Raw genomic sequence first — 144,179 nt, 5'->3', positions numbered from 1 at the left:
TTTTATTGTTGGTTTAAAAACTGTTTTTTGTTTTTGTTTTGCCAATGGAACCTTTTTAAAATTTTCTAGCAAAACTTACAAGAAATCTCAATTTCTAAGGCAGAGAAAAGCAGAGCTGCTTGGGTTGAAGTGTAAAGAACAGAAGACCATCTGCTGAGACTCACAATCCTAGTTTCAAACACACCAAGCACCACAGAGGTTTGAAAACTGCTGTTGCTTCCCTCAGTGAGAGAGGTCAGTCATTCCTAGTCCATTTCCTGACACTGCCCCTCTAGGCCCGGACTCAGGGACAGGAAATAGCTCTGAGTTTAAATAGAGAAATAACTGTTCATACCCAAATTTGTCCATGGCTGCGGTCCAGCATTTCTCAAAACATGTTCCATAGAACTCTTGTTCGTCGGGATATTAATAAATAATAACTGAGAAAAATAAAAACGTTTTGTCAATGTTGAATCTCTCACCTTAACTAAAGTGTATTGAAAACAATAAAAAATTTAAAATGTTTCTTACCTACGAGGAAGGACTCTCAGACAGTATTGTGACACTCCAAAGAAGAGGTACAGTGTCTAGAATTTTCCAAATATTTGACCAGAAACCTATTTTTTTGAATTGCATTTCTTAGGGCCAGTCTCTGGAAATTTTTTGACTCAGTTTTATCTTTTAATGCCTACTAAACATTTGGCTATTTTTGGAAGCAGGATGAGTTGGTTCTTACCCAGCCATTTTTCTTGTAAGAATTCTTGTAATGTTTGTAAATCCCAGAGGAATTGCTAAATTCACTCAGGAAAGGTAGACACCTATTTGATCCCTTATGTCTGAAGGAACGGGTTTAGGTATCAGCATTTCTCTGTCAGGTAAGGGTATAGACAGTAGCTCAGAAACACTCAGAAAACTCTTAGGCCTGGATACTCTCAAGATAGTAACAACAGTTATTACAATTTGCTAATTAACGGAGGTCTGTAAAGTGCAATTATGAAAGTCAGTGAGGTGAAGGGAAATTTGCTTCCAGGTTCAGTGTTTTTAAAACCTGGCGATTATTTATCCCTCAGAGGAAATGGAGGTGTCTCCAAAGGTCTGATTCAAATGCAAGAAGGAGCCAAAATTCTGGGAAAGAAATGATTTAGCCAGGTGGAAGGCATTGAGCTGCCCAGGGCAATCTATTCCAGGTGGACATCTGTGACATCTTTTTACTTCCTTGAAGTCAGATGTGTAGCCTGATTTACAAATGTCTACAGTCCCCTATGCCTATTGCTTCAGATGAAACCTGCTCAGCCTGGAATCTTATCCCTTCCTCAATCACATCTTTATCTCACCAATTCGTTTCTTACCTTAGATAAATCACCTACCTAATGTGAGCCTCAGGGTTTTATTTTTAGTATAAAATTGGAATAAACCTAACTGCTCTGTCAACTGTCAATTCTGAGGTTGTGTTGAGAATCAATCATGTTGATCAGGACCAAGACTAGCCTATACTACACCTTTGTGCTAATTAGAAAAAGACATCCCCTCTGGAAGTAAGCAGCCTGCTGGCTCAGGCTTGGCTAGTGGCATAGGCTAGATTTCAGCCCCATGCACATCAGAAATCTTGTACAACCGGCCCAATTGTACATCTTTTATCCATAAATGCAAAAGAATTATGTAAACTGAAAAGTGCTTTCATCGGACAGTGTTATAGAGCAGTCAGGGGCAAGACCACAAGGATCTGGGTTCATTGTTGGCTCTGCCACAACAGCTGTGTGACCTGGGCAAACTCAGTGACCTCTTTGAGCTCCAGTGTCCTCATGTGTAAGAATGGGGATGACAGCATCTAAGATTTGAAGATTAAGTGAGATCATGCTTGAAAAGTACCCAGAATATAGTAAGCACTCAATAAACTCTATTACTATTATTATTATTATTATTATTTTTTTTTTTTTTTTTTTTGCGGTACGTGGGCCTCTCACTGTTGTGGCCTCTCCCGTTGTGGAGCACAGGCTCCGGACGCACAGGCTCAGCAGCCATGGCTCATGGGCCCAGCCGCTCCGCGGCATGTGGGATCTTCCCAGACCGGGGCACGAACCTGTGTCCTCTGCATCAGCAGGCGGACTCTCAACCACTGCGCCACCAGGGAAGCCCTATTATTATTATTTAAAGCATAGAAACATGGACTTTTGGACATTACTGTCATTTTTATTCTGACATAGATCCTACATTCTAGACAAATTAATCTTCTTTTCTATGTAACAATGTACATCGGCCAATCTGTGCCTTTCCCTATGCTGCTTCTTACTGGAAGCAAGTCACTCTGTGAATCCATAGCTCTCCTTTTACCATTCCCTTGGTATTTTCCCAATCACATACATTATTCTACAGTATTGTTAGAGACTAGTTAATATCTCATGATATAATGCTAAATTTTAAACAGCAAGGTACAAAATTGTATATTCATGACCTCAATTTTATTAAAAACATTAATTAAAAAATATGTACCCAGGCAGTCCATTCTGTTTTTTTTTTTTTTTTTTTCTGGTACGCGGGCCTCTCACTGATGTGGCCTCTCTGGACGCGCAGGCTCAGTGGCCATGGCTCACGGGCCCAGCCACTCCATGGCATGTGGGATCTTCCCGGACCGGGGCATGAACCCGTGTCCCCTGCATCGGCAGGCAGACTCTCAACCACTGCGCCACCAGGGAAGCCCCAAGCAGTCCATTCTTTACACAAGCTTAATATACATGAATTCCAGTTACCATGGGTTGGTTAAATAACAACAGTCTCTCAGCAACCCAGTTCAGATTTCAGTTACTTCAGCATATTATCTGTGAGTAATTGCATAAAGTGTAACTTCACTGCTAGCAATTTAGTCCACAAATCACTGTGTAAATGATGCATATATTTCAAGATCAGAAACCAATCATATCAATTCTTTCCAAGTCTGTCCATCACTGGCCACTGCACATCTGTTATTCAGTTCACGTACAGACAGCAAAGTGTGTGGTTGTGTTGCTTCCTTATCTCCCAATGATAGACTTACATGGCATTTTTTAAAAGTGAAAAATTGAAGCGGGAACTGGTTGAAAATGATGCAAGTGCAGCACAGAAATGAAAAGTGGTAACAGTGGATAAAACTTATATCAGTGTAACTGGAGTTTTAGAAGAAATGTTTAACCATGGGATGTTGACACTGATGCTGATTAAGAGACTGTAGATATGGCCCCAGCCAGAGGAACTTAGGGAAGGTGAAACTGACAGAAGTGTACAAGTGGGAGAAAAAGGACGGAAACGTCCCAGAGGAAGTGATGCTGGCAAAAAAAAAAAAAAAAAAAAAAAAAAAAACCCGATAAAACTATACACTAAAGGAATTCTAAGAGATATTTCACATTATTGACAGTGCAAAGGATAAAATGTTGGAAGCTGATCTAGGCTTAGAAAAGAGTATGACAATTTGCCAAGGCATAGAAAAAATGACTGCTCTATATCATAACTTACACAATGAAAGATAGACAGTCACTACTCAAACTGCTTTTGCAAAGAAATAAGACACTTTAATTTTGTGTTTCTAATATTTTAAATTACAGAGTACTAAATACAGATTTTACTATTTCTATTTCCCTGTACATTTATAACCAACAGTAAGAGAGTTTTTAATGTTTTGACAAAAAATGCTAAAGGTCACAGAACACTTGAGTTTTTCCCATTGATTATGAAAATGACCTTGCATGGTTTCAACTTGCATGGTCACTGTTACAGTCATATATTATCATGCAAAGTGACAATTGCCTGTATTTATATCTCCATAGAAAAGAATGACTAGATGAAAGTGCACCAAAAAGTAAACATTGGTATTAGAACTATAACTGATTTTAACTTTCTTCTCTGAAATTTTCAATGTTTTCCAATTGTTTTACAATTAGCACAGATTACTTTTATAATCAGAGAAGAAATTATTAACAAAAAAATTGGTTTAAAATTCAGCTCCAGGGCTTCCCTGGTGGCACAGTGGTTGAGAGTCCACCTGCCGATGCAGGGGACGCAGGTTCATGCCCCGGTCCGGGAAGATCCCACATGCCCGGAGCGGCTAGGCCCGTGAGCCATGGCCGCTGAGCCTGTGCGTCCGGAGCCTGTGCTCCGCAACGGGAGAGGCCACAACAGTGAGAGGCCCGCGTACCGCAAAAAAAAAAAAAAAAAAAAAAAAAAATTCAACTCCTTTGGGAGTATAAGGCACCCTTGATTGGCCCTCTCTGCCCTTGGCTCAGGACCATTTGATCAAAATATAATGTGCCTTGCTGCTGATTAATTCTATAAAGGCATTTGTGTTGCTGTCTATGATATTTTTAATGATCTCAATAAAATAGACATTTCCTGTGTATATAAGGTGTTACCCTCCTATCCCCTGGAGCCCTGAACAGTGTTCTGAATACCTAATAGGTGCTCAATAATATTTCTAACCCATCTCTCAAAAACCTGCCAGCAATTGCTGGGGGAAAATTACCCCCAAAACAGCAAGGAACACATTCGATGATATTTAAACACATGTTAAGAAATTTCATATAAAAGTCTTTAGGTGTTCTGCTCATATAATTAAAAATTAAATTTTTCTTCAAACAACATAATAGTTGAGAATCTAGAGGACTCTAAATCATGATGGTTCCAGTTTTGGTTTCCATAGTAACTTTAATTCAGCCTGAGTCTTGACACATTTCTTTGGATTGCAGCAAATGGGGTTAAGTTTTTAATCTATGTATGCATAGAAAAGCAAAGTTATGATTGTTGTGGAAACCACAATTTCTATTTCTTAAATATTGTTCATTAAAAACTAACAAAGTATCACACAGATAATTTTTTTAAATGTATGTCCTTTGTTTATATATGAAGTGCAATGGAAGACAAAATTTGTGCCTTCCTGGTTGCAGTACCTGACTGGTTTTTTTTTTTTTTTTTTTTTTTTTGAGATTTCACTCTCCAAGTTAGTTCAGGCTCAGGCATAAGAGCTGAGGGATGTAGGCAGAGGTGGCAGGTATATAATGCCATTTCTGTCACTCAGGTTAGTACACAGTGCATATTGTGGTTTCTACCTAAAACACCTTTTCGTCTCCCATAGATAAACTGTATTTCACCTCATTGCCCTCAACTTAGTGGGACATCACTGAGGCCTGTGTCACTACACCACCACCTCCAGAAGGAGGTGAACTGGGCAGAGGAGAGCAGCCAGAGGGGCTCTAATGTGTTGCCTTCAAATCACTCCAGATTTTCCCTTTTGACAAAGAGGTTTTTGTAGTATAGCCTCTAACCCCAGCCAAAGAAACTCCATCTTCCATCTGAGACTGTATCATTCACCTTTTCCTAAAGAATGTGAACAAGTGAAAGCACAGACAAATTCTAATTTCAAAATATATCTAGAATTTTTAGCTTTCCTCACCCCCAGCCTTTTTATTAAACACCCGCCTCCTCCCAGGCTTACTAAATTTTACCTGTCACAATTTGGAAATAAATGACTGTTTGTAGAGTTGTGTCTGTACCAGCTGACAGTTGGCTGCTGCACATAAATTCCAGTGCCTCTCAGGGCTTTTTCTTCAGGTCCCTGCCCTCAGTCTTGGGTGTCAGCACACAAATGTACCAGGCAGGGGGAACTCCTGCTTTCCAGTGGCAAATCCAGTTGATTCTGTCTGCCCTGCCAGAGCTTGTGGGTTTCATTCCCAAAGAGAATAATCTGGGTTAACCAGGACTCCCACTGCTGGATACCAGGACACTTGTTTGCTATTTTAAGTACAAAACTGAAGATGGCAATTTGAAATGTGTTTAACATACATTTATGAAGCCCACCTCTCCACCTCTGTGAAATTTCCATTCCTTCTTCCCAGGAATAGAATCCCCATACTTTCTGAACTGAAGAGACGACCAAAGAGCTTGTGTACTTTTCACAGGTGTACTTTTGGGGACAGAAAAACAGGGTGTGTGAAGTGGAAATAACAGACTGCATGATTGATGGAGCCTAGATGAACTCAGGGCATTTCTTGTACCTCTTCCAGAGACTTAATAAGAACAGGAAGTGAGTACACACTGTAACCCTCTTCCACAGCAGGAACCCAACTCCCCCATTACAGTTGGATATGGGAAATAGGGTGGGGAAGTTCCCTGCTATTTAGAGGTGGCAGGACTTGGGTCGGAGCTGGTAAGCAAAAGCAAAGTTAACTGCTTTGAATTTTCATTCCTTCCATTGGAGAAGTTGCCGTCAGATTAACTGCCAGAACTTGTATGGAAGAGATAGCTGAGTGATACCCCATTGGGTTAACTCTGGATAATCCAGCCTCAACAGAAGAGGGAGTCTGGAACTGTGCCAGAAATGGAAAGAGGAAGTATGGGGGTGTTCTTGCAGCCTTAGTTTCCCCATCCCCATTATATCCCTGGAACCCCTGTGGACCAGTGAGCCAAGGTTCTTTGAATAGATGAACTAGATAGATGCTTATAAAATATGATTTTGAGAGTTTCTGAAATACCTAACTTGCCAAAGCTACATCAGTCCCCTCACTCTGAGGGCCTGAAATTTTACCTTTTAGAGTTCCAGTTTTAGGCTCAGGAATTATTGCCAGAAGATCCTTTTGAACTCAAATTTGTTCCCTAGGAACATAATGTATATTATTAGCCCCCATTTCTCCAGATTAGTTTATAAAACACTTGCACTTTCCCTTAACAGAGACTGGAGAAAAAGGGACCCTGGAATAATGGAACAGGAGACTGGTAAATTTTGATTGTATCAGAAAGAATGAGAAGAAAACCTGCTTCCAGAGTGAACAGAAATATGAAAGTATCTTTAACAGTGTGAAGATTTGCCCCTGGAGTGAAGTGTCAGAAAGAAAAATCATGTTTAGAGAGGAGAGCAAAGGGTGAACCCTGACAACATCAAATCCAGTTCTATCTGCCAAATCAAAGAAGGCTGCTGTTTGATCCTGCTGTTTCATGGAAAAGGCAATTGATCAGAATGAATTGAAGATAATACTTGTTACTTGTTGTCTTTTTTATAATAGCCATTCTGACAAGTGTGAGGTGATATCTCATTGTGTTTTTGATTTGCATTTCCCTGATGATTAGTGCTGTTGGGCATCCTTTCATGTACATTTTGGCCATCTCTAGGTCCTCTTGGGGAAAATGTCTGTTCAGATCTTCTGCCCATTTTTTAATTGGGTTGTTTGTTTTTCTGATGTTGAGTTGTATTAGTTTTTTGCATTATTTTGGATATTAACCCTTTATTGGATATATCCTTTGCAAATATCTTCTCCCATTCTGTATGTGGCCTTTTCATTTTCTGATAGTTTCCTTCCCTGTGCAAAAGGTTTTTGGTTTAATGTAGTCCCATTTGTTTACTTTTGCTTTTGTTTTCCTTGCCTAAGGAGACACATCCAAAAAAAACATTACTAAGACTGATGTCAAAGAGTGTACTGCCTATGTTTTCTTCTAGAATTTTTGAGGTTACAGTTCTTACATTTAAGTCTTTAATCCATTTTGAATTTATTTTTGTGCATGGTGTGAGGGAGTAGTCCAGTTTTATCCTTTTGCATGTAGCTGTCCAGTTTTCGCAGCACCATTTATTGAAGAGCCTGTCTTTTCCCCATTGTATATTTTTAACTCCCTTGTCAAAGATTCATTGCCCACATAAATGTGGGTTCGTTTCTGGGCTCTCTATTCTGTTCCATTGATCTATGTGTCTGTTTTTGTGTCAGTACCATACAATTTTGATGACTGTAGCTTTGTAGTATAGTTTGAAATCAGGGAGTATGGTATCTCCAGCTTTGTTCTTCTTTCTCAATATTGTTTTAGCTATCTGGGGTCTTTTGTGTTTCCATACAGATTTTAGGATTATTTGTTCTAGTTCTATTAAAAAGTCCCATCAATATTTTGATAGAGATTGCACTGAATCTGTAGATTGCCTTGGGTAGTATGGTTATTTTAACAATATTAATTCTTCCAGTCCATGAACATGGTATATCTTTCCATCTATGTTGTCTTTAATTTCTTTCATCAGCATCTTATAATTTTCCAAGTACAGGTCTTTACCTCCTTCAATTTATTTGGAGTTACTTTATTCTTTTTTATGTGAATTATAAGTGGGGTTACTTTCCTTTTTCTCTTTCTAACAGTTCATTGTTAATGTATAGAAATGCAGCAGATTTCTGTATATTAATTTTGTGTCCTACAACTTTACTGAATTCATTGATGAGTTTTAGCAGTTTTTTGATGGTGTCTTTAGGATTTTCTATGTGTAGTATCATGTCACCACAAACAGTGACAGTTTTACTTCTTTCTTCCCAATTGGGATTCCTTTTATTTATATTTCTTGTTTGATTGATGTGGCTAGGACTTCCAATATTATGTTGACTAAAAGTGGCAAGAGTGAACATCCTTGTCTTGTTCCTGATCTTAGAGGAAATGCTTTTAGCTTCTCACCACTGAGTATGATGTTAGCTGTGAGCTTGTCATATATGACCTTTATTATGTTGAGGTATGTTCCCTCTACACCCACTTTATTGAGAGTTTTTATCATGAATGGATGTTGAATTTTGTCAAAAGCTTTTTCAGCAACTTTTGAGACGATGATATGATTTTTATTCTTCAGTTTGTTAATATGGTATAACACATTGATTAATTTTGAGACATTGAACCATCCTTGCATCCCTGGGATAAATTCCACTTGATCATGGTGTATGATTCTTTAAATGTATTGTTGGATTCAGTTTGCGATTATTTTGTTGGGGATTTTTGTATCTATGTTTATCAATTGTTTGGACCTGTAATTTTCTTTTTGTGTGATATCTTTGTTTGGTTTTAGTTCCAGAGTGACGCTGGCCTCAAATAAGGAGCTCAGAAACATTCCTTCCTCTGTAATTTTTGGAATAGTTTGATAAGAGTAGGTGTTAACTCTTCTCTAAATTTTTGGTAGAATTCATCTGTGAAGCCATCTGGTCCTGGACTTTTGTTTATTGGGAGTTTTTAAGTTACTGATTCAATTTCATTACAGGTAATTTGTCTATACATATTTTCTGTTTTTTTCTGGTTCATTCTCGGGAGATTGTACATTTCTAGGAACATTATATTAATTAATGGTATTTGAATGTGAATGAAATATAAATTCCCAATCTTGAGTTTATAGCTTTTTTTAGACTTTGCAGGGTTTTGTTTATATTTTGGTTTGATTCATACTTGTGAAAAATGCTTTACTTCTACTAGTGTTGACATCATAGCCACCTGCTGTTTTCTGTAGCTATGAAATATTATGTCTTGTTGCTTGCAGAACGAATGTTCTTACTGATTTTCCCTCCTCACCCTTTTGATTAAAAAGCAGCAACAGCAGGAGACAAGGCATGGGACTGAGAGTTGCCCATTATTTTTATGTCTTCTCTTGTCACAGTAATTCTCAACCCATACTTCACATCAGACTGAACTATACAGCTTTTTCAAATTGTGGTATTTCCAGGGGGAGAGCCTGACTGGCGTATGTGTGTGTGTGTGTGTGTGTGTGTGTGTGTGCGTGCACGTATGTTTTAAATTCCACAGGGAATCTGATGCACAGAGTCAAGAACTCTCACTTTATTGACGTCAGTGAATATTTGCAAACTGTTTAAGTCTGGGGTTGGGAGTTGATTTAAACCTCTATTTTAAACTGATACTTACAATGTAAGATCCTGCCAAATAATCAGATCAAAATATTTTGTGTGTGCTCCTCTCTCTGCATGGTTGTTTCTCCTGCTGCTTACACAAAAGTTGGAGATCTAAACTCCTTTATAGGTTACCCCTGTGGCTGAAGGTATAAAGCGTCAAGAATGACTTTTTAAATGTACTACTTTATACAAGGGAGGAATTGTTTTGCACCCTGAGGGTGGTGGCCTGAGCTGTGGCTGAGCCCCAAGCCTCACGGTTAAGCAGTGATGCTTCTGTGGCCTGTGAACGTAGCTCGATGTGTGGACACATTGGTAGATGAGAGAGTCGCCTGGAGCGGAGCCCCACTGCGCTGGTTCAAAAGTTCATGGGCCCAGAAAGGGCGGTGGTGGAGTAGAGGCCAGACAGAAACGCTTTCTTTCACACAAGGGAATGCAGAGAAGCAATGTGACTCCTGGTTCGTCTGGGCAGACAGTGCCCTGCATGTATACACGGGGGTCCTCAGATTTCTTGCTCTGTTGGTTCAGGTTTATACACTATACAAATGCTTTCCCCTTCAGGAAAAATTGCATAGCATTTGACAGACATTGTAAATATTCCTCTTGTGAGTATGCATTTAATATATCCAGTGAGCCTAATTGGAATATGTAAAAGAGGGCATTGGTTCATGAAGTAACATAATGTATAGTGTGCATATTCTTTCAGCCATTTTCTCTGATATGTGATAAATACTGCAACAGGTATGGGCTCAAGACATAAGCTACAAAATGGGCGAGCACAGAGATAAATCAGATATGCATCAGATCTTCGAGTGCTTACCTTATGATTTTAAAGATAAAAGGTGCTTATAAAGGGCAGAACATGGCACATGGCACACAGCACAGTTACAGTTCTTTGCTGTTTCAGAATAAGGAGACTGACTCTAGCTGAAGGCAATTAGGAGAGGCTGTTTGGAGGAAATAGCCCTGGACCATGAGGGTTAGGTGGGATTTAGACAATACCTGGCTTGGGGGAGCGGCAGCTGGGCAGATTTCCAGGCGGGAGACAGAAGATCTAGGGCACATACAGCAAATTTGGCCAGAATGTGTAAAGAGGCACCTCTGACACCTTCTAGAAGGCCCTCTTGGGTAAGTGACTGAACCTCTCTGTGCCCAGTTTCTTCATCTGTAAGATGGGGATGATAATAGCACCTCCTTCATGAGGCTAGGTGGGAAACAAATGAGTTAATATATGGAAAATACTTAGAACATTCCTTGGTACACAGTGTTCTATAAATGTTAGAGAGTTAAAATGTTAGAGCTGAGTTATTACTAACGAGAGGGGTAAAGAGATTTCAAGACCAGATGGCTGTAAGGTCTTCTAATTTTAAGGACCCAGCACGCAAACCCGCTAAGAGTTTTGAGTGGCCTCCTGAGGGAGGAGGCCAACTTCCCATGGCAACTGCACCACTAAACCTGGCGACAATTTGGGAGAACAGTGTGGGAAGAGACAGAGACCTGGGAACAGAGAAGGCTCTGAAAACAGAGGGCTGCTGCACCTAACTTTTGCTGTTAATATTAATATGGAGTTGAAAGAAAAGGAAAGAAGCCCTGTTAGGTCATAGCCTTCCCTCTCAGTGGAAAATTCCCTATTTTAATTTCCTTTGGCTCTTCTTTTGTGTCTTCTTTGTCAAATAAAGGATTTTTTTAAAAAAAGAGAGTGAGAGAAAAATAGCTTTGCCATAGAGAGGAGAAAAAATACAAGAAAAACAACAAAACCAAAACAAAAAAACAAACAGAAATCATCGTTATAATCTGTACTCACGGACACAGAAAGTGGCCCCAAGAGCCGGACCTCTATCCACCCCCTTCATGTCCATGGCAGAAGCCCACAAAGAGTAACTGAGGCAGGTTGTTGGGTGCAGGGTGGGAGGCTCTCTCCCCTCCCTCACTTGTTGTCCCTTGTTGTTGTAGCTCATTGCCTTTCCAAGGCAAGCATGGGCTTCCTCAGTCACTCCTTGGCTTTTACTCCAAGCTTGGGAGTCAGGTTTTAAATGATAAATGATCTCCCAGGTAAAATTCTCTATGTTAAATGCTGAAAGAAACATCCCGGAGACCCTTCTACTTCGCTGGGCATGGTTCCCTTTGGAGTCTGGTCTCCACTCTGAGCGACTGCCAGGTCCTCAGGCTTCAGGGAGGGAGTTGGGAGTTCTGGTCTCCATTTCAGCTCCTGTGGCCAATCTGATTCCATCACACAGATTCCCGACTATTCTCACCTGAAAAATAAAGTTGTCAGAAGACTTGAAAGCCCCAATCTGAAACCCCCTACATTTTATAAATACAAGGTGACATTGTTACCGTTCTAATTTTCATTACAGCACTCTCATTTTTTTTCCAGAAAAGGTATAAACAAGAAGACAATTTGGTTTGTATTTTTTTCACTTTCTTACCTCAAGCTCTCCTTTAAATTGCCAAAGGGAATGACTTACTTGAACAGAGACACAGAGTTATTATGGTGGATAGCAAAATAAGATATGCTAAAGCTCAGAGGCTTAATTTTTTGCTTCATTCAGTAACATATTTCAAAAGAGCACCAGTGATTGGAACATAATTTATTTATCAACAGGGTTCTAGATTACTCCCTTGTAGTTGACTCTGAAATCCATCTGACTCTTGCCGAGTGCTATAACCAAGGTGAGGAAGGCTAGAAACAGACCTAGCATTACGATTACCAAAGGGAGAAGAGTTCACCATGGATATTTATCCACACTGGCATTTGGCAACCAAACTCTGAGTCTTTCTTCCCAGCTCTTGACACATCCATTTGTAAAGCAGGTTAATAATAGCATCATACCTACATCTCCACAGTTACAGCTAAATAACAGTTTCCATGATAAGCCTTTATTTTCCTGCAATTTAGAATTTAAGACAGCAATTTTATCTACAATATCTAAGCCCAGAATTCATTTTTGGCTTTCTCAGAGAAAGTTGTACCCATTTAACTCTGCCTGGCATGAGAGAAAATTGTTTTTAAAAGTACAGAGTTTAATTAGCTAGGCAATTTGCATGTCTCTAAACCTTCAAACCCTGGCCATTGCCAGAGGCAGGGAGCCAGATGAAGTGGAACCACGGTCAGATACAGAAAGGCAATGTCAAGGGTTTACAGTGAACCCCAGCTGCCAATAGCCTGGGTTAGTAATACGCATATTATTTTAATGACCTATTAGCACTTGTCATTGAAGTGAAAATTGGGTGATTTTTAGAACATAGAGGGAAGGTGTATTTTTTTACCCTTTGCTTTCAGAAGCAGTCTGACACCAAGATGTTGACCTTCAAGCTGCCTCTCCTAGCCCTGGGGCTTCTCCTGGCATTTCCTGGGCAGACCCCACCTCAGCCTCCCCGGACCTGGGGTAGAGCTGAATTCCAGCTTGTGGCCGGCGTTGACATTGGGCAGATGGCAGGCAAACATCGCTGCAGAGGGAAACCGCTGGTGTAGAGAACCTCGGTCCAAGCTTGGTTTTGTTTCTCAAGGCCACGTGTTTGCTCCCCCTTTCTGCGATGCCTCTGAGGAGGCTTTCACTGCCTTGGAGTTTAGGACGTGTCTTTCAGGAAGGAAGGTTCTTGTGACTTCAGTCTGAGTAACCTTCCTTCCTCCACCTCTTTGGTAAGAGGAGACCTTTGCAGGAGATGTTTTCGCATCAACACCTGTTGCCCTGTTTCCCGTTGCTTGTCCAATGGTTGCCTTAGAGTTAGTGGTGAAACTCCCTGGCCCAGTCACTAAAGCACTTGTGAAGGCATTTTGTTCAGCCCTTCACACATCTCTGGCTATTTAAGAAAAGGCTCAAGAACTGCCTCCAAGCTTGTGTTGCTTCCTAATACAATAGCACAGGTAAAACCATAAAGCAGGGACTCTAACTGGATAAAAGCCTTGGGCCCCTGAGGATGTCATGAAGCCATCAGCCACAAAAGGCAAAGGGTAGGGCCCCTTGTATATGTCTTCCAGTATACAGAGCATACAGAGAAATGTCCCCAAATGCCTGGGCTTGATACCACTGGGCAGTTTTTAATAGTCTCCATCAGAGCTTAGCCATTGAATTTATTCATCAGTTCTTGACAGTTAATAGCCTCTGATTTGACTTTTTAATTTTCTTTCTTTGTCCTGCTTCCCCAGTAACAGTTGACCCTTGAACAATAGGGAGGGGTGGTACAGGGGTGCCAACCCTTATAGTCAGCCCTCCATATCCACGTGCCACATTCACGGTTTCTCCATATTCACAGTTCCATCCTCAGATTCAACCAACTGTGGGTTGTGTAGGACTGTAGTATTTACTATAGAAAATAATCCGCGTGTAAATGCACCCTCGCAGTTCAAACCTGTGCTCCTCAAGGGTCTACTGTAGATGCTAAGTACCCAGTAGACTCATCATCTTAACCTTCTTGGTCAGCCTCATAACACCAAAATCAACTTCCTGAATAAAGAACTGGATATCCTGCTACTCAAAAATGTCTTCCCTGACATCCAGTTACCTACATCTGTATGTATTCTTTCAAATGAAAATTCCCAGAGGGAGGATTGGTCCCTGCCAATCACTTCTTAATGTGAACTACTTCGGTCAGATAATCAGATGCTCCCAGAAAGAGAATCAAGGAAAATGGAAGTAATTTTTAAACCTGTGGGACTCAGGGAGAAGGTGGCCAGCCTATAAAAGAAGGACTTTGGGGCAACCAGATGTGTGTGTGAGAGAGAGGGAGAGAGAGAGAGAGAGAGAGAGATTGAGGGAGAGAATGGATATCCAGGAGAAGGAAGGGTTGGAAAGAGAATTCTCATTGATTCTGTAACTTGGTCTGTGGCTCTGGTGATGTGCTCCAAGCCTGAATGGATGATTTGGAGCAAGGGTGGGCAAAGTGCCACCTGTCACCTGTTTTTGTATGGCTCACAGATCAAGGGTTTTTACATTTTTAAATAATTTTTTTAAATCAAAAGAAGAATACTATTTTATGACGCATGCAAATCATACAAAGTTCCAATTTCAGTGTCTATAAATAATTTGGTTGACACACACCACACTGATTCATTTATGTGTGGTCTGTGACTGCTTTTGTGCAGTAATGCAGAGCTGACCAGTTACAACAGACCATATGGCCTACAAAGCTAAGCTAGTTACTACCCGCCCCTTTACACGCAAAGTCTACCAACTCTTGATTTAGACAGAGTTTTCTGGTTGGTTCCTTTTTAGCTTTAACGTTTTTGGGTGGCAGCCTTTTATCACTCATAAAGTGAGCAAACAATATTTCTTCCTTTTCATGGCTAACCATTTGGTATTGGTTTAAGTATGGTACATCTACACAATTGAATGTTCTAGAATCATTTGTTGGCATAGAACTATGTGTCCAACCTTAACTCTTTGTACAGCATAATCCATAAAAAAGGTTCCAATCAAACATATCTTCAAAGATCCATACCAAAATTTAGACATGTTATATCCAAGTGGTGGGATTACAAGTGATTTTTTTTCCTTCTTTTTGCTTCTCTGTATTTCCTACACGATTTTCAGAGAACAAATATTACTTTTTATAAAGAAGAAAAATATGTAATGAAAAACTCTTTGTCCTCTGATGGATAGAAAAATAGAACAGGATATTAATACATTAGGTATTTTTCATCCTTCCCTAAGGGAAAAAAATTGAGTTTTCCTGGGAGATATTGAAGCAAGGGCCTTGGCATCAAACGCCCACTGGGGTTCAGAAACCAAGTCTGTGGGTCACTAGTTCTGTAACCTGGAGTGAACTGCTCACTCTCTCTGAACCTCAGTTTTTCTCTAGTGAAGAAAAACAATCCTCTTGGGGCTTTTTCAAGCACTAAATAAGACAATGCTTTCAAAGCAAGTAACAACTCAAGTAACAACAATGACAGGCACATCAGCATTAAAAAGCTGCCAGTTTCCAGCATACTTTACGGAGAATATTTGCTATAAAGATGTCCTGCCTTTTGCAGCAGTGTCTTTGTGACAAGTCCCTAAAGTGAGATGTGTGGATCAAGGAGCAGGGGAAGGGGAGGCGTGCGCAGGAGGGCAGCAAGGGCACAAGAATGCCAGCTCTCCTGAGGACGAGGGAAATGGAGTGGTTCAGAGGAGCCATTGGTTTTTTCCTTTGGTTAGGAAGCTTCCATTACAACCCGCAGCAGTAGGGGACAGCTAGATCGCTGCGGGGAGGGCGGGCGGGCGTGGGCAGAATGTGTGCATGTGTGTGACGGAGCGGGTCTTGGAGGAAGATTGTTCCAACAGTTCACAGTTGAGCTCGACGGTTTTGAGTGTCTGTTAGGAGGAAGCTGCCAGGCATTCCGAGATGCAAAAAACACAACTCCAGAGGAAGCTACAGTCCCTCAGGGTGGGTTGAGAGAGGGGACTTTGGGGAGAGATTTTGGGCAATTGATCACTTGTGCATCTACCACATTTTCTAGTTCACATAAATAGCATTCCAAGGAGTGCTTGCACACTCAGGCTTAGCAAGAATGAAGATTATTACAACAGTATTCTTAAAATTACCTTGTTTTGAGGAAATGAGTGGGCCAGGAATAAAAAGAGTCACTAAAAACATCTAAAGGTAAGTTAGGGGTCTAGATGCCAAGAGCTTAAGAGAATGGGGAAAGGTGAAGAGAAGATTCTAGGGCCCATTGTACTTCAGCAAACATCAAGGAGCAACCCTTGGGTGGGATAACACCAAATGGAAACTCTTAGGTGTGCCATGTTCTTCTCGTCCTCTTTGTCCTTCTTGTTTTCCAAGGAATACTGAACTTTTCCAGGGAAAAGCTCACTTTCCACTTTTACTCTCTCCCAGGCCCTCTCCATATCCATACATTCCCAACCTCCTAGACTGGTGCTTACTGTTAACACTGGCATGTGAATATTGCATGTGAATCTCAGTCCTTGAGATTATATCCTCGAAGCGTCAATGGCCTATGTGAGCTGCAATCTCAAGATACCTGGGGGTAAAACAAAGCAAAACCTGTCAAAAATACAACCATTTTTCCATAAAGTTCACTCTATCTCTCCCTGTCCTGCCTTGCCACTCATATAATGCATTACGCAGTCATTATTTTTTCTATGCTGTATACTTCTCTGCAGGTTTTTTTTAAAACATATATTTGCATTATGTTATTTATTCTAATTTTAGGATGGGTCAGGCAGGCCTTTGCTACATCAAAGAGAAATAAATCATTCTCTCTTAATGTGTTCATGCCTGAAGTCTTTAGAGTCTGTATAATTATATTGCTCATGTCCTACTCCAAAAGATGTATGTTCTTCTTAAATATATATTCTCTCTCTGCATCTCTTGAGGATGCAGAGAGAGAATATATATATCATGTTGTAAAAGGCACCCCAGTGAGGTGCCATACCCCCATCTGCAGGAAAGGCACCCAGTAGACCAAGACTATGTAGGATTTATTTATGTTCTACAGGATCTGGGAGAAGGCTCTTTCTATCAGCTGGGCCCCCTCTGTGATTGGAGGTGGTATGTGGACCTTGCAAGCATTGGTAATGTAATGTAAGTTATATTATATATCCGGAAACCTGTTGAAAAGGAAGGTACCTAGAGTCACAAAATAGTTTATACATCGGTAAAGGGGATTAAGGTGGGCCTGTCAGAAGCAGCTAGACCCTCTGAGTCCCGGAACTTGTGTCCTCCCCACTGCTGAAGCTGGATAATCTGAGCCACTCCAGGGTGACTATAAATTACCCAATTTCCTCACCGTTGTCTCCAGAGGGTCAGAGAAAGTGGTGTCTTCATAGAATATTGACAATATAGCCTGAAGTGTGATGGGTCAGTTTCCAGAGACTAGGGCAAGTACATTCCCTCCAGGGTAAGGTAAAGACTATCCTGTGCCACATCCTTGAATCACAGCGGGGTACCTGGAAGTCCTCTGCAGAGGAATCAAGACTGTGTTATGAGGTCTTCAATACTTTGCAACATCTCCTTGGGCTTCTGGCTCCAGGAAAGAAATATCCTCCATTCCACACACATACTCACACTCACACATACACACATGGACTCACACACATTCAGTAATACACACACATAAACATTCACAAATATACAATGCACCCACACACACTCACACATATACACAGTGACCCATACGAACACACACATAAACGCTCAGATGCACACGTATGCAGACACCAGCTGGGTACTGTGCAGGCCCTCTCCATAGAACCATCTCTAACCCACAGCCCTCACCCACCACCTCTGCCCTCATGACACACTGACCTTGAGCTAGTGTCCAAGTGACCCTGGCTCTCCTGGGCTCACTCCGTGAATTATCCCTGTCCCGGTAGCTCTAGGGTTGAGTCTCTGAAACCAATGCTGAAGGCTGAAGTCAGGGAAAACCAGGAGGGCAGAGGAAGGCAGTGCCTTTCCTTCCTTCGTCTATAAAAATGTTGGCCCTGATGATCTCTTCCATCTCTCTGGCTCAGGACAAACTCTACAACTATCAATGTTCAGTAGGCACCTTGTGGTAGGAGGTGTATTATGCATCCGGTTTAAAATTGAGTGGGGCAACTGAGGCATTTTTCATGACGATCAGAGAAGGAATTGGCAGTGTCACTGAAGCACCGGTTCTAATCCTGACTGACAAAGAGACAACAGGGGTCATCTCTCACTTTCTTTTTCTCTTTTGTAAACCTACCTATCTTTACTTATTTTTCTGTTTTTCGTTACCCGATAATACATGATTATCATAGTATTGTGAAAACTTCCAGAAATACGAGTTAAGCCAACATCTGTCTGGCATCTGGCCCCCTCCTCTAAGACAGCCCGTGTTAGCAGGCAGCGTATGGTCATCCGGACTGTAGAATGTCTGGTGGAGGTTTTTTCTGACACAAATGGTACCCACTGCATAAATTGTCTTATGACTTGCCTTTTCCCCCCTTTAATTATATGTCTTGAAGTTCTTTTTATTAAGTGATTTTTTTATCAAACAAGTCAATAAACTTCAAGGGGTGGGAGCTTTCCCCATTTCTGCTAAGTGCCACGCTGTGCTTGTGGTTTTGTCTGAAATTCCCCATCCTGGGCTACTGCCTTTTCCCATCTGATGGTTACAACACTCGCTTTGCAGTGTCTCTGGGCTCCTGCCTGTCTGCTGTGGCCACGTGAAGGAAGCAGAGTCGTCTTACTGTAATTATTTGAGGTTCTGGGCAGTTTTCTGTGCATCAAATCCAGTAACACAAAACAGAAGAAAACCATTATGCCCCAAACCCAGCTATTTACTCCCTCCCACACATTGTTTTCTGGGAAAGGGAGACTGCAGTCATCTGGGAAAAGGATCGGCCGCCATCTTCAGCGAGGTCGCAGAGCCGTGATACCCAGCGAGCACTCTGGGCTCCCAGGAGGGCCAACCACTGGCAAATGGGGCCTTTTTCCAGGAACACTAGCCCAGTATTAGAGCCACGCAGATGTGATCAGACTTTTTTCCCCCCCAGATCCCGTTTCCATCACTTACTAGCTCTAGAACCTTGGGTTAGATACTTATCTGTACATCTCATCCTTATCATCTAGAAAACGGATGTAGTAAAAATTACAGGGGGTTTCATGAAGTGTAAGTGAGGGAATGCATGAAAAGCCCTTAACACAGGGTATGGCATGTAGTAATTCCTCACGAACTATTGCCTGCTGGCTGAGCTCTCCCCTCCCCTTCCTTCTCTTCCAGATCTTCTCGGTGGTTCCATCTGCTTGTGTCTGCCCAGCTCATCTCCCTTTCCCTGTTCAGGCAAGCTCACAATAGCTAGGAACCTGCCTGCTGCCCCAGCCTGGCCCTTCCCCTGGGGGGTGCCCCCTGGGATCTGCCATCACTCAGCTTTTCTAAAACCCACAGAACTAGTTACCACAGAGCCTCGCTCAACCCTGAGCCCAGCTACAGCTTATCTTCACTCCCTCACGCGTTCATCGTTCATTCTTTCAGGACACATGTACATTAGCACCTACTCTGTGCCAGGCACTGTGAGAGGTGACAGAGGTAGAAAAAGACACAGTCCCAGCTCTGAAGGAAACCCAGTCTCTTGGGGGTTAGAGGCCAATCAACTGGCCATTACAACGTGGGGTGACAAATCCATGCTCTGGTGGGAAGGTGTGTCCAGGCTGCTTCAAGGAGGGACATGCACACCAGGCTTGGGTGCCTTCTCCAATTTCTGACAGTTTCTCTAACTCTCCCTTCCAAATCTCCTACTGAAGTTTTTTATGTCATCAATTACATTTTTAATTTCCAAGTCTCCTTTCTTGTCCTGATTATTCTTTTTTCATAGTAGTTCTTAAAAAGTGAGTAGGAATCAGCCAGAAATGTGTATTTGGACCAGGACAGATTCTAACAACCTGAGCAGGAAACCTGGTTATGAATATCCCAATCTCCCAAGGTCAGGTTCTCTGTAAGGTCCAGGGAGACAAGGAACCAAGCTGATAAATGCAGTCATTCATTCCTTCATGCATTCAATCCAGTCAATTCATTGCATCGATGTTATTGTTGTCTGGCATTGCAGGTTATGGTTTGGGTGGTGAGGGCATGGTCTGTGCTTTCAAGAGTTCACTGTTGAGTGGAAGAGACTAGCATGTGAAGAGTTATAACACCAAAGGGGTAAGCACCACGTTCATCAGTATATGGATTGATTAGGAAGCCATTGAGGAAGAGACTGGGCTGGGGCAGCTGGCGGGGTGCCCACAGCAGAAGAGACAGTTTTATTGTTGAGTCTTAAAGGATAAGAAGTAATTCACCAGGCAGAGAAGGGACCGAGGAAGTAGCAAAGGGGGAATGGCATTCCTGGCAGAGAGAAAGGCATGTATTAAATCAAAGAGGTATTAAAGGGCTTATGGCCCTTGAGACTGGTGAGAAGTTCTCTGACCAGAACCCGGTGTTCACTGAGTCGGGGAGGATGGATGGGGAGAGGACACTCGGAGGAGATGAGGCTCCGGAGAGGTCGGTGAGTCTGAACTGTGCAAAGCCTCACCTGTCATGTTCAGGGGCTTTTTTTTCTTGCTTTTTTTTTTTTTTTTTTTTTTTTGTGGTTCTTAAACACTTATCATGGACGCTTTTGAAAATATGATGAAAATTACAGGCCTTCTCACCCCCCAAATGCACATACACACAAAGTTTCAGGGCTTAAAGGATCTGAAACCCATTCCCATTCCTCAACTAAGGCAGTGGGGAAGCCCCTCACAATTCTAAGCAGGGATGTCCTATTCAGATATAGCACTGAGTTCTGGCTCTTCCATTTCCAGCTGTGTGTGGTGGCAGCAGCCTTGCAGCTCACCTCGGGTTGCAGTGGCAATTGAGGTGGGCAGTTCTGTGCAACCTTGGACATGTCCTCACGTTGGCAGTTGCGCCTCTGGGGACCCATACAAAGCCTCAGTCCCAGGGCAGCTCCTGACCTAGAGGCCTAGGGGAGAAGGGTATCCATGCATAAATGCCCCAACTTCCTTTTTGCAGGTCACCGTCCTTCCAATCACTTTGTTTCTTCCAGAAAATTCCAAAATATCTCGTAAGCTGATGATTTGATAAACCTATCCCATTCTCTTTTTATACCTTTTTTTAAAAAAACAAAAGTCTTTAACATATTGTGATTATCAGGAGGAAAAAGAAGTGCTTGTACTCAGTTGACAATGACTAATAATGAGACATCTGTTTAAAAATTTTTGTATTACTTAGAGTAAAAAGTTTAAAATATAAGCCTTTAAAATACATGTTTAAATTTAAAACAAATATCAAATAGGGATTAAACATTGAAATAAATTAGAACCAGAATGGCTAAAGTCCCTAAAACTGGGATTAAAGATGAAAACATTTAAAAATCACTTTTCATGGACCAAGTATAATGCCATGTGCTCAGAGTTCCACTAGAATATTCTCTACAAAAGGCAAACTATTTGCAGTATGTGCTATGGTCCTAGGTTATGTAAAAAGGGAAATAGTGCTGAGTCCTAGTTTTGAAAAAGTGCATCCTCCTCCTGGTCCCAGTGTTCGAGATGGTTCAACACTCTGCAGGACTAGGAGGCCAAGGGCTTCCAAGTTAACACAGGTGTTTTTTTGTTTGTTTTTTTTTTTTTTTTTGCGGTACGCGGGCCTCTCACCGCTGTGGCCTCTCCCGCCGCGGAGCACAGGCTCCGGACGCGCAGGCCCAGCGGCCATGGCTCACGGGCCCAGCCGCTCCGCGGCATGTGGGATCCCCCCAGACCGGGGCACGAACCCGTGTCCGCTGCATCGGCAGGCGGACTCTCAACCACTGCGCCACCAGGGAAGCCCAAGGTGTTTGTTTTTTAAGTGGTCAAGTCATTGAAAAGAAAATTGAGGAAAACGATTCATGGCTGTGACCTTGACTTTTCTATCAACCTATGGTTGTGGCATTGTGTAGAGAGAATTGGAGTCCCCAAATCCTCTGCTTGCCTAAATACAGACATATAGGAGAAACTGGATTTGGGGCGTGAAGGTAGGAGAAGGTGCTGGGACAAATAAAATTACTAAGAAGAAATCGAGTAGTCTTTCTACTGCTTCTTGTCTCTGTGGTATAGGAAACTCACTTTTTGTGGTCTCTGAGCAGGATCTCCAGAGTGTGTCATGGCCAGGAATCTCTTGGGAGAGGAGCAAAAAGCGAGAAGGAGGCTAGGGAGGGGTGGAAAGGAAAACACAAATGGGAAATTTTAAGAACTTTTAAAATTTAAATTTTCTTAAAAGCTTTGTGAGGTCTTATTTTATTTCCATTGTTGTTGTTCTCTTTTGTTTTGTTTTGTCTAGTTTTACCAGAATTTCCCATAGAAATGTATAGAATGACCTGTAAAAAGAACTCCAGCACTAGGGAGAGAGGACTGCTTAAACATCTCATCAATTTATGGTCGGTTTCAGTTCCTTTTTCTGTGGCTTTCCAGGATATTGGAATCACCAGGGAGGCATTAAAAAAGATGGATGCTTGGGTCTGTCTCCTAGAGGTTCTGATTTAGTCATGAGTGTGACCTGGACATCAGGATTTTGAAGATCTTTCCAAGTGATTCTAAAGTGCAACCAAGGTTGAGAACTACTGTTTTTAGTTACTATCTCTTTTATATTATGTGAACACAAATCACCTGGGTTTCTAGTTAAAATGCAGATTTGAATTCAGTAGGTCTGGAGTAGGGCTCAAGAGTCTGCATTGCTAACAAGCTCCCAGGTGATGCAGATGCTGCTGGTCTGAGGCCAAGACTTTGAGAAACAATGGACTAGAGATCTCTGAGGTCCTTTTGAGGTATTATTCTACCAAGTTGTGGATTTCATGCTTTTATATATCACTCAGTTAGGACTCAAACAAGTCTGAGCATTATGGTATAAGTAGTCGATGGACTATTATGCAGCCATGAAAAGTTACGCTTATGAAGATTATATACTAATCATGGAGGAATGTTTATGTCATAATGGAAAATGAAAAAAATGATGGCAGATTAAAATGTTATATGCTCACAAATATGTCAAACAGAAAAAGTGCGTCATTGTCATAATGTGGTTCTTCCCACTAAAACATTCTATTTCTCTGTGTAAAATACCATCTTCATGTCTGTTGAATAACTCAGGGAGCACCTCAAATTGTAAGTAGTCATATGAGACAGGGGAAAGATGGCTAGGGCAAGTACCAGGACAAATTCTTGTGTAATCTCACCAGGTAACTAGCTAGCTATGTGACCTTGAGCACATTGCTTAAATGCAGTGGGGCCTCATTTTTCCCTTTTGTAAAATGGGTATTAATAGAAATGCCTACTTCATGGAACATCATAAAGATGAAATGAGATAGCGGGCACTCAATAAGTGATGACTCATATCTAAGCATCTTGATTTGCTCATCAGGGAATGAGAGAGTAGACTGGAAGATTTCTGAGTTTCCTCAGACTCTTAACTTGTGAGGCTGGAGGACTTTACTTTTGGAAGATTTATAGAAACAAGATTACTTGGAATTGCTCTGGATGTCAAATAAGTTCTTACAGTTCTTAGCACTGTACTAGGCAGTAAGGACAAAAAGTGAATAAGAGGAGCTCACAGTCAAACAATTCAATACAGTATGATGTGTGCCATAATGGAGACATATACAAAGTGCTTTGAGCGTCTCAAAGTGGATGTAGTAGAGATGGTGATAATGTGGGTCTTGAAAGGCAAGGGGAGGAAAAGGCATTCAGGCAGAGGGAAGCACATGTTCAAAGGCTTGGAGACATGAAAGAAGACTGTGTGTCTGGTGTGGCTGGAGTGTCTATGGGTGGGGGGTTGGGAAATAGGATGAAATCTGGATTGAGACAGTTTATGGAGCACCTTTTTGGCTACAATGAGGACTTAATGACATACTCTTTGAACTAGGGAGTAATATAATCAGATTTGTGATTTTAAAATAAACTCTAACTGGTGAGGAAGATGATCTTGAAAAAGGGAGGCAGGTGGGAGGTTATGACAATAATCCAGGCAGGGGTAACAGAGAAACACAAAAGGGTGTATTAGAAAGATTGATAGGCCTTAATGATTGTTTGCGTGTGCTGGCATGGGCAGGGAATGAGAAGAGGAATTCAAAGATGCCTGTGACCCATATAGAAAATCAAGAGGGCAAGGTTGGTGTGAGAAGTGCTACTATGGATACATTAGATGGAGAATCCACGAAGACAGTGCAGATTCGTGGATATGTGTCCCTCTAAGACTGGAAGAAGAGAGGTTACAGGATCTGTGTGCCAGTGGTGAAGTGATGGGTGCGTTGATGTTTGTCTCTGTGTTGTTAGGGGTTTCCAAGGCAGCCTGTCTCTGATGTGGACCAAGGACAGCCTTACCAGCATCACAGCCCCCTGGTGCTCTGTCAAGGCTCTGTCCAGGCCCACTGAGACAGAATCTGCAGGATGAGAGATGAGCATTTACATCTCAGCAAGTCTCTCTTTGCTCTAAGAAAAATAGCCCTTTAAATACTGATGAAAGCTATGGACACAATACCAATCAACAGAAATATAATGTGAGCTAAGTAGGTAGTCTTGGTTTTTCTTGTAACCAGGTTTAAAAAAATAAAAATAATCAGGTAAGATTAATTTTAATAATATTTTTGTTTAGTCAAATACATACAAATATTTTCATTGCAACATTAATCAGTAAAATAATTGTTAATGAGATATTTTGCTTTTTTTTTTTTTTTTTTTTTTTGCGGTACGCGGGCCTCTCACTGTTGTGGCCTCTCCCGTTGCGGAGCACAGGCTCCAGACGCACAGGCTCAGCGGCCATGGCTCACGGGCCCAGCCACTCCACGGCATGTGGGATCTTCCCAGACCGGGGCACAAACCCATGTCCCCTGCCTCGGCAGGCGGACTCTCAACCACTGAGCCACCAGGGAAGCCCTGCATTTTTTTTTTATCACTCTAAGTCTTCAAGATCCAGGAGTTTTAACACAGTACACTACAATTGAGACTATAATATATCAGGCACTCAATAGCCATGTAGTAATGGCTACTGCACTAGACTGTGTAGTTACAAATACCTCCCACTCCTCTGCTTTGGAAAAAAATACATACACACAAAATTTTTCTAGAATCTCTAAGGATGCTCATAGCTCCTGAAGCATATCCATGTTTGGTTAAGAACTCTTGTTTTTCAGGTCTTTGGGTTTTTTGAGACTGATTCTGAAAATAGATGGCTTTCTTCAATATTGTGAGGTTAATTTTAAATGTTCTAGTCATGTAGAATATAAAGTAAGGTACAGTGCAGAGTGATAAGAATTCATTCATGCACATAAAAGAAAGGATTAAACAAAGCTTATTTTTTTTAAATTCTGCAGTGGACTGTCTATTCTGAAAGTTGGATTTTTACATTTTCGCAGGACATAGTATTGGTTGCAGACTTGATTTATTAACTCTGTGGATATTGTTTCTAGGCTGGACAGAAACAAAGGGTTAAATGCAACACTTTCTAGGTGAATCATTTTAAGCATGCTTTTTAATTCAGTGAATTTTAAAAATTGGTTTAGGTGGCTTCCTTTCCCCTCATTGTGGTTATAGACATATTGCAGAGAAATGGCCTGAGACATCACTCCTTTTCCAAACTCCTATGTGTAGTCGCTTTAAAGCAGCACCATTATAATGGAGACTTCTTTCTGAGTCTCAGGCAGAAGTATTTTTAGAGAAAGCATCATGTTGTATTTGAAAGAATGACCCTTCCTGTAATTGGCCTGTTGGGATGATTTGGTTGTGGTCTCACATAATTACAGACCCGTGCCTGGGGTCTGAGGGCCATCAGCATATTTCCAAGGCCTCTAAATCAAGGTTATTTGGTTAATTGCTCACAGGTGTTTTCCTGTGCTTATGAATACACGCAGTCTATGAATTTTACAAAACTTGGCAGAAGGAAGGGCTGTGCGGCCAAGGAGTTTCTTAGATTTACTCAGCTAATTAATCAGGCAGGGTAGGGATTTGGCTATTCTTTTAGGGAGCTAAGCGTTTGGAGTATGACTGAGAAGTAAGCTGTATTTTTGAAGGAGAGTTTAAGAGGAAAACAAAAGGAAACAGAAACACTTCAGTAAGCTGCTGCCGGTGAGAGCTCAGAGTGGTGGCAGAGTCTATTCTGGCTGCTTTGCCGAGTCTGCAAAGAAATGGTGCTGGATTCTAAAATAAAGTGACTGTGTCAGGGTATGAATTTTCATTTCTAAAACTGTGTCTAAAGTACAAGCCACACTGTTTATTCTTCTTTCTTCTGATTTCTCATGATCATTATTGTTTGGGCAATGGCCTTGGAAAGTGTGGAAATTCTGAGGAGAGGATTCCTATACTGGATTTGTTTAGAAATTCATCCTAAACAAGTGAATATGACATTAATCTGTAGCATAATGTGAAATCCAGAAGAATGTCTCAATAATTGCCCTAGGTCATTTCTATGATAGTTATTCACGGGAAAAAAGCATGGGGGCCTGGTTAAATGCAATTCACCTACAGTCAGTTAGACTACATCATTCTGCCCAAGAAGCTAGATAGCAAATCGTTTTGCATTTCATTTCAACAAGTGTAGGTGAATTCCTACAAAAAGCCAGGTGCCGATGTTAACAAAGATGAAAATGACATGATTTCTGTCCTCAAGTCGCTTACATTTGAGGGGAGAGGAGAGAAAACAAATAGAGAATGTCAATTGAAGGTACTACATGCTATGGAAGAGTCTTGATCCAGTCAGTGAATCTGGGACTCTTTCATGGAGGGTGTATGTAGCAGCTGGGCCCAATTATGAAAGATGAGGAAGAGTCCAGCTAAGAAAGCTTGGTGTTCAGGAAGAATATTACCAGCATATAAAGAACTAAGTGGAGAGTAGATGGGCATGAGGCTGGAAACAGAGAGATGACAAGCTCCATGGATATCTTTTCAAAGATGAGGGGGACTTAATCTTGCTTATAATCTAAAAGAAAAGATCCAGTAGAGGGGAAGAGATTAGAGATACAAGCAGGTCCTGGAAGATCTTGGAAGATATGGGTATAAAGGACATAGTTTTCCTGAAATAGAGGGATGACTCAACCAGTAAGACCAGAGGGCAGGACAACAGGGTGGTGGCACATGTAGAAAAGCTTGTGAGCAGATAGGAATTTCAGATGTTGGTGTTTACTGCCTCACATTTTCTGATGAAGTTGGAAAGTTCTCTGCTTTAAGGCAATGGTTCTAATCCTTAGCGGTACACTGGAATCATCTGGGGAGCTTTAAAAAAAACCCAAAACTGATGCTTGGATCCACGCCAGAGAATCTAATATAATTGGCCTGGGATGCAGCCTAGGCACTGGGATTTTTTAAAAGTCCTGGGGTGATTTTAACGGGTTGCCACAGTTGAGAACTCCTGGCTCAGACTAGAGTAAGGGGGCTGAGGAAAGTAGTGAAGAGGTCTAGAACAGCTGCTGAGGTCTGGAAAAGGGAGCTGAGGAGAAGCAAAATAATTGTGAGGCAATCTTAAAGCCAGGTGAGTCTTAAGATCATATCTGTATAAGAGCCCCAATCCACACGGGCTGATTTCTTCCCCCAAAGGCAGTGTTATGTGAGCCAAGGAGGCTATCTGTGGGACTGGTCCCAAGGTGGGCTTTACACAGGCTCCAGGGAATAGAGGCATGAGAAAGGGGTCAGGTCATTTCCTGCAGTTTAGGCTGGGCTTCGAAGAAAGCGAGGCAGGGAGCAGCCCAGCCCAATTCCACCATAATCCTATATTTCTACTAGTGGGAGTTCTTCTCAGCAGGAATTTAGACCAAAAAAACCAACAAGTAAACAACCCCACTGGGAAAAGCCAGGGAACCAGACACTCCAGCACTTACATAACTAATTGCTGAATAATTTAGAGGTGAGTGTACACGCTTACTATAAATATGTGTGCCACTGCATGTCAGGAACTCATTTCATGCCCATCCCTATTTGAAAATCACCTTTCATGCCCATGAAATAAAAAACCGGGATGTGGGTGATGGTGCGTATGGCTCTTCCATTTGTCATAGAAGGCTTGTCCCAGATCACAGGAGGGCTGTCTACTAGCCCCCTTTTTTTCCCCTGGGGACGGGCAGCATAGCTCTCACTAAGGCAATGACCTATTATTGAACCATTTTGCATGTGCACAGTGAGTCATTGTTCTGGCAGAATTCCCCGCTCTCCACACACATTTTTACCCACCTTTGGAATGTGGGAACACTGACTATGTATATAATAGCCTGGCAGAAAAGTGGCTCTGTCAGAGATTTTCCTACTGAACAGCAGGAGGGGAAGCCAGGAACAGGAGAAGGGAAGGGAAGAGGGAGGGTAGGGAGAGCAGTGACAGGGGACATAGAGAGAAAGAGAAATTTCAAGATGAACCAGAAATCATGCTACCATGTAGAAGAGTGAAATTAGAACACTCCCTAACACCATACACAAAAATAAACTCAAAATGGATTAAAGACCTAAATGTAAGGCCAATCACTATAAAAGTCTTAGAGGAAAACATAGGCAGAACAGTCTCTGACATAAATCACAGCAAGATCTTTTTTGACCCACCTCCTAGAGTAATGGAAATAAAAACAAAAATAAACAAATGGGACCTAATGAAACTTAAAAGCTTTTACACAGAAAAGGAAACCATAAACAAGACGAAAATATAACCCTCAGAATGGGAGAAAATATTTGCTAATGAAGCAACTGACAAAGGATTAATCTCCAAAATTTATAAGCAGCTCATGCCGCTCAATATCAAAAAAACAAACAACCCAATCCAAAAATGGGCAGAAGACCTAAATAGACATTTCTCCAAAGAAGATATACAGATTGCCAACAAACATATGAATGGATGCTCAACATCACTAATCATTAGAGAAATGCAAATCAAAACTACAATGAGGTATCACCTCACACCAGTCAGAATGGCCAGCATCAAAAAATCTACAAACAGTAAATGCTGGAGAGGGTGTGGAGAAGAGGGAACCCTCTTGCACTGTTGGTGGGAATGTAAAGTGATACAGCCACTATGGAGAACAGTATTTAAGAATTTAAGGAACAGAGGTTCCTTAAAAAACTACAAATAGAACTACCATATGACCCAGCAATCCCACTACTGGGCATATACCCTGAGAAAACCATAATTCAAAAAGAGACATGTACCACAATATTCATTGCAGCACTATTTACAATAGCCAGGACATGGAAGCAACCTGTGTCCATTGACAGATGAACAGATAAAGAAGATATGGCACATATATATACAATGGAATATTACTCAACCGTAAAAAGAAATTGAGTTGTTTGTAGTGAGGTGGATGGACCTAGGGTCTGTCATACAGAGTGAAGTAAGTCAGAAAGAGAAAAAGAATACCGTATGCTAACACATATATATGGAATCTTAAAAAAAAAAAAAACATGGTTCTGATGAACCTAGGGGCAGGACAGGAATAAAGATGCAGACATAGAGAATGGACTTGAGGACACGGGGAGGGGGAAGGGTAAGCTGGGGCAAAGTGAGAGAGTGGCATGGACATATATACACTACCAAATGTAAAATAGATAGCTAGTGGGAAGCAGCCGCATAGCACAGGGAGATCAGCTCCATGCTTTGTGACCACCTAGAGGGGTGGGATAGGGAGGGTGGGAGGGAGACACAAGAGGGAGCAGATATGGGGGTATATGTATATGTATAGCTGATTCACTTTGTTATACATCAGAAGCTAGCACAACATTGTAAAGCAATTGTACTCCAATAAAGATGTTAAAAAAAAAGAAAAGAAAAGAAATCATGCTACCTGCAGTATTCCTCACTAATTAGAACCCTGACTGAGTAAAGCTCAATGTCAGTGAGATAACCAACATGAATACGTATGTAAAAAACATTTAACATGATGTACATATATATATGTTTAAGACCCTGAGCAAGTTACCTAACCTCCATTTTCTCAAATAAAAGAGATATTACCTACCTTACAGGGTTGTTATAGGGATTAAATGAGTTAATATTATTGGAGCACTCCTGGAACATCATAAGACAACAATAAATGGTAATCATTGCTGTTGTTAATATGTTTTTTCTATGTATTAGGCAGCTCTGAACTTGAGGACGTTAAGTCGCCTTTCCTAACTTATTTTTCTTCTTGAAACCTGTTTTTTACTATCTGTAAAAGGGGGATAAAATCATCTGGTCAATAGGTACATAAATGTAAGGGAATTAGAATACTCATGCACCTTAAAGTAAAATGAAACATGCAGTGTACAGATGCATTATAATGACGATCTGTTTATTCACAAATAGTTATTGAACATTTATTATATGCCTGCACTGAGCCAGGACATACATGGTATCTGCCCACACAGGGCTTAAAGTCTGCAGGAGAAGCTAGACATTATATATGATAGAATAATATAATATAGTATATGTTATATTATAATATGTATTATATTATAAAAATTTACAATTGTGGTGAGGGTTCTGAAAGAGAAGAACCAGTTGTTATGTTTGAGCATTACAATGGGAACTATGTTAGTCTGGGTACAAACCTTTGCTGAGGATTGATGTTTAGTTAAGACCTGCCTGATAAAGAAAGTAGAGATGGGGGTGGCGGTGGAGGGGAGGAGGAGGAAATGTTCCAGATCAGTTTACACACCAGAAGAAGAGTAAAGGCAGTTAGGGTTTAGGGAGCCAAGGGAAAAGTGGCAAGAGATCTAGACCTGCATTAAGGAATCTGGAACAAAAGCACAACTTGCTCCTGTTTACTTCTCTAAAAGGTCACCCTGGTTGTTGTGAGCAGAACAGACTGGAGAGAGGCAAGGGTGGAAGAAGAGAGCCCAGGTGGAAGGCAAAGAAATGATGGTGGCCTGGGAAGACTGGAGTAGATGGAGATGAGAAGCAAATTAGGCAGAGTTGAAATATATTGTGGAAGTGAAATTGGCAGGACTTGGTGATGGATTGAATGTGAAGGGTGAGGGCTGAGAGGTGCCGAGAATGGCTCCCAGGTTTCTAGCCTGAGATGTTGGGTAGATGGTGCAGCCACCAATGGAAATGAGGAAGTCTGTTGGAGGAACAGATTTGGTGGGGAAGATAACTAGTACTTGTGATTTGTTTTCAAAATCATTTCAATGAAATGCAAATTATTGTAATCCATTGCAATCAGTAAAGAATTATAATACAATTATGATGTATATTTTATGAAAAACTGACAAAGTTTCATCTGATATATATATATATATATAGTTATAATAGTAAGGAAATCTGGATGATTCTTGGACTCCCTGTGTTTAAAGAACCTCAAGTAATTGGTTGTGAGGCAAAAAATATGATCAGTCATCTGGTGGTTTAGTACCCCCTTGACTATTATTCTGGCATCATTTAAATGTAAAGATGACAGCTCTGTGCACAAAACAGAAATTTCTCATGACAGAAGTTCTGTACTAAAACTTCCTGGTCTTGATTATCTAAAAAATGAAGAGTCTTCTTGTATTTATATTAGAAGATGAATATTCATAGTACCTATACGAAAGCTGGGCAACATGAAGGAGCCCTTATCTTTCATATGTGCACAGGAGGCCAGGGCTCAACAAGTGACCGACTGATACGGTATCCCTTCCACAATCTGTGACTGTGAGTGACTGTTTATTAAATCGCACAATTGAGCTTTGAGGTGCAAGGAGGAAAAGGAGGAGGAGGAAGAGAAAAGAAAGAGAAGAAGAAGGAAGACAAGTAGGGAAGGGGGAGGGAGACAGAAAGAATGGAAACTAGGGAGAGAGGGAGGGAGGAAGAAGGGAAGGAAGGGAGGGAGGGAGGGAGAAAGAAAAAAGAAAAGAAAAAATAAGAGAAAATCTTGACTTTCGCTTGAGTCTGTTGCCAATACATAAAGAAAAAATACCATTTGGAAGAGTTATCATAAACATGACAAGAAAGATTTCTTCCCAAATACGCCATAAAACAAACCTCCCTACCATCACTACCTTCCCTAACTACTCTTAAAGCGCCAGAGACAGATGGGGAGTCAGAGAATATTCCAGACTCAGAGCATAAAGATTTATAGCTAATGCACAGTTTATGACTGGAGCCTAGGACACAGATCAGTCCAGATTTTTTTGGGGGGGGGTTCATACTTTCCAACAGCTGGTCCCCGTACCTACCAAAATTACATCAGCAACTTGGTATACTTTTCAGAAAGTCTGAAATATCTCATCAGCTGGATTCCACATGCTTTCTTTAGGGATATAACATTACTCCATGAAAACAAGTGAAAAGAAAGACGAACTTGAGAAAAATAGACAAGGCCTTTGCTTGTGACAACTGTATTTAATTTGCTCCAGAAGACAAACAGATATTTCCCCTGTAGTCAATAGTGTCACCCATGCCCTTTGCACTTTCAGTGGTGACTGGTAAATGGCTATGTGATTGGGCAGGTTAATTCACCTTTATGAGCCCCAAGTCCCTCATTGTAAAGCAAAGTGTCTGAACTAAATGGTCTCCGTGAGATTTCTTCCAGGTCTTCCTTTGACTTTGACGTGCCTCCCTGGGAACACTGTGTTTAAACCCCATGGGAATTGGCTTAACTTGCTCCGTGGAGGTCATCCAAACCTGATTTCCACTCAGCTTGTCCTGTGCTTTCTACTTTTAAGTTGGCCTGGGAACTTCTCCTCTAAAATTTACAACTGGATGAAATAAATCCACCAAGGGCGGCTAATTAGCATGAATATAGTTGCCAGCGCTAACTTATGAAGGAAGTTCTGTGAGGATAAAGGGAAATGATTCACCCCAGACACAAGAAAAGTTCCACTGATTTGGCACACGGTTGGGGATTGGGTGCCAGGACATAGGGCAGAGGGGCGATTACTAGGTCTTTTTCCCTGAGAAAGGCAGGATTCCAAAGTGGAAAGGGATGTAGGAGGCCCTGTGTCCCTGTATTTAGGATGAAGCTAGACTTCACCAGTCAGACATTGGCCTGGGCCCATGAAGGCAGGGCTTCTGCAGCCAGCAGCTGAGAGACATCATCTTCACTTCTAGGGATATCACCTTGCCAGGAAGCCTTGCCCACACCACCAGCCTTTCTCTAGCTGGATTTCTCTAGCTTGCTGAGCAGTAACTGTCCAGCCCCAGCAAGATCTGGCAAGACAGGGTGAGACACAGACCCAGGCCACAGCCACTGTCACTCCCATCGGCCTCAGCAATTTTCCAAGGGCTCCCACTGAACACGAGTGACCACAGCTACTATGGGCCAACGTCTGCAAGCCGTGCCCCAGACACATTGTTGGTCGCAAGCTGGCACCAGCCTTAGAGAGCTGGGCAGTGCACCCACACTTGTCCTCAGGTTCTGACTTTCCCAGAGAGAGTTCCCAAGTAGGAAGTAGTAAATTCAGGGAGAAGCAGGATCCGGGCCAGCTGACATGCCAGTTTGCTGATGGAATCAACTTTGCTGCAATGGGGCTTTCACATCGCCACATTCCAGCACTGTAGTATAATTACTTTAAACACAAAGTGGCATCTAACCATGCCACTGTTTATGTGCCCAAATCAGCACTCAGAGGAAACTTTTTGATGTTACCTCGACATTGCATGTGACTTTGGCAGGGAAAATAAGCCTGGTTATTTGCGCTTGACGTCTGACTCCAAGCCTCTGAAGTGGTGTGTTGGATCTGGTAGCCTGCCCACAACAGAGCTGTGTTGTCATTCTCAGTGGTCCAGCCTGCAAACCAGCTTCACATGGGGGCAGAGATTTCCTGCCTTGTTTGTCTTTCCCTAACAGTGATGAGCTGACGCAGTGTGACCCACCAAGGCCAAGCTATTGCTGGGATAACATTTCCTTAACTCCACCAGCACATTCAGATGCAGTGTTTCACCCAAAGGATAGGCACCGATCTATCTTTTTAACTAGGCCAGAATGTCCTGCTGCTCCACCCTGTAGGCTGTTCAAGAAGGTGGGTGGATCTTCATGAAAGCATAACAGAGAGAACTAAAGCTACTGGATTAGATGGTGTTACTTACAGATTCTTGGATGTCTAAATGAAAGAGGCCTTACACACCTCTGACAAATTTTTTAAAGTGTGAATTTATATAATATCAAAACGATGACTCTTAAGAAGATAGAACAGCACAAAACAGGAACCTTCCTTGCAATGTACAATAAGTAGGTCAATGTGATTAAGACTTTAAGACTGTGAAACTGGGATTCTACCAGACCTACTTGGGGCAGAAAGGCAATGAAGATGCTAAAGTCAGAACTGAAAGCTCCCACCTGGGACCAGCTTGTGTGGTCACAGAGGTGTCCAACATAAATAGGATGACCGTACACTTTGTAAGGCAAACCAGGACTGTTTTTTTCAGAATGAAAAGGAAATTATTAAATTTTAAACCTGGACCCATATCTTATGTCACTCACAAAAATTAACTTGAAATGGATTAAAGACTTAAATGTAAGATCTAAAACCATGGAACTCCTGGAAGAAAACACTGGAACGAAGCTCTTTGACATGGGTTTTGGTAAGGATTTTTTGGATTTGACACCTGAAGCACAAGCAACAAAATAAAAAATAAACAAGGGGGCTACATCAAACTAAACAGCTTCTGAATAGCCATCAACAAAATGAAAAGGCAACCTAAAAATGCAAAAAAATATTTGCAAACCATATATCTGATAAGGGGTTAATATCCAAAGCATATAAAGAACTCAAAACCCCAAATAACCCAATTTAAAAATAGGGAAAGGACCTGAATAAACATTTCTCCAAAGAAGATCTATGAAATGTCAACAGGTGCATGAAAAGATGCTCAACACCACTAGTCATCAGGGAAATGCAAATTAAAGCCACAATGAGATATTACCTCACATCTGTTAGAATGGCCATCATCAAAAAGACAAGATATACAAGTGCTGGTGTGGATGTGGAGAAAAGGAAACCCTTGTGCACTGTTGGTGCACAATATAAATTGGTGTAGCCACTATGGAAAACAGCATGGAAGATCCTCAAAAAATTAAAAACCGAACTACCATATATGATTCAGTAATTCCCCTTCTGGGAATATATCTAAAGGTAACAAAAACACTAACTCAAAAAGATATCTGCACCCCTATGTTCATAGTAACATTATTTACAATAGCCAAGACATAGAAACAGCCTAGGTGTCCATCGATGTATGAATGAATAAAGAAGTTGTGGTATATATATATATACACAATGGAATGTTATTCGGCTACAAAAATTGAAGAAATCCTGACATTTGCAACAACGTGGAAGGACCTCGAAGGCATTATGTTAAGTGAAATAAGTTAGAGAAAGACAAATACTGTATGATCTCACTTATATGTGGAATCTCAAAACAACAACAACAACAAATCAAACTCAGAGAAAAAGAGATCAAGCTTGTGTTCACAGGGAGGGGGAATTGGAGGAAGGTGGTCAAAAGATACAAAGTTCCAGTTATAAGATGAACAAGTTCTAAGAACTATAATGTGCAACATGATGACTACAGCTAACACTGCTGCCTGTTATATAGAAAAGTTGTTATAAGAAGATCCTAAGAGTTCTCATCACAAGAAGTATTTTTTTTCCTTTATGGTTTTCTTCCTCCTTTTCTCTTTATTGTAGCTAGAAGAGAAGATGGATGTTAGCTGAACCTATTGTGGTAATTATTTCACAATTTATGTAAATCAAACCATCATGCTGTAAGCCTTAAACTTATACAGCCATGTATGTCAATTATTTCTCAATAAGACTGGAAAAAAACATAAACAAGAATAACAGGCATAACCTGGGACTTTCTGGCAAACCAGGACGTACATCCAAGTCATTCTCCAGCAGCCTTTATCAGTGGTACTGCATCTGAGTGAACCATGAGGCCAATGAAGCATAAGCTTCGAGTCCCTCACTTGCATTGGTCCCTGTGAGTGCTGGGAGTGGACCGAGCCTGTAGTGTTGCAGGTGTGAAGGGAAAGCCAGACACAATCTGGAAGCGTCTCTATGGAAGCAATGCTGGTAACTCCCCTAAAGATATTTTAGGAAAAGTCCCAGATCTCCAAGGCTTAGGTTACCTGTTATGATTTCTTTCCTAAATCATTATTCATTTCTGTGCTTAATTTTGCATAATACATAATTTTTTTCTTCAAGAGTATCCCCCTTTCCACCCCTTCCCCTCCACCCAAGTTATCTAAGCCTCAGGTTTCATACCTTGTGCTAAGGGTACCTGCTTAGGTGGGGCAGTCTGGGGAGAGAAGTAGGGATCAACATCATCCCACAGGGTGCAAATAGGCTATTTCTTACCTTCACCACGTTTATACTAATGAAATTAGGATAAAATGATCATTAAGGGCAGCTCAAGAGAAGAAAATCCATCTCCCAGGTGGAGCTGAGGGGCATAGCTGATAGAAAAGGGGTAGCAGTAGTCTTGACTCCTAATCCTTAGTTATAGGAAGAAATACAGAGAAAATGATTTATCGTATGTTTGTGAGCCTCAAGTCTTTTCATAGTCCCCATTAGTAGAGTTATTTCCCACCCTAGAACTTCACTCAGAGCCAGTCCCTGACCCAGCTTCTGCTGCTGTCCAACCCCCAGCTCACATAAGCTCTGTTCCTGTTCCAGGGTATTTGCTCCTATTCACAGTACCCTAAAGATTCATCCCAAACCAAGCTTTGGGAGTCCTTCAATCTAATTCTTTCTCTGCACCGACTTATTTTGTGGCTCTGCCATTTGTCATAAGATCCTCAGTTTTCTTGGATGTGCAATGAAAGTAAATAATGCCAGCAGCTCCTTGAAAAAAACAGATCAAAATTTAAAATCAGCTGACCTCTATGTGTTAAAGCAACACCTTAGGTGCATGGAGTATGAGAAAAGAATAGGTGATTATTAAAACAACACAAAAATGATCTTGATGGACTTCCTGATCATACTTCAAGAAATGAAGTGAGATACTCTTGTTTTATCACCAACTGGATACATTGCAGAATCTTTGCCCCAAGGAGTTAGGCATTTTGAACCAGTCTGCCATCATGTTTCCTGACTGCCAATCAAGGAAATGTCCTTTTGGGCTCCTGAATTCCACAGATCCAAACACTGAAATTGATTAGATTGTGAAAACTAGAGGCTGACTGGTGACTCTGAAAGCTATAATTCTGCAAACCTCTCAGCCCTCTTCCAGCTCTGTCATCTTTCATATTTTTGCAAAGGTCATGCACATTTTCTCATGCCTCTGGACATGCTGTTTTTCCAGTTAGAATGCCTCTTGACAACTTCTCCATCTGGGCCCCTCCTCCTTCCTTCACAGTTTCCCTAGCTATCACGGTTCCCAGGAAGATTTCCTGAGCACTGCTGCCCTCCGCCCATCACCATTAGCACCCAGTTCCTGATCCCATGATAGGGCTCTACACTGCATTTATTATCTGTCTACTCCACTGCGCTAGGAGCAATCTGGGTGTAAGGACTGTGTTTACTATAGTTGTAGTAGACAGTCAATAAATGTTGAATAAATGAGCAAATGAATGAAAGCAAGAAGGTATTGTAGATCATTAATAAGGCATGAGCTGTGACTTATTGGCTCTGGAAATAGATTCAAAGAATTTCCTATGAACCTTATTTTGATGTTTCCCAACTTAAGAGACTGTAGCCCTTTTTGGGAACACCGTATGGGCAAAATATTCACAGATTTGGATAAAAGAAAATTTCAACGGTCTGGGAGACTTTGAGTGATATATAAAAGGGTAAATTGGACTCTCTTTCCTGGCTTTTAATATTGTTGGCCTCCTAAAAGCAAGATGGGTTTGTAGGGTGAGTGTGTATGGTGTATTATCCCACGATGGAATATATGTCTCTCCCATTGCTCTGTATTTTTTTTTTTTAAAGGGCTTCAAGTGCTTGGCTTTTTATTTATTTATTTATTTATTTATTTATTTATTTTAGGCTGTGTTGGGTCTTCATTTCTGTGCGAGGGCTTTCTCTAGTTGTGGCAAGCGGGGGCCACTCTTCATCATGGTGCGTGGGCCTCTCACTATCGCGGCCTCTCTTGTTGCGGAGCACAGGCTCCAGACGCGCAGGCTCAGTAGTTGTGGCTCACGGGCCTCGTTGCTCCGCGGCATGTGGGATCCTCCCAGACCAGGGCTCGAACCCGCGTCCCCTGCATTAGCAGGCAGATTCTCAACCACTGCGCCACCAGGGAAGCCCGGTCTGTATTTTTAAAACAGCCTCTGCTAGGCACAGCTTAGCCAGTGAATGCGAGCAGAGTCTGAAGCTGCTTCTGTCCAGCCTCAAGAGCCCTGAGGGATGTTTTTCACTTGCCCTTCTAAACTGCAACACTGAGATAGCTAAACATCAGCACCAAATATTTTATGCTCAGCAAGTTAGTAAAATGAATTTTTAACGTCCAAATTAGAGCCAAGGGAGCTTGGGAAAATTTGTCTGGAAGCCTAACTTGCTTTGTTAAAACTCACTAACAGAATTGTTCACCCCAATCTTGCACAAATTAAAAACTGTGTAATTATACACATTGGAAAGTTTTCAAGTTGTCCAGGTAGTAGGAAAATCATAATGACAATAATTACATTGTATCTAGAAACTATGCTTGAAGACTGTAAAGATAGTTAAAGCTATTTCTCCTGTTTCACTAAAAGATGCCAACATTGTTTGTAATTTTCAAACCACATCATTTACCTCCCACCGTGTCTGCAGCATAGTATGAGCTGTGAAATAGGTATAGGGATATGGGAGTGAAACAGGGCAGTTTGGGGGCACTTTCATTACCAAAATCAGTCCTTGAAACACTTGGTATCATACCTCCAACAATCTGCATATTTAGAATGGGATGAATTTGTCTGTGTTGGGAGAGGTGGTGATGTATTTTTTCCCATTTAGCAGAAACGAATTCAGAAGTTCAGTAATTTCTACTGTTGCATTTTCAGAGAAGAAATGACTGAAACTGAAAACAGAACCCAGAAATTCTGATTTCTAAACCCATATTTGTCCCATGACCTTTCTGGGATTCCCCATACTTTTTTTTTTTTTTCCCTGAATGATGGCAAAAAATAGACAAAGCTCTACCCATGACAGGAAGCAGTACCTGGATAACTATTCCCTGGACCTGGACTGGAACGTAACTTCTTTAGTCTGCCATAGGATAAATCACTATAGCATTTGAGTCTTTTTGCTCCCTAGCACAAGCCCCATCACACCAACCAGGTAGGTGTCCTCACTGTTCTGGGATTCAGCATGCTCACCCCTAGTTCCAAGGATTCTCTTCCCTCTCTTCTCTGCTCATCCAAACTGTGTCTTCTATCAGGTTCAGCGAGGCCTCATGTCGTGGGAAAAAAAAAGCCATATAATTCAAAATCCAAACTCTTCAATTGGCAGATAGGTTTGGGAGGACATTTATTTATTTATTTATTTATTTTTGTCGTACGCAGGCCTCTCACTGTTGTGGCCTCTCCCGTTGCGGAGCACAGGCTCCGGACACGCAGGCTCAGCGGCCATGGCTCACGGGCCCAGCCGCTCCACGGCATGTGGGATCTTCCCGGACAGGGGCACGAACCCGTGTCCCCTGCATCGGCAGGCAGACTCTCAACCACTGCACCACCAGGGAAGCCCTGGGAGGGCATTTTTAATTTTAAGTAGATTTAAATAGGCTTCCACTTTAAATAAGTACTGTATGCCAAATTATCTCATATTTTCTGTGTGAAATTCACACAATTTCTGATTTCTTTTATATACCTGTAGAAATTTTTTATATGCCTGATTATTTTTCATAGGCCTGTAGAATTACAGCCATCAAGATTAGGAGTGCATCACTTTCATCTGAATAACACTGCTCCCTCGTGATAATTTTCCTGTGAAATTCTGGAACTGGATGAAGTAAAAGGGAGAATTATTAAATTATCAAGTCCTGAACTAGTCAAACTTCACTATGTTTTGAGATTCTCACCCACATTCACTTCTTCAATAATGTAAATTGCAAATTAATAATCTTAGCTTCTTAGGTATATGTTTGTGGATGAGACCTAGAAAGAAGTTTGATAAGTAACTGAAAAATAATAATTGGAAGATAGGGTTTTCCTTGGTTTGGACTGTTACATACAGGGGTTAAGACAGTTCAGAGGATCTAGCCAGATAGGACACCCTGGTGCACAGAGGACCGAGGGACTAATAGATAGAGAAGCACAGCTCAGAGGAAGTTGGAAATCGAAAAGCAGGAGTGGGATAGGGTGGGGCAAAGAGAGACTGCTGGCCAAGATAGGAAGTGGCAGGATGCGCATATTGGGTGCTGGTTTGCAAAAGATCAGGCCATGCAGGTGTGTGCTGCTTCCTCTATTCCTGACATCAATGAACAGAGGTCATTCTGGTCTGCTTCTCTGCCCTCTGCACCTTCTCTTCTGCGGCTGACATCACCCAGTCCTGCTTCCCTCCTCTGCTCACAGCTTACCCAGTTGGAAAGTTGGAGCATTGGGGTCGTTTACTGTTAGAATCAGAGAATAATGAATATGTGAGCTGAAAGACAGATGTGTCCCTATTTCTAAGAATACACCCTGATTATCATATTCTCCACAACCTCTGAATGTTACTTTTGATAAGGAGATCATTTCATGAATTGCATAACAATAAGCATTCTTTTTTAACAGCTTTATTGAAGTATAATTGATATATCATCTATTTTAAATGTACAATGTAATAACTTTCTAATAAATTCATAGAGTTGTGTAATCATCACCACAATCCATTTGGGAACATTTCCAACATCCCCAAAAGATCTCTTATGCTTGTTTTCAATTAATCCTTATTTCCACCCCTAAAACTAGGTGACCACCAAATCTGTCCCTATATATTTGCCTTTTCTAGGCATGTGAATAAAAGCATCCAGTATGTCCTTTGCACCTGGCTTCTTTCATTTAGTGTAATGTTTTTGAGTGTTATCCTTGTTTGTAGCAAGCTTCAGTAGTTTGTTCCTTTTTAGTGCTGAATAGTATTCCATTGTCCATGCACAGTTGATAGACATTTGAATTGTTTCCAGTCTTTTGCTATTATAAATAATGCTGCTATGAGCATTCATATATATGTCTTCGTGTAAATGTATGTTTTCATTTCTCTTGGGTTGATTCCTAAGAGCAGAATTACTGGTGAGGTTTAACTTCTTTAGAAACTGCCAAGTGATTTTTCAAAGTGAAAAATATATTTTACATTCCCACCAGCAATGTAAGAGGGTTCCAGTTTCTCCACATCCTTGTCAACACTTCCTATTTTCTGTCTTTTTAATTATACCCATTCAATAGGATCATAAGCACCCTAAAATGACCAGAGGTCATTTACCAACTTGAAACAGGCCCTTTCATGTCTGTACAAACATAAAATGAATGCTTATTTGCTATTTCTTGTTTTGGCCAAACAAGTAGAATAAGTTCAAACATGTACACACACACCTAGCACTTCATGTGGACAGGGGTGGAGGCTCAGCACTGACTGTCTTCTCCCCGGGCCAGGGGGCCAGCTGCTTCTCCTGTACACCTCCTCCTCTGCTCCAGCAAATTGAAGCAGGTCTGTTTAGGATAACCCTCTCATAGCCCATGGTGTTATTTCAAAGAAAACAAGCAAACAAACAAATTCAGGGAAGTAATTTATTCTTTATTTTCTTCCCCAAACGGTGAGATTGGGTGATAAATAATGCAAGCAGAGGAGAAGAAAAGAAAGCAGAGAACCTAACATTTGTCAACTGCCCAAACACTGGAAATGAAATAAGCATTTTCATATTTTTCACATCATGAAATTTTCATAATCTTTGATATAATTTTTTTTTTTTTTTTTTTTTTTTTTTTTTTGCGGTACGCGGGCCTCTCACTGTTGTGGCCTCTCCCGTTGCGGAGCACAGGCTCCAGACGCGCAGGCTCAGCGGCCATGGCTCACGGGCCCAGCCGCTCCGTGGCATGTGGGATCTTCCCGGACCGGGGCACGAACCCATGTCCCCTGCATCGGCAGGCGGACTCTCAACCAGTGCGCCACCAGGGAAGCCCTGATATAATTTTATGATCACTATTTCATGGGTGAAGAAGTGAAAGCTCAGAGAGGTTAGGTAGATTGTGTAAGGTCACACAGCGAGTAAAGCTGGGATTCAAGCCCAGGTCAAGTAGTTCCGAGCCAATTTTATTTCAGTATGCCAACTGAGAAGAAATAAGTAAGGGAGGAAAATTCTCAGAAACAGGGAGAAAAAAGGTCATGTAAATGTTAACTAGTGAGGAAATATAAGTGATATTTACAATGGTCTAAATTATACAGCCAACAATTAGCTTGTGGTGCAGGGCTCCTATTATTTCCACACTTTGGTGCCTATGCATATACAAAGTTCAAACCCTGGGGACTAGGAATCAAACTCGAAGCTTCCGGAAGGATGGGGAGGAGTGGTATTCCTGCTTATTTGGTTTTCTCCCAGCTGAAAAAGGATTGTTCATTCCGAGCACTAGCCCAGATAGTGCAGAGAAAAACCACAGAGACATTTTTACCACCCAGGGTGAGAAACTGAGAAGTGCCAGAATTAACTTGGTACATTTTTTGAGTAATAGTTCTGCTTCCCATCACCTGACATCCCTAAGAGGTGGCGGTCATAGCAGTAGAGAAATAGGGTGGAGCATTTAGAAGAGGTTACTTGGAGGAGCTGTCTCAAAGAAACACATTTACAGATTCCACAGTGGAGACCCCCTTAATCTCTGTCTTTAGGAATATTTGATTTACGTGTCTCTTACTCCATTTTTTTCTATAATGTTTATATGGTCATCATGAAAGAAAAAGTGGTAACTCATCTTTAGGATGCCTAGTTTCAGGGGAAATAGCACTGCCTCCCTTTCGTTCTTCTAGTTCTTAGAGCATCAAGTTAGGGGTTGTTCATGCTTAGGTTGGGAATGTGGTAAGAGGGACAGGGGATGAGAGATGAGAATATGAGTAATATTCTGTGAAATTACGTTTTCTCTAACAACCAACACAAACTCTAGTATTTGGGGACTATTTGGACTTTTGCCAATTAAGTCTTCAAATTTTAGGTCTTTAAATTAAATCCTGACTCTGGCAGCAAACTTGTTACTCAGATCATATTACGTTCTTAATAGCTCTTATTTTTGAATGGGAATAAAAATACCAGTTTACACCACAGGATCTCAGAGTGAGGGGAAAAACTAGCAAAAGTGATTACAAGGTGCTTTGCCAGAACAAATGTTTATTGATGTACCTAATAAAAGCGGTAATAATAGTACAATAGATCAATGCACTTCCCGAACTACATTCTAAAACATGTTAACAGGTGATCTGTGGTGGGGAAAAAAAAAACCAACTCCATAATCAAATACATTTGGGAAACATGGAGTGAAATTTGTGTAACACCAAGAAGACTTTAATATATTAAACGTGCATTATCAGCTTTCAAGAGGGGGATGCTATAGGGGGATTTTCTGAGCTGCTTGAAAAGAAAACCTTTTAATCACAGAACCATTTCGTGAAACATTTTGGGGAAAGATGACACAGAAAATTTGCAATTGCTTTAGGAGTATATTTTCTTGTCCTACCCAAAGTTCACATATCCAGGCAACTCTCCAGTTCACCCATCTTCTGTCTAATATCTCCAACCAGGACCCAGACTGGTACACCCATAGAGCATAGAAAGATGTTGAAAGAGGAATGATATCTATGACCTTTTCTAAATCTGAATTATCTTCTAAAAGCCTAGAGAGCCAGCCTGATTGAGACACTGATTAATAGTGGTTTCACATGAAAGGGGAATCTTCATTAAAAAACAAAAACTAACAAACAAACAAACAAACACTAACTTGTGTAATAACTACGTGCAGTGAGTGCATGGAACTTGTTTGGACCTGGATTCTAACAAACCAACTATAAGAAGATACTTTGGGGATAAGTGGAAAGTTTGGAGGCTAAGGAGTTATTATTAGCTGTGTAACCAGATAATTGTATCTGGTTATCTAAGGACATACACTCAAGTGTTTAGTGTGAAATATCATGATGTTTAGGATGTGCTTTAAAATAATTCAGGGAATTCCCTGGTAGTCCAGTGGCTAGGACTCCGCGCGTTCACTGCCGAGGGGCTTGGTTTCAATCCCTGGTCAGGGAACAAAGATCCTGCAAGCCATGTTGGACAGCCAAAAAACAAACAAACAAACAAAATTTCAAAAAATAGAGGAAGCAAATATGGCAAAATATTAATAACTGTTCAATCTAAATAATGGGATATATGGCGATTTTTTTTACAATAGTTTTCTGTCAGTTTGAATTTTTTGATTATGAACATTGTTTTTTTAATAAAGATTTATCAGTCCCAGATCTACTAAATCAAACTCTCTGAAGATTGGGCCTGAAAGTCTGCTGTTGTTTCCCTCCTCCTCTCTCTCACTCTCTTTCTTTTTTAATCATATGTAATATCAGGGTTTTATAGGAAAGCTGAGTTGCTAGCTTCCTCCGGACTGTCATAGCCTTTGATGTAGGTGTGTAAGGTAGTTTTAATATAGGAGAAAGCCTATCACCCAAATATATAGGGTGAGGCTACAAATGCTAACTAAAAACTCAACCATCTCATTAAACAAGTTTAACGTGACTTGTTTTTACTGATTAGTTTTGGTGTTTACTGTTTGCAATATGAACACAGTTGCACATCTTTGAATTAAAAATTAAAAAGTGAATAATTATTTGCCGTAATTAGAAGGTAACCATAAAGTTATAATAAAAAAGTAATGTATTTTACAAATAAAACATTTTAAAGCAAACAGTATAAATAATAAGCCTAATCAATTTCTAACACATTTACCTAAAAATAATTTCCTTAGAGAGAACGGCCACTATGAGTGATCAGCATAATAAAGTTATGTATTATACTTCATGTGCTAAGTGACTGTCAACCTTCAGAGGTGACATTTTGATGTATCTTTTAAAAGAACACAGTGATGAACGTAGAAATTCAGTACCTGCAGAATCCATGCTATTAATCCATATCAGCTGTACTTTCAAAACACCATATTGTCGTACTTTCTAAATGTTATGGCAGAAGGTTTACATAACGGGCCTGAGCGTCATGCTGTGGTGCATACTGTCTGCAGAAAGTAGTCACCAGCATAATTAGCCATGTTCTAAGCCATCACATCCATTGAATATGGGTTTGTGAGCTGTTTTCATTTTTCTAAAATATTACATTGAAATGGACTCATAACTCTTCTTTTTAAATGCTTGTCTGTTACCATCTAAAATCATGTGGCATACCACAAGGAGTACCCTTAATACACCCTGGGAAACATCAACCTAATTTAAGAGCAGCAAGATTATATCAGATCCTTTGCTAATAGGAAAGAAAGGGGAAAATGATTCCTAAAGGGGAAGAAGTTACGTCGTAATTATATTTGTATGACCTGTAGCTAGCACAGTGCCTAAAACATAATAGGCATGCAATACATGTCTGAGTAAATGAATGAATGCTCATCATGTCTCTGAATTATCTCTAACCCCTACTCTCAAAACCAATTATTTGTCAAGCTAAAGGCTTTTAATCAGAGCTCTTAGCCCATGAAAATTAAATTGCTGAGCCTGGCCCCTTTGTAGGAAATGTAAAACTCATGAAATTCAAGTACTCTTGGGAAATCCAAACACATTTTCATTTACCAATGTATATAATCGAGGCAAAAATAAATTGAGATACATTTATTTAAATAAGGGATATTAGCTTTTGACATTTCCTAAAACACTGGAAAAGGAAATGGAAAACTCTATCTCACGGATTTGGAGGCAGCTTAGTGTAACTGAAAGAATGCACACAAAAAGCCCAGGCTCAAATCCTGGCTCTGCTACTAGTTAGCAATGTATAACCTGGTAAAGTCACGTAATCTCTCTGAGCTTCAGTATTCTCATTTATAAAATGAAAAGGTGAGATTAAACTATCTATAAACTTCCTTCCAGCTCTAAAATTCTATTTTCCGATTCTTCTCCCAGAGACTCCTGAGCAGCGCTTGGTATGAAGCTTCAGGTCTTTTCTAGTACTGAGTAGGCAGAGTCTGGCATGGTCCAATGTATGGACCCAGAGCCATTTTGAATTACCTGAGCCCAGGTACTGGCAAACAAAATCATTGGCATATAAGTAAAGGTTCTTGGTTTTTCAATTTTCAAACAAATATATTCAGGAAACACTTTAAAATGCTCTCATTTCCTTTAATATTTTAAGTAAATTTTATCGCAAGGCAGTACATTTAGCTCTTAAGGACTACTCTCAGCAATCAGATTGTTTAGGACTGAATCCTAACTTTAGAACTTAGACAAGGATAGATGTGCTACCTAATCTTACCTAATCTTATTTTGGTAGTCATTTCACAATATATATGTGTATCAAATCATCACACTGTACACCTTAAACTTACGCAGTGTTATATGTCAGTTATATCTCAAAGCTGGGGAGAAAAGATCTTAGGACAAGGGACTTCTCCATGACTCAATTACCTCATCTTTTTAAAGTGATTACAAAAAGAAAAAAAAATGCTATCTACTTCACAGGTTTGTGGGAGGCATAAGAATTAAATGAAAAACAATACTTGCAAAGCACTTAGGAGAATGCCTGACATGTAGTAAAAACTCAATAAAGCAGCTACAATTGGTCTTTTCCAAATATCCTTTACCTAGGAAACAGCTGTTTTTTCCTACTAAAGAACACAACAAAAGAGTTCATTTGGTGTGTACCTACCCCTTTGCTCTGAGCTATTTACATTTACATCTGCAGAATAAGTGAGGAAGGCAGGCAGGGGTCATAGACTGTCTGCTCCTGGTCGCTCCTACCCTAGAGTTCTGTTCCACTCTGCAACCAACTAAATCACTTTAGTCAAATCATCAAATTTGCCTAAAGTTAACCATCTGTCTAGCTGTGTGCTTGGCCCATTCTGGGCAGCTCTACAGAAGTTGCCATGTGAAATGCTGACTTGTGTTGAAAATGATGGTTCAGGAAGTCCCTGTCCTGTTTTGCAAGGCTCATGAGATAATGCCTGTGGTTTAAATGCTGCAAAATGCTGTTCAGATGTCACTTATTATACGTAAGGTCCAATTTGAAGATAAAATCTAAAGGGAAAAGGCCAGAATGTGGGATATGACCTCTGGAAGGTCTCTCATTATTACAGGGGACTGTGCTCATGTCCCATGGGTCCTGGAGTGGTTGTTTCTCTGTCCTGATTTGACACAATGAGAGGGATGACCTGAGGGGGAAGAGGAGAGACCCTGTTCCCCAAGAGGGCTAGGAATGAAAAGATGGAGGCACCATAGGGAAGAAAACGCCATATTCATTTTGAACTATTTCCTCACATTCATAAACATTTTAAATAAACAGTAATTGTATTTTACATTTTAAAAAATAAATGTTTGTTTTTCTTTAAAATTACTGACAGGAAATTTATATGAATATGTCTCCTATTTAAGGGAAAGAATAAACATTTGAATTCACAACCATTAAATCAAAATCCTTTGAAAACTGGTTTTACTGTACAACTGATGTGCCCCCATTTCGTATTTTAATGAATGATGTTAAATGTATGTGCCATTCCTTTATTTTAGAAACATATTTTTGCAATTTTTTTTGGAAGCATAATACATAAGAGTGATACCACTGGCTGGAAATAGTTGCTGGGGGAAAAAACTGACATCAAGCAAATGGCATGTAATCAGCCAGAACAGTACAATTAGCAATAACATTTTGCCCAACTGCACACACTTGCAGTGCTCTGTATCTAAAAACAAGCTTCAAGGGAATGGAGAACAGGGAAAACATTTTTTCCTTGTTAATTAGCATAAGTCACAAAGCTAGAGGGATTTTAGTTTGAAGTAGGAATTACAAATAATGGGGGCAATCTCAAAAACTGAGGCTAAAGATTAGATTCACAAGCCAAGTTGATATCTTTATATCTTTGGGAAGGTAATCCATAAATCCATCTAAAACCATTAAAAAAAATCATTCCAATTTAACTCATCTCTCCCCAAATCTCTCAAAAGGTTTTAATGCCTGGCTTTTCCTGAAACTCAAGGACTTTTAGTTCTCCAAGTTGGTGAAGAGTAATGGGGAAATCTCTGATTTAAGAAACGGAATGTTTGCCAAATTCTTTCCATGGGTTTAGAGTGAGATAGGATAGCATGTTGCCCGATCCTCATCCTCAACATCAGTGGGAAGAGTAATTCGGTCCCTACCACCCCATTCAGACTGGGAGCCTCCAGCTGTGGGTGGTTCTGCATTGTTCGCATTCCTCCTAGAGACTGTCAGGGCAGGGCTGACGGTCACTCTGGGAGCCACAGCTGACAGAAGAGGCTCTTGTCGCATGCTACATTTTACAGCTCGGCTCTAGCAATGATAAACAAAACCATAGGAACGAAAGGCAAAGGTGATTCCAGGGACTGCCATCAGTTCTCTACATGGACCCTGAACTGTCCAACTCTCTCCTTTATGTTGTGTGTGTAGCTCAGATGAAGTAACTGGAAACCTGAAGGGGAAAAACTAGGCTGCAGAGAGAATGCAGAGACAATGGCAACTTACCTGAGAGCTTTGTCGTTCTTCCTTCATTTTATCAATTTAAAACCCGGGCAAACTTAAGCTGTTAGGGTGGAAGGGGTGCCATCAGGCACTGCCCTATTGACACCTTCTTGTCAAATGATATATAATTCTTTATAAATTCATTTAATTCTTTATAATTATTTAAAAATAGATCTGTCCACTGGCAACAGGGCTGAGAAATTTGTCCCCATCCCTTCCTGTCTCAAATCTGGGTTTGCACACCTTTGAGTGGGCACAGATCTTGGGTATTTCTCCAAGTTTTCTGATACCATAGCTTGCTGTCTGAAAAATCAAACACTTTGCTAAAAAGTGGACACTCTAGTGTCAGGTTTTAAAAATTGTATTGAATGCAGATGCAAAATGTGACTTTTCCATTTTGCTTTAAAAAATTATTTACAAACTCTAACACTAAGGGGCATTTTGTATTTGGGTATGTTGTCTGTGCCCTGGTTTCCTTATTTGTGAAGTAGGAATTGTGATGGTACCTATCTCAGGGGGTGACTGCTATGATTAAATGAGATAATAAATTTAAAACCCTTGCCACAGTACCTGCAACACAGTAAATAATAAACCATCAACTGTCATTTTATTTTATTCCTGGAAACCACTCTTTTGAAGTCACTCATCATTCATAGAACAAAATAGTATCATCCATGCAGGCTTGCACTTATTATCCATGAGGTGTCGGTCACCTTCCAAAGCCCTGAGTGGGTCAGTGCAGTGGGCATGAAATATATAGATGTTTATCAGGCAGCATTAAAAGAGCAAAGCTATGAAATGGGAAGAAATAAAAACTGGGATGCTTATATATTCTGTTCAGTCTATATTCTCAGAGCTGCCCTGCAGCATATTTACAGAAATGTTAGTTAAGACTGTGATTCATTTACATGCTATTAGATTCATGTGGAAGTTTCTGGGGACTTAATGTTATTGTGATGTTTCCGGAGATGTGTTATTCATGTTATTCACATTATTCACTAAGACTGGTAGTCTCTATTGCTTTATCTTTAGTTGAATGACTTTGTAAAAATTAATAAACAGAAACCTCAGTTGAACTAGAGTTGGGTTAAAATGCCCTACAACGATAGCAGAGCCCAAAAGGAAGAAGAAAGACTTCCTCTTCTTGCCTGGCGAGAGCTCAGCCAATGAGAGACGCAGCCAATGAAAAGCCACTATACTTTGAACTCTCAATTGCTTCAGTGGACTCTGTTTACTATAACCCTCCCAGCTTCCTTTTCCCCTTTATGAAAGAGATCTCCTCTCCCTGTTGTGTGGGACTTGCAAGTGACTCACCATGGGTGCAGACCCCGAATTGCAATGCTTTGCTGGACCTGAGTAAGCCCATTTTTGCTGGAGAAATAATTGGCAGTCTATTTGTTTAAGGTCAGCAGCTTCCTATTGACCAAATTAATGATCACAGTTTTAGTTACTCCATTCACATCACAGAAAATTAAAAATAGGCAACCCTTTGTGAATTTGAATTGGATGCAGTGACATCAATGTCCTTATTGTGATAAAAAGATTACTAACACATCTTAACACATTACCTCCCCACCAACACACATTTTTATTCATTGGATAAAATGAATTGGTGGAGTAACAGTAAAGTATTTTGGGGCTTTCAAATGAAACATTTCAAAAGTATCTTTAATCTGGCCTCTTCATTTCAGTCTTACTTTAGCATCGGTATTAACAGAGCAACTGGTCACAAATGAGTGTCAGAATCATCTGGAGAGTTTGTTGCTTTTTTTTTGAGATTCCCAGCCCTGTCACTAGTTCTTAAATGGTTCTGATACACTTATGGGTTTGGAAACCACTATTTAAAATAAATTAGCTAATAAATCTAAGTGGAAATCAGGCAATATTTGTAAAAGGTACTTACTGATGTCTTTTTAAAGCTATTTTTCTTGGGTTTTGCTTTCATGAGAATTTGAATATATTTGAGTACATACATATATATTCTTTATTTTAAAATGCTAGTGATATGAAGAATAATGGAAGGAAATATAGAGATAAGGAAGTGGCTGTAGTCAATATGAATGTGATCAATATGATTTATGCAATTTTTTTTTTTTTTTTTTTTTTTTTTTTTTGCGATATGTGGGCCTCTCACTGTTGTGGCCTCTCCCGTTGCGGAGCACAGGCCCCGGACGCACAGGCTCAGCGGCCATGGCTCATGGGACCAGCCGCTCCGCAGCATGTGGGATCTTCCCGGACCGGGGCACGAACCCGTGTCCCCTGCATCGGCAGGCAGACTCTCAACCACTGCACCACCGGGGAAGCCCCTATGCAATTTTTTTTTTTTTTTTTTTTTGCGGTACGCGGGCCTCTCACTGTTGTGGCCTCTCCCGTTGCGGAGCACAGGCTCCAGACGTGCAGGCCCAGCGGCCACGGCTCACGGGCCCAGCCGCTCCGCGGCACGTGGGATCCTCCCGGACTGGGGCACGAACCCACGTCCCCCGCATCGGCAGGCGGACCCTCAACCACTGCACCACCAGGGAAGCCCCTATGCAAATAATTTTTGATAGCCCTAATAATCCTTTCAAAGTTATTTCTATGTAGTATTTGTCAATAGCTATTTGTTCAAAACAATTTTTAATAATCTATTAAGTACATTTCTATCACACTATTTTAAAATAAAATTTAGCAAATTATTTAAGTAGCTACAATTATTATTCACTGTGAGAACTAATAACTAGTCAGGTCTGGTTAAATTATAAAGTTTATACTTTATTAATATAACTTTTCCTTAAGACTAATTTTAGTTCAGTAAGTTGATTCTTCACTGTAGTGAAAAGCTTTAGTGTTTCCAACTTTTTTCTTCTCTGACATCACTATCATTTATATGAATTGAGATAAATCTTGCCATACCTCGGCTGACAAAGAGGATGTGTTCTACCACCTTAGAAGTTTTATAGCCAGAGATAGAAATTATGCTAATGCAAACAATGCTTTCATCAGATAAAAAGATTATCCTATTTTCTTTCCCTCTCAAAAATCACTGTATACTTACAAAGGTGATACAGGAAGACATAAAATGTGTATCAAGTCTTGGGGCTGAGAAAGAGATCCAGGTAAAGTTAGAAGAGTAGATGGAGAAAACGAGCCTAAATACCTCACTCTGTTGGTCCCAAATGATCCCTCACCTCCACTCTTTTCAACAGACCTTCAGTAGGCTCAGCCAGCATCCCTAGATGGGAATCTCCCCTCATCCCAACTCACAGGGCACCTAAATGATCCAGTCAAGTTCACCCTTTAGACCAGCGGTTCTCAACTAGGGGCAATAATTCTTTATCATGAAGTACCCTACACTGTAGGATGTTTAGCAGCATCCCTAGCCTCTACCCACTAAATACCAGTGGTATCACCCATCTCACCATGCATCCCCCACCGCACTGTGACAACTAAACATGTCTCCAGACACTGCCAAATATTTCTGGATGGGCAAAAGTCACATACTGATTGAGAACCACCAGATTAGAAATGGCAAAATAGGGGTTTGAAAAGTGCCTTACCTCAAAAATATATATCTCCCCCCCTTAAAAATGCTGAACTTCCTGTAATAAGGCCTTGTATCTTTCTTCCCACGATTGCAGAATACAAGGCTTAAACTTGTACCTATTCTTATATAGGTACCAGTCTGAGGTTAACTTTGTGGGAATACTTTCAGCTAAAGTGCAACTAGTCAGTCAATAATGACAAAAGGTTGGACTTCCCTGGCAGCCCAGTAGTTAAGACTCTGCATTTTCCACCGCAGGGGGCACAGGTTCCATCCCTGGTCAGGGAACTAAGATCCCACATGCCATGCGGTGCGGCCACAGAAATACATACATACCTATATAACGTACATACATACATACAAAAGGTTGGTTTTCAGAACCTTCCCAGGTCTGCTCAGATCATCTCAAGTGGACCACTTTTCAGAAAGAGGACTAAGAACAAACTTCCAAACCTTGATGACTTTACCTGGAATTATTCATCTACCTGTCTAACACATACCTGCTGCCTTGTCAGGGTTGGTGCTAGATGTAGTGTGAAATATACAGTGACTTCAACATTCTGTAGGTGGAAAGAAGGGTCTAGGAGAAGTTCAGATATTGGATATTTAAGAGGGAGAGTGGATAATTGAAATTTAACTACAGGATGGGAGATTAGGTCTCATTTACCTCTGTGTCCCCAACACCTAGCACACAGTAGGTACTTAATAAGAATTTGCTAAGTGAATAAACGAATGATGGAGAAGGCCCTCAAGCAGCTGGGGGGACTTGAGATACAGAGCTTTGGTAGGAGGAAATTGACTGAGAAGAGTCAGGAGAGAATGGCCTAAGAGGAAGATACACGGAAGCTTGGAAGTGGAGAGGACTAAAGCCCTAGTGAGAAGATGCCTGATCAACTCAGCACCAGAAGCAAGGCAATTTAGGGAGAAAGCATGAGCTTGGAGTCAGATTTCCTGAGTTCAGATCCTGGCACAACCACTTGTTTTCTTTAAGATCTTGGGCATCTGTAAACCAGGGATAATGACAGTTCCTCTGTCAAAAGCCTGTCATGAGGGTTCAATGAGGTAATACTTATAAACCTCTTAGACCAATGACCAGCCAAGGGTCAAGCTAGATCGACCCTTGAGAGCAGCAGAGTTTCAGAGAAGGATGAGGGACTTGAGAGCCATAAAAATCTGAATGATCATTGTGGTGAAAGGAAAAGAAAGCCAACCAGGAATGAGTAAAAAGTTGACCAAACATCTGTGAGCACTCCACTGACGCAACTGTTGTCTTGGTGATGTGACTGACTCATTTATTTGATTTTCCTTAATCTTCCTCAGTGACTTTAAAGCAAAATGCAAGAACATTGATGACTGAGTTGACCTGAATTTGGGGATTGTTAAGAAAGCTGCATTAGAAGGTCAAAGAGATATGGGATGTTGAGACTAAGGGGAGGATATATTCAAAATGGTAAGCCCAGGCATTAAACTCAAAGGTTAAGAAGGGAAGCCCAAAACAGCTAATAAACTGAAGGAACTGGGAGGTGGGTGCGGGTTGGTGACTGAAAGTCTCAAGGTCAAACAACAGCTCTGGTGGGAGAGGTGGAAGGGCAGGATGTGGTGGACAAAGCAGTTTCCAGTGTTCCGAGATGGAGCAGCTCCAGATGACACAAGGTCCAGTTAAACTTCACATGGAGGTGGGGGAATCCAGCAAGGAATGGAAACCAGGCCACTTCGTTTCCTCTTGATCAACTCAAACCACTGTGTTCCCAAGGGTATCTCATCAAAATGTTTTGTTGGCAAGGAATTCAATAATTGATTAACTGCTCTAGTAAATTCCCTGTAACGTTCTTCTTGCTATCTCAAAAGGCTGTAGGGTGAGTAGTTAAAGTCAGGGGGAAGGCTGACACAGAAATAAAGTACACATCCAGGAATATCAGTAGAGATAGAACATTGATAATTATACCATATGTTTATACTTTAAATATAAACATTAGGTAAACTGGCTGATGTATGATGTCCCATTCAAATCAACCAAAAGTCTTCTTAAGGGATTGATTCTTTCTCATCATTACCTGGGATATCTGTCCAAGAACCATCTCAGCAAATGTTAATCCTCTCCCATTCTCATCTCAGTGCCTTTTCTCTTTTCTCCACCTCACTCTCAAAGCAGCTGTGTGCGCTTGTGCGTGCACACACACACACACACACATACATAAATACATACCCTCCCTACGCATAGTTTATGGGATTCAGTCATTTAACAAATATGTACCAGACACTGTTCTAGATGCTGGGGCCACAGCAGTCAGAGAGGTTAGATCTGTGCTTACATGAAGCTTATATTCTAATCGGAGAGACAGTTGACAAACAAGTGAACATATTCATAAATAATTTCAGATTGTGAAAATGCTACCAAAAAACTAAGTGATGTGATAATAAAATATTTTATATTCATTTGTATATTAAGTCTGTACGTATATAAAATTATCATGTAGTAGGTATATATCCCCATTATTTTTTAAGAAATTGGGGTGAAAGTGACAAAAATTATTATCCAATATAGAACTATTGGCAGAAGAGAAAGTCATTAATTTGCTGATTCTATTTTTCTGCTCAAGAAATCACATAGAATATTTGGCTTAATGATATATGAATCACAAATACTTTATTAAAAGTTTTTAACAGAAAGCAAGTTTAAGAAAGCCTATTCCCCCCACCCCCAACCCCATATGGTTTTACCTTCAAAGCAAAATCTAGTTAAGAGTGCTACCAACCAGCACTTTATTCTCCCGGCCTGTCAAAACTAAACTTCAGGGTCTGAGGTCCTTTGAGAACAATCTCAAATCCGTGATTCCTAATTCCAACTCCATAGTCTAACTACCAGTGTCCCTTCTTCAAAGAACTAGAGCATAAGAATTCTGTTTAGGCTAACAGAATGAGATATTAGGCTACCCTTGAAAAAGAAAAATGGAACCACTGCTTTGCCTGCAGAAGAATTTCTTAAGGTTTTTTTGGCATTAGATTCCACAGGCAAGCCAAAAAAGAGTGAATGTAGGTTTTGTTTCTAAGCTAGGATCAGGTGAAAGGGAAACACCGATCTAATGTGGGTGTTCACAAATACTTTTTCCCTTTTATCCTACCAGTTAATAATAACCAGCACGCCAGGACCTTGTGTTATAACCAAAATCCCAACCACTGCAGGTGGGTAGGGCTGTCTCTTGGAGGCCCCACCAACAGAGTCCTTTTAGCCTCAGTGAATCCCCTGTGAAATTCCAGAGCAAGCACATCTTATTTGCACTTTTATCCATCATTCTTTTTTAAGCAAGTAAAATCAAGTTTAAGAGCATGTTTGTTATGCCTACAATCTACTCAAGGTAACCAAATTAAAACAGAAACAGATTTTAAACCTTCTTCATAAATGGACTTTCCCCCACAAGAAAGCCAGAATCAGCCAGGCTGTAAGTCGGTATTCCTTTGGGAAGATGGACGTTCATACCTCCCCCATTCTAGTTCAGTGTGTTTCATGTGCCTCAGGAACAAATTGATAAGATGGCATTTAAATATGGAAGAGAATTTCAGTGACATCTGTACTGTTATCATTTGTGTTTCAAAGTGACACCACCTAGAATACTATCCCAGATAAAGATCATCAGAGTGTGCCCGAGGCATAACTCAAGAGTAACCAGTCTGTCACCAGAGTCCTACTTCTTATCCTTTCTCATCTGTCTCCCCCAGTGGGGAGTGGAGGGCGTTGCCTTCCATCTCTGGGGGGTAGGAATGTTTTCTTTCAGCTTTTCGGAGAGTAATCAAGGAATCGGAACTGAAAAACTGCTCTGGGACCTTAAAGGCCCATTGTATAAACACACAAGTGGCATACATCAGCAGGTTTTATACTGTAGGCAGTCTACGCCTTGTCTTGTCCTTTCTACTAGACATTTTTTGGTATGAGGGCCCTCCGACCTGTCCTCAGTCTTCTCTAGAATGTGAAGCCCATGCATAAGGCAGCAGTGCTCTTTTCACACTTAATTCCAAGATCTCAGTGCAATTCTCTGTGCTGGGCTCTCCTACCTTGTGTAGCTAATACCTCCGCTGTACCACTTAGAACAGCCTCTCCTTAAGAGTAAAGGGCCTTGGGCTTCCCTGGTGGCGCAGTGGTTGAGAGTCCGCCTGCCGATGCAGGGGACACGGGTTCATGCCCTGGTCCGGGAAGATCCCACATGCCGCGGAGCAACTAGGCCCGTGAGCCATGGCTGCTGAGCCTGCGCGTCCGGAGCCTGAGCTCCACAATGGGAGAGGCCACAACAGTGAGAGGCCCACATACCGCAAAAAAAAAAAAAAAAAAAAAAAGAGTAAAGGGCCTGGCCTGCCTGCCCCCCGGTCTTCTGGAAACTTTTGTCTGGAGTATTCAAGAATTCAAGCCCTCAAGGAATTGGAATGTTGTGTTTGTGGTGAAACTAAAACCATAACGGAATAGAAAGAAGCTCTTCAAATGTATCTCCTGTGAACTTTTATATACTGTATTAAAACCAGACTTTGTCCCAGGATAATCAAGTTAACCTATTTAAAAAGTGTCTCAAAATTTAATGGCCAAGAGAACAGAATTTAATGAATGCAGATTTTTTCAAGTTTGTATCTCTAAATTGGGTAAAGGTAAATCTTCCTGAGTTCGAGGTACATAATATTAATCCCAGTGCTGTGCTGTCTCTGCAAGATACAATTGACCCTTGAACAACCGAGGGGTGCGGGGTGGGATTTAGGGGCACCAGCCCTCTGTGCAAAGATCCATGTATAATTTATAGTTGGCCCTCCACATATACACATATACCCTCAGTTCCTCCATGTGTGTGGTTTCTCTGTATCTGCAGTTCCATATCTGCAGATTCAACCAATAGCGGATCCTGTAGTACTGTAGTATTAACTATTGAAAAAAATCCACATATAAGTGGATCTGTGCAGTTCGAACTTGTGCTGTTCAGGGGTCAAATGTCAATTTTTCTATTCCTGGTTAGGGATTCCTGGTACATAATAATGAGACAGCTGGATTAAATGACTGTTAATCAATTCTCCTGCCTTTCCTTGAGAATTAAAATATCTTTTGGTGTTTTTATTTTACAGAACACAATTTATATACTAGCTGAGAATAATACAAAGGGCACTTTTGAGTTTTAGTCAGTGAAAACCAGGACTACATCACTGCACTATTTGTTTCCACAAGTGATTCTTTTTTTCTTTCAAAGTGATATACATTAGCTAAAGGGACATTTAAGACCTTAGAGTAGGACTTACTTAAATTTATTTTGCTTTAAAATGCATTTTGTTTTGCTTTTTCAATGAACTTCAGTAATTACCAAAAAGAAAAAGGAACCTAATTTCTTTATTATGACCTTCAGCCAGAATGATGAACACTATTTAATTTAGGGAAAGTATTCTTTAAAAGCTAATATGTCAAATTACTGGCTTCTCCCTTTGACTAGAATTTATATTTCAGCATTAAAACATACGGTAAGTCCCAAATTCCCTTGAATTATGTATAAAAGATGAAAAATAACTAAGCTTTTTTCTTCTAACATACTGAACTCATCTTAATTCTTAACGTACTATTCTGGTGTTTGGAAAATATCAATACTTATAAAGGAATGTAAATTATAGCAGTTCACATCTCTTAGTTTTCTATATAACTGTGTTTCTTCCATAAAAGTGTGTAACTATCACCCACCAAAGCTTAAGCCTCTTCAATTCCAAAATGAGGCTATGGCCATTGTCCTTTAAAACCATGTCTCCGTGCACCTGCTCATTCTGTGCTCTCTTCCTAAGGATACCTTAACCCATGGTTCCCACACGTGTCTCCACTTGGAATAATCTGGGAGTTTTGAAAACACTCCCAAGCCCAGGTCACATCCCAGGCCAATTAAATCACATGCCTGGTACACAGGCATCAGGAATTCTTTTTAAAGTCCCCAGGTGGTTGCAATATGCTGCCAAGTTTGAGAACCGCCGCCTCAACCAACTTGTTCCCAAACTGTCCTTCATCCTTCCCATCTCAGTTGACAGGGTAGGTCTGAAGCCCTCCCTGAAGGTTCTAGGCCTTCTCATTACTCCTCCTGCATATCTCTACCATAGCAAGCAGTAAAAAGTATATTGTAACTGTTTACCTGCTCACCTGTTCCCTCAAACTACTCAAAGAGTCTATTTTTAGGTCTGAATCCCAGAGTCTCACCCTGTGCTTGGTGTAAGGGCGTACTCAATAAATAAATTCATGGAACGAATAACTTCTTCCAATAAAACTAAAGCAAAAACATACAGTTATGTTAATATTTATATGCTATGGAGAAAGTATTAGTTTAAGATGTGTTTTAGGATAATGTTTCACTTGATGGGCAATGTCTCATATTTAGGAAAACATCTCATCATACCAATGAAAATAAATCTATATCTCAACATCAAAAAGAATCATAAAATATAACTTTGATTACCTACAAAACTTCTTTATTGTAATAAGCACAGAAAAATGTTTCCTGTGATAAGAAACATCTAAAACAACCCATCCTTTCTCAGTTCCATTTCCATCTTGAGTGGATTATGCGTTGTTTTCCAAAGCAATCCTTTCCGAATTTTATGATGTTTCAGGGGTTTATAAAACTGATTTTTAAGAGGTTTAAAGTACTTAGTTGGGACTTCCCTGGCGGTCCAGTGGTTAAGACTCCATGCTTCCAACGCAGTGGGCAGGGGTTCAATCCCTAGTCCGGGAAGTAAGATCCCACATGCCACGTGGCGTGGCCAAAATAAATAAATAAATAAAGTTTACAAAGTGTATCATGTTAACAGTCTATGTTTATCATGGTATTATTCATACTGTTAACATGATCATTATGATTAAAAAAATTCATACAGTAAGTTTTGCTATAATCAAATTCTAGACAATAAACCCAATCTCAAATGCATGTTTTAAAAAAGGGTTTTTAAAAAAATTTTTTTGCCTTATATATCCTGAGAGGTTTATTGATTTCTTTTTTTCAATGTAATTGTAGCTTCTTTTTATTAGGAGTGATAATATGATTTTTTTATTGTGGTAAAAGATATATAACATAAAATTTACCATTTTTCCAGGTTTGTTGAGATATAATTGACATATAACATTTTGTTTCAGGTATACAGCATGAAGGTTTGATATATGTATAGATGGTGAAATGATTACCACAATATAAGTTAACATCTATCACCTCATATAGTTACAAATTCTGTGTGTGCATGTGTGTTAACTTTCAAGATCTACCCTCTAAGCAACTTTCAAATATACAATACGTTGTTTTAAACTTTAGTCACCATGCTGTATGTTACATCCCCAGTACTTATTTACCTTATAGCTGAAAGTCTGAACTTTTTGAACACCTTCACCCATTTTGACCACTCCCACTTACCCCTTCCTCAGGCAACTGACCAATCTGTCCTCTATATCTATGAGTTTGGGATTTTTTTAGAGTCCATATATAGGTGATATCATATTTAAAATATTTTGCTCCTTGGGTTACCTATTCATTTCATATTGCAGCAATGTTTTACAATCTAACAATATGTTATTCTTTATCTGCTAGATTTTTATGCATGAAGCCTGAAAAAAAATCAGATTTAGGAACTGTTTTCCAAGACAGTATTATATTCCTCACTTGTCTCACATCAAATTAATTTAAGACCTTAACAACTGCTGTTCAATATGCACTCATTCTTGCATATTAAAGACAAAAATGAGAGAAAAAGTATAATCCTCCACTTTTTAAATGCCAACACTGTAATCAACTACTGAACAAAAATTTATATTTAGTCTGTTAATTAAATACAGCTAATTTAAAAGGCAGTCATTGGAACATGGTTCTTGTCCTCCTTCCCGTAACAGGAGTCATAACTTTAAATCATGAGTGCAATAGGCTTAGAAACTGTTCTGCTTTATCTGAAATAAGCTCCGAATGTATTTTCAATTGTGGAAAGACAAAAAGATTACCGTTCCTAATATTCAGTTCTAATGTCATGGTTCCCAAGATGTAAAAGCTGTGAATAAGACAACTATTCCAAGGAATCTTCAGCTGTGAACACAAAACGGAATTTCTTTTGCCATGCAAACAAGGCACACAGGCATACTTTCAACCAATAACAGCTAGCTTTATACATTTATGTTTGGATCAAAAGAGCAGGGCAATTTTAAAGCTGGCTTCTGTTAGCATCAGTCTGATCTGGGGTGGTGTCCTTTCTTAGGTCCTCTGCTTCCTTGTCTCCTTGTCACATCCAGACCCACCCCATTGCTCCTTTAGTGAGGGGCCCTGTGGGGCGTTACTGCCGCCCCTGGCCAGGGCTCACAGGATCAGCAGGCAACAGAACAGCTAGGAGGGTAGAAGCCCGGGGGGGCTGGGGGTGGGAGGGTTGGAGCTCTGTGGGTCGCGGGCCTGGGGGCCAGGTGGAGGCTGGTTCTCTCTTCGTCTCCAGTCCCCAGAAGCTGGTCCAGTTGGCGCATGCTGACTGGAGGAGCGGAACTCACCCTTCCCTAGACCCAACAACTAAAAGTGGCAAAGAAATCTCCATCTCCTGTCTTGAGTCTTAGTGCCATAAAAAATATCTTCCACTGGCCCTTTGCATCACGCGCCGACCCTCGGCTACCATCGAGAGCGGGCAAATATAATTTCTGAGAGGTCACTGGCACTAAAACCACAGCGGATAGAGAGGCCTTGTCTACCTGAAGACCTGGAGAGGCAGAGTTAGCGGGGGAGGCTTGGCTTCCTCGGCGGCGCCCCTCCATCCAGCATAAAACCCGCGAAAGAGCGGCGTCCTGAGTAGTGGGTGGGCAGGTGGGTGCGAGACAAGAGGACGGGAGGAAGCAAGGAATCACGAAGCCTCCTCCGCTGGGACCGCCTCATCTCTCAGTGGCCTCCCCACAGTCGCTCCGAATTAATAAGACGAAGATCAGGCCAAATTGCCGCCCCCGGCCAGCCCAACTGGGCTCCGGAGGGAGCGATCCCCAGGAGCGGGGATCCGCGCGTCGGAAGGGGCCATTAGGCCAGAAGGGGGGTAGCTGACAGTGTCCCCTCGCGCCTCCGTCTCCGTCTCGCGGGGAAAGGCTTAGATCGCCGCGGTCCTAACACAGCATCCGTCTGCGGCTCGCCTCCCTCCCCAACCCCGGAGGCGTGGCGCCCACAGCTTTCTCCCGCCCCCTACTCGCGGCACCCCTCCGCAGGACGCTTGGTTGGACCCGGGGCGGGGCCTGCAGGCATTCCACGTGCGGCTGCAAGCTCCGCTCCCGCGGCTCTGCCACCGCCCCCGCCGCCTCTGAGTCGGCGGGGGGTGGAGCCTCAGGGGGCGGGGCGGGAGGCGTGGGCGAGGGGCGGGGCGGACGCGGAGCGCTCGTCCGGCTGCCCAGGCCAAGGGGCTGAGAGCAGTGGGGCAGGCGTGGCGGCCGCAGGAAGGTAGTGAGAGCTGACGGGAGTCCGACTCCTGGTGCTGCGAGCTTTCTCTGAGGTAAGACCAGGAACCCGGCTCCCCAGGACGCCCCCCCCAGCCCGGCCACCGCGCCCCGGCCGTTCACTGTGCCCCTTGCTGGCCGGGTGGCGGGGTGGCTGGACGGGACTTCAGGAGGGCTTCTGAAGTCGCGAGCCCCAGCCCAGGCGCTGTCCCCTTCTCTGCGTCTTTCTTCGCCTTCTCGTCGCTGCCTCGGCTCTGGGCGTCGGGCACCGGGCTGGAAGGTCGCTTTTCCGCGAGTCGGAGCTCGCCCACGCCGGGAAGGGAGGACGGGGCCCCGGGGCAGCCGAGCCGGGCGGCGGGGGAGGAGCGGAGCTCCGGGGCCGCGTCTGCAGCGAGGGCGGGAGGCCGGCCGGGGCTGCGGGCTGCGCCCCCGGGCTCGGTGCGCACGCTCGGCTTCCCGGTGGTCGCCGGCGCCCTGGGCTGGGGGCGCCTGCCCTTCGCGCCCCGTCGCTGTGACCCGGAGGCGGGACCAGCCCCTGAGCCCCGAATTCCTGGGTGCCGCCTGTTGTGCGTGCGCCGGCCCGGGCAGCCCGACTGTGGGAGGGGACCTGAGGCGCGAGGTCTGCCCCATCGTCCCCTAGTCGGGGGAGCCGGAGACTGAGCTCGGGCTCGGCGACGCCGGAAGGGGGCCTTGGTGGGATGCGAGTGGGGGGCGCGGCCTGCAGAATTTGGGTTCTTGGAGGAGCTGTCGGAAAGCAGGCCTGGCCCGGGGCAGAGGAGACCCCCAGCTGCTGATCGGGGAGAGCCAGGACCTGTCAGGGATGGACAGCTGGGAGTCACCGGGTAAGGTCCACAGGGATTATAGCAGCACCTCCAGTGCCGGGACAGCATAACCTAAATGGTGAGGGCGTTTTCTTGAAGGCAGGAAAAAATGGAAAGCTGTCAAAATAAGCCCATTTTAAAGTTGAAATGAAAGTTGGAGGATTTTCAGGCCGTGCAGTTGTGTAGCTAGTGTCCAAAGAAATATTAGCTCCTTGACACCCTTTTCGTTTGGATTTCTTAGCAAAAATATGTTTTGCTAGTATTTCCCTCAGGAGTTGTGCGTTGCCCGCAGCGGGGAAGGAAAACTTAAGCAAGCGTTCTCGGGTTGCTTTTAACTTGCCTGTGCTCTCCAGCCTTTTTGAGTGTGCAGAAAAAGTATCTCTTGCTGGATTTCTCATGTAGAATTCCGTCTCTTCTTCTCTGGGACCCGTCGATGTTTGTTTTTGTTTATTGGTTTTATAAGCATCTATTTAAATTTAGTCCTTGAACGAAATACTCCCCGTTGCCACAGGGTGTAGTTTAGGGATTAGAGAATACTGTTGGATAAAACTGCTAGTGGCTTCATTTTGCAAGAATGTAAGTCATTTCCTTTCTGTGATTTCAGGGAGTTGATATTTCACAGCATCACAACTTTGTGGGGAAAATTTTCCGTAATACATCTGTCATTAAAAAGGCTTTTGACTTTTGGATTTCTCTTCTTAGAGCAGAGCATAAATTTAGGCTCAGCAGTGTTAAAGTATCAGAAGTTTTTCAGAATCTACAGCATTCTGAAACTATTGTAGAAGGTAATTTTAACAAGCACCAAGACCTGCAAACTGCCTGCAGGATAGAGAGTGGGGGAGGGGAGAAGACCAGAAGAGAGAGGCAGGAAAACAGATGCCTGTGCTGTTGTCCTTTGTCGTATAAAACTTCTAGCACTTAATCATTTTTCCTTGGGTGTGGTTTTGAGAAATAAAAATATTATGTTAAAAATGAAAATACTCCACAGTATGAGACAGCTGACATTTGAATGCTCTTTCAGTATGTTTGTAAACATATTGGATTTACATTTCATATTAAAATGGACTTCTGGGATTATTAGATGAGAAGGGTCCCCCAGGGGATATCTAGTATCAAGTTATCTGCAGGATATCTTTTCCAGAAAGCAGACTGCCTGTAATATGAACTAATTCTCCGCGCCCCCCCCTTTGAATTGCTTGTAAGAGTGCCTGAGATCTGACACTGATGGACCACAGTAATCAGCAGTTCTTGCAGGGCCCCAAACATTTTAAGGGACAGGAAATCTTTCTCTGTTTCTACCCCCTCCTTTTTGGTGGGGCAACAGGGGTAAGCTACCAGCTTCAAATACATAATGTGAACTTGCAGATTTTAAGATGCTCCTGGCTCTACAGGAAAACTGAATGGGCCACGATGAAGACGGCTGCTTTTGAAAGCGAAATGTCAATGTGCTAGGTAATAATTTTTAGCTACACGTTCTTTAGAAACTCATTCAGCTGGTCTAGTTGAATTGGTGGGGGGGGGGACGGGTTGTAGAGCTTTTCTGATTTCTGAACTTTGTTTCCACTTTTAACTACACTTACAAAGCTTTTGGCTTTCAGAACTTATGACATAATAGACCATGTAGCCTTTTGCTGCAGATGCTTGAAATGAAAGTTTCAAACAGAATTGTTTTTGACTGAGCTGTCAAGTTCAGAGTTTAGTGTAAATGAGTCCTGTCTCACAATTAACTTTTTTGATAAAGGAATTCTTTGTAGTTTTCAACTTGAATGTTGCAGATTTTGATTTCTGAGTCTGTGGGGTTTTTTTAAAAAAACCTAAAACCTGCAAACAATTATTTTAATACATGAAAGCCGGTACCAAGAAAAGATTAATTCAGTCCAGATGTAAAAATGTATGTGAATTTTAGATTTGGATGATCTCAACTAGTTTTCCCTTTTGTTGATGAGGCTGCCTGGATCCCAGATGGCATTCACAAATTATCCCTTAGGTGGTTTTCTGAGTTCAGAACTAAATTTCACCAGCCTTCTCTAAAGTCATATTAATATTTTTTCAAGTTTTCTGAAGGATAGAAAGTTTTCTGCATTTATAGAGGGATGGATTTTTCATACTACTCATTAATACTAACCTTTTAAATGCCCTGATTTGGTAGATGAAGCCTATAGGGAAACTGGAGGTATTCAGTATTGTGTATTCTTCTTCTTCTTCTTCTTCTTCTTTTTTTTTAATTAAGAGGTACAAAACTCCAGTTGTAAGAATTGTATATCCTTATGGGCAAAGCATAGAAGCTTTGGTTTTCACTTACGGAATTCCAACTTTCTTCTTTTAAAGAAAAAAGTTTTAAATGTGTTTACAGTCTTCAGTAGAATCCTGTTGTAACACTTTGTGGTCTCTGATATAGCAATTGTATGAGCCTCTACCGTTCTTCTCAACAAGAAACAGCAAACACAACTAATAAGAAGACTCCAGTATTTTTTTAGCTTGTACTCCCAAAACCAGAGTTATAAAGGATGTGTGTTATATATTTAAAATTATAATTTTTTAGGAAGTCTTTGTATGATTATATAATTACACATTTTGGGTGTTTGAGTGCATTGTGATTGTATATAAAACAATCCAGTGTAGGAGGGGGGGAAGGGAAAGATTTAGTGAAGGAATTTATGAGTGGTGAAATTTTAGTTAAAATGTATCTTTCCTGAAACCCAAACAGGAAAAATGGTATTGTTGGTCTCTGTAGTTAACTTTGATATAGAGAGTAGTTGCAAGGGCTTTTTGAATTGCACATTCTTCTGAGGAAGAGGCTTTGGGGGCCTATAAAAATAAGTAGAAATAAGTTAAAGGGATAATTTGAGAGAAAGGAAGAAGTAGAATACTAGGCATTGAACTGCAAGGAGAATCTAAACTTAGAAGGATGAGTATTGAGAACAAGGCTGAAGTAGGGAAAGGTTTCTACTTAAAAGTAAATTAAAGAAGAAGATCTTTTTAGCTGAGAAAAAAAAAAGGATTAGAATTAAGGTGCCCTATAAGGTCTGTATACAACATGAAATAGTGCTGCGGAGTGATATTTATGCTGGAAACCTTTCCTGCATTTGTGTTGAATCACTAGTTTGGTGTTAAATATTGCATTCAGGGACTGGTTGCTTATTACTGTCCTCTGCTCCCCCTTGCCCCCTTATAGCCCCCCCCCCCCACTTCCCATTTCATAGGCTGGAAACATTTTTTGTCTAAGTTCTAATGATACGAGAAATATTAATTTAGTCCTCCAGCATTTGGGAGAAATGCTGATGCCCACCCCCCATGCTGTGGGACCAGAGGGACTCTACAGCAGTATTGGCTGAAGTTATCATAAAGTTTTGAGTGAAAACAAGCAATCTGTGTTTCCAGTTACCTTATATGATTTAGTGGTGTAATTACTTCTGATGCAACTTTGTGTACTATCACTTTTCATATGTATCAAATGGAGCAGTCATGCAGTATACCATATTGATCAAAGAGGGATAGTAGAACATTGAGGAGGGGAAAGAAATCACTGATCTGACAGCTGGTATAACGTAAGGAGGAAAGTGTGGTGCCGAAAGATTCACAGATGAACCAAACATAGAGCAAAGGAGAAGGCAGTGTTTCCTGGAGCTTCCTTGGAGTTGTCTGTAGCACAGCCTTTTCTGGAATGCCTCTCCCCACCTATGTGGCCTTACCTAGCAGAGTTTAATCTATACAGCAAGAATCTAGGTAGAGATTTGGTCATTAACCAAGTCATTTCATTAATGTGGTAATTGGGATAATTCTGATCAAAAGTATCTATTTTGAGCCTCCATATTCCTATTAGATTATCCTGGGATATTTTCAGATGTTTTCTAATAACTTTGCCTTTGTACATATATGTTATAGAACTTTGAGCAGAAATGTTTTCCTGGTATATGAAGATAGAGGGAAAAGCAATATGTTATACTACCTTATAGCCACAGTTTCATGTGAGGGAGGAAATCATTATAAAAACCAAGGGGATTCTGGATGAAGATTTTAGGAAATTAATGTCGTTTCTCACTTAGCTTCTCAGGTGGTTCTTTGTCTGATTCACATTAAATGAAATGTAATTAATTTTCTCCCTACAGGTAGCAGTACTTATGCTGTCCAGTTTTAGTAGATGGCTTTTGTTTGGACGGAGTGGGTGTCCCTGTAGCTTTATTTCTTTGAACTTGTTCCTGAATAATTACATACAACCAGAAAAATGCACAGATCAGAAGCGTACAGCACAAAGTGATCATATCTAGGCAGTCAGCATCCAAATCAAGAAACAGAACCTTACCAGGCACACCCGCCCCGCCCCAGCTCCAAGTTTCTTGCAGTCATAATCCTTGCACCAAGGATGACCACTATTCTGACTTTTATTGCCGTAGGATAGTTTTAACCTGTTTTGGGGTTGCATTTATTTATTTATTTTACTTATTTATTTTTGGCTGTGTTGGGTCTTCATTGCTGCACACAGGCTTTCTCTAGTTGCGGTGAACGGGGGCTACTCTTGTGGTTCGCGGGCTTCTCATTGCAGTGGCTTCTCTTGTTGCGGAGCACAAGCTCTAGGTGTGCAGGCTCAGTAGTTGTGGCACGTGGGCTTCAGTAGTTTTGTCTCGAGGGCTCTAGAGCGCACGGTCAGTAGTTGTGGCGCACGGGCTTAGTTGCTCCACGGCATGTGGGATTTTCCCGGACCAGGGCTCGAACCCGTGTCCCCTGAATTGGCAGGCAGATTCTTAACCACTACACCACCAGGGAAGCCCCTCTTGGGCTGCATTTGAATGCAGTCAAGTATAAGTTCTTTTTCGTGTCTTTTTTAACTCAACGTGGTGTCATGTCCAGATTGATTCAGGTAGCAGTACTTGTTTTTTCTTTTATTTCTGTGAATAAATATACCTAGTTTATTTAACCATTCTGTTGATAGACATTTGGGTAGTTTGGGGCTGATGTGTGGGGCTTGACCTTTTGATGGCTCAAGAAAAATCAAGCAGTTTGGAACTGAAAGAAGAGTAATCTTAAGATTAAAAGAAAAAAATACATCAGAAACGTGAGAGAAAAAAATACAATATCACACAAACAATAACGGCTCAACTCAGTCCACAGAATCCTAGTGTTTCAGGGACACATTTAGCAATATACCAACTGGATATTGCCGGATTTGACTTGAGAATTGGGAAGAGGGAAAGGACCTTAGGTGACAGCTAGCCCCTTCATTTTTTAAAGGTGAGGGGACTAAAGATCCAAAAGACTGCATGACTCAGAGTCTCACAGCTAATGACAGTGCCAAGAGTAGAAGCTGCTTCTGACTTCCAGTCTAGTCTAGACTAGTGCCATCTGAGGGCTGAAACCCAGCTCACTACTACTCTGTTGTCCAGGCAGTGAGTCCACTGGCCTGCAGTATGGGGTGCCCTTTCCTGATCCACACAAAGATATCCTATGGCTCGGTTCAGATAGAAGCAGACCTGCCCAGAGAAAATGGAGCTGTGGCCCAGTGAGGCAGAATTACACTTCCTCAAGGCTGCTCGGCCTCTGCCCCCAGTACAGAGCCCTTGGAATTTCTGTTTAACCCCTTTCTCCTTCTCTCCTCTCTGCTACGGCTCTCCAGTGAGACTTTGGGTTATAAGCGCCAAGTAGGTGATATCTTGAGGTCCCTCCTGGCTCATTGTTTTTTTTGTTTTATTTTTGTTTTTGCGGTACGCAGGCCTCTCACTGTTGTGGCCTCTCCCGTTGCGGAGCACAGGCTCCGGACGTGCAGGCTCAGCGGCCATGGCTCACGGGCCCAGCCGCTCTGCAGCATGTGGGATCTTCCCGGACCGGGGCACGAACCTGTGTCCCCTGCATCGGCAGGCGGACTCTCAACCACTGCGCCACCAGGGAAGCCCTGGCTCATTGTTTTATTCATCCGTAAACAATCTAGGATTGACCCCAATTTCAAAGGACTGCTCTCTAAATATTTTCAGAACAGTTTATTCTTAAGAATAAGAATATATATAAATATATATATTTTGCCTCTTCCTGCCATTATGTCACCCCCTTTCTATACACTTTTCTCCTCCATTCTGCTCACCCCCACCCCCTTTAAGTTATCTTTTCTTTTTATTTTCTTTTATTTTTTTTTATTTTATTTATTTTTTATTTTTTTATTTTTTAATTTTTTGCTTTATAACAAATTTAATCAGTTATACATATACATATGTTTCCATATCCCCTCCCTTTTGCGTCTCCCTCCCACCCTCCCTATCCCACCCCTCCAGGCGGTCACAAAGCACCGAGCTGATCTCCCTGTGCTATGCGGCTGCTTCCCACTAGCTATCTACCTTACGTTTGGTAGTGTATATATGTCCATGCCGCTCTTTCACTTTGTCACAGCTTACCCTTCCCCCTCCCTATATCCTCAAGTCCATTCTCTAGTAAGTAGGTCTGTGTCTTTATTCCTGTCTTACCCCTATGTTCTTCATGACATTTTTTTTTCTTAAATTCCATATATATGTGTTAGCATACAGTATTTGTCTTTCTCTTTCTGACTTACTTCACTCTATATGACAGACTCTAGGTCTATCCACCTCATTACAAATAGCTCAATTTCATTTCTTTTTATGGCTGAGTAATATTCCATTGTATATATGTGCCACATCTTCTTTATCCATTCATCCGATGATGGACACTTAGGTTGTTTCCATCTCCGGGCTATTGTAAATAGGGCTGCTATGAACATTTTGGTACATGTCTCTTTTTGAATTATGGTTTTCTCAGGGTATATCCCAGTAGTGGGATTGCTGGGTCATATGGTAGTTCTATTTGTAGTTTTTTAAGGAACCTCCATACCGTTCTCCATAGTGGCTGTACCAATTCACATTCCCACCAGCAGTGCAAGAGTGTTCCCTTTTTTCCACACCCTCTCCAGCATTTATTGTTTCTAGATTTTTTGATGATGGCCATTCTGACTGGTGTGAGATGATATCTCATTGTAGTTTTGATTTGCATTTCTCTAATGACTAATGATGTTGAGCATTCTTTCATGTGTGTGTTGGCAGTCTGTATATCTTCTGTGGAGAAATGTCTATTTAGGTCTTCTGCCCATTTTTGGATTGGGTTGTTTGTTTTTTTGTTACTGAGCTGCATGAGCTGCTTATAAATTTTGGAGATTAATCCTTTGTCAGTTGCTTCATTTGCAAATATTTTCTCCCATTCTGAGGGTTGTCTTTTGGTCTTGTTTATGGTTTCCTTTGCTGTGCAAAAGCTTTTAAGTTTCATTAGGTCCCATGTGTTTATTTTTGTCTTTATTTCCATTTCTCTAGGAGGTGGGTCAAAAAGGATCTTGCTGTGATTTATGTCATAGAGTGTTCTGCCTATGTTTTCCTCTAAGAGTTTGATAGTGTCTGGCCTTACATTTAGGTCTTTAATCTTTTCTTAAATATCCCTGGAAACATCCAGTTTCTGGTCTCTGTCTACCAAAAACAACAGTGAAATTCTGATGCTGAAATCTGTGACATTTATTGTAATAAGTGCTCCCAGGAAGCACTTATTGTAATAAAACATAGGATTATGAGAAGTCTGATAGGTAAAACAAAGTGCTTGTGAAGGAAGACTGTTGGTATAGATATTTTCTTTCATGTTTCCCTAAAGAGAAAAAGGACATTTTCGTGGTTCAAGAAAAGACTCAGAATTTCAACTTAGGCTCATTAGGAAGGTGAAAGAAAGGTAAGACAAACAAACAAATTAAAAAAAGCAAAATCTGAAGTTTCATAAATGGGTAGTAAATAACATATCCTGCTCAAATGAGATACAGCTTATAACAGCAAAACTTAGCATGTATAATCTTAGCAAATAAGAGATAAATAAGAGATACCTGGGGGAAGAGTGCTCACCATAGGGCCTGACAAATTGCTCACTGAAATTACTACAGAAAAGAGTAATAAGTTTTGAAGACAAAATGGAAGAAAGGCAGTAAAATATAAACGTTAAGAACAAGATTTTTGAGATTAGTTCTCTGGGGTCCAAATCTAGGCTCCACTGTTTTCTAGTGTGTAACCTTGGGGAAGTTACTTCACTCTCTGGACCTCTTTTTCCTCATCTGTAAAATGAAGATAATAATAGCAACTGTTTCACCGGGTTGTTTTGATTAAGTGAAATAGCACATGTAAAGCAAGTACCATGGTGTGACACATAGTAAACAGTCAAGAAAAGTTGGCTTTTATTACTTAAGACAAAAAGAAATGATGTATACAAAGATTTCTAGCCCTTGGAAATCCCTAAGCTTTTGTTTACAAGTAGTTGTTCACAAGATTTTATTTTGTGTTTTGATCGCATTAAGTAGGCAACAAATTATAGTATTTCTCAGTTATAGATATTGGGCAATCTATACTGCTGCACTAAGAATAGCTGGCATGTCCCACTGATCACTAATTGAGTTATTTTTCCTAATTCTCCTATTTCCAGCAGTCTCATTCCCTCAGGTTCTGCCTGCTTGCTAATTATTTCTTTCCAGCTGCCAAAAAGTAAATTTACAGATTAAAACAATTCTCTTTGTGATGAATAATGTTGTACAAAGTACTTTTAAACTTAGAGTACCAGTGGCCCATGTCTTTTTCTCTTGTACTCTGCAGATTTCATGTGAGTCCTTTTTAAGAAAGCCACTATTATTGGGATAAAGCAATTGTTTATTCCTCCCAGCCCCACGCCCCACCATTGGCACAGTTTATAAAATGTGGGCCAGACCCCTTTACGATTTTCTGTTAGGCCCAAAACTTAAGATTTTTAAACCATTCATTAAAAGAAAATTAATAGTCTGAAAGTTTCGAAGGAGTTTTTAAGAAAAACAAACTTAAGCACATTAGAAAGACACATTTACATCTAAATAGCATAATTACAAACCCAGTCAAAATAGACACAGGATGGTCCAGAATAATCATGGTGTCATTCTGCTCTGTTCATTAAAAGGGGGGCCTACCCCAGATAACTCTGTGCCCTGTTAGGTGTTGTATAATATCTTAAACTTAATAAACTTAATACTTTAAAAATGTTCACCAGGTCCCTCAAAAAACAGGTTTTGCTTCTGTATGAAGTATCCAGGACTGTGTTGGATACTTACTGCAAGTCCTGCCAAAGGGTTTCTTGTCTTGGTGGGAGAACAAAATATATGTGTTTGGAGAGGTATTAGATATTTCCCAGTAAGTGCCAAGTGGACTCCTGGAGCAGAACCAATGATGGCCAAAGGTAGGATGGCTCTAGCTTCCCTGGGGCTGCTGGATTTGGGTTGGGTCAGGAGGTCAGGCTGGGATCTTCGTATTCCTCAAGTACAAAGGACCTTTTCTAGGAGCAACAGAAATGTTCAGGATTTGGTAAAACTCTCAAAAATTAAAAGAAACTTATGAAATTGAAACTATTAAATGTTTAATTAAATTCATTCATTCATTCAACATAATACATGCCTACTGTGTGCTAGACACTGTTCTAGGCCCCATAGCTATGTCAGTGAACAAAATAAGAAAATAATCTGGCTTTTATGGAGCTTATATCCTATTAGGAGACAAACACTAGACATAACAAAGCTATAGTATTTTAGAAAGTAGTGTGTTTGGAAAAAGAAAAAACAGAGCAAGGTAAGGGACATTAGGAGCGCTGGAGGAGGGAAGCAAGGCCTTTGGCAATTTCAAATAATATGGTCAAGGTAGGACTCATTGAGAAGATGACATGAGGGAAGAAGTTGGCCACACAGAGACATCTGGGGGAAGAGTGTTCCAGCAGAGGGACCAGCAAAGGCCTTGGGCAGAAGTGTGCCTGGTCTGTCCCAGGACCAGTGAGAAGGCCACAAAGTAGCAGTAGATGAAGTTATAGAGGTTTGGGGAGCTTATCACGTAGGGTCTGCCTGGTGGACCATTTTAAGAACTTTGGCTTTTACTCTGAGTGAAATGGGGAGTCACTGGAGAGTTTTGAGCCTGAGAGTAAGGTGATTTGACTCGCATTTTAATAGAATCACTGGCGGCTGTGTTGAGATTGAAAAATGGAGTGGGGTGGTCCCGGGAAGCAGGGATACAAGTTAGCTGCTGTTGGCAATGATCCAGTTGAGAGATGCCAGTAGCAGTGGAGGAGGTGGTGAGAAATGACCGAGATTTATTTTATAGGTCGAACCAATAAGATTTCCTGGTTTGAGGAGTATGAGAAATAGCGATCAGAGGAAGGATAACACCAGGGCTTTTTGCATAATTATGGAGTTGCCATGAACTGAGATGGGGATCTGATGGAGGAGCCAGTTTGGGAAAGATAACCAAGAGCCATTTTGGACATGTTATATTCAACTTCCAAGTGGAGAAGTTGAGCAGCTTGTTGGATTTAGGAATCTGGAGTTAAGGAAGATGTCCAGGCTAGAGATAGAAATTTGGAAGTCGCCAGCAGGCTTTGGATGAAATCATATAGGGAATGTATGTAGACAGGGAAAGCAGTCCATGGGCCAAGCCTTGGGTCATATCCATATTTATAGTTTGTGGAAAAGAGAAGTCTCATAAGAATGTATCTTAAGCCAAAGGAATTATGCACATATTTCTGACATAGTGGACCTAATTGTTTCCATTCCCCAAGTAACAGTGTTATTATTAGTAGATATTGATTCTACTGACCCACACCATGGGAAGAAGGAACTATGAGTTACTTTTTCTGTGATGAGGGGCTTGGGCTGAGCCTGAGGCACTTCAGGCTTTAGAGAGTGAGTTGATAAGGAGGAACCAGTAGAGAAGACTGAGAAGGAGCAGTCAGAAGGACAGGAGGGAAATTAAAGGCATATACCTGAAATCCAGTAAGGAAAGCATCTCAGGGAGGAGAGAGTGATTCAGTGGTGTCGTGTCAAGTCAAGTAGCTTGAAGACTGAGAGTTGCTCATTGGATTTAACAACCTTGAGGTCACTGGTGACCTTGACAAGAGCTGTATTAGTGGCAAGGTGGGGACAAAAACCTGGCTGGAGTGGGCTCAAGAATGAAAAGCTTCTGAAAGATAATTCTTATTTTCAGTTCAGTTTCTTATACTATAAATATTCAATATTGTATGTGAGTACATTTTAATATGTCTGATAAAATGTGGGGTGGGACTTCAGAATGCTGAGGGCCATGAGGGTCTTCAACAGGTTCTGACAGGGACGGGGAGCCTTTGCGTTTCTCACTAGTAGAGTGTATGGTAGGATTGTGTTGTTTTGTTTCTAGTGATGACATGTTCTTTAATTCAACCCATTAATCATTTCATATGAAAAGGATAAAACAGAGCCCCAGTGAGACATGTGTTTTGAGTTGGCTTCTTTTTCAGCAACACTGATAGGTTTGAGCTGACCAGTCTATACATCATGGTACTTCACCAGCCTGAAAACCTTCATTCATGGAGTGGATGGCTCAGGTTAGGGGTTCCCAGGGGCCAGAGCAAACTGAGTAATAGAAACTTTGCTTGTTTAATATTTCTTTTATGCTTTGATGACTTTCATTGTGAATATTATTCCAAGGCATGTGATTAAGCAATTTTCATAGTTCTGTATTTTATATCATAATTATGCACTAAGAATTTTCTCATCTGGGAATTACCTTTGAATTATAATTCTAACTTTCTGTAATACTATCATCAGAAAGAATCAACAGCTCTCTGATACTAATTATCTTTTCTTTCTCTAAGCTTATTAAAATGCTAAAACATAGGTCTTTAATGCTTAAATATTGTTTTGGGGTAGTTAAAAGCTTATAGTGATAGGTAGAATTAAAACATCGTTACATATATTTGAGTGCTGCTTGGTAATGAAAGTACTGTATAGTAATAGTCTTTAGAAAGTTGCTGATTATGGGAAAATGCTGGAAAGGGTAAGGACTTTTCATTCGTAGTGGATTATGGCACATGTTTTTTGAGAAGTGGAGCTCCAGTGATTATATGTGTGTTTCTAGTGGGTTGTGGTATACACATATAATGTCAGCATTCTCTGAGGTACTGCTCTGTCAACACTGTTTTATTAGTATCATTTTGAATGTTGTTCCAGCTGAAACTTATAAGTCACTCTACAGTTAATTAAATGAATCAAATTGGCCTGTAACAGTGAAATACTTAACACAAGGCCAATGTGAAATAATTTGGCAGTGCTGAGTGTTTTACATGGTTAAATACTGGAGCGTGCAGAGGTATAAAACTAAGAAAATTATGAAATAAATGCTAAGTCTCTTACGTCATTGACTACAGGATGAACTCCAGATCTCTTAGCGTGGAGTTCGACATGCCAAACCAGAGTTGCAAGCCTGTGGCGCACCAGCAAGATTGGCTACAGACATGTTTTGGTTTTTAACACAGTGTTGAAAACATCTATTTTCCAGCATTTAAAAATTGAGAAACTTTAAATTTAAAAAAATTGAATTTTACACATTTTCTTAAAAAACTAGAAGGCATGGCAATGATCTGTTGGAGCAACATAGCAGCTTCCCTTTTTATACGGGTGTGTGCTCTGCAATCCCCCGTTGTCCCCAACAGAGATCCTCTTGCTTCCAACATTGAGACCAAGTGTCTGTTGACATTTTTCATCCTGCAGGCTTCACTCCGATGTTAACTGTCCCTGTAGGCATGTGAGTTTGCTGTCCTCCTGTTGTAAATACTTATTTTCCAGTGTCATCTCGAAGCTCCTTAAGTCTAGCCAAATTGTTCTGCCCTTTGTCCCGTCAAACACATACACAGTTAGTCTGGGTCATGCTTCTTCTACCCCTTCCACTGAACTGAGCTGCTTGTTGCCTGTACCACTTGATGGAAACAGAAGACATGCTACTTTGTATAAGTCATCCTTTTATATATATTTCCTAGCTTCTCAACAGTATTAGAATTCTCTTGAGGGCAACAACTATATCCTAGAATTTACTAGTGCCTATCAAATTTATTTTAGATTTAATAGATTAACTATTGTTTAGATTTAGCTTCCAGTGTATGGTAATATATGATTATTATGATGCTGTAAAAAGATTAGAAAGTATCAAAATCTTGTATAAAGTCTGCTTCCTCAAATAGGACTTTAATTTACTATGTCCATTCCTTTAGCTTTGTAATCACATTTATGTAATCTAATTGAGTATTAGTTCACTAAACACCTCATTTATTGCCAATTCTCTGATTCTGTTAGGTAGATGAACGAAGTTTCCAAATAAATGGGTCATTACAACATACCATTTTATTTATTTCAGATATGCTTCTTTCTAATGGCTATTATTGTTTTACATGGCTTATTTTCTCATTCATTTGACAAATAGTGTGTACACTATACGGAAGGCCCTGGAGATGTGTGAACTTGACAAGCATGATGGTACCTGCTCTTCAGAAACTTTTAGCTGGAAAGGCAGATATTAAGTAATGGAGTATATAATTGTTCAATTTTGATAAGTATTAAGAAGTAGGGCGTGTTCTGAGACCTTATAACAGAGCACTGTGGTCTGGGGGCAGGGGCTGCAGTATGGTGTATAACACGACTGAATTCTAAACTCCTTGACTTTCTCATAATTCCATAGCAGTTTGTAAAATATTCTGAAGGTAAAAATTTAACCTTAGAAACAAATAAATTAAGGGGTAATTTATGTAACAAAATATGAGCTTAAAAAAAAACTTTTCCAAAGAATTTACCATTGGCTGTAGACATTGCATTAATGATAAAAATTATAATTTATAGCACTATAGTCTTTGTTTAATACTTGAGTTGAACTCTGTTTAAGTAAACAAAAGGAAAAAGGGAAATTGAGCTAGAAATTTCCGATGTAGCTAACTTGCAAAACAACTTTTGTTTTATGAAACTAATTATTTCAAAGGCATTTGTAGTAAGAACTTTTCTTATGACTTTCAAAAATAGGATATAAAAAATAAACTGATTTATTCCTTCAAGAGTAACCAGGGGATAGTACCTTAATTTTATACTTCTAAGCCCATGACTGAGAAAAATTAATAGTTTATCAGTCTGATCTTGGAGTGAGGTAATGTGGTGTCGTGAAAAACCTCAGCAGTAAAGTTAGTGACAAGTGTGAGCCAAAAAATAGAGTGGAATTTTGTGTGGTTGCATATATTTTATCACAACAGTCAGACATGCTTTAAGTGTTTTTTCCTAAGGAAAATAGAATTTTATACTTAACCCATCTAAATATAGTGGTAAAGTTAATTTTTTGCATGGTTTATTGTCACACTGAAACAAAGGTCAGCCGCAGTGGTGCCACTTCTGAAATCTTTGTTAAGAAACTCATGTCACTTGCTAATTATAAAAGGAGATTCAGAAAAATCACCATACTTAAGGAAGGTTTAGTTCAAATAAACCCAAGATTTTTAAATGTGATCTTAAGGAAATGCAAGGAAATCAGATCAGGACATAGTTTTTAAGAAATGTCAAGTGTCATGTACAATTTAAAATAAATTCCAAATAAATCTGTTTAAAATAAAATCTTTTTAACTTCAAATATTCATTAACTGAGCCCACATTCATTTTAAATCTGTAGAAAGGAAGTTGAACTGATAATCTGTCATTTACTAAATTATTTGCTGTTACTGGTGCCTGGAGAAATGTAAAGATAAATTTTTGTAAATTTCAGTTGTCAAATAAAACCTAGCAGGAAAAGCTAATGGAAGTTATTTTATTCATAACATAGAACGAAACTTCCTTTATTTATTTTTTATTTTATTTTATTTATTTATTTTTGGTTGTGCTAGGTCTTAATTGTGGCTTGTGGGCTCCTTAGCTGTGGTATGCGAACTCTTAGTTGTGGCATGCATGTGGGATCGAGTTCCCTGATCAGGGATCGAACCTGCGTCCCCTGCATTGGAAGGCAGATTCTTAACCACTGCACCACCCGGGAAGTCCCAGAACAAAACTTCCTTTAATAATTGGCTTATGGATTCTTGAACTAGACTCATGTTTCTGACCAATACGTTTTCAGGAAATTTGTAATCAGTATATTATAGATACAGGAGTTTAATTAATGCATTTTAATGTATAATCTATTTTCTACTGAGGAGACTTTGAAATATATACTCAATTGGCAAGGGGATGGGAAAGGATATAAAATTTTATTTGGGGGCTTGGGTAGGCTGGTTAGTGGTCATCTGAATTCCATTTTCTAGTGCTTTGAATCCTGACCAGACGTGTTGTAGTGGGACTCCTGTTTGTGTATCTTTTTCTGGTATGATGTTATTTTCTGCATTACTAAGGTTAGTCACATCTTCCGTGTAGGCAGTAAGCTGTTTGAGGACAGCCAAGATGCTGCATTTCTCCCCCTCCTGAATTCTTCCATAGCTCCTAGAAAAGTGCTGGCTCTTGACTTAAACCCAACAGGATTACAGCTTTATTCTTTCTGATCTCTATAAGGTTAGAGAACCATCATGTAGATTTGAACCTTCAGCAAGTCAGGGAGGCATTTGACCCATTAAAAAAAGTAACAAATGTGTTTATGAAACCCCATATGCCTATTTCCCAAGTCTGACATATAAGTAAAATGTAACTCTTCCCATAACAGTCATGTGTATTCAGATTTAATGTTGGCATTCAAAAATATACAGTGTTGCTTAAATTTTCAAAAGCCTGTGAAAATACAAATTTTGTTTCTTAAACTTTCAAAAGAGCATAAGATTGGGTTTTTAACATTAACAATAGAATGCAGTGATAGAAATTATCTGTGATTTCTCGATGCAGAAAGGCAAGGTCTCTTTTGAAATGCCTTAATATGGGGTTTCTTCCTGGCCCGCGAAAGAACAGGGTTTCTTTTTCCTCATGCCATCAGTTTTCTGTGAGCATAAGGAAGGTAGAGTGTGCACAGATTTCCTCTGCTTTTCTGGGGGTGGCCAAGGCATAAGCTTAATCCATTGAAAACGTCCACTTGACCATTCCTGCAGTTTTTTCTCCTTGGCTTGACAGGTGGTGGTGTCCACTCATGTTGTGGTGATCAAGTTGTCCGTGAGGAGGTAATTTTAACTTGACATGGACCTCTGACCATTTGGGTTGATATGCTTGGCCCTGTGGCCTAGGAATGAGATGATAATGGAGGTCATATTTTATTATTAAAGAGTTTATATTGGTCTTACCTTTCTTTAAGATTAGGGGCAAAAAACACAAAAAGTTGGGATTATTTAATATAAAACTTTTGTGTTGCTGGGCCACCCATCTTCTCTGCTGTTGCCTTGACTTCCTTGGAAATAGGAGTTTTAGCTTCCCCTGACCTCTAGTTCTTCATCCCTCTTCTGTGTTCTGTTCCTGCTTCATCTGTCCACCTGTGTGTTCTCTATTCTTACAGAAAACAAAATCTCTGCATATGGTATGTTTTATATTGGGTTAAGGAGAAATTAACTAAAATCATATATAGAGATTCCACCCCTTCCTAGTTTATTTTACTGTGTGTGTGTGTGTGTGTGTGTGTGTGTGTGTGTGTGTTTCCCCCTGAGGATATTAATAAAGTTACTTTGTGAGTACTTCTATGAATTTAAACCTTCCACAAGCCAGGGGGAACAGTTTGACCCATAAAGCAAACTTAAAAATGTATTTATGAAAGCCAAGTATGTACCTTCCAAGTCTGACATATGAGTAAAATATGAATAAAAGTAACATGTAGTTAAATTTAATATAGAATTGAAAATATTTTGTTTAAATTTTCAAAAACTATAAATAAATATTGAATTTTGAAGAGTACCAATAGATTGTAGCTATAAAATAGAACATTTTCCTCAAAGAAATTGAGATGTCATTGATGAGGTTCCTATGGTAATTTAAAAAATCATATTATATATTTTAAATGTTTGATTATGAGAATAATTATATATAATCATAAGAATAATTACAAATGGTGTTTTTTCAATTCTCTGAGATGCTAAAATGTAAAATAAAATTTTCATAAATGTTTATGCACCTTAATTAGTGAGATTTTTCTGCCTAAATGTAGACAGAAACAGAGCCATACAGTATGATTAAGAATTCTAACTACCATTATAGTTTGGTATTATAATAAATTACAGTTTGGAAGTTAAATTATATCTGATATTTGAGTGAGGCCATGGATCTTAAAGAATTATTAGCAACTGGAATATACTACTAAGATGAAATAATGTATTTGAAAGTGCTTTGTAAATGTGATATACTGTATAGACACACCTCGAAGTCTTATCACAGTTATCTGGATAGTCATTTACTACTGATACTGTAGGAGAAAGAAGAGTGTAGAAATTATCATAGTGTACCTGGGCCAGCCTACAGCAGGGTGCTTAACCTAGACGGTAGGTCATGAGAGAGAGACTCTAATTCTAAAATTAAACACAGATGTCCTGTATATGTGCATGGACACGTTTGTAGGGCAAGGATGCATACTATTTATCAGATTATATAAGAACCATGATTCATACACTGTATGGTAATTTTTACTTAAACATTAAAGGAAGGTGGGAATTCCCTGGCGGTCCAGTGGTTAGGACTCAGCGCTTTCACTCCCAGGGTTCGATCCCTGGTCAGGGAACTGTGATCCCGGAAGCAGTGCAGCATGGCCAAAAAAAAAAAAAAAAAATTAATGGAAGGTAAGCATTTATTTCCTTTAACTAGATTTTCTAGCATCATAGTAATGTATATCTGTAGGACATTTTTTATTTTACTAATAAATGGAACTTTTACTTGGTTACTTTATTTGGTCCTCAAAGTAATAGTCTCTCCATTTTACAGATAAGGAGGTTAAATGACTTGTATGATTTGACACCTTTACCTGATTCAGTTTGTGACAAAACCAGAACATGACACTCTTCTTCTAACTCTGGGACCTGTGCTTGTTTCTTGCCACCTCAGTCACAATTGCCCTGTTGATAAAACATTTCTAGAGTGTTTATAAAATATGGTGCAACATTTTGATTTCTTTTTTTCTTTTTTCTTTTAACTGCCTATTTAAATGAGTTTAGTTTCTGCCAGATACTAAACAGTGTGGCCCTTAATTAGCTTACATTGATTTTGCCATAGAGAATTTTTGTGTCATTCTGAACTAGATAGGATAATCTTTTCAAACATTCTACTTCCCATGATAATGCATTTAACTTGGCACAAAATTCCAGATCATTGGATTTTGTCTGAAGAAAACATGATATGCATAAAATTTCAGACTATCAATCCTTTTGTTACCTTGAAAAAAATCTCTATTAATTTGTAGGGTTGGTTAGTAAAGAGAATTTTTTTTTTTTTACTATTTTGTCCAATGGTTATTTGATGTGTTCACTCTTTTTTCTTTAATTTAATTTAATTTTTTATACAGCAGGTTCTTATTAGTTATCCATTTTATACATATTAGTGTATACATGTCAATCCCAATCTCCCAATTCATCCCACCACCACTCGCCCCACCCCCCCCGCTGCTTTCCCCCCTTGGTGTCCATACGTTTGTTCTCTACATCTGTGTCTCTGTTTCTGCCCTGCAAACCGGTTCATCTGTACCATTTTTCTAGGTTCCACATATATGTGTTAATATATGATATTTGTTTTTCTCTTTCTGACTTACTTCACTCTGTATGACAGTCTCTAGATCCATCCACATTTCTACAAATGACCCAATTTTGTTCCTGTTTATGGCTGAGTAATATTCCATTGTATATATGTACCACATCTTCTTTATCCATTTGTCTGTTGAGGGGGACTTAAGTTGCTTCCATGCCCTGGCTGTTGTAAACAGTGCTGCAATGAATATTGGGGTTCATGTGTCTTTTTGAATTATGGTTTTCTCTGGGTATATGCCCAGTAGTGGGATTGCTGGGTCATATGGTAATTCTATTTTTAGTTTTTTAAGGAACCTCCCTACTGTTCTCCATAGTGGCTGTATCAATTTACATTCCCACCAACAATGCAAGAGGGTTCCCTTTTCTCCACACCCTCTCCAGCATTTGTTGTTTGTAGATTTTCTGATGATGCCCATTCTAACTGGTGTGAGGTGATACCTCATTGTAGTTTTGATTTGCATTTCTCTAATAATTAGTGATGTTGAGCAGCTTTTCATGTGCTTCTTGGCCATCTGTATGTCTTCTTTGGAGAAATGTCTGTTTAAGTCTTCTGCGCATTTTTGGATTGAGTTGTTTGTTTTTTAAATTTTGAGCTGCATGAACTGTTTATATATTTTGGAGATTAATCCTTTGTCCATTGATTCGTTTGCAAATATTTTCTCCCATTCTGAGAGTTGTCTTGTTTGTAGTTTCCTTTGCTTTGCAAAAGTTTTTAAGTTTCATTAGGTCCCATTTGTTTATTTTTGTTTTTATTTCAGTTACTCTCGGAGGTGGATCAAAAAAGATCTTGATTTATGTTGAAGAGTGTTCTTCCTATGTTTTCCTCTAAGAGTTTTATAGTGTCCAGTCTTACATGTAGGTCTGTAATTCATTTTGAGTTTATTTTTGTGTATGGTGTTAGGGAGTGTTCTAATTTCATTGTTTTACATGTAGCTGTCCAGTTTTCCCAGCACCACTTATTGAGGAGACTGTCTTTTCTCCATTGTATGTCCTTGCCTCCTTTGTCATAGATTAGTTGACCATGGGTGTGTGGGTTTATCTCTGGACTTTCTGTCGTGTTGCATTGATCTATATTTCTGTTTGGGTGCCAGTACCATATTGTCTTGATTACTGTAGCTTTGTAGTATAGTCCGAAGTCAGGGAGTCTGATTCCTCCAGCTCCATTTTTTTCCCCCAAGACTGCTCTGGCTATTCGGGGTCTTTTGTGTCTCCATACAGATTTTAAGATTTTTTTGTTCTAGTTTTGTAAAAAATGACATTGGTAATTTGATAGGGATTGCATTGAATCTGTAGATTGCTTTGGGTAGTATAGTCATTTTCCCAGTATTGATTCTTCTAATCAAAGAACATGGTATATCTCTCCATCTGTTTGTATCGTCTTTAATTTCTTTCATCAGTGTCTTATAGTTTTCTGCATACAGGTCTTTTGTCTCCCTAGGTAGGTTTATTCCTAGGTATTTTATTCTTTTTGTTGCAGTGGTAAATGGGAGTGTTTCCTTAATTTCTCTTTCAGATTTTTCATCATTGGTGCATAGGAATGTGAGAGATTTCTATGCATTAATTTTGTATCCTGCAGCTTTACCGGATTCATTGATTAGCTCTAGTAGTTTTCTGGTGGCATCTTTAGGATTCTCTATGTATAGTATTATGTCATCTGCAAACAGTGACAGTTTTACTTCTTCTTTTTCAATTTGTATTCCTTTTATTTCTTTTTCTTCTCTGATTGCCATGGCTAGGACTTCCAAAACTATGTTGAATAATAGTAGTGAGAGTGGACACCCTTGTTTTGTTCCTGATCTTAGTGGAAATGCTTTCAGTTTTTCACCATTGAGAATGATGTTTGCTGTAGGTTGGTCGTATATGGCCTTTATAATGTTGAGGTAGATTCCCTCTATGCCCACTCTCTGGAGAGTTTTATCATAAATGGGTGTTGAATTTTGTCAAAAGCTTTTTCTGCATCTATTGAGATGATCGTATGGTTTTTATTCCTCAATTTGTTAATATGGTGTATCGCATTGATTGATTTACGTGTATTGAAGAATCCTTGCATCTCTGGGATAAATCCCAGTTGATCATGGTGTATGATCCTTTTAATGTGTTGTTGGATCCTGTTTGCTAGTGTTTTGTTGAAGATTTTTGCATCTATATTCATCAGTGATATTGATCTGTAACTTTCTTTTTTTGTAGTATCTTTGTCTGGCTTTGGTATCAGGGTGATGGTGGCCTCATAGAATGAGTTTGGGAGTGTTCCTTCCTCTGCAATTTTTTGGAAGAGTTTGAGAAGGATGGGTGTTAGCTCTTCTCTAAATGTTTGATAGAATTCACCTGTGAAGGCATCTGGTCCTGGACTTTTGTTTGTTGGAAGATTTTTTTTTTTTTTTTGCGGTACGCGGGCCTCTCACTGTTGTGGCCTCTCCCGTTGCAGAGCACAGGCTCTGGACGCGCAGGCTCAGCGGCCATGGCTCACGGGCCTAGCCGCTCTGCGGCATGTGGGATCTTCCCAGACCAGGGCACGAACCCGTGTCCCCTGCATCGGCAGGCGGACTATCAACCACTGCGCCACCAGGGAAGCTGTCTTGGAAGATTTTTAATCACAGTTTCAATTTCATTACTTGTGATTGGTCTGTTCATATTTTCTATTTCTTCCTCGTTCAGTCTTGGAAGGTTATACCTTTGTAAGAATTTGTCCATTTCTCCAGGTTGTCCATTTTATTGGCATAGAGTTGATTGTAGTAGTCTCTTAGGATGCTTTGTATTTCTGCGGTGTCTGTTGTAACTTCTCCTCTTTCATCTCTGATTTTATTGATTTGAGTCCTCTCCCTCTTTTTGTTGATGAGTCTGGCTAATGGTTTATCAAGTTTGTTTATCTTCTCAAAGAACCAGCTTTTAGTTTTATTGATCTTTGCTATTTTCTTTGTTTCTATTTCATTTATTTCTGCTCTGATCTTTATGATTTCTTTCCTTCTGCTAACTTCAGGTTTTGTTTTTTCTTCTTTCTCTAGTTCCTTTAGGTGTAAGGTTAGATTGTTTATTTGAGATTTTTCTTGTTTCTTCAGGTAGGGTTGTATTGCTATAAACTTGTCTCTTAGAACTGCTTTTGCTGCATCCCATAGGTTTTGGATCGTCGTGTTTTCATTGTCATTTGTCTCTAGGTACTTTATGATTTCCTCTGTGATTTCTTCAGTGATCTCTTGGTTATTTAGTATCATATTGTTTAGCCTCCATATGTTTGTGTTTTTTACGGTTTTTTCCCTGTAATTGATTTCTAATCTCCTAGCATTGTGGTCAGAAAAGATGCTTGATATGATTTCAGTTTTCTTAATTTGCTGAGGCTTGATTTGTGACCCAAAATGTGACCTATCCTGGGGAATGTTCCGTGCGCACTTGAGAAGAAAGTGTAATGTGCTGTTTTTGGATAGAATGTCCTGGAAATATCAATTAAATCTTTCTGGTCTATTGTGTCATTTAAAGCTTGTGTTTCCTTATTAATTTTCTGTTTGCATGATCTGTCCACTGGTGTAAGTGTGGTGTTACAGTCCCCCACTATTTTTGTGTTACTGTCAATTTCCTCTTTTGTAGCTATTAGCAGTTGCCTTATGTATTGAGGTGCTCCTATGTTGGGTGCATATATATTTATAATTTTTATATCTTCTTGGATTGATCCCTTGACTATTATGTAGTGTCTTTCCTTGTCTCTTGTTATATTCTTTATTTTAAAGTCTATTTTGTCTGATATGAGTATTGTTACTCCAGCTTTCTTTTGATTTCTATTTGCATGGAATATCTTTTTCCATCCCCTCACTTTCAGTCTGTTATGTGTCCCTAGGTCTGAAGTGGGTCTCTTGTAGACAGCATCTATATGGGTCTTGTTTTTGTAGCCATTCAGCAAGCCTGTGTCTTTTGGTTGGAGCATTTAATCCATTCACGTTTAAGGTAATTATCGATATATATGTTCCTAATACCATTTTCTTAATTGTTTTGGGTTTGTTTTTGTAGGTCCCTTTCTTCTCTTGTGTTTCCCACTTAGAGAAGTTCCTTTAGCATTTGTTGTAGAGCTGGTTTTGTGGTGCTGAGTTCTCTTAGTTTTTGCTTGTTTGTAAAGCTTTTGATTTCTCCATCAATCCAAATGAGATCGTTGCTGGGTAGAGTAATCTTGGTTGTAGCTTCTTCCCCTTCATCACTTTAAATATGTCATGCCACTCCCTTCTGGCTTCTAAAGTTTCTGCTGAGAAATCAGTTGTTAACCTTATGGGAGTTCCCTTGTATGTTATTTGTCATTTTTCCCTGTTGCTTTCAGTAATTTTTCTTTGTCTTTAATTTTTGCCAGTTTGATTACTATGTGTCTCAGCGTGTTTCTCCTTGGGTTTATCCTGCCTGGGACTCTCTGTGCTTCCTTGACTTGGGTGTCTATTTCCTTTCCCATGTTAGGGAAGTTTTCGACTATAATCTCTTCAAATACTTTCTCAACTCCTTTCTCTCTCTCTTCTTCTTCTTCTTCTGGGACCCCTATAATGCGAATGTTGTTGCATTTAATGTTGTCCCAGAGGTCTCTTAGGCTGTCTTCAATTCTTTTCATTCTTTTCTCTTTATTCTGTTCCGCAGCAGTGAATTCCACCATTCTGTCTTCCAGGTCACTTATCCATTCTTCTGCCTCAGTTATTCTGCTATTGATTCCTTCTAGTGTATTTTTCGTTTCACTTATTGTATTGTTCATCTCTATTTGTTCTTTAATTCTTCTAGGTGTTTGTTCTTTAATTCTCCTAGGTCTTTGTTAAACATTTCTTTCATCTTCTTGATCTTTGCCTCCATTCTTTTTCCGAGGTCCTAGCTGAACTTCACTATCGTTATTCTGAGCTCTTTTTCTGGAAAGTTGCCTATCTCCACTTCATTTAGTTGTTTTTCTGGGGTTTTATCTTGTTTCTTCATCTGGTACATAACCCTCTGCCTTTTCATCTTGTCTTTCTGTGAACATTGTTTTTGATCCACAAAGGATTGTAGTTCTTCTTGCTTGTGCTCTCTGCCCTGTGGTGGATGAGGCTATCTAAGAGGCTTGTTTCCTGATGGGAGGGACTGGTGGTGGGTAGAGCTGGCTGTTTGTTGCTCTGGTAGGCAGAGGTCAGTAAAACTTTAATCCACTGGTCTGCTGATGGGTAGGGCTGGGTTCCCACCCTGTTGGTTGTTTGGCCTGAGGCTACCCAACACTGGAGCCTACTCGAGCTCTTTGGTGGAGCTAATGATGGACTCTGGGAGGGCTGACGCCAAGGAGTACTTCCTAGAATTTCTGCTGCTAGTGTCCTTGTCCTCATAGTGAGACAGAGCCACCCCCAACCTCTGCAGGAGACCCTACAACACTAGCAGGTACGTCTGGTTCAGTCTCCTAAGGGGTCACTGCTCCTTCCCCTGGGTCCCGATGCACACGCTACTTTGTGTGTGCCCTCCAAGAGTGAAGTCTCTGTTTCCCCCAATCCTGTCAAAGTCCTGCAGTCAAATCCCGCTTCCCTTCAGAGTCTGATTCTCTAGGAATTCTTCCTCATGTTACTGGACCCCCAGGTTGTGAAGCCTGACGTGGGGCTCAGAACCTTCACTCCGTTGGGTAGACTTCTGTGGTTTAATTGTTCTCCAGTTTGTGAGTCACGCACCCAGCAGTTATGGGATTTGATTTTATTGTGATTGCGCCCCTCCTACCATCTCATTGTGGCTTCTCCTTTGTCTTTGCATGCGGGGTATCTTTTTTGGTGAGTTCCAGTGTCTTCCAGTTGATGATTGTTCAGCAGTTAGTTGTGATTCCAGTGCTCTCGCAGGAGGAAATGAGGGCACGTCCTTCTACTCTGCCATCTTGAACCTGTTCTAGTATAGGTACATTAAAGATTTTTTTAAATGATTGCACATCATATATTTAAAGGTGAGACATCGGTTGCCTGATTTCTCTTTAGAATTTCGTAATTTTTAAATTGCAATAAAGAACGCTCTGAAGCTTGAATAAAATAGTGCTAATGTTTTATGGAAGTGCATCTACCATATGCCCTCCTGCAGGAAGTTTTACTTACATGTGGACTTTGGAGAAGAAACCTAATTTAGCATGAGACCATCTGCAGTTCATTCTTTCATTCAACAATCATTTATGTGCCAAGCAGTTTGCTAGAAATTCAGTGATGAACAATGCATGGACCTGTCCTCTAGAAGTTAGAGCCTGGTTGATGAGGGGAGACAGACAAACAAATGAACAGTTATACCATGTGATAAGTGAAATACTACCTATTAAAAACTCTGCTATTGCAATTTTTAACAAGAAATTTTCTTTTGCCTCTCCAGAATCCTTGCTGGATGGTAACCTTTGATAAACATAAAAGGTCAACCTTTGTTTTTACTTAGTATCCTTTAAAATTATAGTCTATTTCCAAATCACCGTGACTTCCTACATTTTAATTCTAAGGTCTGGTTTAAACTTTTTGAAGCCATGGATTTAGCCAGTTTACCTAATATATTGTTTCACTATTGTTTATGCTCTGTGTCATGCAGTGAAGGGTTTGAGGTGATGTATTACTTAACATGTAAGGCACTTTAATGAACGTGTAGATTCATTAAAATTTTTTAAATAAGCATTTTTTTTTTTTTTTTTTTTGTTGTGATACGAGGGCCTCTCACTGTTGTGGCCTCTCCCGTTGCGGAGCACAGGCTCCGGCCGCGCAGGCTCAGCAGCCATGGCTCACGGGCCCAGCCGCTCCGCAGCATGTGGGATCTTCCCGGACTGGGGCACGAACCCGTGTCCCCTGCATTGGCAGGCGGACTCTCAACCACTGCGCCACCAGGGAAGCCGAGCATTTTTTAATGATATAAATTACATACAATAAAAATGAAGTTCACAAATTTTAAGTAGATAATTTGATGACTTTTGACAAATGTATATAATCATGTTACCAGTGTCACGATCAAGATAAAGATCATTTTTGTCCTGCCAAAAAGTTTTTTACAGCCATCTTTTAGCCTCTCCCCCTCCACCACTTCCTCTCTTCTCTGCCTTTTCCCCTTACCTCCCCATCCCTGACAGCTACTCATCTTTAGTTTTGCCTTTTATATAATTTCATATAAATGGAATCATATGGCATCTAGTTTTTTCTGCCTTGCTTTTATATCTGACTTCTTTCACTTAGCAAAATGCTTTTTGGATTCATCCATTTTGTTGCCTGTATCAGTAGTCCCTTTTTATTGTTGGATATTATTCAGTTGTTACAATATGTTTATTCATTCATCTGTTATTAATGGATATTTGGATTGTTTCCAGTTTGGACCTGTTATGAATGAAGTTACTATGAACATTCATGTGTAAGTCTTTGGTGACTATCTTTTCATTTCTCTAGGGCAAATATCTAAGAGTGAGATACCTGAGTTGCATGGTAAATCAACTTAATTTTATGAGAAATTGTCAAACTGTTTTCCAAGGTGACTGTATCATTTAACATTCCCACCAGCGGTGTCTAAGAGTTCTAGTTGCTCCAAATTCTCAGCAAGACTTGGTATTCATTCTTTTTAATTTTAACCATTCTTGTGAGTGTGTAGTGGTATCTCACTGTGGTTTTTGTTTACACTTTCCTAATGACTAATAATGTGGAGTATCATTTCAAATGCTCATTTGCCCTTTGTATATCTTCTTTGGAGAAGTGGCTATTTAAATCTTTCGACCATATTTTTAAGAGAGTTGTCTTCTGTTAGTTATAAGAGCTACTTATGTATTCTGGATTTATGTTTTTAATCAGATAAGTGTTTTAAAAATAGTTTTCTCAGTCTGAGGGTTGCCTTGTCATTTTTACATGATTTTCAAAGAGGAGAATTTTTAATTACAAAGAAGTTCAATTTATTTTTTAATGTGTCATGGTTTTTTGTGCCCTAAGAAACCCAAGATCACAGAGATCTTCTTCTAGAAGTTTCTGTAAGTTTTATAGTTTTAGCTTTTACATTTGGATCTGTGATCCTTTCAAAGTAATTTTTACATATGCGTTGAGGTCGTTTTTTTCCCTTAAGGATATCTAATTATTCCAGCACCACTTATTGAGAGTTCATTCTCTCACTGAATTGCCTTGGTGCCTTTGTCAAAAATCAAATGACTTTTTATGTATGGCTCAATTTCTGGACTATTTGTCCTATTCCATTGATCATATGTCCTATTCCATTGATTTATATGTCTGTCTCTAGGCCAATATTATACTGTTTTGATTACTGTTCATATGCCTTATAATAAGGCTGACAGTCAGCTAGTAAGTCCTCCAACTTTGAATGTGAGTAGTGAGAGCAGACATCCTTTCCTTGTTTCCAATATTAGGGGAAAACCATTCAGTCTTTCACCATTAAGTATAATATTAGCTGTAGACTTTTCATAAACTGTCATGACTTCTTACACTCTTGGAGCAAATAATTTCCACATTGTAGACAGATTAATTCAATTGGAAGATGTTTTTGAAAGACTCTTTAGAGGGAATTTCAGGATTTTATCTCCTGAATTCCCTGAGACTTTTACTGAAGTTACAAAGCCAGTAGATAACTTACAACTTTCCAAATCTTATATCTGAAAAAGAATTCTCATCCAGCTTTCCATAGAAAGCCCATGACTAGGACCAACACCATGTTTTCTTTCTTTTTTTTTTTTTATTAGTTTCTGCTTTATAACAAAGTGAATCAGTCATACATATACATCTGTTCCCACATCCCTTCCCTCATGCATCTCCCTCCCTCCCACCCTCCCCATCCCACCCCTCCAGGTGGTCACAAAACACTGATCTCCCTGCGCCCTTTGGCCGCCACCCACCATGTTTTCTTAATTCACTCTTCCAAATGAGAAAGTCATGAAGGGAAAGAGGCACTTCTCTCCTAATGACTTTTTGAATACTTGAATAGTTTTGCCTCTGGATCTAAGATGAGATGATTCCAAGGCAATTGTTGGCAAAATATAGCCTTTTTTTGGTAGGGTTAAGGGAGTAAAATGGCAGTGATGCACTACTGGTTTTACACAGCTGTCTCGTCAGGAGTGATGGCTGAGACCTTGTAATAGGCTGCTCATCTGGTTTCTCCAGGACAAAAGTCTATAGGTCAGCCTCAGAGCTAGTTGCCTTTCCAGCATGATTAGAGCCATATAAAAAAAATCAGTCCTGAGCAGAGGTAGGGTGGTTTCTGTTTTTTGTTTGTTTGATTGGTTTGCTTGTTTGTTTTTAACTCTAACCTTCAAGGCTGAGCTGTGGTTCCATTTTTCATGGAGGATTAACCCTGTTAGTGTAGGGCAAGGTGTAATTCTGATTTCCTTCCTCCACACCCTTTAAAAACCATACTTGAAGTCTTTCTCACAGCATTAGATTATGATTACTGTAAGAAGGAGTGCTCTCTTTTGGCAATGTGCAGGGGGAATGCACAGCACAGAACCAGAAAATCCAATGAACAGGTAAGTCAAACGGGCTATTTAGTGACTTACTATTGGGTTTTGTTGACTTTACACACCAAGGAGCCCAGAGATTCACTGTTAAGTGGCTTTTATTTCTATTCCCTTTGAAATATGTGGGTAATAATTGAGTAGAGCTTGGTTTTTATCTTATTTCAAACGCTAGTTGAGAAGAGTTCCAGAAATAAGGCCTGTGTATTGGTATATGGGAAATAGAATGTTAGTACATAGGTAAATACCACTGGAAAATCAGATTGCACACTTGATAGAACTGGCCAATTCATGGTAGTTGTCTTCCAGAAGCTAAGGGAATTAAACACTGGATGGCAGGTAAAGGAGAGCCAGCTTCTGATTGACGATTCTCTTGGGAAAAACCTAAGGCCGCAGCCCTGGCTCCCAGTGAAGTTCCCCATAGCAATCTTAACAGTCTTGGATTCATGTTTCTCCAGAATGACACAAGCCACTTCTCTCTCCTTAGAGTAGATTGGCTAATGATTTGATGATGCCCCAGAGGATTGGGGTTGGGGGGGTGGAAGTGGGTGGCGAGATGTTTTTAAAGTTTAGACTGTTAGTCTCTGGTTAATGGTAACTGAAAGCTTTGTTAGGAATGAGTGTCTTTTAATGTGTTGGAGATGTATCCCTGCATGACAATAGCAATGGTAAATATTTTGTAAAGCTATAATAAAGAAGTCATACATATATCTAAAAAAGACAAAAACTAATTCAAAAAGATACATGCACCCCAATGTTCATAGCAGCACTATTTACAGTAGTCAAGCCATGGAAGCAACCTATAAGCATCCATTAACATATGAATGGATAAAGAAGATGTGGTATACACACACACACGTACATACACACACAATGGAATATTACTCAGCCATAAAAAAGAATGAGATAATGCCTTTTCCAGCAAAATGGATGGACCTAGAGATTATCATACTAAGTGAAGTAAGTCAGACAGAGAAAGACAAATATGATATAATATCAACTATATGTGGAATCTAAAAAAAATGGTACAAATAACTTATTTACAAAGCAGAAACAGATTCACAGACATAGAAAATGAAACCATGGTTACCGAAGGGGAAAGGGGAGGGATAAATTAGGAGTTTGGGATTAATAGATACACACTACTATATATAAAATAGATAAACAACAAGGATTTACTATATAGCAATGGGAAGTATATTCAGTATCTTGTAATAACCTATACTGGAAAAGAATCTGAAAAAGAATATATATATAAAAATAACTGAATCACTTTGCTGTATACCTGCAACTATCACAAAATGGTAAATCAACTATACGTACTTCCGTTTAAAAAAAAGAAGCCATATATAAAACAAACATTTATCATTTCCCTTAAGGATTTTTCAAACTGTATATCAGAGTTCTAAGGAGGGTTTTTAATGATTAAAATAATCATTGTTTTTCTCTGACTTTTTGAATTGATATTTTCAGATGTCTTTTATATTTATGTGACAGTTTTGTTTCTAACTTACACATTCACAGCAAACCCCTAAAGGAATGTTAAATAAGACTTTTGTAGCACTATAAAGCCGTGTTAGAATGTCCAGAGGAATCTTTTACTCGAAAGTCTGTAGATTGTGCTTTTGATCTTTTACTGTAGAGGGTGCCTGGCTCTGTGAGTCTCACTTCACACCATTCTGCACGTTTGACACATGCACAGTATGTGTGTGTGTGTGAGGGTGTGTCCAGGTAATGCTGCTCATTTGGGTGTGTCCGGTTAAAACAATTTCAGCCCATAATTTATATGTATAAGTGTAAAAATTGGATTCTTAGCATTTCAAAATCTTTTTCTGGCTTCATAAACTTTTTAATTTTTACATATAATTCTACAACTATTAGGATAAAAGGCAGGTTTTACTAGCATTTGGGTATGTTTACTTTAGTGAATCATTTTAACATGTTTCTTAACTTTCTATTTAAATATATGAAATATGAACTCTGAAAAGAGACTAGTTTAAACTAAATTGTTTTCTACCCATGGGAATTTTTTTTTTTTTTTTTTTTTTTTTTTTTTTTTGCGTTATGCGGGCCTCTCACTGTTGTGGCCTCCCCCGTTGCGGAGCACAGGCTCCGGACGCGCAGGCTCCGGACGCGCAGGCTCAGCGGCCATGGCTCACGAGCCCAGCCGCTCCGCGGCATATGGGACCCTCCCAGACCGGGGCACGAACCCGTATCCCCTGCATCGGCAGGCGGACTGTCAACCACTTGCGCCACCAGGGAGGCCCCCATGGGAATTTTTAAATAGAACTTAGAGAAGAAAAATTCTGGAAGGAAAACACACCAGCTGCCTAAAACTACCTGGTATCATCTTGGCCCAGTCATTTCTCTCTAAGTGTCAGTTTCTTAACCTATAAAATTAAGGATTTGGACTAAACCATCTTGAACATCTGATTCAGTGGTGAGGTTTACATTTGATTGTACTTTATTGCATTACTTTTTCACTTAGTAGTAGATAGAAACCCATGCATAATCCACTGTCGACTTAAAGGAAAACACACAACATGAGAGTTGTGAGTTTAAGTTTTATTCAGTTAAGTTTTATTCTCACTGGGGACTATATATAGCCCAGGAAACAGCCACTCAGTAGCTCTGAGTTAACTGCTCTGAAGAGGTAGGCGAGGAGCCAGTATGTATATGAATTTGGGGGCTAGGAAATACAGATAGTCAAGCATACATCTTGGTAAAAGATTACTACAATCACAAAGAACAGGTATCACAGGTTAATGATTCTAGTGCTTTTCTATGCATGGGAAGATGCAAGAAGCTGGGGTCTTTGAAATTCTTCCTGAGATTTGCATCTAACTATTTAGGAGCTTGTTTATCTAAAGCACAGAATGCCTCATCCTGTTTTTTCATCCTGAATTCCTTTCAAGATGCATTGTTGGTTAGTGACTACGTGGGTTGTGACTTAACCCTTGTATAACTGGTTGTTACATATCTTTTTAAAGTTTAATCAGTGGTATGTGATTATTCACAGCATTTTAACATCAGTACCTCCGACTTTAACTTTTCTAAATTGCGAAATATACACATAGAGGAGTGTTTATAATGTCTATGTGCATTTTAAACAGTAATAGTTATAAAAGAACACCATTGTATTTACCACGAAGCTTAAGAAAAAGACTATTTCTGTAGCACCTTTGAAGTCCCTGACCCTTTCCTGAAGACATTCCCTACCTCAGCCTCCCCCACCCCTTAGTACCACTATTACAATTTTGAGGTTAATTGTTCATTTGCCTTTCTTTATAGTCTCACCGCATATGTATGTATCCCTAAATGAATCATTGTTTGGTTGCCCGTTTTTGAACTTGCTATTCATAGAAAAGAATCATAGCATATATAGTCTTCGGCAACTTGGCTTTTTTTGTTCAACACTGTTTTTTGAGATTCATACTTGTTAATGTGTAGCTGTAGTTCATTAATGTTCGGTGCTGAATTGTGTTAATGTACCGTACTTTATTTACCTATCCACTGCCAGTGGACTTTTGCATTTCCAGTTTGTATGTTTATTTCATTCTTGTTATTAAGAACCATTTCATGACATGTAAGATCCTTTTGCAGTGTTATAAGAAAGCTAGCAGCTTCCCAAATGCTTAATTCAGTCTTTAAAGGGCTCCATATATTACCACCAGATAATGAGAATTTTACAGCAAAATTATTATCTAGAAAGCTGCAGTTCTGTGTCAGAGAGAATTGAATGCAACTCCCATGAATGAAGGACTCAGAGATTTCATTGTGGAAATTAGAAGCAGATGCTTCTAAGTTGGAGGATTTTCCCTGAGAACAGCACTTTTTGTTGGCGATGTCATGCTAGAAATTCATCTTGGTTGAAAGGAATTTTTGTCCTAGTTGTTAAACCGATATGACTTTTGAATACAGATGGCTATGAAAAAATGAAGTTTCAGTGGTTTAAAATTAATGAATTTTTACCATTGCCTTTGTTCTTCTTGTTGGTTGCTTATCTAGCATCTACCTTCATCTCCCAACTTTCCATGTTTTTGTTTTGATGTCCATGTACTTCAGGGGAAGTTGATCCCACCTCTAGCTCTGGAGGTGGGCCCTGGGAGGCTTCAGCTAATCTAACTATTCCATGCCCCTGCCCAGTGATAGGGGGCTTGTAGCCTAAGACATCCAGTCAGAGTGAGTATCAGTACTCTTGTTTGCCTCTACATTCTGGTTGATTTGGCTACTCTGAGAGATGCCAGCCCTGAAGTGGAGTGATTCCAAGGCACCAGGAAGAAACTAGGTCCTGGATGACATGTTAAACTACTGCATCAAACCAGCCACAAGCTTACCCATCCTACTTCTAGGCTTCCAGTTACTTTAATTTTTATAAATTCCCCTTATATCATTTAACTAGTTTGACTATCAGTAGTTAACACTTATATAGTGTCTACCATATGCCTTATAACTCCCTTTAAAGTAGATACAGTTATTATTTCCATTCTAAAGATATGGAAGCTGAGATGTAGCGAGGTGAAGGGACTTGTCCAAGGTCATACAGCTAGTAAATAGTCAAAGAGTCCAACCCAGGCAATGTGGCTTCAGAGTCCAAGTTCAATTTGGATATCTTGGGTACTTGCAACTTAGTGTATCCCAACCAACGTATCTTTATATATGTTTGCTTAACCTGATACACATGGAGAAAGTTGGCTTAACCTGATACACATGGAGACTTTCCTAAAAACTGTACTTTGTTGACAGTATTGACATTACATTTGTCCACTAAATTTAAAGACAAGAAAAAAGGTGCCCTCTTTCACCTATAATTAACATACAAAAAATATTCAGGAAGCTGTGACCAATACTGACTCCCATTGCTGGGGTGAGGGGAGTGCTTCTTGAAGAACCTAATTTTAATCTTAATTGCTAGGAAATTCATTCACCTTTCTGGTGACTTTCTAAATAATTTAGTCAACATACCTTACTGGGTGCCTGTTACAGACCCAGTACTACTCCAGGCATTAGAAACATAGAGATGCTGACAGAGGCTATCCTTGAGGAGGTTCCAGTGCTATTTGGGGAGACAGACTTGCCAACAAGTACAAAGGTGATAAAAGTGCAGGAGAAACACCCCTCAGCTGCCTACTGATGTGGAGACGTGCTTCACAGACCAGTGTCTTGAGTTTTCCAGGGAGAATGAAGATTCTTTGCTTTTGTTCTTTTGGAGGTGGGTGGAATAATAGGCAAGGGAGGATATTATAGGCAGAGGAAACACCATGGTCAAAAGCATGGAAATATGAGAGCAAGACTTGTTCAGGGAACCATAAGGAAAAGAATTTCAATAATATAAAACGTGAGTTGGAGAATGGCCACACTGAGGAAGGAGGGGACCTGATGGTGAAAGATTGCTGTGCCTCAGAGTTCAGATGCTATCCTGTGGAGGTGCTGTGGCCCTGAAGAATGTGAGCTGGGGTGTGATATGCAAGATCGGATGTACAGTTTAATGAGGTCACCCTGGCAGCATTGCGGGGGTGGTAGATTTAAAGAATGAGACAAGACAGAACATTTAGAAATCCAAGTGAGAACACAATGAGGAGGTATGGCAGGGGAGAAAGCCACTAGAATGATAGACTAGACAGAAGGAAGGGTTTTTTTTTTTCCTTACTAAGGTTATTTTTTAAATGTATGTATAGCAACTAAATCTATCCCAACCTTTCAACCATTGAGGACCACTTGTTATCCTTCTCTCCCACCTTCCTTGGCTTTAGATTTGGAAGAATTGTCTATCAAAATAAATTTAAGTCATTTGTTTTCACTTTTTTAATCTGGCAGGTAAAACTAATTGTGCTATGAAAATAAGCACTTAAAAATGATATTAAAGTTACTTAAGTGAATGCTCTTTTAACTTCCCTTGAGATATCGCCATGGGTACATATGCCAATTTTATTAGACTTTTTGAAATATTTAAAATAACTAAAGATTCCCATTACTTCTTTTATGAACTCCAGGAGGGAAGCCATTGTAATTGTTGATTAAAAGAATTATGCTTGTAACTGTTCTGTTTAGGGAGAGTATACCAGAATGGTGCTTTGCAGAAATATGTTTTTAATCTCAAGTGTTTAAAAAAAAAAGTGGTGGTTTTATTTCCCCAGGTATCACTGTTATCATTACCCTTTGCTTTGCCTCTATAACTGAGTGAATAAAGTGAGTATGGTCATAGAAAATAATGTCAAAGAAGGGGAAAATTCAAAGGTCTGGGAGTCAGAATACCACAGTGTGCAAAACCATTGCCAGAGCTAGAGGAGGTGATTGGTTGCGTTAACTTAGAACACAACTTTGAAGAAAACGACCAACTGTATGATGTCCTAATGAGCCAGAAGCCTCTCAGGGTACTGAAGAAAGTGCCTTAAGATGCAGGGGAGCTCCAAGACCTGATGTCATCCATCTGGCCTTTGCTGGGGTGGTAGGTGGGCAGGCCTCTCTCCTGCCTCCCCTCCCGGGGCCTTAACTATGTTGCTTTCCACCCTTGCAGTTCTTCCTTCTTCTCCCAACCGCATACAAGTCATTCCTTTCCCTCCATGAAATTGGCCTGAATGCTGCACTCCGCTCAGGTCTTAGTCTTTTCTCAAATCCCGCAGCCATTATGTTATCGTGCAGTTTAACATTTAACTTAAAATACAATTGTATTACTTTCTATTGTTTCTACTGTTAATTTCAGCTCTTCAGAGAGATTATAAGGTCTCTAAGGGCCAGAACTTAGAAATGGTATGAGAGACAAAAAGTAGTAAACTTTAACAAACTGTTATAGGACTCAAATGCCAGTTGGCTTATGATTGTTCATGGACTAACAGAATACATGCAGTCTTTTTCTTTCTTTCTTTTTCTCCCTACCTCTTAGATTTAAGAGGCTTTCTTTACTTCTTTATTCCTGCAAGTTCTGTTCTAAAAACATATAGTGAAACAGGGTAATTTTTGGCTGTAGTGGGTATTTGTGATTTGGGGGGAATGTACTCAGTAAATGGTGTTTTTTGTTTGTTTGTTTGTTTGTTTTTGCGGTACGCGGGCCTCTCACTGTTGTGGCCTCTCCTGTTGCGGAGCACAGGCTCTGGACGCGCAGGCTCAGTGGCCATGGCTCACAGGCCCAGCCACTCCGCGGCATGTGGGATCTTCCCGGACCGCGGCACGAACCCATGTCCCCTGCATTGGCAGGCGGACTCTCAACCACTGCACCACCAGGGAAGCCTGGTGTTTTTTATTATTGATGTTATTTTTGATATAAAATAGTTTACTAATCCATTGCTGTTGTTAGACTATTTAGATTTTTTTTTCCAGTTTTTACTCTGATGGATAATGGTTCCTTAAGTACATTTGATCAAAAGTGTGGTGCTCTGTTTGAATTATTTCTTTCTTATACATTTCCCAAGGTTGGCTTACTGGGTCGAAAGGTATGAACATTTTTATGCTTCCTACTAGAGTCATGTTGGTCACAGTGATTTACAATGCTAACTACAGCTTATGAGTACATCCATTTCACTCATTTTTCTCCTTATTGCAATACAAAGCTTCCTTGCCTATCTTTCTTATATTCTCCCTTGTCTATAACCAAGGACTAGCCATATAATTTTATTCATTAGAGTATGATAAGCATTACTTGGCACCAATTCAATTCCACTTTAATTGGAAGGTTCTTTTCCATTCCCAGCCTCAAGGTGCAGCAAATCTCATTGGTTAAATACAAAAATGAAATAATTTATTAGCTACTAATAGGAGAAAAATACTATGTCTTGCAAAATTCAAGATATGATTAATGACAGAATAGATAGATTAGAACCAACACATATTACCAAAAAGCAATTCCTCCACTTGCTTTCCATGTTAGGAAATCAGTAACATTACCTAGTAGTAAATGAGTAACCCAATTAATAATCTTCCCAACAATTCCATTTCAGAGGTGAGAAAAATGGACACAAGGAAGTGAAGAGACTTGCCCAAGGGCATCCAAGTGGCAGGTGTCAGAGCTGGCATCCAAATCGGAGCAGTCAGGCTCCAGAGTCCAAGCTTAAGCAGCACATTATATTGCCTTTTTCCTAACTTAAACTTTCTATTGATTCAATAGCTACATTTCACGTGTAGTTATCACTTGTATTATATGTACATATTTACATACATATGCTATTTATGTAAAAATATATACGTATACTTACATATTTAAAATAAATACATATATTTACATATCTGCAAACTTTTCATATAATAACTATATTATAATAACTGCATTTCAAGTGACATACACAGCTACTTATATAGTGTGTATAGTGTAATAATGTTACAGTCAGGTTATAGTCCCTACTTGATTGCATTTGGTAATTAGCTTAATGATTTTCCCCTTACCAATTTTTGAAAAATTGCTACAACTGTACTATAAACTGACCAATTCCGAAATTATATATCAACGATGCTTTCTAGCTATTTTGTTTGCAGAAAAAGCATTTTCTGCAGCTACTGTAATTTATTATAAGTGAAAAACATAATAAAAGCATATTCAGCACAATTCTGTAAAAACACATAGTGGTCTTTAATAAGAGAGGATTATTCACCCACAAATTAGTATTCCAGATAAGATATTCTCTTGTTGCTGAAAATTACTGTTATGAATTAATTGCCCTGTAGACCTTGTTTGCCTTGAATGAATTTATGCATTATACCCATAAATCACTTGCTGTATGTAATGATCTTAGAGAATGATGGTATCTGACCGGCAACTCAACCACCTAAACTTTTCATCTACTCAGATTTTTTTCCTGCCTCCCAGGTCTTCTCTGCTAATGGTGAATATTCATCTTAGAGAATATTCTCCTTTGTTTTAGAATCAAGAAAAACTTTAAAACTTAGGGCAATGTTTTTTTCAAGTAAACATTGATGTGGGTAGCCAGTGATAGTAGGCATTCAGTGAATTAATGAATGAATGTATCAAGCAGTATATCAGCTTGTTTGGATGGGCTGTATTCAAAAAGACTCATTCAGTTGCAAGTGGCAGAATTAGCTGAAGAGAACAAATAATTTATTCACTCACATATGGAAATTCCTAGGGGTAGTTTCTGGCTTCAGACACAGCTGGTTGTAGCAGCTCAAATGATGTAATGAGGATGCTTTCTGAGCTTCTCTTTCATCTGTGATGTCTTCCTTCTTCAGGAAAGTTCTTACCATGTAAAGATGATTGCCAGCAGCTCCAGGCTTGTATCATTCTCACAAATAACAATCCAAAGAGAGGAGCAGCCTTCTCCATTTGTATACTTTTTTATGGAGGAATTCTGGCCTTGCTTGAGTTATATGTTCTTCCTTTAGACCAAGCACTGTGGCTGAAGATGACATACCCAGTTTGGCCAGCCTTGAGTCACATCCCTACCCTTCCAGAGTAGAGTATACACTGTGATTGATAGCTCCACTGGAAATATCTGGGATGGGAGAGGGACACTCCCCAGTGGAGAGATGGTACCAAGCAGATGAAAACATGTTTTTTTACATTCCATCCTTCAGTCAACAAGCACACACATTTGAACCTATACACTCATACATACTTTCTCTTCTTCAATACATAAAATTTCAGAGGAATTACCACCTTATATAACACAGCTGTCCCATTTACAACCAACAGTAGACTTAACTTCCCCACCCCAAAGAGACACCCCAAAGTTTAGCCCTGATGCTGCCTCTGGCTCTAAACTCTAGATCTCTAGGTGATACGTATTTTTGTCAATCAGTTGTAGATGTGTCTTCTCATGAGCTGGCAACTCATGACGGTTATTTTTACGAGCATCCCCCCAACAACCTGATATCTAGTACTTTATGTCCATTGTCTCATTTAATCTGACCAATAATCCTAGTAGGCCAGTAGTACATATTTTACAGATGAAGAGTCAGGCTCACAGATTAGGTTCCTTGCCCGAGTGCATACAGCTCTTATTGTAGAATCTAGGTAGGATTCAGGTTTGTCTGACTGGGGAGGTTAAGTCTGTCTTCTTAATCAGTATTCTGTCCATATTGTCTCTAAACATCTGATGTTCAACCGTATGGGAGGTGATCTTCAGCTTTTCAGTCCCTCCTTTATCTACTAGAACAATGGTTAGAGGTGGGAAAGAGACAGCAACAAAAGAGTCTGATGTTCTTTCCAGAGGGTTTGGCTCCAGATAGCTGATAGATGTCAGCTACTTTGTTTTTTAGATAAAACAGTAACTGCAAAAGAGGCCATAAAATGTACAATTTACTTACTCTTTTTTAAAAAAAAATTTATTTTTTATTTTTGGCTGTGTTGGGTCTTTGTTGCTGCGTGCAGGCTTTCTCTAGTTGCGGCGAGTGGGGGGCCGCTCTTTGTTGCAGTGCGCGGGATTCTCATTGTCATGGCTTCTCTTGTTACGGAGCATGGGCTCTAGGCGTGCAGGATTCAGTAGTTGTAGAACGCGGGCTCAGTAGTTGTGGCTCATAGGCTCTAGAGTGCAAGCTCAGTAGTTGTGATGCACGGGCTTAGTTGCTCCACGGCATGTGGGATTTTCCTGGGCCAGGGATCGAACCCATGTCCCTTGCATTGGCAGGCGGATTTTTAACTACTGTGCCACCAGGGAAGCCCTACTTACTCTTAAAATTATATGAGGAAAATAATTCTGTGGATCCAAAATGACCCTTGTAAACAAATGACTCTTACTTAAGAAAGAAAATATTCTTGTAATACAGAGAGCATACAGACAAATTGAAAATCAGGTATCACTTGTTTCCAGGTCAGTTTTTATATTTCTAGATACTGGGATCAAAATATAGGACTCGGGCTTCCCTGGTGGCACAGTGGTTGAGAGTCCGCCTGCCGATGCAGGGGATACGGTTTCATGCCCCGGTCCGGGAAGATCCCACATGCCGTGGAGCAGCTGGGTCCATGAGTCATGGCCGCTGAGCCTGCGCGTCCGGAGCCTGTGTTCTGCAACGGGAGAGGCCACAACAGTGAGAGGCCCGCATACCGCAAAAAAAAAAAAAAAATATATATATATATATATATATATGACTCGCCAGCAACAAGTAATAATGGAAGTCTACTTACATGAGAAGCTTGGCAATATACTCCATTAAAAATTGAAGTTTCAAGAAGGCTAAACTTCAAAGTGGTTCTGAAGCTAGAGGCCATTAGACATTCAAGACGTTGAAAAATTTGACTTCAAGGTTCAATCCAGATTTCTGAGTTTGGAACTTAGTTGCTGACCTTTAGTTGGAAAATGTTTATTTGGTAAGAATTATACTACTGCTTAAAAAATAGCTGGATGGTAAAAGTAGCCCATAGTGACTCAATAAGGAAACTTGTTCTCAACAATTAGTTCTCAACAATGGGTGATTTTGCCCACGAGTTGACATTTGGCAATGTCTGGTGATATTTTATGTTGTCACAACTGGAGGGTGGGGGGATTCTCCCTACATTTAGTGAGTAGGGACTAGAGATGCTGCTGAGCATCCTGTAATGCACAGGACAGCCCCTCACTACAATGAGTATTTGGCCCCATAATGTCAATAGTGCCAAGGTTAAGAAACGCTGCTGTATAATATTCCTTGTCCAAGGACATGTATGTAGTAAGCCAAACAACCCACTTTTAATGAGCATGTACTATATGCCTGCCATTGGAGATTAAAAACACACACACACACTCTCACACACACATACACACATAGCTAGTGACCCTGCTCTAAGAAGATCTGAATAGAGGAGATAGACAAGAAAAATAACAACTACAAGTTACTTAGTCATCCATGAGGCAGAACTTTAATGGAGCATGAACTAGTCCAGGGTCAGCTCAGATTCAAGAGAAGGGGAAACAGATCCCGCCTCTCCATGGGAAGCATGACAAAGAGTTTTCCGTTTTCTTTAATATACCATAAGTACTAAACATCAGCACTTGGCACATGGTAAGTAAATGTTAGCTATAATTAGTGCTATTATTTTACCTTTTCTGAAGAGTAAGTGAGCCTTGGCATTTACTGTCCCTCTACTTGGAAAACTCTTCCCTGGGATGGATGGATGGATGAAAGGAAATAAGGAAGGAAAGGAGGAAGGGAGGGAGGGAATAAATTACATCCCTCTCTTAGTTCTGGTATCTGCTAAAACATCAACTTGTCAGAGATGCTTCCCCTGGTTACCGTGTATGAAATAGCAGTCCACACTACCACATTATCTTCATCAACTCTGTCACCTACTCTGGGTTTATTTTTCTTCATAGTACATGTCACCATCTACGTTATATTGTCTGTCTCCATTAGAGTGGAATATTTGTTTTGTTCATTGCCGTGTACTCAGCACTTACAAAAACACGTGACACATAGTAGGTGTTTAATGCATATATGCTGAATGAATGAATGAATAAGTGAACAACAACAATCCAACTTATTTTACCAAAGGCATTTTGGTATCACTTTTAGGATACCATTCATTAAGAGACCATGTCCTTTTTTTTCCAAAATGATCTTAGCTACAGTATTCATATACCTAATGCTGTCATCTGTTATGTCTTTTCATAAGAAATGCCCATTGGAGTCTGTGTGCTCTTGGGAAGCAGGGACAATGTCATCATCTTAAGCATCTTGGCCCTGTTATATCCCTAACTAGATGGTGAATTCATGTGTATTGGGGCACATCTTCTATTGCTTTTGTGTTCTGCTTTTCACCAAGTAAATACTACAGTGCTGTGTGTATAACTTGAGTTTCATTAATGTGTAGTGATTAAATTAAAAGATAGGGCTCTCTGCAATCCAGTTTTTCAAGATAATGTTTGCCTTATTTTTGTTAGGTAATAGAGATACCTTATTGTCTGTTGAAATATGCCTATTAGCCATGCTTGCATTATAGTAATTGTCTTATCAAATTAACCACCTGTTCACGTTTTTTAGGGCGACAATCTCAGAATTGAGAATCCTCCTTTGCCTCCATTCAAAGTGAGACTATACATATTGTATGGGTAGGAAGTTTCTGGTGACCTAGGGATTTTTTAAATAAACTTTTTAACTTTAGAATACGTTTAGATATACAGGAGTTACAAAGATAGCACAGAGTTCCTCTATACCCCACAGGTACCCACTTTCCCTGTTGTTAACCTCTTACATAAGTGTGGAACATTTGTAGTGAACCAGCATTGATACATTATAATGAACTAAAGCCCATACTTTTATTCCAGGGTGACCCAGTTTTAAAGGCTACATCCAATAATTTCTAAAAAATGAAAATCAATATTGAATGTCCATACTAGGTGGTAGCTTCCTGATTCTTAAAAGAAATGAAGTAACTTTGTAACCAATGGGGCTTATCAGAAAGTAAGGAATTTACAATAATGTGGGTTTAAAATTCAAGTGGGGAAATCTTAGAGCGTAACATTTTATTTGTAAGTTGGGTGTTTGTAAAGATGGCGGGATGGGGTTTGATCAGTATCTAAGCTGTTTTGTTGTTGTCTGGGAAATATGGTACTATAACATGGTTTGTTCTTCATAGATAATCTATCCCAAGATGATTGAACAGACAAGGGCTGCCCTGGAGGAAATGTGCCCTCCTGGGACTGAGTTGGGATTTAGCTTAGGATACAGAATAAGTAGCCAATGGCTCAGAGGCTAAATTCTATGATTAAAATTAGTTTACATTTAGTCGAATTCTTTCCCCCAGGACTCTCCAACTTAAGATTAAATCTTATACTGAAGCACATTAGAGATACGGGTATTTTGCTATTTCAGTGGAACCTTTTAACCAGCTTTAATGCAGGCCTGGGTAAAGTAAAATCTTAATACTATCTCTCTTTCAGGGCTTTTCTAGTTTGCTATCCTCAAAGCAGAAAAAGCAGCAATGAAGCAGCACCGCTTCTTAAAGACTCTGCTTTTATTAAATTTTCTTCAATAATCCTCTTCTAGTCTTTTTTTAAAATACTGCACTATCTGAACCATAAACAAACTAGTAAATAAAAATCATATCCGTTAAATTTTTAAATTATTTTAATGAGGCTCTGGAAACATCCCAAAACTCAGAAGATATTTTTCCCTAGTTTATTTTTTAAATTCTAGAAATTAGGTCAGTAGAGTTATCCCCCTTTAATTAGAAATGGAAAATTATATGAGTAACTCAATTTGAAGTATAGATTTGAATAATTATACTGAGATTAATATCATTTAAGGGTTTGAATTTAAACAAGTTACATTTAATCATAGCTTATAATTTCTTGAAAAGATTTTAATGTCAGAGAGGAGGCCAAATGTTGGAATATATCAATTCATAGGGAAAAATTTTGCCATGAAATATAATATTTGACAATGAAATTGTTTCAGAACTGTATTTCTCAGGTGGTATGCCTGAGAATATTATTCTACAGGACCTTAATAGATTTTTCTTGCGGGGAGGGGGGAAATATTCTGTGCCCAAGTAAGTTTGAGAATTATTAAGTTAAATTTAAGAAGTTGCCCGTAGGACTTCTCAGAGCCTTCAGTGCTTTCTGAATTGCTAAGAGAGGGTATACAGGATATCCTGTTTCCTCACCTAGTTACATTTTTTAGGAGAACATTCTGAGTACACAAATTTGACCTGATTTAGGAATTCATACCTTTGAAAATGTTGAGCACTTTTTTTTTTAGTTATAGTGATGATGTGTGCTATATTTCACATAGTTGCTTATCCCTAATTCTGTACCTCAAGATATTTTCCCAGTGTCTTCTATGAAGGTGTTATATCCAACCCTCTGCTCAGCAACTTCTTTCTGTTAGCTAAAGTGTTGTTTCCATATGTGACTGCATATCAGAAATACTTGGGGAGCTTTTTTAAAAGATTAAGATTCCTGGGCCCTGACCCTGGAGATTATGAGTCAGTAGCAATGTCACTGTGCTCAGGATTCTGTATTTATTACAAACACCTAGGTGATTGTGATACAGCCGACACTGGTCCTCCAATTGGTGCGTTGGAACTGTTAAACTAAAAGATTGGATTTGGAGTGCAGTTAGTTTGTGGTCATAGAACACGTGGGCTAACCATTCCATACTGGAGAGAACTATAGCACTGACCTCTGGTGACCCTGTAGGGTGATGTACTGGCTACAACCTAATGTGAGACAATTGCTATTATGCTTTAACGAAATTGAGCTATTTGTAATGAGGTGGATAGACCTAGAGTCTGTCATACAGAGTGAAGTAAGTCAGAAAGAGGAAGACAAATACCGTATGCTAACACATATATATGGAATTTAAGAAAAAAAAATGTCATGAAGAACCTAGGGGTAAAACAGGAATAAAGACACAGACCTACTTGAGAATGCACTTGAGGATATGGGGAGGGGGAAGGGTAAGCTGTGACAAAGCGAGAGAGAGGCATGGACATATATACACTACCAAGCATACGGTGGATAGGATAGCTAGTGGGAAGCAGCTGCATAGCACAGGGAGATCAGATCAGTGACCGCCTGGAGGGGTGGGATAGGGAGGGTGGGATAGGGAGGGTGGGAGGGAGGGAGACTCAAGAGGGAAGGGATATGGGAACAGATGTATATGTATAACTGATTCACTTTGTTATAAAGCAGAAACTATTACACCATTGTGAAGCAATTATACTCCAATAAAGTTGTAAAAAAAAAATAGAAAAGCAGAATACTAAGGAGCTTTTGGTCACCTTCCTAATAAGGAAATACTTACTGTATATGTTTTTACTTAGTTTGAGTAGCTCCCTTGTGGATGGTATTTCATTCATACTTTAAAAAGAAATACTAGTTTATATTTACTCACGGTGCCATCTAAGAATATATTCTGTCCCGTCTTCATGCTGATAACAGATGGACTTTGAACCTCAAGCAAATAAGCCTCATGTATGCTTTGATTTATGTCAGCAGTGATAATAGCTATTCTGTTAAAACTGTATGATTATACTTTCTGCCTGGAGATTCCTACATATCCTACAAATGTAGCTGGAAAGGAACAATATAAATAATTACTAATGGTTTGACAGACAAATAGTTTTAACATACCTTGGTTGAATAGTGTTATATTAGCAATAATATATGAAACACTAAGCACATTTATTAAAAATAGGAAATATCTACCATTGTTTTAAAATTTTTCTTCAAGGTCTTGCCAATGCAGTGAGACATGAAACAGAAATAAAAGTGTGATTATTGAAAATTGGAGATAAAGTCTTCATTACTTGCAAACAAAATTCTATACACTGAAAATCTGAGAGAAGTTAAAAAATAAAATGACATGGTTTAATAAACTGATTACAGGGCCTCCCTGGTGGCGCAAGTGGTTGGGAGTCCGCCTGCCGATGCAGGGGATGCGGGTTCGTGCCCCGGTCTGGGAGGATCCCATATGCCGCGGAAGCGGCTGGGCCCGTGGGCCATGGCCGCTGAGCCTGCGCGTCCGGAGCCTGCGCGTCCGGAGCCTGTGCTCCGCAACGGGGGAGGCCACAACAGTGAGAGGCCCGCATACCGCAAAAAAAATAAAAATAAAAAAATAAACTGATTACATATGAGAGGTATCCAAAATCCACGGTATACAAATATAGTTTATACAGTCATGTTATTTCTATGTATTAACTGGTTGGTGAAATAACATATAGAAAAATTAAGTTTGCATTGTCAGGTTAGAGAATCAGAAGAGAGCAGCACCATAAAAACTCAGGAAGAAAAAAGTTGTAAGGAGGGCTTAACAACCTCAGTAAGTGTTGTACATAGAGAGATCAATCAAAATGAATCCTGTGGGGCTTCCCAGGTGGCGCAGTGGTTGAGAGTCCGCCTGCTGATGTAGGGGACACGGGTTCGTGCCCTGGTCCAGGAAGATCCCACATGCCGCGGAGTGGCTAGGTCCGTGAGCCATGGCCACTGAGCCTGCAAGTCCGGAGCCTGTGCTCCGCAAGAGGAGAGGCTGCAACAGTGAGAGGCCCGTGTACCGAAAAAAAAAAAAAAAGAATCCTATGGATTCTCTTGATGGTCTAGAGATCACTGGCTTCCTGTAGCAAAGCCATGCTGGTGAAGAGAAGGAAGTGGAAGCCAGACCTCAGTGGTTGAAGAAGGAATATGGACATTTATTTGAGTTTGATTGTAATGGAAGAAAAAAAGAAAGAGATTGATAATTTTGTTGTTGTTGCAATTTTGTCATTTTGTTTGTTTATTCCAGAACCCTTCATTTTCTCCCATGTGAGACTGGAAACTTCTCAAAGGCAGGCTTCTGCTTCTGTGAGCCCTGTAGTACACAGTACTGCCTTAAATGTAGAGGGTTTATGTTTAATTCATGACTGAATGAAAGTTTTTTTTTTAATAGTTATTTATTTATTTTCCTTTTTTTTTTTTTTTTTTTTTTTGGTTGCATTGGGTCTTAGTTGCAGCACACGGGATCTTCACTGAGACATTTGGGGTCTTTCATTATGGCGCTCAGCCTTCTCTCTAGTTGTGTCCTGCGGGTTTTCTCTCTCTAGCTGTGGCATGCCAGCTGCAGGGTGCGTGGGCTCTGTAGTTGAGGCACGCCGGCTCCAGGGCACGTGGGCTCTGTAGTTTGCAGTACGCGGGCTCTCTCGTTGAGGCATGTGAGCTCAGTAGTTGGGGCGCGTGAGCTTAGTTGCCCTGTGGCATATGGGACCTTAGTTCCCTGACCAGGGATCGAACCTGCATCCCCTGCATTGGAAGGCGGATTCTTTACCACTGGACCCCCAGGGAAGTCCCTGAATGTTTTAAAACACTTGATCGTGGGCAAAGCACAGAGTACGTTTCTGTGCATTCTCATTGATTAAGTGAGGGAGCCCTCACTGTGAGACGTGCTGTACCTGCACCAACGAGACTAGTCGTGCTGCTGCTCCTCTCCTCGTCTCTCTCCTCACCAACCTTACCGCCTTTATTCACAGCCTCCTTTTGGGCTTTTTTTACAGCTATGAAACCCACGTAGTAGAACGTCATGATGCTTCTTCTGTAGGGCGTGTGATGAGGAGCAGAGTTTGGCTTTAGAGTGCTCGGAACCAGAGGAATTGCCGAGGACTCAGAGCCCAGCCCTGATCACTAGAGAGCCCACAACACAATGAACAAATTGAACTTCCATAACAACAGAGTCATGCAAGACCGCCGGAGTGTGTGCATTTTCCTTCCCAATGATGAATCTCTGAACATCATCATAAATGTGAGTAGATCCCACTTTAGAAATGTGTAAATGATGATGTTCCCAACAGTGACCACATTCAAATTATGACTTGGCTAAGGATGAAATCATTACAGAATGAGACCATTAATAATGTGGGAGAATTGGGGTATTAAAGTGGTCTACATAGGTATAAACTTTGAATTGTGGCTTAAGTTCAACTTTGTTCAAACTTTGAATTATGGCTTAATGCTGCTTTCAGCATTCTCTTGTCTGGTAAAATAAGAGAATTTTGGTTATTATATTATAGAAACATGAACACTTTGCTATTTTTAAACCTTTATTGAAATATAATTTTTATGGATATCTGAGTTTGCTTTTTAAATACTTTTGAGTTGTCACCTACGCACGTGAAATGGTAATACATAATTGCTAGCTTTTTAACATGCGCTTGATCATTGTTTTAATAGTAACCTGTAGCCTAAGTCTAGCCAATTTCAAGAATAGGCTGTGTATTTGAGTACTAAACTGTTGCTTATGGTTCATGAGTCGGAGCTAACTCTTTCAGTTAACATGGACATTGAGGAATATGATACTTTTTTTTATTTTTTACTTTTAAAGTTGACTTATAGTTTACTTACAGCGAAGTATAGGAATCTTAAGTGTGCAGCTCAGTGAATTTTTACAAGTGTATACATCCATGTAACCATCATCCAGCTTGAGATATAGTAGATTTCTAGTACCCCAGAAAAACCTTTTGTGATCCCTCCTAGTCAGTAATCTCCACTCAAGGGTAATAACTATTCCCACCTCTATCACCATGGAGTAATTTTCTTGTTTCTGAACTTCATGCAGCTAAAATTATGTGATATGCTCACTTTTATATCTGGGTATATTTTATGTACTCAACATTTGGCCTGTGAAAGTCATCCATTCTATCACATGTGACAGTAATTCCTTTTTCATTATTGTATAATATTTCATTGTATGAATATGCCCAGTTTCTTTTCCAACTATTATTGATGGATATTGGGTTATTTTAAGTTTGGGGCTGTTACAAATGAAACTATTTGGAACATTTAATGTATATGCACATATGTATACATTTCTGAGCTTATACCCAACAGTGTATTGTGAATCATGAAGTACACATATGTTTAGCTTCGGTAGAGACTGCCAAACAGTTTTATGTAACCACAATCATGCTTAGCATTTTTCAACCCCTCTCCCTATTATCAACTTTCATATTCTTTCACTGATTGTATTCTGATGGAATTAAGGGAAAAATTGCCTTAGTGCATGCCTTGAATTAGTTTTCTTTGCTATATGTGACTATATTTAACCCAATTGCTGTATAAAAGAATATTTCTAAATGTTATAATGAAGCTATATGACATTTAAATAGCTCCATTAAAAGTTTAAATAGGAAAAGGTTCTGCTTATTACCATAATTATTTTGGTTTTATTCTGTCAGTCACCACAGTTTCTTGATTTACTAATGTAACCTTGTTTTTGCTCACAGGAATTGTCTGAGCATCAAACCTGCCTGTTGAATGAACTTTATCAATCCGTTTGATATAAATTTCTATTGATTAGCTACATTTCTACTCAGGGTACCTGAAGTTGTTTTGGTTTTGTGAAGTGATAGGCTGTTATTTTTGGCAACATTATCATTCTTTGTCAGTATGGGCACTGTCAGAATATATCAAAATGTAATTTACATGTATACATGAATATGCTGTTTGAGTTCTTTTATGCAGTTATATAAAAAGATATCAATTAAATTTTTTAAATATACATAAATATAAGCATAAGCACTTAAACTTCTCTCCGTTCCATTTCTGTCTTTTCACCTGGTGGAATGTGTATACATGTGTTCATGTGTGTGTATGCACATATACAGGATATGGGACAAAACCTTACTGATCTCAGGTAAGTTAGAAGGAAGACTAATCTGACTTCATGAGGAATACTAGGAGCTGACTATAATTTTCTAAGAAATTAATTTGTACTAAAATCTTAGCTGAGGAAGATAATTACAGAGAACAGACTGGCAGATAGCCAGTCCATTCATTCCTGTAGATCAGTGATTTTACAACTTGATGTCCATCAGAATTACCTGGAGAGCTTGTTAAATACCCAGACTATTGGACTCCACTCCTTGGAGATGCTGATCTAGTAAGTCTAGGGTAGGAGGACGCGGGGATGTAGGTGGAAATCTGTACTTCACAATTTACTCTGCAACCCTGGGCAAGTTAGTTTTTTTGCTTCGGTTTCCTCTTCTATAAAGTGGAGATCATCTTACTCTCCTCACAGGTACATTGTGAGGATATAAAGACATAACATGCATAAATGCTTATTGCAGTGCCTGGTACCTGGGAATTGCTCAGTGAATGAGCACTTAATAGAGTAGCACTTGTTTTCATTTCTTTGAGCTGTGGTCTCACTGTTAATGAAACTCAGCTGTGGAGTCTGAATCCCATGTAGACCTGTTCTTATTCCAGGGTCTGTAGATGGCCCTGCCATGTCCCGACTCCTCATTAGCAAGCAAGCTGTTGGACCAAAGGAGGGAGGAGGAGGAACTGGGTTAAGTAGTATGGAGGCCCCTCCTCGCTAGAAAGCCAACTCAGGGCTGCCAAAAGCCTGTCGTGTTCTACAAAGTGTTATTTTTGTCTTTGGAAAATAGCAGCTGATATTTGTAGAGTTGTGGTAGAACAAATTAACTGTAACAAAACTATTTCATTAATGGTCTCATTTTTAAAATCATTTCTAAACATTTTTTTGAACAAAGAAAGTTTGTTCCCTGACAAATGTAGTTGATAGAATGTTGCCTTTCTGCATGTGGGGTAAATTTAGTGTTTTGGTCATTTTTAATTCTCCATGAGTTGAACTAATAGGGACTGTTCTAAATGATTTTCATCATCAGTTAATAAATATGGGAACTTGGAAATTTTTGGAAATCAAATGATGGTAAATGTAGGAGCCACAAAATTTTTGAGTGATATAAATTATGGGTAAGAGGTTACACCTCTTCACTGAGAAGTGAGTGAACCGTTCTTTTTCTGGAGCATATGTTAAACATTCTTGCTCAATATCAAACCATTGACATTGAGAATCAAATGCTGTTTTTATTAGAAAGTTTCATATAAAGTATATTTTTAGATAATGCTTTCATTCTTATTCTTAATACCTCATACTCTATGGCACTTTTTAAAGTTCCCATTGCTCCTGAAGATTAAAGAACTTGAAAAATTTCACAATCAGCCAAAATGTAGCCTTAAAGACTCATAATATGCAAATGCGAAAAACTCAAGCTTGTTCTCACAGCAGGTAAGACTTCAGAGTCACAGCCTTACTTAATTACAGTTTTTAAACAAGAACATTGTTATTTCCTTAATAGTTGTTAAAGAGCTTTATCAGTTAGGCTCCAAATACTTGATTTAAACTAGCGGAACAATAATAATTATATAGGATGTGTGGAGGAAATGCACAGCATTATTTGAACAGCAGTTACACAAAGTTACAACATAGTTCATTTTGCATACACCATGTGGTTTGGAATTTTTCTTTTAACGTTTTATCACGTTTTACCCAGAGTGCTTTGTATATGACATTTTATTTTTTTATTTTATTTTTTTAATTAATTAGTTAATTTATTTATTTTTGGCTGCATTGGGTCTTCGTTGCTGCGTGCGGGCTTTTTCTAGTTGCATCGAGCGGGGGCTACTCTTCATTGCCGTGTGCGGGCTTCTCATTGCGGTGGCTTCTCTTGTTGTGGAGCACAGGCTCTAGGCACGCGGGCTTCAGTAGTTGTGGCACGTGGGCTCAGTAGTTGTGGTTCACAGCCTCTAGAGCGCAGGCTCAGTAGTTGTGGCACACGGGCTTAGTTGCTCTGCGACATGTGGAATCTTCCCAGACCAGGGCTCGAACCCATGTCCCCTGCATTGGCAGGCAGATTCTTAACCACTGCGCCACCAGGGAAGTCCCATGACATTTTAAAATACAGTCAAAACTAAAGATTAAAGAAGTCCTAGACTATATGACATCTGAAGTCTCAAATTTGTAGTATCTAATTCAATTTTATTTAACATTAGACACTTTTTCCATTACCTTTATCATTTTCTTTATTTAAGCTTATTTGTAAAGTGGAATCACAGTAATATAGAACTCAAATCCGAAGTCTTTTTAGTGAACGAAGATGATACTGATTTCCTATTGGCAAATGTATTCCCCCAGTGGTGTTGGTGGATGTGTATTGATACATTTTCCCTAAATTCTTACGTGGCACATTACTAAATGATCTGCTCAATGGGTCAAAGAGTAGTCTGTAGTCATGGAACAGAAGGAAGGTGAGGAGCCCACAGGAAAATCAGATCCCTGGCTTTCATTCATCAGACATTTACTGAGTGCCTGCTGTATATCCTGAATATAAAATAAGACACTGTCCCAGCTTCAGTGAGTTCGTGTAACTTCTAAAACAGCCTAAGTGGTACTCTCTGGCCTTACATAAATACTTTTTGCACTTTCTAGTGGATAAGGTGCTTCAGATTATTTGCCATTTAACAGTGAATGTGGAAAAGTGCTGTAAACCTATTTTTCTTACTCCAGTTGACATTGTCACCATTTTGAATTATTTGGCTTTCAATTGTCAAGAGATCTCAACATGTTTTTATTTTCTGAGTTACGTATTAAGGTATGATAAGAAGTCATTAATTCAGAGTTAACTAATTTAGAATTTGTAATCATTAAAACTGTAACTGTCATCATTGTTGAAGAAAGAAGTTGCAAGTTAATATTACAAATACGAGGGGAAATGCCACATAATATATGTACCTAGAATGATAAACTGTCATGTTGCACATATTTTATTAATATACACATACAGAAATATTGTAATACACAAATGAGCAAAGGTGTGAGTTGCTGCCTCTGCCACTACTAGCTACATGACTGCAAGCTGTCTGGGTTTTCTTTTCTACTCCTATCAGATGAAGAAATTGACCCACGTGGTCTCTTAGTGTCAATCCCAACACTAATAAGCTTTAGTGGTTCTGAATTCAACAAGGCAGACCCATTAGAATTATTGTCTCCCAAAACACTTCATTAAACATTTGAAAAGTCATTAGAACTGTATCTTTTAAAGACTGTTATCGTTCAACATGTGACTTTTCAGAATAACTTAACCCCAGAGTTCCAAATTAATATGGTTTTATTATGTTTGAATTATACTAGGACTCAGAAAAAGAACCTGGTTTAGGTACTTACAAGATGTGTCAATTATTAAAGTAAATAAAAGGTAGGTATTCACTCATTGTGCAGTATGTGAGCATTTTGTTTAGACCATCAAGAGGAAAACTTTCCTTGTAAAGATACTTGCCAAATTAATAATTTTGATAATCTGATTAGGCTATTTGGGGTTCCTTCTGAAATACATATTTATCATGCACCACGGCTATAGAGTAAGGCCTTGTCTATGTATCCTAAGATTTATGAGTCTTGTACAAGATTGCAGTGGTACTTTATTACCAGGTTGTAGAAATTTGAATTGTGATCATTATTATTGAAACACAGCTGCAGATTAAAGTGATTTCCATAAACCAACTGTTGTTTGGCTAGTGTCAGCTTGTCCCTTCAAGGCATGTATTTGGGATGCATTACATTGCCTGATTGTGGCTCACTGTATGGACTTGGCTGAATTGTTATCTTAAATGTGTGTTTGTTTTTGTCTTTTTTCCTATAGGTTAAAATTCTGTGTCACCAGTTGCTGGTCCAGGTGTGTGACCTACTCAGGCTAAAGGACTGTCATCTCTTTGGACTCAGTGTTATACAAAGTAAGTCTCAATCCCATCTCTGATGGAGTTAGCCAACTGTCCCTGAGGAAATGACATTTTATAGCTGTAACTTAAATTGAGCATATTGTTATGTAATTATGATTGTCAAAATACCCATAAACTGATCATGATTTTTAATCTAGTACTCATATTTTAATATGAGTACTGTTCTGTATTTCTTACAAGTTTAGAATTTTAGGTCATGAATTTATTATGGTTTGAACTTAAAAATTTGTTCCTCTTTAGGGGTCTGGGTTTTCTGTGCTTGCTCTTTTATGTTTTAATGAACTAAGCTTGATTTTTGTTTCTTTGCACTCAGGGAGCAGCTGGCGCTAGTAGGAATTTAATTTAATTTAAATTGTTTAATAATTTTTAACATTAAAAGACATTTAGGCATAATAAAACTGACTTTCCTCTATTCAGGTTCTCTTGCTGTTGAATATATAATATAACAAAGTGATCTATTAATTTACTCTTTATTTTCTGTTTTTCCTTCCTTACCCCTTCTCTTTTTTCCAGTCAGAACACATGACTTGGAGATATGGGATCAGTTTCTTCTGTATACTTTATGTGGAAAAGATTTTCAAGCAAAGGGCTCCATATAAGCTTTCTCTGCCAATAACACCTTAGTCAGAGTTAAGTTCCCAGAGTTTAAGTGCAGCCATTCCTTAAAACGTTCTTTCAAATCATATTTTAAGATTTCTCTAAGTTAGTCTTCTAGATGCCAAAAACCTTTCAAATCTTTGCTCAGTTTTCCAAGGAGACCTTTTTTTGTGAAATTTATCTATATTTTATATTTGGATATGAATTATTTTCTACTACTAGAATTGGTTTCAATTTAAAGGCTTATGATACCTTGAGAATCTGGTTAGTACCATAAAATGCTTAGGTCTGCCGTGTTGGAAAGTATATCATGATCAACTGATCAACAAGTTTGGCTCCAAAATGTGAGCTGTTTTCAGTTGTCTAAAAAGACAGCTCTGGAGAGGCCAGAGAGCATGGAGCAGGAAGTGAGGAACCAACCATTTGCTCTTCAGTTTCTTCCTGTGGTAGTGAAAGCAATAAAAACACAAATGCTCACCTCTATCCTTGTATTAGTACACATCTCAGTCATTCTTTCAAGGAACGGTCTGGGGGTATAAGATGCCCTACAGATTCTAAATAACCTTACTTTTATTTTGTACTCAGAGTTAATTCTTCTTACTACAGCCCCACTGTTGATCTTTGTTGTTGAACAAGTCAATCTCATAAAACCAGTTTACAGCTTCCTTAGGTTTCAAAATAAGAGTTTTTCAGATGTCCTTTTTAAAAGGGAGACTGCAGGATGGCAAAAAAACATTGGAACAGGAATCAGATGACCTGGTTCTGATTTTGGTTCTACCACTAGCTAGCCGTGTGGCTTTAGACATATCCCGTGCCTTCTCTCCATTGCAGCTTTCTCTCAGGTCAAATGGAAATCACTGTTCCACCTGTTTTCAGAATTGATGTGTGCTTGAGAATTCCTGAAGTACAGAACTCTGGTCAAACTGTCAGATGGTAGAGACACAGTGATAGTTTAAAAAAATATGTATGTGCCATTATGGTGAACAGTCTGTTCTATTCATTATGTTGCTTCTTCAGACAGGAACGCAAGCCAAATACAAATCAGATTCAACAGGAAGGTTGTCTGATCTTGTCCATTTCATGTTTAATTGGTAACATAAGAGAGATGGGAGATAGTTTTAGTTGTCGTGATAAGTGGATTTTAGTAGCGTCCTCTTGTTTTGGGGACCTCTTCCTTACCCGTTTTGTCCAAACTGGTTGACTTAATATGCCATTCATAGACAAAAAGTAGCTTTACCCTTCCTGTTCTCTTATGATGCTTTTCCAGTCAAACTCCAACATTCAGTCATGAGTGACAGTGTGGTCAAGTGTGTTATCCTTGAAGTAGTCAAAGAGACACACTTCTCTTCCAGAATGAGTACATTTGTATCCAGGGCTTTCCAAGAGCATGCCCCCATAGTGATGGTTAGAGGAAAAGGAAGGAGCTTTTTTAAAAAGATTGAAAACTGTACAAGATAGGAAGGCTTTTCATATGAAATATCTCTCTCTTTAAAAGAGTCCGTTTGGGAAATCGGAAAATTTTTACATTTTTTACCAGCTTGTTTTCACATGTTTAGATCATTTTTACATGGGTTTTTTAGCAGTCTTATGTTCTGTTCATCTTAAGAACATTATTCCCTTGAAGAAATATTTTGACATTCATTCTTGTTTTGCATAAGATTCTTCTCCTCTTCCCACAAGGTCAATCCCAAAGGCAGTGCGAGTAATGCTTTATCATTTCTTCATGCTGTTTTATGTGGAGGAGACAGAGAAGGAATAGTCTAAAAGACTTCTCTTCACAAAGCACATGGGTCTTAAAGACTATTCTTCACAAGACACATGGGTTGGAAATGGGTTGGTTCTCATCAATGTTTTCTAATTTCTTACATAACAATTAAGGCGGTGTTTCTGCCCTGTTTCATTACTTTGCACTTATGAGATGAGTCCTCTGTCAGCCAAACAAGAGCATGTTTTTCTAAAACCGAGTAACACCCACAGTGTTGGAAGTTAAACTGTAAGTTATAACGACCCCAGAAACTAAGTAAAAGTAAGGGTTGGAATCTAATATTTCTTCTAAATGTTAACATATTTTTAATGAGACGTGTTCTCTATTGCAAAAGTAAAATAATTCATAAAGATTGTCATTAATGTCTATCCCACAGAACCTTTTATCTTTTAATATCCTGTTGAGTTTTCTTGGTAATATGTGAATTCAGAGTACATTCACAAATCTTGAGGCTTTTTTGAAAAACCCATTTCTTTTCTTTTAAAAAAATCTATCCTTTATCACCTTGTCTCCTTTTTTTTTTAATGTGCAGATAATGAACATGTGTATATGGAGTTGTCACAAAAACTTTATAAGTATTGTCCAAAAGAATGGAAGAAAGAGGCCAGCAAGGTACGACAATACGAAGTCACTTGGGTGAGATTACATTTATGAGCAAAATTCTTTTGATTTTTTAAAAGGTTTATTTTAATTATTATACATTAGAAAAATATCTTAACACTTTATACAGTAAAGATTGGGAAAGGGAAATGAATTATAAGTTCTAAAATATCACATTAGTGAAGTATTAATAGCTTATAGCATGTAGCAATATATTTTGAATATCTGCTAAAATAATATTGGATAATAACTTTTTAGTAATCTTGGGATAATGTTTTGAAATGAAAAGCATGGAAAAAGTACTTGTTCCTATTCTTTGGCCATGTTAGTTGTCAAAACTGATGGTCTAGAAATTATTAGTCATTTTAAAATCCACTTTTACTATCCTTACATTTGATATTTTGTTACTTTATTGAACCGGTGCCTTCCATTTGCATAGGGGAGCATTCACTGGGAATTTACCTAGTGTTTTCAAGATCACCCCCTCGCAAATCAGTAATAATCCCCAGTGTCTAATCCTTGATCCTCCAATTTGTATTTAAGAATTCTTGGAGTAAACTGGAAGGCTACTTCAAAGCCAACTACAAAGTAAGGAACATGAATGTCTAAATAAACAAACAGCATGTTAGCATTTGGTATGTGGAATGTCAGACGAACAGAACATTGTAATGAGGAGCAAATGGTCACCACAGGGGACAGAGCTGAGAGAGGAGCTGGATCTCAGCTAGAAATTTCCACTGGCATTTATTTTTATCTTCCCGTATGTTGTCATTGGCATTACAGTGAATGAGTATCAGATATAGTTATAAAACTTCCCGTTTTCGCATAAACGTGGTATCCATCTAGGGCAACTGAGACAACTGTCTATCCGCTGCAAGCCCCTACTCATTAGAAGTAGATCAAACCTTTCAGTGTTTACAAAGTAACTTGTAAATAATGGTATTTGTTGTTTTTGAAACCCACTTTTGAAGTAACTAGAAACAGCCTGATTTTTACGCATGTCTTTGTTTAGGGTATTGACCAGTTTGGACCCCCTATGATCATCCACTTCCGCGTGCAGTACTATGTGGAAAATGGCCGATTGATCAGGTATGAGGACAGGGAGAAATTCCGAACCGTTATTTTTCTACAGTACTCATCCTCTAACATATCAGATAAAGTACTTGTGTTTATTGTTTGTCTCCACCTGCTAGAATATAAAAGAGCAGGGATTTAAAAAAAATTTTTTTACACACGCATGTATCTTCAGTCCCTAAAACAGAGGTACAGTAGACACTCAATAAACATTTGTTGAATGAATGAGTGATAATGTTAGACTCTCATTGAAAATGTTAACCATCTCATCAGCTCACATTTTCTCTACTCCACATTTTCAATAACAAATCAGTCACCAAAAAGATACTTCCTTTAAGAAAGAACTAGCACTCATGTAAAGTTGGAAAGTTGGTTAATGGATTATATTCTTTTCTGGTGGTGGTGTGGGGAGTGGAACAGCAGCAGGAGCTCTGTCCTATAAAAATGCATGGGTGTTTATATAGCCTGGTTTTCTTTTCACTTTTGGGGTCTTGCTTCTGTTCTTGGCAGTAGCTTTAAAGCTAAGATTACGCCCAGTGGAGGTATCCTGTGAGAATCTTAGATGCAGTTTGGCAAGGGCAGGTAATTGATTCTTTTCCTGGAGGCAGGTGCATGAATAATACTGTGCTCATGATACAGACTCAGAATTCCCCAGTTTAGAAGCTCAGTTTATTATTTGTATAGGAGGATTCAGTGCTGGAAGACTTTCAGAGGTGATTTTGTTGGCTGATAGAAAATACTAGAAATGTGAACTCTGTGTTTTACTTATTTATTTTTAAATTTTGAGAAAACCCATGTAAAAGGGACAAAGATACCTGTGGCTAATGAGTTGTATCTGAGATTTGCTCTTAATATTTATGTTACTGCCACATGCAAATTAAAAAGTAAAAAGTATTAGCCTGTAAAGAATGTTTTTAAAGCAGAGAAACTTTTCTAGTTATTCTCAGTTTATATAAACTTTTACTCAGTTTACTTAATTGGAATGGAATGTGCTGGAAAGAAGGAAAATATATTATTTAGCCACTAATTAGCCCCCTGGGACTAATGAATGTTTAATTGATCCCCATACTTCTGCCCTTTTCCCCAGTGATGAGCTAGTCCAAACACTGTGTACTCAACATTATAAAAAGAAGTGCTCGGAAAAGTCATAAGGGAAAAAAAAATTACATAAATGCTTTATTTTTAAATTTTAAACTTTTCATTTTTAAACACAGTCTTGGTTAAAGTAAACCCGTATGTTTTTATTATCGTCAACTAATGAGCTATTAATCTCAGGTGAACATTCAACCTAAAGTAATAGGGAGACAAATACTCATTAAATACATACACACACACACACACACACACACACACACACACACACACACACACATTTTTCTTGCATTTTTACTTTGATCACAGAGGCGTCCTGTTTGCCTGTGACATTTTTTGGAGCTTGACCATATTTTTCCCCAATCAGCACTTCTTACTCAGTGTATTTAATGGGGACTGTATTTATTTCTGACCTCAATGGATTGTAACGAGTGCACTATTAGTATTTCCATTTGTGACAACTATCATGATTCTTACAACATGTGCCTATAAAATCACACCCATAAAGTAACAGCCACTTAATTAAAAAAAAAGAAGATTTAAGGAGAGTTTTCAGTTTATTCATTCTTAGAGGAAAAAAAGACTCTTCATAGTTAGGCAAATTCTTTTCTAGTAGGGCATATAAACAGAAATATTTTGAAAAGGGCCTTAGTGTATTTGTAATGTGCTCAGATGAAAAACAAAACAAAAAAGGACAGCATAACATTCAAGCCAGGATCGTCTCCTCAGATTTGTCCTTATTTGTGTCATGTGTGCAGCATTATTGTAGCAAAATTATTTTAATACAGACAACAGATGCCTAGGCTTCTATTCTAATACTTGTTCAATGTAGTATATCCCACATTGGAGTGGAATGATTCAGATCTGTTTTCCATTCTCTGAATGAATCAAATGCTGTTGGCCATAGGAAGTGTTATTTTTGCAGTCTGGGTAGTCTGACTTGGGGTCCTGACACCCTGCAACCTTGGTGAAGCAGCAGTTAGGCAGCAATCCAGTATTAGCTACAACCTCCCCCTTTTCAGTGAGTGAGGAGGGAGGGGGGAGGAGGGAGCAGGAACAGAAGAGCTCTTGTCACCAGATGGATAGCAGGATTCGGGTTGTTTACATGCCTTTAGATTGTTCCATCAAAATGTGAGTTCTGTTTTATTTTCCTAGTGACAGGGCAGCAAGATACTATTATTACTGGCACCTGAGAAAACAAGTTCTTCATTCCCAGTGTGTGCTCCGAGAGGAGGCCTACTTCCTGCTGGCAGCCTTCGCTCTGCAGGCTGATCTTGGGAACTTCAAAAGGAATAAGCACTATGGAAAATACTTTGAGCCCGAGGCTTACTTCCCATCTTGGGTAGGCACTGTTTTCAAATTCTAAAGTGTTTTCTCTAGCACATTTCTAGTTCATTGTGTGGGTAGTCATGCTGCTACAAGAACTGGGAACCCAGATGTTTGATGGCCAGTACACCCTCCATGACACCCAGATACACATTTCATACTTGAGAGCGTGGCACATACAGTCTCTCGATGGACTCAATCTGCTTATGGCTTATGAGGAAGAGGATTGCTATCCATCCTAAAGATGGTGGAACTTGGAATTTGCCAGCCTTCTTTTGGCATTTATATGGCCTTGACCTTCTTATTTACTCTTAAGTCAAGCAACACTTTTTCCCTTCGAAGGGAGAAAAACATTACTCTTTAAAAGGTGAGATCATTCACAGCTTCTCGTGTGTTGAGGAAACAAATATAAGTAAGCTGCTTGATCTGACCACCATCTCCTTCACTCACAAAAGAGGAGTAACCCCCTTACTTCAGCAAGAAAACTTAGGTTATTTGAGCACTGACTGTCTCAGAGGTCCTTTCTCCATCCCCACCCTGTTGATATCGCTTCCCATTCTTCCTCTAGGTCTCTGCTGAGACGTCTCTCTCTCCTGTATCTTCAGCCTCTACCCCAATTAACTCTTCTTAAGTCAGAACATACTTTGTTTGCTTCACACCTCCCCATCCTCAGGGAAGAAAGGAGGGAGGGAAAGAAGACCTACCAATCTCGCCTTCCCTTCTCAGTAAAGCTTCTTGAAAAAGTGACTACGTATATTTGATTTTTTAGCTTCTTTACTTCGACGTGTAATCCTCAACCCACATCCATCTGCCTTCTTTCCTCACCACCCCCTCCACTCATGGTGCTGTCCTTAAAGCCAGCAGTGACCTTTAAATTGCCAAATCCGGTGGACACTTGTCACTTCTTTTCCTGAATTTCTCTGCTGCATTTGACACTTAGTCACTCACATCCCAGGAGATCTCCTCCAAATTAATGCTTTTTACAACCACCTATGTGCTGGCACCTCCTGAGTCTGTTTCTCTCCCCGATATCTGTAAGACAGCTGGTTACCCATAGGCACCTCACACTCAGAATGTCCCAAATCAAATTCTTCTTCTTACCACCTCAATTCCCTGTGTTCCTACCCCTGTGTTCCTAACCTCAGCCAGTGGCACTGCCATCCACCTGATCACTTAGAAACTTGAGTCACTCGGCGCTCTTTCTTATCACCCTTCTTTCTCCCTGTGCCATCCAGTCAACGAAAACATCCTCTAACATAAACCCTTGATTCCGCATCACCCAGCTTAAGAAATAAGATTCGCTTGTATTTTTGTTGCTCTTAACTTCCTAAACATTACCACGTGTCCTCCCCGTCGTGGTTCTTCATGTTTCCCAGGCTCCAGCTCTCATCAGCACTCCTGCAGATGCTTGTCCCTGCTTCAGGCTTTACTCACAGCTTGCAGAGGAGTTGATTTTGCTTCTGATTTAAACCTTCATCTGCGGAGTGAAGCCCAGGCTCCCAAGCATGACCTAGGAACTTCCCAGCATGTGGTCCCTGCCAGCCTTTCTAGCTTCCTTTCTGATTGTCCTGCACCTTGTGTGTTGTGTTGTAGCAACACCCAGTAATTTCTGTGTCTCCACACCTACTGTGGTGTTTCACACATTGGGCCTTTCTGTCTGAAGCTCCTTTAGCTGGTGAGGCCCCCTCCCTGTTTTACTCCTGCTCATCAGCTCAGGTGTGGTTCCCTGGGCAGACTGTCTAGGTGCCCAGTGCCCCTCCTCTGGGCTCAATAAGACCCTGAACATAAGTATTTTATTTTCAAATGCTCTGTCTCTTGCACCCAGTGATCTAAGTGTTTCTTAGCATATTCTAAAGGACAGGCATAAACTTAACCTTTTCTGTTTCTTCAGCATTTCACATCACGGTGCTCAATATAAGCTTTTGTTCACTGGCTGACAGTGCTTCAGTTGTTCAAGAAAACCCACAAAAGATGTCAGGCTATTGCATAGCAATGTCTGTTGGGCCAAAATTAACCTGTATTTACATTCTCTAGTTATCATCAGGTACTCAATGACCCTTGGTCTTTAAAGCAGAGCTTCCCATTAGTGTGCTATGGCACCCAGGGTGCCGAGATACCAGCTTCCTCAACCCTTGCGATCACCAAAATCATCTACTTCATTGCCCTTACAGATATTATTTTCTAGGGGTTCTTTGACCTGAAAAAGGTTGACAAGTACTGATTTAGGTGATCTCCATGTAAAAGAAACCTAGAAAGAAAAATCTGTAACTTGAGTTCTCAGCAAAACTTGATTATTGGCCAATAACTCATCATGTTTAATTCTCCTTAAAATATTCATAGGAAGAAACAAAACATCAGTAACTATAAAAACAATGATAAAACTAAAAATTCTCTAATTTTCAAATCCTGGTCATTTTAAGCACTAAAATGCTTTTTGTTTACTTTGCATAATTCTTTCCATATTTTATTATCTTCGTGAAATCAGCTGAGACTTTTAACTTATCAACACCTTTCTTTGAACCTGCAGCTACTGGATACTATATATTTTTGATATCTAAAAGCTTTGACTACTGTCTGATGAAAACTGAAGTCGCAGTGAATTATAATGAATATTTGAGTGAAACTGTTTTCTCATAAGCATTTGAGTAGAGTGTTCATATCAGCCTCTTATGCAAAAACCAGAAATGTTTCTGAGAATTCCTCGCAGTCCCCTGCTTTCTTCGGATTAACATTTAGAACCTCCCACTCTGTGGATGTAATTTTAGAAGAGTTAAGTAGGATCCGGAACCTGAAGATGTGCTGACAGTGGCTGCATTTCATGGTACCAATAATTCTGCAAGTATAAGCAGTGAGGTGGACAAAATTGTGCAAGTTTGCATGGTTTTTCTTTGTTGGTGATTTTAAAACCAAGAGAACATATTTTTCCCATTTCTTGTGATTTTTCTTCTTAGATATGGAGTACTACAGCTAAATTGACTCTAGCTTCTAGTATTAGCTGATTCAGCCAGGTCATATAACAGATGATCAAAAAAGAATAAGCGTGGGAATTTTCTAATGGAAATCAGCCAATTTACATGGCCTATTTTCGGTTCTCATCCTTTCATCATTTGGGGGATGAGGGTAGTATTTGCATCCCTCCAACAAATGTTGCATTGCGCTCCCATTGTATTCCAACAGGTTGTTTCCAAGAGAGGGAAGGACTACATCCTGAAGCACATTCCAAACATGCACAAAGATCAGTTCGCACTGACAGCTTCTGAGGCTCATCTTAAATATATCAAAGAGGCCGTCCGACTGGATGATGTTGCCGTTCATTACTACAGATTGTATAAGGTACAAAACTGCAGTAGGTCTGCAGCCATACCTCCTTGATCAGGAGAAGCTTTTATTTAAAGTTGTCATTTTAATTTTTTTTAATGGGCTTTTAAAAGAGTTTCATTTCAACTGCTGTTTGTCATCATTGGTCAGTCTTGGAGTCAGTGATGCTTTTCCTCAGTCCTGGGAGCAGAATGGAGTCTTTTTAATGGTCCTAGTATTGAGATAACAAGTGGCTGTAAATTGTGCATCTGGCTTTTCAGTGATTATGAAATAGTTATTTTTCTCCTTCCCAAATCTGCATTTCTGCCTTGGGGAGTAACATTTGCAACTTGTTCGATCAGTAATTTTTAATACTCCTTGAAGTGAAGCCATACCTGCATGTATCCATTAGTAATAAGAACATTACCACAATAGCTAATGTTTATTGAATATTGTGTTTATGGGGCCACTTTATATTTATCCTCTTTTAAAAATCCTCATAACTATAAGATAGGACTGTAATCTTCATTTTACAGATCAGGATACACACCAAAGATCACAAAACTAGTAAGAGCCAGGATTCAACCCAGGTCTACTTGACAAGAGCCTGTGTGCTTAAACCACTGACTCTGTGCTGTCACTCTAAAGTTTGTTACTGCCTTTCTCCTGTGTCCTTGTGTTTTGTGTTCTTGTGTCTCTAGCCTCATTTTTCCATCCTGGGTCAGAGGTCACAGACCCAAATAATAACTGGGGCGGGCTCTGCAGGGAATCACTGGCAATACTATTTATCACGTTCTGTCTTCTCTCCTGCTTCTCCTTCCCACTCCTCTCCCTATTTCACAAGTATCACTTCCATGGCAAGAACCCTTGAATTCCCACTTAAGTATTCAAAGGTATATTTATTCTCCAACCAAATAGGATGCAGTGGTTCAGAGTGTGGTCTGTTGGGCCTACCTTGCTGGGATTAAATCCCAGCTTCACCCCTTACTGTGTAACCTTAGGCATGTTACTTATCCTCTCTGTGCTTTAGTTTCCCCATAGATAAATGGGGATGGTAACATACCCAATAAACTCTGAGGTTTATTGGAGACTAAAGGAATTAGTGGGTGAAAAGTGCTTAAAACAGTACCCAGCACGTGTTAGGCATGAAATTAAACGTGTTGCCTTTACCATTATCATTGTTATTGTTAGGTTTGTTATCTCTCCTACATCCTTTGTGGTAAGATTAACATAACTAGACAGTTGGAGACTAGACCGTAGTTTGGATATATTGCTGGGTAATTTTCCTGGCTGGTTCAAAAGACTTAAAAAGAGAGCAAAGGATGTTATTTTTCCTTTCATGCGCAAGAGATGCATTGTTAATGACCTGTCATCTTTCAAAGGCATAGAGTTCCACAAGATCTCTTCAGCTAAATTCCTGGAAGACTGAGTCCTTTTTTTTCTTTTAAGGGGGTTCATTGTGACACCTCAATTTATATGAGAAGATGCAAATAAATGACATTTTTTGACAATAAATTTATATTTTTAAATGTATTAGAAGTATGAATGATATATCAGAAAGACTGTGGCTTTATAAACCCTCCGTCAGCATTCACTCTTGCTGGGATCCTAGGCAACTGTTGCTACAATCCTGGGCATCTGTTAAGTGGGAAAGATCCTATACATATCACAGGTTGGGAAGATTCAACAAGATGGTGAATCTGAAATAACCAGATGGAGTGCCTGGCACATTAGTGAATGCTCAGTAAATATTGGTTGCTTTTTATTTTGTAGGGAAGCTTTGGTATTTTAAAGAATCCTATTAAGATCCTATTAGGAATCCTTTAGTGAAGTAGATATCTCCAATTTATCTTTCATGTAAAAATTAATCTTTCAGCTTGCTTAAAGTGCACTACTTTTATGTGTCATAGAAAATCACTCTGGTCTGCTTAAAACAAGATAACTAATACTAATGAACTGAATGAGGTGGGGAAGTAGATATGTTTTCCTTATAGGCAGAATTTTCATTCTTTAAAGAAATCACGTGGCCGCCATTAAAACTGCTTCATTTAAGGCCTGTTAATAAAATGGAGATAGAAGACAGGAAACTTAAAACAACAAGAACAACAACAACAACAAAAAACCTCTGTGCCTCTTTCCCAGTAATACGCACCTCATACCCGCACTACCAGCATTTTTATGCGCACAATCTTATTTCAGGAAGCAATCAGAACAGCCTTGAAAGGGAAATTGGCCTAAGCGCATAGTGATGGATTGGTTTCTCCTGTTAAACCTGTACTGTGTGTGCCTTTCTTGACGTAAAGAGTATTAGTGGGGGGGCTTCCCTGGTGGCACAGCGGTTGAGAGACCGCCTGCCGATGCAGGGGACACGGGTTCGTGCCCCGGTCCGGGAAGATCCCACATGCCGCGGAGTGGCTGGGCCCGTGAGCCATGGCCGCTGAGCCTGCGCGTCCGGAGCCTGTGCTCCGCAACGGGAGAGGCCACAACAGTGAGAGGCCTGCTTATCGCAAAAAAAAAAGAGTATTAGTGGGAAAAAACAGCCCCAATAGTGAAAATAGGCTGTGGCTTCTCTTTACTATGCCAGGTAAGGATGCATTTTCTAAAAATATTCCTTTCCATGATCATGCAAAAACTGGCAGTAAATGTAATAAAGATCTGCATGTACTCATTTATTGTTTTTATTGAGAAATCTCATAATGAAAATATTTTAGTTACTCAGCAATTTTGTTTTCTATTTTGAACTTCATACCTTATATCCACTTGTTACAGATGAGCACTTAGAAGATGTGGCCAAGTTCAGAATACATTCTTAATTGTACAATTTTTTCTCTTATACTTGTTGTAGTTTTTTTTTTTTTTTAGTTTATGGTTTAGCTGGTAGAATGTATATCATATTGGCAAGTGATAATTGAACTTTTTAAGCATAAGTATTTTCTTTCAAGACTAACTGAATGTAAAGCTTTTATAGCTTTATTAGCTATCTTCATGAAAGAGCATTAACTATTCAGGCTTGCCTCTGACTTTGTTTTCAGAGTTGGGAGATTTAACCAGTTTTAGACACATAAAGTCTAGTACACCTCAGAATATAACTACAACCTTATATTCAAGATTCTAACCTCTGAAAAAAGATTAAGCATAAGAGAGAAGATTTAAAAAATGATGTAAAAGCAGCAAAATAGTCTTACTAGAGTTCTCAGTAACAAATATTTAGAATATTGTCAGATATGAAAGTGTATATAATATAGTAAACACACTAAAACTTTGAAATCGCAGGGATTTAGAAAGTAGAAAATATCATTACTGATTTAATATGTACCCATGATTTTCTTAAATCTTATAGAAAACAAGGGATGCAGAAAGGCAAAGTTATTTTAAGTCAAAAGCTTTCTAATCCTGAAATTTATCTTTGGTTCTTTTCTTTGGTGCTGAATTGTTCATTATAGAAGAAAAATATACTTTTTCATACAATTTTATCCCTATAGGATAAAAGGGAAATTGAAGCTTCTCTGACCCTTGGATTGACCATGCGGGGAATACAGATTTTTCAGGTTAGTTAATGGGAAGTAAGTGTCAAATGGCATCCACTATGTCTTACTCTGGCAGTGTGCCTGCCTGGTCCTGCGATAGGTTCACTGGTCCATTTCCAGTCATTGATTGGTCATTACTTCCTATTTGTCTAGCACAGATGTAGATAATGTGGGATAGACGAAGTAAAGCAGTCTGATCCTTGACACTAATAAGTCCTCTAGAACAGAAAACAACAAACCAAAGATTGGCTGCAGTTCATCACTCACAGATCATTAATATCCAGACATTTTTCTTTGTGTGTCATTAATTTTTATTATTATTTTTTATCATCTGGTGCATCTATAACTGTGGAAAGAAAAATGACTTTTTAATACAGTGACTGACCAGACATTTCAATTTCCGTTACAATTTTCTGATAAAACCTGTCCCTTGAGTAAGTAGTTACCATCATCCTTTTGCAGGTGGGATGGTTTTATGCTACAGCCATCAACAAGGGAGAGAGATGCCTCCCTCTGTGAGACCTGGGAGAATATAAGGATGCCTTATCTTCGATATAGGCAAAATATCCAGTTATGAAAGTCTGAGTGCCTTATCTCATCTCTTGAATGCCTGAGTCTTCTGGACTTTTTATTTAAATTTAGGGATAGGCCAGAAGGGAAAAGATTGCCTTAAAAGGGCAGGTTAACACAGTCACTGAGGAGCCAAAAGCGACAGAATTGTATCACTCCTCTTTTAATTACTGTCTGCATATCTCCAAAGAGAGTTGGGGACCTCTTTCAGATTTTAATTATTGTATTTTAGTTTTCTGGGAAAGAAGTTAGAGCTGTTTTAGAATAGCTGTCAGTTTCCTCAGTAACTCTCTCTGCATTACTTGTAAGAGTTATAAGTAACTCTTATAATTCTTTCCACAGAATTTAGATGAAGAGAAACAATTACTTTATGATTTCCCTTGGACCAATGTTGGAAAGTTGGTGTTTGTGGTGAGTTTAAAATAACTGACTTAAAGTACTCAGTTTTTTGTTTTTGTGGACTTGTATTGTTTTTTGTTTTGTTTTCTTAAACAAAATATTGTTTCAGGCACAAAACTTGATATTTTCTCAAAATTGAAGATGAAAATAGTTAGCTGTCTTATATTCTTATGCATGTGCTATAATTATAATCCTTGCCACTTTTCAGTAGTGAACCTAAAACACAGAGTCTTATAGCAAAAGAAATTCCTAATTTTAATTTGTGTATCTGGTCCCCACCACCCTACCCTAAGTTATTCTAGTTTCAGAAGAAATGTGATGGGAAAAATTCAAGATGAATTCATCAAACAGAATTGTTTTTTAAAATGTACAGCAGAGGGATTAGAAAACAGAAAGCTGTAATCAGAGGGTAAATTACTCTTAGCATGGGGGTTGGCCAGTTCTTGTGGAAGCTAACTTCTCTTGAGCAAAGAATAAAGAGTGATATAAAAAGATGTTTCTATTAATATCTGTCTGTTGAAACTCATCATTATAAAGAAAGGACTGCAATTCTTAACGGGAAAAGTACTTTTACTTTTAGATTATTGAGAATGATACACTTTCTTTTGTTGGAGCAAATTCTTGATTTTTCCCAGCTGTTTCACTGTTTTGTCAGCTGTATCCATTTGGGGGAGGGTTCAAAGAATTACAGTTAATTATATGTATTTCTAGTGGTCGTTAAAATTCATAATTTCACTTTGTTCAGAAATTATTGGAAAAAATACACAAAGAAAGGAGGAAGATAAGGATTAGGACACATGTGCTTCTTTCTTTCCATCAGGAAGATGGCCTATATAAATAAAGGGCTCTGTTGCCAAATAGCATTTGGGCACTGACTCCACATTGCCCTGGGAGTTAAAAGACCTGTTTCTGACTTTACATTGGGCACAGTCCAATCTGATTTCACTTCACTCATACATTAAATGGGGCCTGACCTGCCTCCTACTCACTGGCTCTTTCTCATTCAAGCTCTTTGGGAAAGGAGTGGAGCTATTTGTAAATGAGCAAATTATTACCCCACTTGCCCCCTTCATGTCCCCAATTAAGAAGTAATAAAATACATTTATAGAAATTGAATTCCTTAAGGGCCCTGCACCCAGTGGTTCCTGAATCTAGTTGTGTATCACTCGCATCTGAGGGGCTTATTTAGATTTCCGGGCCTCATCATCCTCACCTAAGAGATTTTTGATTCAGTTGGTCTGGGGTGGAGACCAGGAATCTATTTTGGCAAACTTCCCAGATGATTCTTCTTGCAGCCAGCCCAGCCCTGCCTGGTTGTGTGACCCTGGGCAAATCACTTAACATCTCTGTGCCTTGGTTTCTTCATTCCAAAATGGGGATAATTGACTGTACCCCCCTACCCCATAGACTTGTGAGGATTAAGTGAGTTAATACATGCTTAGTGCTCATTAAGTGTAAGTTATAAGCATTCCAGCATTGAGATCCAGTGTTGGTTCCTTTTAAAATGGAAAGTCAAGAGGTAAAAAATTCCATCCATGTCTGAGTTACACAAACCCATATTGCTTTGCCCTGACTTTAAGTGCAAAGTGACTTTTTGCTTTATCTCTCCTCTCCAGCTGAGAATCACTGTGCCTGGAATATTCCTTTCTGTAGTCCTGCTGCCCTGTTCATTGTCAGGAAAGTTAAAGGAGTTAATAACATTCCATAACTGTAAGGAACTTTGCCAGACCCTCACCCTCAACTTAGAACTTTATGTTAATGATCCCAAACCTAATGAATGAGATTCCTCTACTGACAGAAAGATACTTAGGCTACTTCCATCTCTTATTTCTCCTTCCTGTCTCATCCCTCTAACTGTCCTTCTGGCTTCCAGCTCCCTCTTTTATCCAACTAGAGAGTTTTTCATTTTTCCTAAACCCTAAATAGATATCCTTTATTGTTCACTATCATAACTCCTTGTTTATTTCCTTCCCAGAATTTATCATAAGCTGCAATTATTTTATGTGTTTATTTACCATCTCTCCCACCAGAATGTAGTGACATAGGGGTAGGGACTTTGTCCTCTGCGCTGTTATTTTCTCAGGGCCTAGCAAAGTGTTTGGTACATTGTAAGTGTTCAACAGATAGTTGAATGCATTACCCTTCTAGAATTTGTTGTCTTGTTTACTGAGTTAGGGTGTTGGGATTACATTTAAGGATGCTTTTGTGATGGGCCCTTCTCTTCTCCATTATGTAAATGGCCTGGCCAGCCAGAGAAACCAAAGATGGAACCACAAGACCCTGGCTAGGCACTTCCCTGAATTTTTGGTAATCCTCTGTCCTGTGACGTTTTTGAAAGGGAAAACGGTAATTTATGCTCTGGGAATTTTGGATGGAGCTTTATACATCTATTTCTGAGTCTGTAGTTTTCCTTACTAACGAGAAAATGAAGGGGAGCTTGGCACATCGGACACTTTTCTTCCTGATCTGATTCATGCCTTCCCTCCACAGGGGAAGAAGTTTGAGATTTTGCCAGATGGCTTGCCCTCAGCCAGGAAGCTCATCTACTACACGGGGTGCCCCATGCGCTCCAGACACCTTCTGCAGCTCCTGAGTAACAGCCACCGCCTCTACATGAACCTGCAGCCTGTCCTGCGCCACATCCGGAAGCTGGAGGAAAACGAAGGTCCTGCAGGGTCTCGGGCGGGAAGCAGATGGTGCTTTTGCCACCGGGGGCCCCCTACCCTACAGCTGCCAAGAACTGGGGCTTTAGTCTTCTGAAGAGTGGGACCTGGGGACCGGTGTCTCCAGATCCCCAGCAGTATTCCTGTTTCATCTCAGCACTGTCCCGGAAGGCCCACAGTGCTAGTCAGCATATCCGAGATTATCTCTGCCATTTAGCTACCTTCGAGAACAGTCTCTGTAAGGTTTCCCCACACTTGGCTTGAGAATTCTTGCAGAAAGCCACCACATGAAGGTGCAGGCCAGGGTTTATGTGCATATCAGCTTTTATCTGCATCTCAGAGCTTTGTTTATACACTGATCCACCTTGGTGCTGTTATCCACAGGCTATCTGGAATTCCTTCCAGTGTGATTATTCCTTAGGTTAGAGTGGCAATAAAGGTGGGTCACAGAATGTCTCCAGCCTCTTGTTGACTGCTAGGAGGCCCCACGTCTGGCTGAGCAAGAAAGACAAACAAAGGAGAGAGAAGTTTACAATTGAGGATCTTGTCAGCCAGTCCTGTGGGAGCTTTGCTGAGACACAGAATAGAGCAGTGCCTTTGGGGCTTCAGAGTTCCAGGCCCTGAAAGTGGGGTCAAGTCATGGTGAAGAGAGGAAGACAGGGATAGGGACTTCTAGCAGCAGACTTCAACTTCACAGTATTAACCTAATGGTTAACTCTTTATCTCCTGTGATTACCCTGTTGGGCACACTCCAGCTTCTAATCCCCAAAAATGCTACTTTGCATATTTGGTTTTTTAATGTCTTCGATTTTTTTGCAAACTCATTTTGTAGTAATTCTTGGTAATTCGATCGGATTCGATTTGGGGTATTTGCATGAACATTAGGAGGCAGATTCATATCTTAGGTCCATATCGGAAACAGATTTCAACCTCTCAGACCTCACTTTTCTTATAGAAGTGAGACAAGTACCTGTCCTCTTTTTTTTTTTTTTTTCCTAATTGGAGTATAGTTGCTTAACAATGTTGTGTTAGTTTCTGCTGTACAGCGAAGTGAATCAGCTATGTGGATACACATATCCCCTCTTTTTTGGATTTCCTTCCCATTTAGGTCACCACAGAGCATTGAGTAGAGTTCCCTGTGCTATACAGCAGGTTCTCATTAGTTATCTGTTTTATACATATTAGTGTATATATGTCAATCCTAATCTCCCAGTTCATCCCACCCCCCTTTTCCCCCCCTTGGGGTCCATATGTTTGTTCTCTACATCTGTGTCTCTATTTGTGCCTTGCAGACAGGTTCATCTGTACCATTTTCTCTCTTAACAAACAAAAACCTTATAGAGGTTTGCATCTGATTGATTTCTCTCAAAAGCTGTCTGTCAATTTAAATGAGACCCAGTTTGGAGAAGCCATTGTAATTTAAGTAGTAGTTGGAATGTGAATCATTTTCCACTGTCTGCCACCAAACTGCATCTGTCTTCGGAGAGTGTATTGGCTTCCCCTGCTGCTAGACTGCCAGTTCTTTCCCATGATGACTCATCAGTATAATAAATGCATATACCTCTCTGACGCTGATGTGAAGATTAGGAATTTAAACAGGACAGAAGCGCCAAGAAAGCGTGTGAGAATAGGTAACTTAGGTGCGGAGCCCATCATTTTGCCAAGTTGGCTTCATTCCTAAATGGCCAACTTGGCACCTTGAGAAATTCACTTATTCCAGCAGCTGCCAGCAGCATTTTAGTAAATTCTTGCTTAGGTGACCTTAATGGGAGCCCCTTAGAGCTTGAAAGAATTAACGAACGTCGCCTACAGGTTCTAAAGCAAAATTACATAGAATGTGGAGTTAAGAGGGGAGGGCTTTGTCTGTTATCAGGCATAGCACCAAGTGCATTTGGGAGCTTATGTGAGTAGGGGCAGTGAGGGAATGATAAAGGTGCAGATTGGATCTTTTACATGGATACATATAGATAGATTTTGCAGGGATGGCTTTTTTTCCTTTACATCTTTAGTTTTCTCTGCTTAGAAATCCCTCCAGATCTGAAGAAAACCTGAAACAGTTTCTTTGGACTTACCTTGGCCTGAATCCAGTTATCTCACCCACACTTAAGGACTCCATCATTTTAAACAAAAAAAGCTATTAACATTAGCCAAAATCACAGCATGAGAAGAATTTATATTTTATTAATTAAATTTCATCTAGAGTCACCTTGTCTGAAACACTGTTTTCTCATTTTATAGTAAAAATGTTCACAAGAATCTTACGGTATTTAGAACAGATGGATAAAAAATGCTTTCTGTCATTAAAAATTTTTTTCACCTCAGCTTTATTCAATAGCTAGGGCTTATTCTTAGGTCTGTGTCAAGAGGGCACATTGACTGCATTATATTATAAAATAACATATGAAAAACTTGGTGGTCTGTGGGCTTTTACAGTAGAGGGAATAAATAGAACACTGACACATTGATGATTTGCCCTGTTATTACTAGGGGGTGAGAGGTTGCATTTTGCATCTCTTAGAATAAATTTCAGAATTATTTCAGCGTTTCCTTCATTTTTTTTTTTTTTTTTTTGCGGTACACGGGCCTCTCACTGTTGTGGCCTCTCCCGTTGCGGAGCACAGGCTCTGGACGCGCAGGCTCAGCAGCGGCCATGGCTCACAGGCCCAGCCGCTCCGCGGCATGTGGGATCTTCCCGGACCGGGGCACGAACCCGTGTCTCCTGCATCGGCAGGCAGACTCTCAACCACTGCGACACCAGGGAAGCCCTTGTTTTCTTCATTTTGTAACTGATTGGTGTGAAGCTTCTTAAATGTTTGCAGAGGGTCTAAGAGATAAAGCACGATGACAGGAATAGAAGACAGCACATGGAACACCAAGGCTGCGCTGACACATTGACAGGAACTAATTCATGCTAGGCTCCTATTAGATAGAAAACAAGTTGGCAAAGTGCTTGTCTTCTAGTGACTATGCTTGTGAGTATAGAATAACTGTAGTTGATTCCAAATCTACCAGAAATTTGGGAATAAAAGGGCTATTTGTAAAGAGATAGAAAAGCTTTTAAATTATTAGATCCACAATTCTCAATTGTCTTAGAACTCGAACACCATATAGGACTTTTTTTTTTTACTTTTTCTCTTCACTTTCCACCCTTCCAAGGGCCACATGGCTATTGTATTGAAACTAAAGTGAATAGAAAGTATGAGAATTTTGCAGACCCCTTTAGTTCTTCATCTTCATCTTAACTCCTGTTGCCTTCAGAAAATAGGAATCATTAGAACCCAGTCTAACCCTAAAAAATGGGCTGTAGATGGATGTACTTTGGTTGCAGTGAGGTGTGTGTTAGGCTCTGATGTCTGGTTCCAGTCTGCCTCTGTGTGGCTACACACACTCACCTTTATGTGTTTCAGCTCGATTCCTTAGAATTGACATGAAAGGGCTGAAGCCCAGAAATGTACACACAGCCTTCTCCAAGCATTTTTTCCATTTTGCATCCTGGAATGCATATTTTTTCTTCCTGCTGATGTTCATTCCCTCTCTGGGGAAGCCTGTGGTGATTATACTTCAGAGCTGGATTCAAACATCAAGAGTGCAAGTATTTTTACTTAACGAAGACACAGTACAATTAAATCCATTAACAGGCCCTTGAGAACCCAATTAGTCTAGTAGTCAGCAGTTTCTGAAATAATATCAATTTAACATTCCCCAAATGCACTCTCCATTTTTAACATTGTTCTAATGTGTTATTTCTCATCAGTATTAAAGATACAAGGCAGTTTAACTCTTTCTTTGTTTTAAATTTCTGACCTGAAGCACAAAAATAGTATGATTGTATCAGTTGTACACCTGTAGCTCAGTTGTAACTTTGTGCCTTTATGTAATGGTTAGTTTAGCATTGGATAAAAGGGACTTTCCACTATTGTATCTTTGCTACCTTAAAGAGGTGTACTGACACGTTAAATCAAAGAACAGTTTTATCAATCAGAGGCTACATGAGTATAAATTATCAAACCAGTAGTGATTACTATGTGTTCTTAATAGATGGTAAAACCTCACTGACTCAGCCTAAATGGAGAAAAGCAATCTTCATCCATGAAAATCTAAATTCTAGAATTTTTTGAAAGGAATTCTCAGAAGAATAATTTTATTTTAAATTGTCTTCAACAGTTAGAGCTAAGCTAACAATGGCCCAAATTGAACAGATGAACAAATCAAATGAAAGGCAATTAGCATAAGTATATTTATTGAACCATTTCTGTAGCAGTCATTTTGAAATTATCTGTGGGGAAGGACCAGATTTTTAAAAACTTCTAATCCACTGTGGACTGATACTTTTGCAAAGTTCAAAATCACATTTGTGGATGTCCTGGCAATGTCAGATCACTTTGAAAGTTTCTAAATGTTTATTCTCAATTCCTGAACTTATTCCACTGTGGACCAATAACAGTTTGCAGACAAGAAGTGATCTGCCATCTTACACTTTGAGTAGCATTCTTCTATGGTGTTTGAAGCTTTAAAACTTTGAGTAGTTAAATACTCGCCTCATATCTATGGTACTGGTTTTTATTCATTTTGCAGTCTTCTTAAATTGAGCTCCTATCAGAATTATGAGCACTTTCCACTCACTTCTGAATGTGAAATTGTACTTGTTCTTGGCTTGACCCCAACTAATCAGCTGTTCCTTCTGCCTTGGTTGAATATAATGACGAGCTGTCTTCCTCACCACACAGAGAAGAAGCAGTACCGGGAATCTTACATCAGCGACAACCTGGACCTCGACATGGACCAGCTGGAGAAGCGGTCCCGGGCCAGCGGGAGCAGCGCGGGCAGCATGAAGCATAAGCGCCTGTCCCGTCACTCCACCGCCAGCCACAGCAGTTCTCACACCTCAGGCATCGAGGCCGACACCAAGGCCCGGGACGCGGGCCCCGAAGATGCCTACCCTGGCAGCGCCATCCACCGCAAGCTGAAAACCTGCAGCTCCATGACCAGCCACGGCAGCTCCCACACCTCCGGGGTGGAGAGTGGCGGCAAGGACCGGCTGGAGGAGGATTTGCAGGACGATGGTAACCTGCCCCCGAGGCCCTCTGAGCTAACAGTGCTGACCTGTCGCCTGGGATGCTCTGCTTTTTCTCTTCCAGTTTTTTTGCATTATTGTTTCTGTAGAATTGATGTAGTAATAGAGAAGAAAGGAACACAGCATTTGGCTGCTTAACCCTGTGTTAAGGAGATACGATCAGACCTATAGCCTGTATCAGCCAAACTTAGTACTTGTGTGCATCTTTTTTAATTTTTCTGTTTCAAATAATCGCTATAGCATTCAGGTTTGGGATTCCATTTAAGAAAAACTGCAGAACATACGTGTGCTTACTCTAGAATTCACGTGGATATCAAGTCAAGTCGCTAAATGCTGAGAGAAGTCAGCTGTGGGTGATGGGGAGCTTCCTGCACTACTCATTCTGTCCTCGTCGACAGTCTGCTTTGGCATGAGGCAAACGACCCATCAGTCTCCTTGGGCCCTTCGTTATTACAGCATGCTAGTACAGCTTTTCTCTTTTCTTAGAGAGAAAGAATAATTGACAGTCAAATCATGGCATTAGCAGACATGAAGATAACACAGCAGTCCTGTGAAGAAGAGAAGCAGCATCTAGTTGAGAGTTGTCGCTAGGGTTTCCTGTTGTGGAGTCTCATTAGCAGATTTATTTTTAAATATGAATAATTAAATAACCTCCCTCAAGGAGTGGCTATGAATTACAGTGGCCATTTCCCCTTATGTCACTAAATGTCTTTTCTTTCTTCTGTGTCAGAAATAGAGATGTTGGTTGACGACCCCAGGGACCTGGAGAGGATGAACGAAGAGCCCCTGGAAGTCAGCCCAGACATGTGCATCTACATCACAGAGGACATGCTCCTGTCTCGGAAGCTGAATGGACACTCTGGTGAGCTCCCTCGGGAAGGTCCTCTCCTTAGCTAGTGGGTTCAGAGGATACTTAATAATGTAAGAAACCTAGGTAAGAAAAACAGTACAAATTGTTTAGATAGTATGATCTCAAATTATAAAAATGTTTACATGTATATAACAAAATATACATAAAAATATTAATAGCCTTTTCTCCGGATGATGGGGTTATGGATGTTTTTATTTTCTTCTTTGCATCATCCTAGTTTGCCAAAATCTCTACAGTTTGAGCCCATTGTTTTAAAACCATGGAGCTAAGATTGAGTAGTGACGTAGTGTACTGCTCTATCCTTCATTCTTATGGAAGTTTGGCAGGAGTCTGTTCAGTGTTCTGAGCACCAGGCTTGATACTGAGTTTTCTAGGGCTGGTTCTGGGTTTTGGAGCAAATTATTTACAGGCAGAAAAGGGCACATTTACAAGGAAATTCAAAAGGAACCATACCCAGTGCCAACCAGTGCACTAGTCCACATCTTCTTCCTATGAAGATTGACTCAAAAGTTTAAGGCTTTTTAGAAGATAAGGAGCTTTCTAGAGAAAGATCTTCTACTCAAGCACTTTGTACCAACCCCCAAAACATGAGTGTCATCTGAGAATAATTTAAACTGTCTACATGTAAACCAAGAATGTACATATATCATTTTTTAATTGAACTAATCATCAAACAATACACTCTAGACACTGAATTATTATGAGACCCTTCTAAAGAGATAGAATACGAAAAGTCATTTCTGTAGGTTACTAGCAGTGGCTGAATAAAAATCACCTTACTTACTCAAGGTTCTTTTTTTATCAGGTGGAAATGTGCTTAAGCCATTTAGCCTTAGGGCTCTGGGCCCTGACCTATTCACTTGCTCCATCTGTTTGCAAGAAAAATATGAGTGGTCTTCACTTACATCTCCAGTTCTCATTGACAATTTTACCTTCGAAACATTTTTCCTGGGTGCTTTATTCCCATGCCACAGTCACTTAGGGAAGTGTCAGCCCCTGGATTTCTGTTTCTGAATTATCAGTTTCCCCGAGCACTGGGGTGATGAGGAGCTCCGTTGACCTCAGAGCCCCAGAACTGACTTCTCACTGTGGCCTCCCATTTTGGTGTCTCATGGTGGGATCTGCTGCAGGAGGCCTGTGCCACGGTGTTCCCGCTGGCCAAGAGGAGCCTCCGGAACACAGTGTGTTCCATATGCTGGTCCTGGACCTAGCCCTTTGTGAGCGTTTGCTCTTTAGTTGGATGGGTGCTAGGCTCAGCGCCATTTTAAGGAGCAGACAGACACAAGGACACACAGACACTGGCCAGGACACACAGCTCCTTAACTTACCTGAACCCAGTTCCCACCCAGATCTGTGTGACTCCACAGGAGGCCCGAGCCCCGCACTTACCCACTGCTCGTCTAAGTAGAACCAGACCTAGAGCTGTGTCCAGGTTAAATTCAAAGTCAGTGTTGTGTGGAGAGTGGGGGGAGCTTTAGGAGATACAGTAAAGAGATTGCTTTGCACCTTCAGCGTTTGTGTTCATTCCTAACTGCATCATAAATAGCTTAATTAAAAGTTTATTTTAGGAAATGCAGTTTCTAACCTCCGTCCTGTGCTCTAACCCCGCATATATCTCACTCCTCCTGTTCACTGCAGCACAAGGAGAGAATGTGATCCCCCCCTGGTCGTCTGCTGCCAAAGGGCCACAGTGAGATGTGTGGGCAGTGGTTAATAGTTGCCCCTTCCTTCTTGGTAGCAGTATATGTCAGATGAGTGGCAAGAGGGATGAATAGTTTGAAGTCTTCACTGGTTTTCCTCTGCGTTTCACTTTAGGGTTGATTGTGAAAGAAATTGGTTCTTCCACCTCCAGCTCCTCCGAGACGGTGGTCAAACTTCGAGGCCAGAGCACTGATTCTCTCCCACAGGTATGGAAAGGATTGAAATTTTAAATCAGCAGCTGAAGGTATAGAAAATTTTAAATAGGAACTTACATTTATAATTACATAAATGAGCAGAAATTTAAAACCTTAATGAAATGATTCCTAGTAGATACATACATTCTAGTTTTAGTCTGAATTTATGTCCATTTATTTTCTAGTTCTGTTTATCTTTGAGTTGGGTTTTTATCTGGATAAACTATGTACTTTGTTTCATACTTTATGTGGGTGGGAAGCCTCTAGTCTTCAGGCTTCAGGTTAATTCTGGTGTGTGTATGTGTGTGTGTGTTGATCTCAACAACTGGGAGGCTAATTTTCTCGTCAGGTGTGTTGTGGTAGAAATGTTTCCACACTCTAATTATTCCATTCAGATTGAATTTTCAAACTATGCTAAGCTAGAGCATTTGATAACCCATGATCACTGGTTAGACTATTAAACTATCAGAAGATGTAGATAAATTAAAATACACCATTGCAGCATTTCGATATAATCTACTGCTGATATTCACCTCTGTCTCCAGGGAAGCACTTGGGTGCTCTCTGTCTCTTGTTTTTTTCCTTCTACATGTGTTCCTCTTTTCTTTCTTTCTCTTGTATTCTGGCAATCTTTGCCTCCTATATTTTTCTCTCTTTCTTCCCTTTTTTCTCATTTGTCCTTTTTTTCTTTTCCATTTAAGTAACCATAATGTGAACATGACATTTTATTAAATATTCTTCTGGGAACTCCAATGAGTGATATTTATTGCAGTACATGTAGCTGATGATTAGGGCTACAAGCTCCAGGGTCAAACTGACTGGGTTTGCGCCCCAGCCCTGCCAGTCAGCGTTAGCTCTTACTGTACATGAACGTTTGTGGGGCACAGCGAAGGATCAGCTTCCACATCTACCAGATGGGAAGAGCATTCGCGTGCCTGCCTTGATGCTTTGTGGTGATGACCTGATGAATTCTATGTGAAGTTTCGGTGGAGCCTCAGAAGACGTCAGTACAAGGATCGTCATCTTCAGGAGGCTCTCAGACCTGACCCTTCCAAGTAAAATGTTGTTGAGCTCAGGCTCTGTTCTTTCTTCCTGGTACTTTTGCCTCCAGCAAAAGTGATATCTTACTCTAACAAGGCTGGCCTTTGTGGTTTCAGCCGCAAAAGTGGATTAGAACTGTAATGCCTCGTTTCATTAAGTAACCATTAAGGATCTTCCATTCATGTAATTATTGGAACCATTTTTTAACCTACTTATATTTTCAGCTGGAACCACCTCTTGGGATAATGAGTTCTAAAAGTCTGCTACCTGCTGTGTGGAGCATTTGTCAGAGTGTGACCTCTTGCCGTGTTCGGGAGCCCACCTCTTTATCCTGGGGCTGTCTCACAACATTTGCTATACCAAGAGCACTTCATGTTATTTTTCTACCCAAGAATTCTGGCTTTTGAAAAAATAGTTTTTTAAACTGTTTTTCTTGAGTAATAATTGGTTTGTTTTCCCATTTCTTATTAAAAGAATAACAGACCTCAGCATGAGAGTGTTGCCGTGCTGAATTGCCATATCCTCATGGAAAAACCGAGAAACAGTATCTTTACCTCTGCAACCTGATTTTAAGATAACTGCTTGGTTTCTGAGATGCTAGAGACAATTGGATTCACATTGCACTGACTTCCCTGTGCCTTGGGTTATTCATCTGTAGAGGAGGGAGAATAATAGCACCTGGCTCACAGACTGATGGGAAGATTGAATGAATTCTAGGGTCTAGCACATATTAAGGGCTCAGTAAATGCTAGCTGCTATTATTGGTGGCGGTGGTAGTGACGTTTTGCCCCACAGGGCCTCAGGGCCCACAGACCACAGATTGGAAACCACTTCCTAACATATAAGGATTCCTTAATCTTTTATGATTTTGCAGCTTCTCTCTGTACAAGGCAAATAGTGCTAAACTTTAGCTTTAGTCTATGCTCTTAAAGTTGTTTCAACCTTCTCTTGTCTTATAGACTATATGTCGAAAACCAAAGACCTCCACCGATCGACATAGCTTGAGCCTCGATGACATCAGACTGTATCAGAAAGACTTTTTGCGTATTGCAGGGCTGTGTCAGGACACTGCTCAGAGTTATACCTTTGGGTGCGGCCATGAACTGGATGAGGAAGGGCTCTATTGCAGCAGCTGCTTGGCTCAGCAGTGTGTCAACATCCAAGATGCTTTTCCAGTCAAAAGAACCAGCAAATACTTTTCTCTGGATCTCACCCACGATGAAGTTCCAGAGTTTGTTGTATAAAGGACGTCTATGTGCAGCTGTACAGACAGCCTGCTGTTCGCTAGAGGCTGTGAAAGCCATGGGTTCTTTCTTTACCTATTACTGTGCCATATTTTCTTCACCCCAAACATAGCTCTTTCTTTATAATATTTGCGACAGAAATAAAAGCTGAGGGACAGTTGCACTTTAAGTATTACATAGAAGTAAAAGGACTATAGAGAATGTACACCAAGACAAGTGCCCAGAAGTTCACTGATCCTTTGGAAGGAAATGTGCTTTACTGGTTACCAAGCCTTCAGAATATCCAACTGTGGTGTGTTTGTTCATTGTTTTGTTTCCCAGTTCAGTTATGTGTAACACTTTTTTTTTTTATCATGTGAAAGATGTTGTTGGGTTCCTTTGTTTGCTTGTACATTTTTTTTTTCTTACCACTCCCTCATGAAATGCCGGTGGTTGGAGGGAAGAGAGAGAGAAGAGGCTCTCATTTTTTAATAGAGAGACCATCACCTACTCATTGCCATTGCCACCCCACTGGGGCTGTACCAAAGTGAACACAAATGAAGCAGTCAAAATCCAGCATGCCAAAGATGCCTCCACCAGAAGGGCAGCCCAGGGCCAAGAAGATGTGAGTCAAGCAATAACCAAAAGACTGTGCACGCCATGATGCTTTGTGATTCCTTTACACCTGGTCAGTGCCACGTCATCCTCCTGCTCTTCCAGAAAGCTCTAGGACTCAGCTGAGCCCCTTGTCCAAGTAACGGATCAGTTGTGTTCATGCCATAATGAATTTTGTGGAGTTTCCAAAACCTGTTTCTGTTAAAACTGTGGAAATGTCTTAAAATATGTCTGTACTGGGTGGATTTTTTCTTTTTTTAATCAACAGCAAAGTATGGTCATGCTGGTTTCTGCTTAACCAAAATACCCTAACTATACGTACATGTTATACATATGTAAATATATGAGACTGTGTGTGTTTATATGTATTTAAAGCTTACTAACTTTTCATTTTGGCTCCCATGACTATCTCATATACATGGTCTTTCTTGTTTGGTACAGAGGATACGTCATCAAATGAATGATGCCTACAGACAATCAGTTGATAGATACAGAGTTAAGAACGACTGTTTTCTCATGTGTCTTTTGCCATAGTTCTCAGCCCTGGTTGCATCATAGAATTATCTGGGACGCTTTAAAAAAATAACAATGTCTGGGTCCCACCTTGGATGAATTAAATCAGTCTCTTGCGGTGAGACCCAGGTGGAATTGAATTGCCTCTTCTTTTAAAGTTTCCAGATGGAGCTAGTATGTAACAGGATTGAAAACCACCGATCCAGAGGATATCTTTTTCATTAATTTTGAAGTATACAGAAAATGTTAGTGTTTGAGAAAGAACTATTTTTAAGACAGTTACTGCCACTGCTGTTAGGATATATAATGAAACCAAGTCAAGAGATTGAATTAAGTAACCTTTAGATGTACAGTAACAGTGTTGCTCACACTTCAGGAAAGTACTTTAGCACAATGTCTTTCTATGAGATGTTTTTAATGATTTCATATTTTACAACATTTGTTTACCATATTTTGATATACCATTTTTTCTATCTACCAGGTTTTATTAAAAAAACTATATTATTTTCTAAAGAAACAGTCATATTTTTATACAAAATTAAGCTTTCAGGTAACAAAGAAGTAGACTTAGGGTACGGCAGCACCTGCAGTGTTCCCCATGGATGGGAGTCAGTATTATAAACACATGGAGAATGAGAACAAACTCCACCTATACTGTCCCTAGCACGCCCCTGCCGTGGACGTAACAGGGCAGTGTGTACACACAAGCCTGGTCAAATTGGCTTAACTTGACACTTTAAAAGGAAAAAAATTCTATGACATTCTATAGTCATGAAATGATTTTGCTTTTATGAAATGTTTGAAAGAACCAAAGTTTCAGGTATCAGAATGTATAAAAGTATCTCAATCTGTGTATAAAAAGGTGAAAGTATGAAAGGATCATCTAATGACCATTTTACTTATGTCATTAAATAATCCACCATTTCTTACAGATGCTTAAGAGACAAATCCTAATGAAGTTTGACTCTAAAGAGCCCAGCTCATAATGTGGTACATTTCCTTAGCTCCTAGTGTTTCTTGTTTAAACATTAAGAAAAAATATATTTAATTAAGTACATAGTGCTTTATACTTTATTTTCTCTCTACTTCAAACAGAATCAGGTCTTTAGGGTTTTTCCAGCATCGTTGGTGGTTTTGCACACCCTCTTTCTAATTGCATTTATGAATAGTCTTGTGGGTTTTCAAAAATGAAACATGCTAAGGACATTTTTGCTTTTTGATCCACTGTTTGCAGCAGAATTATATATATGTATGTGAAAATCCATTTTGAATATCTACCTTTTTGTATTTGGAAATTGTTTTAAAAATAAAAAAGGAGAAGTATAAAGCTGTTATTTATTCTGCATTTGTTAATATCCATTGCTAGTCAGTATACCGATTTGGTATATATTGCCTCTATACATCTACATTTGTATTTGCAACAATGAACTTTATATCTACATAAACTGTAAATAATCCTTTCTGTGAAAGGATCATCATATCAAATGATACCAAAAGTGTGTGAAAAAAAATGCATTATTTTGTAATTATTCTTATAGGAATTTCATGGTAAGATTAGCAGTCAATAAAGTTACTTTTTATTTGTCTTTAAAGTGCCTTTTTTAAATTGAGTTCTCAGTTATGCAACAGTGAATGTTCTCTTTTTGTTCTTCTTTCCTATAATAGAGCACATTAAAGGACAACCTGGTAGAATTCTGAGCAAAATGGCCCTTGTGGAGATGATGCTAATAGCTGATGCTGAGCCCTGCCATGTGCCACATCCTGCTCCACGTGTGTTAGAAGCTCATGTGTTAACTCATTGAATCCTTGTATTCCCATAAGGCAGGTACTATTATTCTTCTCAAGTTAGGGATGAAGGA

General features: G+C 39.8%; 1 protein-coding gene across 2 annotated transcripts; it reads left to right on the top strand.

Moving 5' to 3' along the window:
* The first annotated feature begins 61,466 nt into the window (after nucleotides 1–61,466).
* On the top strand, nucleotides 61,467–143,879 carry FRMD6 (FERM domain containing 6). Of its 2 annotated transcripts, none has more exons than XM_060096219.1 (14): nucleotides 61,467–61,576; nucleotides 108,139–108,383; nucleotides 114,082–114,172; nucleotides 117,073–117,176; nucleotides 118,153–118,229; nucleotides 120,462–120,648; nucleotides 123,810–123,965; nucleotides 127,412–127,477; nucleotides 128,369–128,437; nucleotides 130,916–131,090; nucleotides 135,816–136,151; nucleotides 136,893–137,024; nucleotides 138,849–138,940; nucleotides 140,929–143,879. In XM_060096219.1, the coding sequence occupies exons 2-14, from the start codon at nucleotides 108,285–108,287 to the stop codon at nucleotides 141,211–141,213; spliced, it is 1,869 nt and encodes a 622-aa protein (XP_059952202.1). In that variant the 5' UTR covers nucleotides 61,467–61,576; nucleotides 108,139–108,284; the 3' UTR covers nucleotides 141,214–143,879. The 2 variants fall into 2 exon arrangements, with proteins under 2 accessions (XP_059952202.1, XP_059952203.1); XM_060096220.1 differs by having other exon boundaries at nucleotides 61,468–61,576; nucleotides 117,073–117,152.
* Nucleotides 143,880–144,179: the final 300 nt, after the last annotated feature.

This window comes from Mesoplodon densirostris, chromosome 4 (assembly GCF_025265405.1).
Source record: "Mesoplodon densirostris isolate mMesDen1 chromosome 4, mMesDen1 primary haplotype, whole genome shotgun sequence".
NCBI classification, from domain to species: Eukaryota; Metazoa; Chordata; class Mammalia; order Artiodactyla; family Ziphiidae; genus Mesoplodon; species Mesoplodon densirostris.
The sequence above is the reverse complement of the archived record's forward strand: the minus strand, read 5'-3'. Positions and strand labels throughout refer to the sequence as shown.

Excerpts from the sequence above, each read along its gene's own strand:
- FRMD6 (XM_060096219.1), top strand. The coding sequence starts at position 108,285 with ATGAACAAATTGAACTTCCATAACAACAGAGTCATGCAAGACCGCCGG. Across the intron at positions 117,177-118,152 it reads GACAATACGAAGTCACTTGG|GGTATTGACCAGTTTGGACC; the intron begins GTGAGATTACAT and ends GTCTTTGTTTAG. Across the intron at positions 120,649-123,809 it reads AGGCTTACTTCCCATCTTGG|GTTGTTTCCAAGAGAGGGAA; the intron begins GTAGGCACTGTT and ends GTATTCCAACAG.